Here is a 144,179-nt window from a genome sequence, read left to right on the forward strand (position 1 = left end):
TGGTCCTTTGTCTATTTCTGTAGGACCGTGCCAATTGAAAGCACCCCTGATTTTGACGACAGGTTGTAATGAAAATCTGCTTGGTTTAGATTTGTTAAAACGACTATATGCGACATTGTACTGTTCTCCGGAAGGAGTACAACTTACATTGGGTAAAAATATCACCTCTCCGATGTACTTGTCAATGGATGCACTCCCGCCGGAGCTACATTCACTCCCTGATTCTCTTTGGGCGACTGGTCCTAATGATGTAGGTCTCCTAGAAATTCCACCGTATGTGGTAACTTTGAAAGCAAATGTGAAATTTCCAAGAATTCCCCAATATAAAATATCGAGTGAAGGTGAGCGTGCACTTTTATTGATTGTGCAAGATTTGATTAAGAAAGGTGTGGTTGAAGAAACTAGAGGTAATGTCTGTAACAGTCCTGTCTTACCAATTCTAAAGCGAACTGATCCTACAAAACCTCCAGTATATAGGTTTGTCATAGACCTTAGAGAAGTTAATAAGATTGTAGTCCCGCAGTTTCCTGTAGTGCCAGACATTACTGCCTTGTTAACATTGATTCCTGCCACAGCCACATGGTTCTCAGTTATTGACCTAAAGAATGCCTTTTTCAGCATTCCGATAGCCGAAGAGAGTAGAGATATTTTCGGCTTCTGTCTAGGAGGTCGCAGTTTTAGATTTAAACGCGCTCCACAAGGCTATTGTGAAAGTCCATCCATTTACAGTCAAGCATTAAAAAGCCAGTTAGATTCTTTTGTCCTTCCTCCAGGTTCTGCCCTAGTACAGTACGTAGACGATCTTCTAGTGGCTGCAGATGACAAGGAAACTTGCAAAGCAGCTACAATTTCCCTATTGCATCATTTGTCTAATTTGAATCACAAAGTGTCTCCTTCCAAGATGCAATACTGCTGCCAAGAAGTGACCTACCTAGGTCATCTCTTGTCAAAGGAGGGAAGGAAGTTGACCCCAGAAAGAATAAAAGCAATTACGCAGATGAGTGTTCCACGCACACAGAGAGAAGTACGTGCCTTTCTAGGTATTACCTCTTACTGTAGGCAGTGGATTCCAAATTTTTCTCTTTTAGCGAAGCCATTGGTAGCTTTGACTGGGAAAAATGTTCCGAGTCCGGTGCCATGGTCTGATGAATGCCAAGAGAGTTTTACTGAATTACGAAAAGCATTGTGTTCAGCTCCTGTATTGGGTACACCTGATTACAGTAAGCCATTCACGCTCTACGTTCACGAAAGAGAAGGTTGCGCGTTGAGTGTTCTGACACAGAAGTTTGGTGATAAACAACGCCCTTGTGCGTATTTTTCATCAACATTAGATCCGGTAGCCAGAGCGTTACCTAGTTGTTTGAGAGCTACAGCGGCAGCTGCGGCTTCCATTCGACAATCTGCTGGTTTGGTGATGAATAACATGCTAGTGGTCATGGTTCCTCATGCAGTGGATACACTCATGAACCGAACGAAGACTCAACACCTTACTAGTGCGAGATTATCTGGTTACGAGCTGACATTACTAGCGAGTCATATTCAGATCAAAAGATGCAATGTATTGAATCCAGCAACATTGTTGCCGACTGATCAAGAGTCGAGTGATTCCGAACCACATGATTGCTATTTCAAAACGGAGGAAGAGACAAAAGGACGCATCGATTTGAAAGATACTCCTCTATCAGATCCGGATGGTACGCTGTATGTGGACGGGTCATGTTTTAAATTGGAAAATGGTGATGTGACTGCTGCCTACGCAGTAACGACTTTGAAGACGATTGTGGAGACTGCAAGAGTAAGTCAGAATTCTGCCCAAGCTGCAGAATTAATAGCTCTAACGAGAGCGTGTGTTTTAGCTGAGGGAAAGAGAGTGAATGTGTTTACAGACAGTCAGTACGCATTTGGCGTGGCCCATAGTTTTGGCCGGTTGTGGAGAGAAAGAGGGTTCATTACGTCCCATGGGACTAAGATCCAGCATGGTCAGCTAGTTAACGACTTGTTGGAATCTCTAACCTTGCCGACTGAAGTTGCGATTGTGAAGTGCAGTGCTCATAAAGCAATCACGGATGATGTTGGTCGTGGGAATGCTTTTGCTGACGAAATCGCTAAACAGACAGCTAGAGACACGATGAGCAGAATGTATGTTGCTACGTCTGCAAGATGGATTGCTGAGTCTGGAATGTGTGAGGATACTATGGAAAGTTTGAAAGAGATCCAGAAAGAAGCGACTGTGGAAGAGAAACGTGTATGGAGAGAAAGTACGGGCAAGTTGGACTCGAATGGATGTTGGATTGATTTGACAGAACAGCAGCGTTGGATGTTGCCCGATGCGTATGTGCTTGCAGTAGTGACGATGGCGCATGGAGTAGCGCATATAAGTTCTAAAGGGATATGTAAGATGTTAGCTCCGGTCTGGAAGAATGAGGGAATCAGTAAGTGTGCAGAGAGAGTGGTGAAAAATTGTATGGTGTGCTTGATGCATAATCCTGGCAAGGGAACTCCAACTCCAGCTGGTCATTTCGCTCCTCCTTCCTGTCCCTTTGAAGTGATTCAGTTAGACTTCATTCACATGGAACGCTGCAACAATCTAAAGTACGTCCTGGTGGTAGTCTGTGCTTTTTCCAGGTGGATAGAAGCATACCCACTAAAGGACAACACTGCCCTATCTACTGCCAAAATTCTTCTCAAGGAATTTTTCCCTAGGTATGGAATGCCACGGATTGTATGGTCAGATAACGGAAGTGAGTTTATAGGGAAAGTTATGCAGAGTGTGTGTGCCGGCCTAGGATTGAAACAGAAATTTCACAGTGCAAACCATCCCCAGTCTGCTGGTTTAGTTGAGGGTTATAATGGCACCCTCAAGCTGAAAATAGCCAAAATACAAGCATCCACAGGTTTAGCCTGGCCAGACGCACTTCCTTTGGCCTTGTTATCAACGAGAGCAACAGTACATTCTAGAATAGGGCTTAGTCCATACGAGATTGTGTTTGGCCGCCCGGCAAATATCTGGGGTGTGCCGAGGCCTAAACAATTTTGCTCCATTGAATATCCTATGTTGATAGACTACCTTTACGACTTGACTGCTAAATTGAGTCTTATTCATCAACAGGTTTTCGATGCTTTGCCAAAACCTCCGGAGAGTCCAGGGCACCAGCTGAAACCGGGTGACTTCGTTGTAATCAAGAACTTCGCGAGGACGAAGAACCTTCAGCCAAGATTTGTGGGGCCTTTTCAGATCTTACTGGCAACGAGGACAGCAGTTCGTGTAGCTGGCCGCAAACACTGGATTCACGCTTCTCATGTAAAGCGTGTTCCGTTGCCGCTCCCTTACGACGACTGGGTGAAAAAGGGAATTGGTGCCTCCGAATCTGAAATCACACCGAAGTTCATCTCTTTCAGCGATGCCGAATTGATTACTGACACTTCGAAACCTGACTCTCCTCCTGAAAAAACTTCTTTGAACATTGAACATTTGTCTCCAGCATCAGAAGAAACTTTGCTATCTGCGAACTTGAACTCTGCAACAGCTGCTAGTGGTACACTATTTTCCGATCAGACAGTTCCAGCGAAGAAGAGATACAACCTACGAAGCCGTAAAATGGACAAATAAAGCAGGCAACTGCATATTGTGATTTTGATATATATTGAACTTTTGCCTTCAGCCAGGAAGTTTGCTATTGTTTATTGTTTTTAAAATTGCCTTGCCGTCTGGGTAGCCGTAGGGTCGTGGCTGTGTGCCTAGTTTGAATTTGCAGGGGTCTGACACAAGGTCGATCTTTCTATTGGTTCTGGGAACTCCCAGGGCTGATAGAGGCATTTTCATCTACGTACACATCATCAGTGGTCACGAGCGGATTGTAGAAGATGGAGCTTCCTGCGCTGCAACGAGAAAATGTGATTTATGTTCGCAGAAACAGACTTAATAGAATTCTTCATAGCAAATGTTTTCTGATGCAATGTGCCATTACATTCTTGATTGTTTTAGCAACATTGGTGGGTGGAATCGTCTTTAGCATAAATTTGATTTTTGTGCCAGTTTCTACAGTACCTCCCCTTGATCCTGCTATTTCTACTGTTTCTTCTATACACTCTTTTCACTCGTTTCCAGAACATGAGCAAGCTCGACGCTCAGAATTCACCAACAACACTTTTGTACAGCTCTTGCACCAACACCAACTGGTAGTTAACACTACAGACTGCTGGGTGTGTGGCTTGATACCCCACACTATGGATAAAGGTATTCCATATCTGGTGTTGCCTTACAGCTATAATGGATCATTTCAGGCCTTCCAAACCATCTTTGCTTATGCCCTTGAAACCTATCCTCCACGTCCACCGCGTTCCACTAAATATAACTCTGCCAACAAAGCTTTAGTCCAGGGAATTATTGACATGGTCAAGGACGTCAATAATACTCCATCTTACCCTAGAGACGAATTACGAGTATATTTAAGTTGGAATACTTCAGAGTATCGCCTTAGTTTAGGAGAAAGCAAGCGTAAAAGCTCAACTCCAATCTGGGTCGTACCTCACCGAGGTCAGGTCTGTTTGCAAGGTAATGGGAGAAATCCGAGAGCTCAGCTAGGGAGGAGTGAGTGCGTAGAGACTTACGTGTTTCCGGCTAACTCTTCCCCTGCCTTTCTTACTGCTAGGGGTACCTACTTCATTTGTCGAGACAGAGCTTATACATGGTTGCCTGCCGACTTTTCAGGATCATGTTATATTGCTCGACTATTGCCTCCGACATACACTGCTTCACCTGATTACCACAGAACCAGAATAGCGAGAGGTGTCTTCAGCAAGGAAGATACCGCTGGTCAGGAAGCTGGAGACTTCTTCAAAGGCTTCCTTCCGTTCTGGGGACCTATGGCCAATAGTAGAAACATACGTCAGCTAACACGGGTAGTTGAATCTACTATTACCGAAACTGCTGGTGCCCTTAGCAATCTGACAGCTGAGCTTCAGGCGGATAGGCTCATGACGTTGCAGAACCGTATGGTTCTAGACGTTAGACTTGCAGATCGAGGTGGGGTATGTAGAATGATCCAATCGAGCTGCTGTGTCTTTATTCCTAATAATGCTCCAACAGTCTATGAGGCGATCTCTAAGTTGCACAAGATTTCAGACTCCATACATGTAGACAAGGGAAACTGGTCCTTCATGGAGTGGTTTTGGACTCTGACATCAGCGTGGGGATGGAAGGTTCTAATGGTCATTGGTGTCATCTTAGTATTCCTATTCTCATGTTGTCTGATTATCCAGTGTGGTCCTGCTCTGTGTAGTCTTTGTGCTGCAACTTGTCTCAGAAAACCACCTGCGTTTGGAAAAAAGACACGAGAAAGGATGATGATACAACAGCATGTCACTGACCTGATGAGCATAGAACTAGATTCTGACATAGACTGAGTAATTGCCTATGTAAGGGCAAAAGGAGGGTCTGAGGTTCCGTGACGGTTCCGTGACAATTTGAACCCGTGTTTTCAAGTTTGTCGGAAATACATAATATTGGTATCAGTGAACCGCAAATGATCCATTTAGTATATCCTGGTGTTTTCGCTACGCTACAAGCAAGAGCACTCCTTCTATTGACACATTTCTGATCTACCCATGGCATCCATCTTAGATCATGGCCGCCATTTTGTGATTCTTGCCCTCACATATGCAATAGCCTCTGATCACTCCACTTTGATTAAGGACACGTAGCCTTAGCCGGAGATTCACCTCTTACATGACACGTACACCTTAAACCAGATCACGCTGTAGCTGCATGACTCGACAAAGGCTGCCTCCTCTGCCCGAGGCCAGCCCTGCCAAACTGGTCTTCACGTCCATTGTACCTGATCATGATTAGGCGGCCGAAGCCGGTAGCCTTGCCCATTTACAACCCACAAACATCCCTTATCCCGCTTTTCTATCTTCCACACCTGGCTCTGTTTCTTTCTTTCTGAATCTTTATTAGGGGGAGGTAACGAACTTTACGATGAGGCGGTCCGGGTCCTGAATGCAATATTGACAGGGAATTGTGACAAACTAGTGGGAACCCCTCTCTTCGCAATGTTTGGCCTCAGATATTATCGACGGTTCCTGTGTAACACCAAATATTTATTGTTTTAGACACAAAGGTTTTGGGAATGTATTACATGTAAAGAATTCGCCCCCAGCTTAAAATTTCGTATATAAGGAGCAACCCACTTTGTACAAATCGAACAGGCTCCTGGTTACTGCCCGTGTGTAGTATCTATGACTTCTGTGTCCCTGCAGTAATAAACCTTTGGTCTTTGACGCCACCATCGAGAAGCCCGTGTTTCTGTTCATTTGTGCACCAAGGCAGGTGGAACTCCGGGGTCTTTGGGTGTTGTACCCTGACACCTCTGGACGGAACCAAAAAGTCCAGAACTCCACACCGGATAGCTTGAAATGGGTAATCCTTGAGAAAGCTACCTTAGGACCCCGGGGTGGCAATATCGCGAATATTTTAAATATTCGTGAGTTGAAGTGGATGTTAAAATTTGATTCCATTGAGAATGGGCTCAATGAGCAAGATAGCTCTTTCTCCCAATTGGCAACTCTATCATCCACCTGAATCAAACCTCACGTGGCTGTGTCCCTTTGTAAGACCAACTTGAACCATATGTGGCCTTTACCCTGGTGCGAGAGGTACGCCACCTGCCTTTATATGATTATTAATTCCCAGTTAGACTTTGGATGGCCTTTACCCTCATGTGAGAGGTACGCCTTTTTCCATTCCAATGCTATTCGTACTACTCCACTACTTAATCCACCGGTATTGTGGGCATTATATGTCTAATATTACAATTAAAACGAGTAGGAATACTTGTGGCCTTTACCCTCATGTGAGAGGTACGTCACGTCCTGCTGTGTCGCTGCAACTGTCTAACCTAGCCTCGTTCACTTTCGGATCTTTTCCTTATCAGTGACATATTATGTTTTATTTGCCAACTCCTTTGTATATAATAACATGTGAATGTGTTCCTTTCTGGCTTGATCAAGATAACATGCTAATTTCATGCGTTAGAAGACCGCTAGAATAATGAGATTATAGATAGGCCCTACATTAACACAATGCGAAATAGTATAGACATACTAGTTACATTATAAGCAACATCACCGTAATTGTGGGTGATCTGACTTTGTCTTTACTTGTTTTTCATCACCATGTCAGCACGTGCACATGTCCAATACGGATATGTATGACGATCTATCTCAAGTATTAACTTTGCGTCTCCGCGATTGATTTATATTTAATAATGCTCCTCAATACATGGTCGGTCTAAATTATAACTACCCATCATGCTGGTTCTATTTCATTTAATACTAAAAGATTACTGCACCATTGGCCAGTGGTAGTCTTTCTACTATGCCTACACGGGTGCTCCGCACCACGTGATCCTATCACCATGGTGATATCTAGATACCCGGAACTGAACATCGCCATTGCGATTTCCAGCTCGTTGCGGGACGTGATTCACTCCGTAATCGGTAAGCGGTAGTTGAATGCATATGAATGCTTGCTATACGAATTTCCCTTCATGGGCCATTTAAACATCGTATCCTCCCTTTACTTTTTGAATAGCATACAGCTTCCGTCTGACTTGACCAGACCTTTTTACGATCCCATGCTGATCGCGATGTTCATATTCTGAGGTGAGCGCTAATCCGACCTTTGAGTTAGACTGTTGTGATGCGGCTGGCTTTCCTTGTTTGCTAAACTCAGGTCCCCGTTATTTACATTCCCTAGTTTCGTTTTCACTGACGGTACTTCGGACCAACAATACAGACTGAATTGGGGCCGTCTAATTACCACCTCGTGGTAAGTTCCCCGCTCTATTAACCTACATTGCTTATTTTCTCAACTTACCATTTAATATCCAACCTACTCCTAAATGCTCCCTGTAATTTAATATTACTAGTCACGCCAGCACTGACGGCACCCTGTGGACTGCGCCGATAGACTGAACCAGCGTCCCTGTGAATACCACCTCGTGGTAAGTTTGCATTAATTGTTAATACCGAGGCAGCACCCGGTCTACCAACATTATCAATAGCTGACCCCGTGCCTATACTCCGAGCCTACATCATTGGTAGTGGGTATTGAGATATTCAGATGCTGCCACCGACCCCGGTTTGGCTGCGCTCTTTTCCTTCCATAATGTCAAGTGAATGAATTTGTTCATTTATCGCTGTTTCAATTGTCAATCACTGTATAAGCTCTCATGATTAACTTAGTCAATTATCTAACGCATAGTAATTATTATGCGTAGTAATAACGTGTTCCCCTACCATGCCACTATGTTACTGATGTGCTTTTTTGTTTAGGAATAAAAAGGGATAATATTCCCCGTTGTTAATCTATGAATTCATTTTAAATAGGTGTGTCCCTACCCCCGTCCTGATGAAGACCCCACAGCAAGGACAGTAACTGTACCTGCATTTTAGAGGGTCGAAACGTCGACAACCATTTGTATTACCAACTCCACTCCCTATGGCTTTCATTGTTTGAATTATGTGGAGTATGTTATTTCATGAAAAATTACTTTGAACCTTGTGGTCCTCATCTCTGCACATATTGTGTAGTATGGATAAATGTTGCATATTTATTGATTAAAGTGTCACTTGTGAATTTCCACCTCCTTCCCTTCACTTTATCCCCACAGGATCACTCCCCCCTTCCTTTTTTCTTGGGGCACTGTGAAACCACTAATGTACTTGCATTCTGATACTAAGTATATATTTGGTATATACATTCACATTGTGATTAAAACAATGTGGACGGATTTGTTTCTTGGTTGATTTATTTTCATTTGCTTTGTAATTTGTTCGTTAACTACTGGGACCCCCTCCTCTCATCACTTTGATAACCCAGGTCCCAGTGATACTAGCTGGGTACAACCCTTTATCGATACCCTGTATAGATTATACAGCAGTACTGTTGGAGAGGCAGAATCTCGATTGGCAGAGGATATTCTTGTTCATATTTTAAATCATTCAGTTTTTTCATGTGCGGGGCGAAATAGTATTTCACGTCGTCCGCAGCAAGAGAATTTTCCCACTGTATCCATTTCAGATCCAGTGACACTGTAGGCAAGTTTACTGGGCTGAATAGCGCCGCGAAGGCGGATTCCGCTGTGAGGACATTGATCCTTTTGCCATGTGCAAGTTCTCGTTCTTTAGCTATAGCAGTCTGCACTGCTTTCACAGTATTTTCTGTGAGACTGAATGTTTTTTCTGCTTGTGTGTACAAATGAGATTTGTAAGAAATTGGTACCGTTTCTCCCTCATTAGAGGTCAGGTACGTGAATCCGAATCTTCCTGGGATGACTCGGATTACAAGGTTGCGTGTGTTATCACGTGTTTCTAATTTTGTTTTTGCTAACATGTCTGTTTGCAGTGATCTCAAAATTTCTGTGTGTTTTTGAGTCCAGTTGATTGGTTTAAAATCAGGTTTAATTAGTTCATAGAGAGGTTTAACCCTCTCCGCATAATTTAGAATGTAAGTTCTTCCGAAATTCAGGAAGCCTAGAATTGATTGTAAGTTCTTCAGCGTTTTCGGTGCTTGGAGTACAGCGCACTTCTCTAAGAAGTTGTCCGCTAGGCTTTTTCCTTCACTTGATAATTCGTATCCTAAAAATAAGACTGTCAGATGGGCAATTCGAGACTTTTTAAAGTTGAATTTGTAACCCTCTGCAGCGAACCCAAGTATTATGGTGTTCACCCTTTTCAAGTGAGTATCCAAGTCATCATCTGTTAAATAGATGTCATCGACATAAGATAATGCCTCATCATCATATATTTGTAGTAACTCTGTTACTCTGGCTGAGAATAGTCCTGGGCTGTTCTTTAATCCCTGTGGGAGCCTACAGAAATTTTTCTGAGACCCCATTACTGAGAAAGCGGTCAAATATCTGCTTTCTGGTGCAATATTTTGACAAAAGAAACCATTAGATATGTCTAATGTCGTTTTATATTTTTTCCGAACTATGTTATTCATTAGTGCAGCACTATGCGAATTTTGTACTGCAAATGTTTTGCGACATGAGTTAAGGTGCCTGTAGTCCAAGACTAGACAATATGAATTGCCTGGTTTGGAGACAGGAAACAAAGGATTGGTCATTTGAGAGGTGCATGTTTCAATCACCTCCTGATATTCAAGTTGATCTAAAATCTCCCTGGCTTGTTTTTTAGCTTCTTGCATAATGGGATACTGCCTTTGTGCAGTCGGTTGATTTTTTAATTGGATTTTGTGAGGAGGAGAGTCCTCATCCCATCCTACATGATTTTTATATAATGCCGGAGCCTGGGCTACTGCCCATTTCCTTGCATGTATATATTTATTGTGAATCGGAATGTGATTCGAGAAGGCAGGCATAATCATTTCTTCGCCACGAGGGCACTCCCTGACAAACTCCGGGGGCCAATCTTTTTCAGCTAACCGGATGTCATAGCCTTTTAAGAGGTTATCCCAAAATAGACCCCTTATTTTCCTAGTCTTATCTCCCTCTATACGCAGTGTTATTTCGTATATCTTATGAGGTTCGCTAACTCTGGTGTCGGCAGTTTCTACTTGAATGTATTCATTCGTGTCCACTGTCTCCAGATGACTCATCAGGATCTTGCGAGCTATGCTGATTTCTGCTGCACTGTCTAGCATTGTCTGTGCCCACTCCCCGTTTTTCAACTGTGTCCTCAGTATTCTCAGCATGTTCGATTACTCTAATACTGGTTACCTTCTTTCTTGGAAATTGGGATTTTTTTACTTTGAGCAGGTTCCTTGTCTTTGGACTTGGTGTGCTCTCCTGGGTCTGACCGTCCTCTTCTTTCCGATTTCTGCGAAAAAGATCGAGAGGGACGTGTATCAATACTTTGATATCTATCAGGTTTTTTCAAGTTATCCATATTTCTAAGGTTGTATCTTTTCTCAGAGGGCTCCCTCTGGGGAGACTGGTGTTCTCGAGTCGGAATTCTTCCCCTCCGTCGAGGAGACCTTCCTCTGGACTGGAAAACTTTTTCCTTGGGAGTGGATTGTTTATTTCCATCCCAGCTCTTTTTAGGAGTGTTTGAATTATTTTTAATAAATAATTTTTCAGGATTTTCGAGTAGTTGGGGTTTTACTGGTTTCCCACCCAAGCTATCTCTACCTAGTTCTTCATAACATTTTTCTATGATTCTGGCAAGCTCAATTGGTTGATCTGTTATATCTGTTTCCTTCAACTTCTGGCGAATCGCCACAGATGCTGCTTCTCCTTTTATATTGGCTAGTAATATAGCCGAGACCTGCTTGAAGTCTTTCAGTAATTTCATACCAAGAGTTAAAGCAGGTTCTGGACCGTATTCATTCTGAATCTGTTTTAGCACATCTGGTATTACCGCCATTGACGGAACACCATGTGTTTTCGTGTAAATGGAAGCAAAGACTGTACCCCAAGTGTCACAGTCCTCCACGTGTGGTGCGACCCCCATTGGAAGGCAGATGGTCAGAATTCTGTGTTTCTCAATAGTGGTAGTATTCGGAAATACTGCCTCTATTTGAGTAATTTTCTGCGCTAACCAGAAAGGAATTTGTTCCCGTTTTATAGGTGTTTTACCAAGACATGATTGTATGTTCTGTGGTGTAATTTTATTTGTGTTCCCCTGAGGAGGTGTCAGCTGTGGAACATTAACAGCTGTTTGGACTGTTGCAGTCCGCATTACATATTGGACTAATTGTCTATGTATTTCAATTAAGGTTTTTAGCTGTATTAACAGCTCATCGGCCACGTTGCTCCTGGTCTACCTAGTGGACCGAGCCTGGTAATATGATCATTGTGTTTTAGGGCGCCTTTAAACCAGAGCAGGTGCTCTTGGTATTTTAATGGGATTTCAATCTCCTCGAAAGGAGCGTACTCATCCGGTGGATCCCCTACTATGTAGTAGTGGAACTCGTGTGTTGCAGCGTTTGCCGCTGGAAATTTTATCCAAGAATAGAATACCTCTGTCTGCCGATATTCGTGAGCCTCTATCACGAAGACGACTGTGCCACCTAGTGTGGTCAGTCCATTTTCTATAAGTTTTGACGTTATAGTTTTTCTTATGTTGACCGGGATGTCTATTGCACCCGGTTCAGTAGTCCCTGTACCATCGGGACCTTGCTGAGTCGCATTTACTGCAGCATCAACGGTTCCGTTTTCATTGCCATTATTTGACATTGTATAAATGCAAGTTTTGCAGAGCAGGTCTCCAAGGAGACAAAGATTAGGTGCACAATATTTTGGAACACTATATCCTTCAACGTTGAATAAACCAGAGCTTTACATAGGAATCTCTTCCTACTAAGTTTGGGCAGATTTTAACCTTTCACCCACTCCAGACGTCTATTGGAGTACTTACGGGAGAAAGGGTCTGTGTGAAAAATGCACGACTGAGTTACTCTAACGTCTTGCGTTAGTTTTATCGCCTTACCAAACGTTGGGCACCATGTAGTGTAGTACCTATATTCCCTATAGGCCCTGCGCATTGGAATAACATAAACAGCAGTATAGACATAGAAGTGCGGTCTTCCAGGTCTCTACTGACTATGCTAAACTTAATTGGGTTTGTACCAACTAGCTCAGAGGTCACTGGAAACTTTCTTGACTGAATAGGAAGTGATCAGCTTCCCTGGTACAGACAAGAAGGGATTCAGTTTTCCAACAACCGCATAAACATGACAACTTTGCTCCTTAGAATAAGCGTCAATCTCTAGAGTCGTGTGAAACAATAGACAGTTATTTTACTCAGTCAGTTGTGCAGATTACTTTTCACCAAGGTGCAGAGAATAGAGAGACGGGCGTTTTCAATAAAAGGTATTATTGATTGAACAGTCTTTCTTCTCATGCAAGAGAAATGAATTGCCACAATTGCAAGACTAGTTATTATAAAAAGTGCGTACAGTAAAAGGAAGATTGCGAAATAATACTGTAAAAGCATTGATATGGTTTCTTAGCCATACAATGCTTAAAATGAATAAAATATATACATTCATATATACATTTAGCTAACGTACTCAACTGGTGCTTCTAAATACGCCTACCCCAGTGTACCTGACCTAAGCCTAACACTTGGAAGGGGGTAAGTAGCAGATTTAAGTTAAGTTGGTTTTGCCAAGGTTTGCTTCAAGAATTCTCTCTAAGGGTTTAGTCAACACCATACCTCTGGAATAGAATGTCGGAGGTCTTGTATCTCCTTCCAGGACTCGATATCCCAGTCACTCGCAAGAGTAGGCTGGAAACGCCGGAGCTGGATTTTCTCGGCAAGAGAAAAGACAGCGTCTCTCTCAGCGCGTCAAGGAGGAGGAGGGGCAGCATCCGTGGGCTGCTTGCATCTGCTGGGCTCTGCAAGGGACAGCTGTTCTGCTCCTGTATTCACCACACCATCGTTCGCGCTTTGCTTAAGGCAACGCTGGTAATATTTATACCTGAAAGGTGCCTTGTTTGACGTACGTTTTTAGACATAAGACGTCAATAAAGATGTCACTAGGAAGTGATCGTCCTTTCAGTGCTCATTAGAGTTCTATTACTAATCAAAACATAGCAAGCGGGGTTTTCCCAGGTTGCTGGGTTTTATCTTGTTGAAGAACTCGGAGTGTAATCTAGGAATCTAAGATAGTGGCGTCTGCTGTGTCATGTACTGTAATGAGCTGCAGAGGCGAGTTTCTGAAATATGGCTGAAATATGGCTCTGATCGTTTATGCCATTATAGGGGTATGAATGGATTATAGCCGTATAGGGGCATAAGGTCACAATATTGATCGGGGTCCTAGATTAGAACACGACAGTCCTACTCCTTTCCCCTGGCTTCATGCACCGGACTTGTCCCCAAGTTGTCCCCCAAGTCATTCCCAACTTGGGAGGGAGAGGGTCTATGGACCTGTTAGAAAAGACTGTCCTCCATGACTCACCTGATCAATCCTTGCAAAATGCATTCCTCTTTTAGGCAACTACATCTCCATGGCAATCATAAACTACAACTACATCTCCATGGCAATCATAAGCTACAAAACTACAACTACATCTCCATGGCAACATGGCAATCATAAGCTACAAAACTACAACTACATCTCCATGGCAATCATAAACTACAACATCTCCATGGCAATCATAAGCTACAAAACTACAACTACATCTCCATGGCAATCATAAGCTACAAAACTACAACTACATCTCCATGGCAATCATAAACTACAACTACATCTCCATGGCAATCATAAGCTACAAAACTACAACTACATCTCCATGGCAACATGGCAATCATAAGCTACAAAACTACAACTACATCTCCATGGCAATCATAAACTACAACTACATCTCCATGGCAATCATAAGCTACAAAACTACAACTACATCTCCATGGCAACATGGCAATCATAAGCTACAAAACTACAACTACATCTCCATGGCAATCATAAACTACAACTACATCTCCATGGCAATCATAAGCTACAAAACTACAACTACATCTCCATGGCAACATGGCAATCATAAGCTACAAAACTACAACTACATCTCCATGGCAATCATAAACTACAACTACATCTCCATGGCAATCATAAGCTACAAAACTACAACTACATCTCCATGGCAACATGGCAATCATAAGCTACAAAACTACAACTACATCTCCATGGCAATCATAAACTACAACTACATCTCCATGGCAATCATAAGCTACAAAACTACAACTACATCTCCATGGCAACATGGCGATCATAAGCTACAAAACTACAACTCCATCTCCATGGCAATCATAAACTACAACTACATCTCCATGGCAATCATAAGCTACAAAACTACAACTACATCTCCATGGCAACATGGCAATCATAAGCTACAAAACTACAACTACATCTCCTATGCAATCATAAACTACAACTACATCTCCGTGGCAATCATAAGCTACAAAACTACAACTACATCTCCATGGCAACATGGCAATCATAAGCTACAAAACTACATCTCCATGGCAATCATAAACTACAACTACATCTCCATGGCAATCATAAGCTACAAAACTACAACTACATCTCCATGGCAACATGGCAATCATAAGCTACAAAACTACAACTACATCTCCATGGCAATCATAAGCTACAAAACTACAACTACATCTCCATGGCAACATGGCAATCATAAGCTACAAAACTACAACTACATCTCCATGGCAATCATAAACTACAACTACATCTCCATGGCAATCATAAGCTACAAAACTACAACTACATCTCCATGGCAACATGGCAATCATAAGCTACAAAACTACAACTACATCTCCATGGCAATCATAAGCTACAAAACTATCACATCACTCCTTATTTATTGCAGATAGATGGCCAGCGTCTCTAGCACCAATCACAGGATGCAAAGCATCAACCCTGTCTTTACAGTTGGTAAGATGTGCCATTTGGCAAATCCACCAGACCACTTTCTATGTCCAAATGTTGCTCTTGCTCATGTCATTCCTTTACTCAAAGAAACTGGGTCTTAATCCTTCCTAGTCATGATTTGAATTGAATTTGAAGTCAGACAGAGCACTTGACTTCATATTCAATTCCAGTGGGAGAGGGAATTTTAAAGTAGCAATATATGGGACATGCAGAAAAAGAGTAAACAGGGGCTTCACACACACATGGCATAAACCCAACCTAGGTATCCCAACTCATATGTAAGAAATCATGTCCACAAGCAACATACACTTAGGGGGAATTGACTGGACCAGTTATGATTTGCTACATGGATTTACAAGGGAGAGCCAGTAGGCAATCTTCCCCCAGTGAGGATCAGGTAAAAGGGGGCAGAACACTACCACTTGGTTCAACTCCCACCAAGCAAACATAGTGTCATAGCCTATGTATGGAAGATGGCCAGATGACAAGGAGTACAGTTATTGGTGGACCCGTAATCCCCCACAAAGCCTGGTACTCGCCAGTGCATGATACTACAATGAATAATCACATATAGTACTGGTTGGGAGACTCAAGACCTGGGCTCTTGGAACCAAAAAACATACCAAGTCTGCCAAAATGCTTAAAACTAGAAGCACTTCGTGACTGACACCAATGCCATGCCAGATACTTTCAACCCTATTGCGTGCCCTCTCTAAATCAAAACTTCCAGAGCTTCTTCCTGTTCAGGGGAATCTCTGTCATCTGATGGGAAAAAGTCCATCATCATACTCATGAGACAACCTTGTGTTGTGTTCCATGGTGACATCAGTCCTGGCTTAGCCCTCTTTACCATCCTGCCTAACACATTCCCTGTGACAGTCTCACTTCTCTCTGCTCTGTAACAACTGAAGAGAGTGCAAACAAAATACCACAACCAGACTGGCATGGTGTGGAGCAGCGCACCTCGTTTAAGACTTTGCTGCACCCTGACCTGGTGCGTACTAAGGCCCCTATTACAGGTACTCCACCACCCACCTGTGGCTCCATTCCTCATCCGCAGCAGTAGTACTCAGCCTCCCGAAAAGAGCCTCCGCAAAGAAAGCCCTGGCAGAATTGCACTGGCTACCAGTGGAGAAGAGAATCATGTTCAAGGCAATGTGCCACTGCCACCGTATTCTATCAAAAAAAGGCCCACTGTACCTACAACCACTGTTAACACAGTACACACCATGCCGAAACCTAAGATCTAAGGGTAGGGCATTGGTGACTGTACCAAGAATATCTAAAGCCAGAATGGGGGCACGCTCCTTCAGATACCCAACAGCAAAAGAGTGGATCACTCTACCAATGGCCCTAAGAACAGAACCATGCGAAGCTAAATTTCGCAAACAACTGAAGACATGGTTATTCCTAACAGCATACTAAATTTTCCATGCTAACCAGAGTGAGTGACCAGCTGTGATATGCAAATAATGTTGTTTCGTATGCGTTCAGAGGAGTGCCTGTTCCAGTATGTGTTTAACAACAAGGGGTGGTGATGGACAGAGCTTCTGAATTAAGCAGAATACTCTCACCCAGTCAAGAGATCAGGGCTAGATCCAACACCGTTTTTTAGCTCACTGCACCATCCCAGCTCAGAACCCGGCTATATGCAAATTAGTCTGTTCCTGTCCCAGTGCATGATGGGAACAGGGCAAACCAAACTACCAAGCCAATTCTTACACTGGGAAGGAAACAAGCTACCGGGAACCGGTTTCTGGCATTTCAGCCGTCGTCGGCCCGGCTTGCTTGAATCCTGATGGTGCAATGTGCAAGGGACTCACATCTGAGTATACCCTTCCACGCTTAGGGTGGACAAAATATTTAACAACAAGGAGTGGTGATGGACAGAGCTTCTGAATTAAGCAGAATACTCTCACCCATTCAAGAGATCAGGGCTAGATCCAACACTGTTTTTTAGCTCACTGCACCATCCCAGCTCAGAACCCGGCTATATGCATATTAGTCTGTTCCTGTCCCAGTGCATGATGAGAACAGGGCAAACCAAACTACCAAGCCAATTCTTGCACTGGGAAGGAAACAAGCTACCGGGGTCTGCCCTGTTCCCCTGATGCACTGGGCCAGGGACAGACTAATTTGCATATAGCCGGGTTCTGAGCTGGGATGGTGCAGTGAGCTAAATAACGGTGATGGATCAAGCCCTGATCTTTGGACTGGGTAAGAGTGGTCTGCTTAATTCAGACGCTCTGTTCATCACCACCCCCTTTTCTGAATCGTTTTTGGCCACTATAGGTGTGGCAGGGTATACTCAGACATGAGTCCCTTGCTCACTGCACCATCAGGATTCAAGCAAGCCGGGTCGACGACGGCTGAAATGCCAGAAACCGGTCCCCGGAAGCTTGTCTCCTTTCTGGTGAAGAATTGGCTTGGTAGTTTGGTCTGCCCTGTTCCCATGATGCACTGGGCCAGGGACAGACTAATTTGCATATAGCCGGGTTCTTCTGAGCTGGGATGGTGCAGTGAGCTAAATAACGGTGATGGATCAAGCCCTGATCTTTGGACTGGGTAAGAGTGGTCTGCTTAATTCAGACGCTCTGTTCATCACCACCCCCTTTTCTGAATTGTTCCAGTATGTGGACACACCGGTGGTAAAACCATGCGCTCTATAAATGGATCAACTAAACTAAACTAGGAGCAGCTGGTACTGAAACATCTGTTTCGTCACCGACACACCGTACCCCTCTTACTAATTATCAAGGATTTCCTGCACCACCTCGAACTTCCACCACAGAGGTGAAAGAAATTACTGGTATGTCAGGAACTCCATAGTCTGCATCAGAGTCTTATGACTGCCATTAGAGAAAAAGTATAAAGTCTCATCCAACTCGAATAGCTTAGCTGTAATTTTTGGAGAACTAAAAAAATAAACGCTGCAAAAAACAGACATGAAATTAAAAAAGGTTTAAATGAAATTGATCAAACAAAATCTATTAGAAGAAAATGGCTGTATGAATGCAAAAAGTAAAACCTACAAAACACACACCCTAATACAAATAAGCCTACAAACCATACTAAATGTCTACAAACTTAACAACATAAACTAAACACTCAAATGAGTACAAGCATAAATGTGATTAATGTGGGTGTAAATATGTAAATGCCTACCACCGAAGAACTTCTATAGTTTAAATCTAGACAGTCATCTCCTTCGACAACATAATCCACAGAGGAAACAGGAAGTGTGTGAGGCCTTTAAAGACTCCTGAATCCCCACCCTCTTATTCAAATCCTTGATCACATCCTCAAATGCTTACACTTGTTTCACCAATATTTAAGGCTTCTGATCAGGTTCTGATTGACCGCATTGCCAAAGGGTATTGGCCCATCTACAATGCACCAAATGTGCAGAAATGGACCATAGAACAGGTTGCTTCTCTCATATTTTATTGTGAGATGTGGCTGATCGGGTGAATCAGAGAAAGGATGCAGCCGGTTTTTAATCCTATTTTCATATACAAATAGCAACCGCATCTTATTGAACGTGCGGCTACACTGAAGACTGTGACATGGCTTACACTAAGATGGGTATTAATGTGCATACATTTCATGACAGGAATGGCATAGGCAAAATGCATGATACCCAAAGTTGCATGTAGTTAAGTCACTGAGCATCTGAGTGTAGTTCAGAGTAATCACCCCTGACTAAAACCCTCTATTATTAGGCATATTTTCAGATTCTGGGGGGTGCTGGGAGAGTTTGTTTAAGGGATTCCCCACCTTGCTTGTCAAGCAGTGCAGCCTGTTGGTGTAAAATAAGCTGCCCATATGCACACTTACATTTGGTTTTATTTAGTGTTTAAAACCAGTCACACACAGACAGCCCTTCCTGTAAATCTGGTATGACTGTGTTTCTTCATTTATGTCGAAGGCTGTCAAGCAAACTACATTGTGAGTGAAGGGGACGGTCTGCCATTTCAGGACGTGAGCTGTGTGTCTTTGCTTGGGGGTAGGAAAGGTGACTCCCATCATCCTGCCAGTGGTAGGGCTTGTATCCTAACAATCATTGGCAGAGCCAATAGGTCTCGCCTATGTTATGTTAATAACATTTTTAGCGCACAACTGTTACCCTAAGGTGTCCTGGTGTTGAGCACTGCCTAAATGGTTGCTTGTGATAGAAGAAGACTATTCCAAAAACATGCAAGAGCTGTTGGCTTTGCCAATATATTTTAGCCAGGTTGTACACCAGCATGGCTGCTGTTCAGCACAAATAAGTGTTAGTGGGCTAAAGGTGAGTGGCGTGGAGTGTCATAAAGTGAAGTGACATAGAGAGTTGTAGAGTAGAGTTGAGCGAAGTGGAGTATTGGAGTCATGGAATGGAGAAGTGTAGACTCGTGTAGAATGCCGAACAGTGGGAGGGCATAGAGTGGAGTAGAGTTGAGTGGAGAAGAGTTTTGTAGAGTGGAGTGAAGTAGAGTTGTGTGGAGTGGTGTAGAACAGAGTGAGTGGTGTTGAGGGTGTAGCATAAAGTGGAGTAGAGTGTTGTAGAGTATATTGTCATTGAGTGGAGTGCTGTAGGAGAGTGGGATGGTATAGAGTGGAGTACAGTGTTGTGGAGTCAAGTGGCTTAGACTAGAGTGGCATAGAGTGGAGGATTGAAGTGGAGTAGAATGTCATAGAAAAGAGTAGAGTAAAATAGCATGGTATGGTACAGAGGGAGTTGCGTAGAGCTCTGTAGAGTGGAGTAGTGTTGTAGAGTGGACTGGCCTAGAGTGAAGTGGTGTAAGGTACAGTGGTGCAGAGTAGGTTAGCATAGAGTTCAGTGGTTCAGAGTGCATTGGTTTTAAGTAAAGTGATGTAGACAGCATTGGCATAGAGTTCAGAGTGCATTGGTTTTAAGTAAAGTGATGTAGACAGCATTGGCATAGAGTGCAGTGGTTTAGAGTAGAGTGGTGTAGAGTGGTGCAGAGTGTTGTAGAGCAGCGTTGAGCGTAGTGGTGTAGAGGAGATTGTTTTAGAGTATAGTGAAGTGGCGTGGAATGGTGCAGGGTAGAGAACAGAGGTGAAGAGTAGCGTAGAGTGCTGTGATGTAGAATGGTGCAGAATAGATGTGAGTAGCGTAGAGTGAAGTGATGTAGAGTGTATGTTATGTTATGTTAGTACAGCTCTTTTATAGCGCACGGCTACTCCACGGAGTGTCCCGGCGCTTTGACAAAGACCAGAGCGAGAGAAAATCCAGGGCAGCCGAAAAATTACTGGGTAAAAAGCCATGTCTTCAGCTCCTTCCTGAAAACCAGTAGATTGCTGATTTTCCTGAGGGAGACGGGCAAGAAGTTCCAGCATCTTGGTGCCAAGTACCAGAAAGAGCGGCCTCCAATTCTAGCCCGCCTGATGGGAGGAACAGAAGCCATGGCCAAGGACGCCGATCTCAAAGTTCTAGAGGGCAGATAAAAAGCAAGGCGCCTCCTGATGTATCTGGCCCCTGCAAGATGAAGCGCCTTGAAGGCGAGAGTCAGCATCTTAAAAGTAATCCGTCTTGCGACAGGGAGCCAGTGAAGCATTTTAAGCAACTCCGATGCACTCGCTCTTCGATGAAGGCCATAGATGGCCCTTGCAGCGGAGTTCTGCACTAGCTGAAGGCGCGCAAGAAGAAATTTTGGCAATCCCAGATAGAGCACATTCGCATAATCTAGGCGAGAGCCTATCAAGGCCTGTACAGTGGTCTTTCTATGCTCCAGGGACAGTATCGGAAGGAATTTCCTTAGCATTTTTAAAATGCCAAAGCATTTCCCTGTGAGCTCGCGAATCTGAGGCCCAAATGAGAGGCCATCATCAATCTGGAAGCCAAGATTCTTTGCCTTGGAAGAGGCATCTGCCGGAGGGTACATGTCGGGAGGCCACCAGGCCTTCCATCTCGGATCAGGAGAGCAGCCAAAGAAAAGCAATTCCGATTTATCGGAATTACATTTCAGACTGTGCTGTTTAAACCAGTCAAAGACCGCTCCCAGACAGTCTCTGATCCGCATTCCATCAAAGTCAGAGCCCTTAGTGCAGGTAAAAAGGAGCTGGGTGTCATCAGTGTAGGATACGATCTGGGCACCAAACGACTCCGCCACTGCCGCCAGAGGGGCCATATAGATATTAAAGAGGGTGGGGCTCAGGTAGTGGTGTCAAGTGCATTGGCATAGAGTGGTGAAAAGCAGAGTGCAGTGGCACATAATGCAATGGTGCAGACTAGAGTGCAGTGGCATAGAATGCAGTGGTGCAGGGTAGAGTAGCATTAAGTTCAGTGGTGGAGAGTGCATTCATGCAGAGTAGTGTGGTATAACGCAGTGGTGAAGAGAGCAGTGATGTAGAGCAGTGTTGCATGCAGTGGTGCAGATTAGTTGGTGTAGAGTGCAGTGGCACAGAGTTCATTGGCTTTATGTGAAGTGATGTGGAGTGCACTGGTGTACAGCGCAGTGAGAGTAGAGTTGTGCAGCATAGAGTACAGTAGGGGAGAGTACAGTAGGGGAGAGTGCAGTGGTGCAGGGTAGAGTGGAGTGGCCTAGACTGGAGTGGTGCATAGTAAAGTGGGGCAGAGTGCACTGGCATAGAGTGGTGCAGAGCAGGAAGGCATATAGTGCAGTGTCCGAGTACAGTCGTGAATCTGCTATTAGAGTGGCATAGAGTAGATTGGCGTGGAGTGGCGTACAGAGTAATGATGTTGAGTGCTTTGGGGTAGACTGCATTAGAGTGGTGCAGAGTAGAGTGCAGTGGCACAGATTAGAGTGGGGTAGAGTTCAGTGGCAGGGAGTACAAGGTTGCAGAGTGTAGTGTTGTAGCATGAGGTAGTGTAGACGAGTGGCGTACAGTGCATTGGTGTAGAGTGCAGTGGCGTGAAGTGTTGCAGACAAGAGTGTAGGGGCATACAATGCAGTGGTGCAGAGTGCACTGGTTTTGAGTAAGTGGTGTTAAGTGCATTGACGTAGAGTACAGTGGTATGGAATAGAGTGGAGTGGCGCAGGGTAGACAGCAGGGGCATATAGTGGAATGGTGCAGAGTGGAATAAAGTGATGTAGAGTGCAGTGCCATACAGTAGAACGTTGTAGAGTGCAGTGTTGTACAGTGAAGTAGTGCAGAGTAGATTAGAGTGGAGCAATGTAGGTTGTAGTGGCATACAGTGCAGTGGCAGAGAGTGCAGTGACATAGTGTCATAGAGTGTAGAAGTGCAGAGCCGATTAGAGTGGATCCGTGCAGAGTGGAGTGATGTAGAGTGTAGTGGTGTACAGTACACTGGCACAGAGTGCAGTAGAGGGACAAAGAGTGCAGTGGTGCAGAGTAGGGTGGCAGCGAGTTCAGTGCCAGAGAGTGCAGTGTTGCAGAGTAGAGTGGAGTGGTACAGAGTGCATTGGTGTAGAGTAGAGTGGGGCATAGTAGAGTGTAGTGGGGTGGAAGTAAGTGGAAGAGAGTGCAGTGTTGCAGAGCAGACTGTTGCAGAGTGCTGTACAGTGGCAAAGAGTGCAGTGGTGCAGAGTAGGGTGGCAGCGAGTTCAGTGCCAGAGAGTGCAGTGTTGCAGAGTAGAGTGGAGTGGTACAGAGTGCATTGGTGTAGAGTAGAGTGGGGCATAGTAGAGTGTAGTGGAATGGAAGTAAGTAGTAAAGAGTGCAGTGTTGCAGAGCAGACTGTCGCAGAGTGCAGTAGAGTGGCAAAGAGTGCAGTGGTGCAGAGTAGGGTGGCAGCGAGTTCAGTGCCAGAGAGTGCAGTGTTGCAGAGTAGAGTGGAGTGATGCAGGGTGCATTAGTGTAGAGTAGAGCGGGGCATAGTAGAGTGCAGTGGCGTGGAAGTAAGTGGTAGAGAGTGCAGTGTTGCAGAGCAGACTGTCGCAGAGTGCAGTGGTGCATAGTAGAGTGGCGTAGAATGCATTTAGAGGGAATGCAGTGGTATAGAGGACAGTGGTGCAGAGTAGAGGGGGTAGAGAGCAATGGCACAGAGTGCAGAGGCATAGAGTGTTGCAGAGTAGAGTATAGTGGCATAAAATGCAGTGGTGCAGAGTAGATCGGCATAGAGTACCGTGGCACAGAGTGCAGTTGTGTAGAGTAGATTGTTTCAGAGTTGATTGGAGTGGTGCACAGTAGAGAACATAATGCATAGTACAGTAGTACTGGGTATAGAGCACAAGCATAGATTAGAGTGGTGTAGATTAGAGAGGAGTGGAGTGTTGCAATGTAGAGTGCAGTGGCGTGGAGTGGTGAAGACTAGAGTGAAATAGGGTAAGTGGCATATGCATGGCGTGGTAGCATACTGCCATTACAGACAACACATCTTCAATTGAAATTACCATTATATTTGCACAGACATACAGTTATACTGATGAAAGTATACATCACACAAACACAGATGGTTGGAAGGGTCATGACCTCATGTATCAAGTTGCTTTTATCGCATTAAAATATTTGTATCCAACACACTTCAGAATTACTAAGAAAATGTGCTTCATTTGTGCTGCCCTAATTCTGAAATATCTGCAGTTCATTTACAGACATTTACATTGTATAGTGTGCTAGAAAAACAATAACATAGTACAGCCTTCTGTCCAGCATATCCCCTGTAGCCAGTATGATTGTTACATAAATCCTCTTGCTTTGAAGTCAGAGATTTAAAAGTAAACACCAAGCTCCCTGGAAGACAGAGCCTGACATTTGAACTCTGTCTTTGACTGCACCGCAAATGTGACAAGATAAGAACAAGATTTAAAGACTCCCCAGTACCTGATTGGTCGGCTGCAGATTGTCCAGAATGCTGCAGCCAGACTGATCGGTAATATCCCGTACCGTCAATCTGTCTCTGCATATCGGAGGAAACTCCACTGGCTCCCTGTGGCTAGCCGCATCCAGTTTAAGGTCCTCACTCTTACCTATCGAGCCGTCAACAACTTCGGTCCTACTTACCTGAAAAATCGGGTCTCGATATCCCGCTCCACCAGATCCTTGAGATCCAATGACCTCCGCCTCCTGATCTCGCCCCGTTTCAGACTGTCCAGAACCGGTGGCAGAGGTTTCGGTGTCATTGCTGCCAGACTTTGGAACTCCCTTCCACTTGAGCTGAGGTTTTGTCCCTCTGAAACCATCTTCCGAGCCAAACTTAAAACCTGGCTCTTCTCCTTACTCTAGTCTCCTTTTCATCGCATTCTTTTTCACTTCCCCTTTCACTTGGTAACCCCTGGATTTTAGCGCCGGGACACCCCTTCGGGGGTAGCTGCGCGCTCTACAAACTCCATAAAATAAAAAAATAAAATAAAAAGACCTGTTCACAGCAATCCAGTACTGTTGGAAGAATACAGTAATTAAGGTTTGGGCAAGGGAAGGAACCAACTCAAGATGGACAGCCTAATAAAAATAAAGCCAGCAAAAAGAAAGCAACCAAATGTGAGATGCAAACCACAAAGCCAATGCCAAGCAATGGTCGGAATGCATTCAAATAGGCTGAATGCATTCAAAGGGAATCTTTTAGAATGTCCCCAAGATGTTGTTAGCAAATCAGACAGCTGCACTGTCGGATAGGCTTCAACCTAAAAAAGGACCAATTTTTGCCAGATCAAGAGGCATCATGGTCTCACGCAGAGGGGCGGACTGTTTTTCAGAGGAGGGTCAGTACTGATCTGCAGAAGATGGCCTCTGTTGAATGTGGCGCAATGGGCAAAAAATAATGGAATGGAATGGAATGCAGTCATGTGTGATAGTAGTGGCTGAGGCGAATTCAAGCATTCTATCCATCACCATCTTGTTCATTACATTAAAAAAAATAACATTTAATGTTGAGCCAAAAGACCTACTGTGAGCTTACCAAGAACCAACAGGGGCTTAGGGTCATATGTGTGGAACTCATTTTCCTATAGACACGGAATGGGTAAAACCCTTTGACACATCTGGCCCATAGAGCCCGCCAATGCTTACCATAGGTTGGCTTTGTCACTCGTTCCATTGCTTCTTATTCAATTTCCTTGTCCATCTTGTGTTCGTCCCTACCCTGGAGCATGGCCTCTTTACCACTCTCTTCATAAGATGACTTGTGCACCTCCTCTGCTCACTCGTGAGGGACTTTTTAAAAACCTTTTACTGAAGCAAGTTTTCCATCTCTCTCTCTCTTTTGCTTCTTTCTCTCTCTGCCTCTCACACACACTCCACGTTGCGCTCTTCCACATGCTTCTTTCCCCTGCTGCCCCCATGTGCTTCCCCATCATGGTCAGTGTTGCTGTCTCCCATGTGTTGCTCTGAATTCCCTGGAGTTAAATAATGAAGACTCCAAAGAACAGGAGAACTATGTTTATTGAACAAAGATCCTCAAGCACCAACTGATGTTTGGAGCTCACAGAACATTCTACTGTGCGCTTCACATGAAGATTCCATGGAATGGTAAGTACCAACTGGGATAGAATGGTGGTGAGAGATGGGCAAGGGAAAGAAGGGTGGAAGAGCAAAAATAGGTAGGGTAATGTAACATCATATTACAACACACTTCCCTTGCAAATGGAAGAGCAAGTAAAAAATAAAGATAAGAATACAATAAGGTTAGAAACAGAAGTATTGCTGACACATAATGCTGAAATTGAAAAAATTACATTTCATAATCAATCTGCCTACTTGGAGGACGATGATTCCTGACATCCTTGGACTCTTTGGAGCGGAGGATGAATGCGTCGGTTCTTTCGTCCTTGACAAACTCGGGAGTGCACACTTTGGAACATCTCGCAACATTGTCCATGCTCCAAGTACTGCCATCTTCCAATACCACAGAGTTGTTATTAACACATTTAATTCTCAACAGTTTAGAGAAAGCAGAAACTTTAAAATGATTGACATCAGGTCTCTTGATAACAACCCACTGACCTTTGTGTCACTCTCTGTTGCTCGCTCCCCATTTCTGGTCATACCTGGATTTGTAATCTGTTTGATGAATCTTTACTTTGTCTAAGATAGTCATTCTGTCTAACCAAACAGGACATCCACCATTGAGCCAGTTAGGGGTCAGTTTGGAACCTGGACTTCTTCCTTTGAGAGATACAAAAGGAGATACCCCTGAAACACTATTGGGAGTAGTGTGGTATGACCATAGCATCTTCCTGATGGCATCATCAAAAGGTTCTTTGGAGACAAGAGCCAATTGGATGGTATCCTTTATCATCCTGTTGGCTCTTTCCACCAACCCATTTGCTTTTGGACTATAAAAAGGGGATTTTAAGTGAGTGATGAACAAAGTCCCCAAAAACGGTTTCATTTCATCAGAGGTAATTTGAACCCCCTTTTCAGTAATAAAATCATTAGGAATTCCTTCTTTGAAAAAGCCCCAGCTTGTCCCATGGCTTGGAGGGTACAGGAATGGGAAGGAGGGGGGCCTTGTGAGTAATTTTAGTTTTATCACTGGAGCCACAGGCCAAACAATCCTTCACCACTTTTTCTATCATAGAGTACATGTTGGGAAACCAGTCATTTCTGATCTTACTTTTAGTCATACACCTACCGGGATGAACCTTGTGGGCAATCTCAATGATGCGTTCCTATATGCCTTTGGGTGGTATGATCTTGTTGCACCTGTGTATGTGGTTATCAATGCTGGACAATTCGTCCTTTACAATCCAGAAAGGTCTAAGGTCCTCAGGAACTGCCTTGAGATTCTTGGGCCATCCCTTACTAATGATGACCTGAAGGGACGATAGGGTGTTGTCATCCTGTGCACATTTCTCCCGTTCATCTTTACTGATGGCTGGAATGTCTATGGAAAGAATTGCGTAATCAGGGGGCTTAGTGTAGGAATCTTCAACATCAATAGGAAATCTAGATAAACAGTCTGAACCTGGTTCCTGTCACCCGGCACATATAGCATGTTATAGTTAAAACCTTCTAGACCCAACACCCACTTAGAGATGCGGGTGGCCTTCTCAATGCATTTAGTGGAGAATAGAGGTTTATGATCAGTTCTGATGGTAAATGGCATTCCCTATAGAAAGAATTTTAAATGATATATTGCCGAAAAACAAGCAAGAGCTTCCTTCCCTATAGTGAAGTAGTTGCGCTCAGGATCCTTACGTTTTCTGGATGCAAAAGCTATTACTTTTTCTTTCCCTTCAACAATTTGTGTGAGCGAGGCACCTAATCCTTTCATACTAGCATCTGTGGTTAAGGTGGTCTCAGCATTGGGATTAAACATACTTAAATGTGGTGCTTCCGTGATGGCTTGCTTGATATGTGAGAACTCATTTTTACATTCTGCACTCCATTCAAAAGGGGTACCCTTCTTTAACAAGGTGCTATGTGAATGTACATGGTCAGCAAAAATGTTGACATATTTAGACATGTTTTCCACCAGGCCTAGGAAGGACTAGAGCTCTTCCTTATTGGGGAGTGCTGGTGGTAATTTGACTGAATCCACAAGTCTAGTGTTGGGACTTATTCCTTCACCTGTAATAGTGTGACCAAGATACACTACTGATTCCACCCCAATATTGCATTTGTCTTTCTGTGTGGTAAACCCAGCTTTGCTCAGTTTTCTTAGGACATCTTAAAGGATTTTGTTGTGCTCCTCTACAGACTCACCATATATTAGGATGTCGTCCTGAAGCATAATACCTTGTCAGTGCCCTGCAATATGTGTTGCATGACACACTGGAACACTGCCGCAGCAGATGCCAATCCGAGCAGCATTCTACGTAATTGGTAGGCACCAAATGGGGTTATGAAAGAAGTGAGAGCTTTGGAATCGGGATGGAGAGCTATCTGGTGGTAAGCCGATGAGGGACCAATGACACTAAAGTACTTTGCTCCCTGTATGACGCTGGGCATTTCATTGATATTAGGGAGGGGGTGCCTGTCCACCCAAATATTAGCGTTTAGATCTCTCAGATCGACACACAACCTGATACTCTTACCACATTCCTTGGATGCTATAACAATGGGGACAAGCCATTCAGAGCCCTCAATCTTCTCAATTATTCCATTGGTCTCCAACTTGTTCAACTCCTTTTCCAGGGGGTCCCTTACAGACCTGGCTTTATGTACTACAGGCTTTTACTGTTCTTTAAGTTTAATCTTGTGGCGGTAACCTTTAAGTAAGCCTAATACGTCTGAGAAAACTTTAGGGAACTTCTCACATATGTCACTACCAATCACTGATTTGTCTACAAGATAGCCAGGTTCCTGGGCACTGGGATCCAGCTTGATTCCTAAATCTGTTTGGTGTTTCCACCCTAGCAGATTGGAACCATTTTTTGTGTTATACACTTTCCCAAAGGTAGATCTATTCTTGAAACAATCTGCATAACAAGCATTCCAACCAATGGTATGGGATCATTATTGTAAACTCCGAGATGGATGTCAGGAGGTAGAAGAATTTTGCTCTTGTTCTTTGAATTTTCCATAAAATAGGATTTATTAATCAGAGTATAAGGGGAGCATGAATCTGCAAAAAACTTAAAAGGAACTTCATCTAAAAGTATATTGCATGTAGGATAGTTATTGTTGGAGACTCCAACATTATCCGCAATTTGAAAGTTGATATCCTCACCCTGAACCTCCTCACAACTGACCATCTGTGTGACATTATTTTTTATGTCTCCAAACTTTGGCAAAGTGCCCCCACTTGTTGCACTTCCTGCCTACTATTCCTCTGGCAGGACATCTGATATTGTTGGCCAAATGGTTTGAGTTACCACACCTGAAACATTTGAATTTTGCAGATTCATTTTTTATCTTAGGATTTTCAGTTGTAACAGGTTTGTTTTTATCCTTTCTTCCCGATACCTTATACACCCTTTTTTCACTAACTTGCTTGGCATCTACAGTATCTTTCATTTCACTCATACAAAAAGCGGTATGTTCTGTGCTCTGAGAGGTCTACAGCTTATTTAAGATCAGGAGCATCAGCCAATAACTTTTTTTTAATCTTTTCATCACTGGTACACCTCACCAGATAATCCCTTAAGAATTCAATCAAAGTGCCAAAATCGCATGTTGCAGCTAAACCTCTCAATACTGCTATATAGTTACTCACTTTCTCATTCTTTCCTTGTGATCTAGAATAGAATTTATTGCGTTCCAAAACCACATTTAATTTCTCCCCAAACTGAATTTCCAATTTCTTAAGGGTGTTGTGCTAAACATCAAGTTGAGCATCACCCAGTGCATCCTCATTGATTCTTCGATTTTCCTCTGCAACTTCATGCAGATCATCAAAAGTTTTTCTGGCATATTTACCTAAATTATGTAAGAGAATATGTTGTTTTCGCACAGAGGAAAATCTATCACCACCTATGGCAATTAAATAGGGTTCAAAAGATTCTCCCATTTTTTCCCAAGGAATAAGTGGCTCACCCACATCACTCAAGAAGGAAGGAGGTTGTGACCTAGCAAAAAGAAGCCATGGTTAAGCAGAAAGGACAGAAGAAAATGAAGAAAAATACTCAGAAAAAAGCCTAAAGAGACTTTAGTACATTTGTACTCAGAGGACAATAAATTAGGAGGTACATAATAGAAAAAAATAGAAGAGACTTCAGTATTAGTTATACAATTTGCTGATTGAGAAAAGAAGCTGGAGATAGAAGAGTGACTGTAAGGGAAGCTCTGAAAATGATGTCAATTGCACCTGTAGACTGGGCAAGGTGATCCTTGCACTTAATAATATAGGTGGAGATGGCAGAGACAATGGCATGGCCTGGGTTTCATTAAGCTAAGACTCAGTAACAACTGACAGATCCAATCTGTGGTCACACATAAAATCATGTAAATCAATTATAAACTTAACGGAGCATGTGTTAAGTGCACATCCCAAGATGGGACCCTTGTGTGCAACATGGAGTATTGAGTACAACAGATAATGGGAAAGAATATCTGAAAGTATGTCCAGTGGGATTACCCAGCTTGTCAGTACAAACGAACATCTAAATTGTACTTCCTGCTTAAATGGGTGCGGCAGGAAATTTAAGCAGTACAAATGGCAGCATCCTGTGCCCTGCTAAGACTCAGACATGCCTTCAGCACAACAGCATGAATAGAGGCCTTAACTAGCTTCACCAGAATCAACGAGCCAGTCATTTCAGTAGTAGCAATGTGTCCAGAACTGGGGAAAAAACAAGAAAGAGGACAGGGTAAACAAAATACCACAAGTAGCTGCTAGGAAAGCATAAATGATGAAAAAGTAATGGCATAAAAGTAAACCTAATTCAAATCCATTCCAAGCATGTTCTACAAGAATGCCAGTGTGTTCTCTCTCAGGCAGTATTACTGTTTCCTTGTCTAATGAACACGGTGTCAAATGAATTACATTTCCTTTCTCCAGTGTACATTTCTGTTGTATTAGCTTTAACTTTGATACACAAGCCATGTCACATTCATCCATTTATGGGTTCTTCCTGATATGGTTTCTCTGATGAAGTATTCGATGTTGCTTTACATTGAAACCCTGCTCATATTCAGAACAATCATATCTTTCACAAGTGAGGGATCTCTGATTTAGCATTTGCCGTCCTTTTGTTTTGAAGGTCTTGTCACATTTAGAACATATGAATGGTCTTTCACCAGTAGGAGGGTTTCTGATGCCACAGTAGCTCTTCCTTGGTCCTGAAGGCTTTGTTACTTTCATTACACTTGTATGGTTTTTCACCAGTGTGGGTTCTCTGAAAAAGTATTAACTGTTGCTTTGTTTTGAAAGCATTAATACATTTATGTGGTTTTTCACTTGTGTGGGTTCTCTGATGTCGAAGTAGATCTCCCTTTGACTTGAAACCCTTTTTACATTCAGTACATTTATAAGGCCTTTCATCAGTGTGAGTTCTCTCATGTCGCGTTAGGTCCCCTTTTGCTTTGAAAGCATGGTCACATTCAGTACATTTATATGGTCTCTCCCCAGTGTGATTTCTTAGGTGTTGCAGTAGCACTCCTTTAACTTTGAAAGTCAGGTCACAGTCAGTACATTTATATGGTCTTTCATCAGTGTGAATTTTCTGATGCTGTATTAGCATTCCCTTTGATATAAAAGCCTTATGACAGTCAATACATTTATATGGTCTTTCACCAGTGTGGGTTCTCTGATGTAATATTAGGTGCTGGTTTGTTTTGTAAGCCTTGGCACATTCAGTACATTTATATGGTTTCTCACCAGTGTGGGTTCTCAGATGGAGCATTAGTTGTTGCTTTGTTTTGAAAGCTTTACTACAATCATCACATGTATATGGCTTTGCACTTGAGTGGGTTAAATGATGTTGAATTAGTTTTCCCTTTGACTTGAAAGCCTTGTCACATTCAGTACATTTATACGGCCTTTCCCCAGTGTGTGTTCTCTCATGTTGTGCTAGGTGCCATTTTGCTTTAAAAGACTTGTCACATTCAGTACATTTATATGGTCTCTCTCTTGTGTGAGTTCTCAGGTGTTGCATTAGCACTCCTTTAACTTTGAAAGCCAGGTCACAGTCAGTACATTTATATGGTCTTTCATCAGTGTGAATTCTCTGATGCCGCATTAGCACTTCCTTTGATATGAAAGCCTTATCACAGTCAATACATTTATATGGTCTTTCACCAGTATGGGTTCTCTGATGTAATATTAGGTTTTGGTTTGTTTTGTAAGCCTTGGCACATTCAGTACATTTGTATGGTTTTTCACCAGTGTGGTTTGTCTGATGCAGAATTAGTTCTCCCTTTGATTTGAAAGCCTTGTCACATTCAGTACATGCATGTGGTCTTTCACCGGTGTGGGTTCTTTCATTTTTTTTTTTTTTGTGTCCTCAGTAGCCAAAAAGTCGATCCAACTATGCTCTTATCCTCTCAACCACGAGGACCGACCCCCCTTTGGCGACCTCTGAGCCCAAAACTGGGTTCCAGGTACCCCGAGGGTCTTCCTCCACGTCGCCAACAGAGCTTGGACGGACTTACTCCCTTCGGACCAGTTCGGCCAGTTGTCCTGTAGTTATTCGATACCACCCATTAGGACAGAGAGATTTTTAGGCCTAATCATCGGACCCGGGGAAAAGGCAAAAACAAAAAAAAAAAAAAAACCCGGGTTATTAACTATCTCTCCTCCAATTGATCAAAAGGTCCCAAAATTTAAGTGACCGAGAGCTGCAAGTTCTCGATAAATCCAGCTTTGATGTTGCATAAAGTGAAGCCAGCCACTCTGCATGGGTTGGGGGATGTATATTAACCCAGTTCTTACAGATTTCTCTTCTTGCCAATAAAATGGCATAAAACAAAAAATCTCTCTCTGGTCCCCTAATATTGTGGTTTAATCCGAAGATAATTAAAGACCATGAGCACGGGATAGTGATACCTAGGATAGATTTGAGTGTTGTTTTGATTTCATCCCAAAAAGTGGCAATGTTCGGACACTCCCAAAACATATGAAGGTCCGAGGCTGCCGGTAAAGAACATTTGCTGCAGCATTTTCCTGTTTGAAATTTCGACAGCCTTTTAGGAGAATAGTACGCTCTGTGGAGTGTAAAGAAATGGTTGCGCCTCAACCATGCTGGCTTGATGATTTTGTAAAAGCGGGTGAAAGATTCCTCCCAAATGACCTCTCTGTCTGGTTCTCCCTCTGCGCCCCATACTTTTTCCGGGAGGTTAGAATCTCGCTCTCCATCCTCTATAATGTGCCAATAGGAGAGTGCAACTTCCTTTTTTCCCGCCGGTCTCTCAACTAAGATATTTTCTAAAGGACTCTCCTCTCCCAACATTCCTTTTTTCCTAATTTGAGTCCGAATCCAGCTTCCGATTTGTAGATATACTATCCAGGAGAGTGGTGATGTTACTTTTAGCTTGAAGATATCCCAGTCTATGATTGATCTTTCCGTCAACATATCTCCCCACTTTGTAATTCCTGCATCTTGCAGAACTTTTTTAACTGTATTGACCTCTTGTGATGCCAGTCCGGGTAGATCCCAAATTGGTGCATGCTCAGATAAGTATCCTATCCCGGCCTTAGATTTTATTTGAGACCACTCTTTCAAGCTACTCAGTAATGTCTTTAACCTAATTTTTTTGAAAAACTTCTGGTGGCCGAACTTGAAGAGAAAGCCATTCTCTGGGAGACCCGAACCCAGTAGCATTGCCTTGTACATCAGCCCATTTGCGTTTTCCCAGGGGCGCTTAAGTAGCATCCTAGAATGGGTCAGATGAAATGCCCAAGCATAATATTCGAGGTCTGGCAATGCAAGCCCTCCTTTTTCTCTTCTCCTTCTCAATTTTTTCCAAGCTACTCTGCTGTATTTATAACCCCAAATGAAAGAATTAATATTCTGCTGACATTTTCCAAGCTGTTTGGTGTCAAAAGCTAACGGAATGGAATTAAAGATAAAAGTAAATTTCGGGAGAATACTCATTTTAACCAAGCTAGTTCTCCCATAGATGTTAAGTGGGAGGAAGGACCAAGCTTTCATCAAAATTTGGGATTCTCGAGAAATACGAGCTAAGTTGTTTTGCGCCAAATGCTCTGGATCTTTAGTTATTGTAATTCCCAGATACCTCATGGATGATTTTATCGGAAGTTGAAGATTTTGAATATTCCAAACCATAATTTCGGTTTTTCCTGCGTTAATTTCATAACCCGAGAATTTCCCAAAGGTCTCCGCCTTCTTTATAATTACGGGGAATGCCAGTGTAGGATTAGTTGTATAGATGAGTATGTCATCAGCATAGAGGCTAATCTTCTTTTCCCAACCCGAGAAAATAAAATGTGGAATATTAGTGTCCTCTCTAATGGATTGTGCGAACGGTTCAACATATAGATTAAAGAGGAGAGGGGATAGTGGGCAGCCTTGCCTTGTTCCTCGGCTGATTTTAAAAGGGGTGGTTCGTGTGCCATTTATTAATAGGGATGCTCTAGGGTTGTTATATAATAGGCCTATGGTCCTACAGAATTTGGGTCCCAAACGGAATTTATTCATTATTAAATTTAGGTATTCCCAATTTACCCTATCGAACGCTTTAGTGGCGTCGAGGGTCATGATGGCAAGGGGTAATCCGAAAGTTGAGGCAATATCAGTGGCACCCACCAAATCGTAGGTTAGATCAGCCAATTGCCGACCTCTAATAAACCCCTTTTGATCCGAGTGGATAATCGACCCAATCTCGCTTCCCAATCCCGCAGCCAAAATTGAGGTAAAAATCTTGTAATCATTATTAAGAAGCGAGATTGGGCGATAAGATCCGCATTCGGCTGGGTCTTTGCCTACTTTTAATATTAAGGCTATATTTGCCTCCCCCCAGGAGCTTGGGGGTGCTAGCCCTCTTGTCATTATATCATTAAAAAGATTCGTAAGGACTGGGGTAAGCGTAGAATTGAGCAACCTATATAATTCTCCAGGGAGACCATCTGGTCCCGCGGCTTTGCCCTGTGATAATTGCTTAATGGTATTAGTAACTTCTAATTCCGTTATATCCTTTTCTATATATTCCGTTTGGGTGCCCTCCAATTCCGGGAGAGTTATATTATTCAGCCATTCATTCCTATCATCTACATTAACGTTCAGTTCCTCCGTATATATATTCTGGAAAAACTCACTGAAGGCTTCCCCTATGGCCGAGTCTGTTGACCTGCTATTAACTTCACCAGCAACCCTCACCTCTTTAACGAAATTTCTGGATTGCTCAGATTTAATTTTCCAGGCAAACAACTTCCCTGCAGATTCACCATATTCAAAGTGAGCAAGTTTGCTTGCCTGCCATCTTTTATTTAACCTCTCCTGTAGTAATATGTCTAGCTTGGGTCTTGTCACATTTAGAACATATGAATGGTCTTTCACCAGTAGGAGGGTTTCTGATGCCACAGTAGCTCTTCCTTGGTCCTGAAGGCTTTGTTACTTTCATTACACTTGTATGGTTTTTCACCAGTGTGGGTTCTCTGAAAAAGTATTAACTGTTGCTTTGTTTTGAAAGCATTAATACATTTATGTGGTTTTTCACTTGTGTGGGTTCTCTGATGTCGAAGTAGATCTCCCTTTGACTTGAAACCCTTTTTACATTCAGTACATTTATAAGGCCTTTCATCAGTGTGAGTTCTCTCATGTCGCGTTAGGTCCCCTTTTGCTTTGAAAGCATGGTCACATTCAGTACATTTATATGGTCTCTCCCCAGTGTGATTTCTTAGGTGTTGCAGTAGCACTCCTTTAACTTTGAAAGTCAGGTCACAGTCAGTACATTTATATGGTCTTTCATCAGTGTGAATTTTCTGATGCTGTATTAGCATTCCCTTTGATATAAAAGCCTTATGACAGTCAATACATTTATATGGTTATATCCAGTTCAAGGCTCTGTGTTTAGCCTTCAAAATCCTCAAAACCGCCTCCCCCCCATTGCTGTGTCCCCTTATGTCTGAGAACACACCTAACAGATCACTCCGCTCAGAGGGACAACATCTAGCGATCATTCCCCGCACCAGACTTGCCAGAGTTGGTGGCCGATCCTTTAGCTTCCTTGCTGCCAAACTATGGAACAGCTTGCCTGAAACCATACGGGGGATGCAAGACCTCTTAGCCTTTAGAAAGGCCATTAAAACCCATCTTTTTCAATAATCGGTTTTCTCTGTGCACCTTCACTCTGCTCTCTGGTCAGCTCGCAGCGCCGGGACGCCCCTTGGCTGGGGCAGCCATGCGCTATACAAATTCCCATAACATTAACATTAACATTAACAATAACATATGGTCTTTCACCAGTGTGGGTTCTCTGATGTAATATTAGGTGCTGGTTTGTTTTGTAAGCCTTGGCACATTCAGTACATTTATATGGTTTCTCACCAGTGTGGGTTCTCAGATGGAGCATTAGCTGTTGCTTTGTTTTGAAAGCTTTACTACAATCATCACATGTATATGGCTTTGCACTTGAGTGGGTTAAATGATGTTGAATTAGTTTTCCCTTTGACTTGAAAGCCTTGTCACATTCAGTACATTTATACGGCCTTTCCCCAGTGTGTGTTCTCTCATGTTGTGCTAGGTGCCATTTTGCTTTAAAAGACTTGTCACATTCAGTACATTTATATGGTCTCTCTCCTGTGTGAGTTCTCAGGTGTTGCATAAGCACTCCTTTAACTTTGAAAGCCAGGTCACAGTCAGTACATTTATATGGTCTTTCATCAGTGTGAATTCTCTGATGCCGCATTAGCACTTCCTTTGATATGAAAGCCTTATCACAGTCAATACATTTATATGGTCTTTCACCAGTATGGGTTCTCTGATGTAATATTAGGTTTTGGTTTGTTTTGTAAGCCTTGGCACATTCGTATGGTTTTTCACCAGTGTGGTTTGTCTGATGCAGAATTAGTTCTCCCTTTGATTTGAAAGCCTTGTCACATTCAGTACATGCATGTGGTCTTTCACCGGTGTGGGTTCTTTCATGTAATATCAGGTATTGCTTTGTCTTAAACTGATTTTCACACTCAATACATTTGTATGGTTTCTCACCAGTATGGGTGCGCTGATGATGTATTAAATTTCCCTTTGTGGCAAAAGCCTTCCTACATTCAGTACATATATATGTTTTTTCTCCGGTGTGGGTTCGCTGATGTTGTGTTAAATTTCCCATGGTGGCAAAAGCCTTCCAACATTCAGTACATATATATGGTCTTTCTCCAGTATGGGTTTTCTGATGTTGTATTAAATGTCTCTTTGAGAAAAAAGACTGGTTACATTCTGTACATTTATATGGTTTCTCACCAGTATGGGTTATCTGGTGGTATATTAAATTTACCTTTGTGATAAAAGCCTGGTCACATTGAATACATTCATAGAATCTCACCATTATTCGCACTCCCCTATGTTCAAATAGATATTTGAAGGTTATGAACGTGCTGTAGAAACTGAACACTTGGAGTGATTCTGTCGTGAATGGTTCTTCCAATGTTCCTATGGGGCATTTTTATAATGAAGTGATATCAATATTAGTAAATGTAAGTAACACCATCTAGGGTTTGCATCAATTGGATAAACTTTATGATGTACTGTCAGAATCGACTTTACGGCAACAGCCTTTTCACATTGAGCAGATTCATGTGGCCTTTCTTCAAGGTAAAATAGCAGATATTTGATTGATTCTCCAATTGGTTGTTTGTTTTCACATTGTCTCATTTCGTTTAATCTTTTATGTCACCTTCCCATTGATTCATTTCCTTAAGATGTGAAATCCTTCCTTATGCAGTAGATATAAATTGCACCTTCAGAATTAAGTATAGTTTGTACACAGGAAATGTTCTTTATATTAGCAGCTCTTTTCAAATCAATAACACAAACAATGTCCTTCCATAGGTTAACATACAAAAGTTATTTTTCAAATTTCAGGTATTAGTTTCTTTGGGTTTCAGCCTGATTCTGGGATACACTGAAAGATTTTGTTTTCCAGGAAATGTACTGCTTTCAGGAGAATGCACTTTGGACAGCACCCTCACAGCTCTTTATTCAACGTGGGTTAAAAACAGAATAAAAGTTTTCCTTTCCTGCTGTGGCCAGCCACCTGTTAATTTGGAAAGGAAACCAAACAGGTTGAATCTCATGACATTAAAAATAATATATAATTATAGCAAAAACCTATGTGAAACAAAACAGGAAAGGGTTGCATGTATGAAGTTAAACTAAAAAAAAAAACCGAATACATTTAAATGATCTGAGAGCACAGAGATAATGTGTCTATGATACACATGATTCGTTAGTCAGGGCTACAACATGCAGATATCCCTTCTTTTATACACCTACAAAACTCTTACACTTTATTGAAAAGAACTATAATACTTTGACACAGAAAAAAGGGAAGCTTATGCAGTTCTCATTGGTTCCACATTCAGAATTCCCTGCCCATCAACCAATACAGCCTTCGCTAAGTGGTATACTTGTTGTTGCTTTTTGAAATAACATTTGGTAACCATTATAGAGAAAGAATGGTGGAGAAGTGCAGGAATTACTACACTCAGCAATCTGCTCATACTTCCACATCCTCAGCCTTCTTTTATACGCAAGACCGAAAAGTGGTTCCTGAAATGATATTTTAAAAGCCGTAATTTTAAGTCCACTGAATGTCATATGTACTTAATTCCAAATCATTTTCTGCAAGAACACTATTAGATACAAAATGCAAATTTTTATTCACAGTGGACTTGGTACAAAAAACAAACCTGTAACAAATAAGATTTAAATGGCAAAAAAATGTAAAACGTGAATAATGTAAGAAACATACGTAGTGCTCAAGTGATTCAAACAACATACTAGATAAAGTGCGAAAATGGCCATAGGACTAATGGGCAATAGTCTTTAATTTTACCCAAAATATTTGTCAATTACAAAACGGATAAGGGACGAAATCGGTTGTCTACCTCATTAACATTTCTTTTTACGAACCAACCTATTTGTACATAGGTCGGTTAGCAAAAACAGAATCAGTTCTGTAAAAGTTGGTGCAAAACGTGAGACAACATTTACCAAATCTATTCTTAGTACTTTTTGCCCAAAATGTATTTCAAGATATTGGCTAATCCCTCAGTTCAATCTGTCTCACTCTAATCCATATGATCAGCAAATATGTATGCCAGAGTGATTAAGGTTTAGTCAAACTCTAAATCTTACTGTCACAATTTGGTCATACTGGACTGCAACTACTGCAAAACAGGCAGTAGTTTAATTCAAAGTATCCTGCCAATTTCCAGAGATCCGGAAGCATGAGTGCTGGTCAATGGGCAGAGAATTTCTAAATTTTTAGAGCTGTGTACTTAGGTTACTCTATCAACAGGGTTTTTTACGGTGTAGATAGAACCATTAAATTCTATATTAAGGAATTAAGCACCAATTACACAACTGAGCATTAAACAATGGGCAGGACATGATATTTCTTTCTGCCAAGGCTTTGCTTATCAGTACTTCTAATTTGGATTCATCAGCCACAACTTGTTTAACTAGAAGAACAATCTGCCAAGGTGTTTGGGTAAACATTAAATAAGAACAAAACATGTATCCTGTATTGGAACAGCAGCACATCCGATACTACTCTTCTTAAGAAAAGTGTAAGATTATTTTTTATAACAATATACATATTAAGAGAACACTGTATAATTGAGAAAACGCAGCATACAATGATGTTTCCCTAAATAGTGTTGACAACACTCCAGCTTCCCCATCCTTAGAGCTACCATATTGGGTGTTCAAATGCACCTAAACCACAAATCCGCAAACTTCTCTGGACGTCTTTGGTTGAGAGAATACATTTTTGCTTTATCTAATTTTCAAATTCATAACTCAAATATATATGTTATTTTCCTTAAAATAAATTAAATTTATTTGAGGGAACAGTATACACTCAAATAGATAAGAGACAGCTTGTTTACGAAAGAGATAACTATGGCATCAGCATAGGGCAACGCGAACAACCAAGCTTACTTACATTCCACAGAAAAATGTGTTGCTCTTTAGAATACTCAGATACCAACTAAACAATCATAAGGGATCAGGCATGATGGCAAAGGATGCTCAGTCACCTAGTAAAGCTTCTTGCACACATGGAAAACTTTGAAAAATGTAGCTACCAGTATTGTCTTTACCACCTGCAGTGATGATCAGAAGTGAGCAGCTTTGCTTCTTACTCTTGAGGCTGAACTCTCTCCAGTCAGCTTCATGTCACAGAAGTCAACGTGGCCATTCCTGAGGTTACACAAACATTTAAAATACTCAATGAGTATGAACTGTCTGAGAAGTTGAAACTGGGTTATTATTGAATGTTAAAATACCTACCACATAATTCTTCAGATGTGGCTAAGTAAAGCATGGAGCTGGAAGGATATTTCCTAAACTCCCTGGTCCAAACTCATCATCAAGCCTCTGTTACTTGCAGTCATAATAACCCTGAAATAAAAAAAATTAAAAAAAAAAGATGAACCATTGACTCCAAAGTTGTGAAACTTACTATTTGCTCAGACCTGATCCGGTTTAGACTGCACTGATGCATGGGATGCCCTCGAAATATGCATTGATAAGAAGGGCAGATTTGGGTTAGTGAGGGATCAACTAGATAGCCACAAAATAGAGTAAGTCAGTATCAATGCATCTAACATTGAACAAGTTGAATTCCTCTCAGAACTCTCATAACAATTAGCAATATGGCAAGAAGCAACCTTGCTGTGGTGGGGCCAAGGGAACTTCAATTGTGTGGAGGACATAGAGAAGGACCGATCACACCCACCACTTTCATGCAGTTACAGTTTCTAAGACATTTGGCATGTGAATGACACAATGAAAGTTAACATACATGTAGAGGCTGTTGCATGCAAACATAGATTTCTTTTATTGCCCAATGCACATACTGCATGTCAGGTTATATGGTATCTTATGCAAAAATAGCATACAACATGCAATCTTACATGCTGAATACCTAGGAAAATCCATTACCACCCATGATTAATTGATCATAGCCATCACCTGGGTAATAGTGCACACTCCTATTCAGCCCGAGAGGAACGTGCTTTCTGAGTCAGTGAGGGTAGCTATACTTAATTACATAATTATTTTGATGTGAAATTTAATAAAATGATTTTTGGTTGACTGAGGTATGAGCCCTGCTCAAACAGCAACCACAACCCTGGTCAGGGTGAAGCATAAGCCAACCTAAATTAACCTGTCCTCATTCCTCTGATAGCTTGGCACAGAGCAGTCAGGTTTAACGTACAAGCAAAGGGTAAAGTATTAGTGCAACAGATCAAACAGTAATAAAGTGAGAAACTCCACATAAAAAAGGATCCTACACCAAGTTAGAATAATAGAATGATGTTTGATGAATGAAACAAGACCAAAATCCTATCAGTAGAACCAGAGTAATGTAATTGTAAAGGATTTAGTAAAAATAGTGCCAAAAAAACAAAATACTGGAGATATCTGGTCGCGCCGGACCAGTACAAAGCCACAAGTTCAAGCCAACCACAATGGAAAGCGGGCTGGCTACAAGGACCCAGTTAAGCTTGCTGAACAAAGTAACAGACTGAGGAGATGATGTGGGTATTTTGTGAGAGGTCCGATCCATGCAGCAGCACTGATGCATCAGTTCTGCTCACCGCTGCGTTTAACAGCAGAGAAGATGCATCCTTTATGCTGGATCCACAGAGGCTGGCAGAGCACCTTGGGTCCTCTTCCAAGTGTCCAGAACTGGGGTGGAACCACTTAGCAGCACAGGCTTGCAGATTGTAGGTGCTGGGGTCAAGGTGGTTGGAACCTTCTACCCCTGACTCTCAAATCAGGAGGCCAGCCAAATAGCCCTATGAGTCACTCTGCTGGTCCTGCGTTCAACAGATGCAGGTCCGGTCCTTCTCACCCAGGCAAGAGGGCAGCAGGCAGCATGTCAGCACAGCATAGCAGATGTCCTTCAAATCAGCAGTCTAGCAGAGTGTCAGTCCTTTCAGCAACACAGTAAACCTTCTCACTGGCAGCGTATCTAAGTGTACTGAAGAGTCGGTGTTGGAGGTCCAGTATTTATGCCAAGTTGTGCCTTTGAAATGGGGAGAAGCTTTTAGCGGCAGGCATTTGAAGTGCACCAGTGCCCTGCCTCCAGACTAACTACAGAGGGTATCCAGGACTTCTTGGGGACCGGACACAGCCTATTCAAGTGTAAGTGGGGCTGGGACCAGCTCCTTCCTCCCATCCTTCCAGAGATGGCCCATCAATCAAACCTAAGGTCCCTATTGTCTGTGGCTATCTAGGAGGAATACATTAAGCGTAACTGTCAACTACACCTAGTCATGTGACCCAGAGACAGGTGTAGCATTTTCAAAATTGTAATTTAAAATTAGACTTCCCCATTAGTTAGGAGTTTTCATTACAATTCCACAGATACCAAACATGAACTGATTACCTGTTCCCATTTGGAAATTACACTTATTAAATGTAATAAAGTAACTCCAATGTTATCCTACAGAAGAAATAGGCCTTGCAGTATTGAAACACAAATTAAAGAGTGTTTCACTACCAGGACATTTAAAACTTAAAAGTACAGAGTCTACGTTTTAAATACAATGCACCCTGCCCTCTGGGCTGTCAAGGGCCTAACCGAAGGGTGACATATGTGTCAACTAGGAAGGGTTGGGCCTGGCCTGGATTCAAGCAAGCCGGGCTGAAGATGGCTGGAATGCCAGAAACCAGTCCTCGGAAGAGTGTTTCCGGTCCAGGGAAGGCATGGCTTGGCAGTTCGGGCTGGACTGTTCCCATGAGGCACAGGGTCAGACTGATTTGCATATGGCCATGTCTGAACTAGGGTGGTGTGGAGTGCAAAAAAACGATGGATTTAGGCCCAGATCTCTGTACTGGGGTGAATGTATGACATTGTTCTGCATTCTGTCCATCAACTGTGGTTTTTGCATTTGTCACCCCGAGTGGGATGGGTATGCTCAGACGTGAGTCCCATGCTCTCCACACCACTGGATTCAAGCAAGCCGGGCTGAAGACAGCTGGAATGCAAGAAACCGGTCTTTGGAAGCATGTTTCCGGTCCAGGGAAGGCATGGCTTGGCAGTTCGGGCTGGAATGTTCCCATGAGGCACAGGGTCAGACTGATTTGCATATGGCCATGTCTGAACTGGGGTGGTGTGGAGTGCAAAAAAACCAATGGATTTAGGCCCAGATCTCTGTACTGGGGTGAATGTATGACATTGTTCTGCATTCTGTCCATCAACTGTGGTTATTGCATTTAAGTTGATGGCACAATAAATGCTGTAGGCTCACTAGTAGCATTTAATTTACAAGCCCTGAGCAAAGGTAGTAGCATTTTAGTAGGGACTTACAAGCAAATTAAATATGGCAATATTGTGTAAGCCAATTCTTCCATGTTTTAAGGAGAGAGAACAAGCACTTTAGCACTGGTTAGCAGTGATAAAGTGTGAAGAATTCTAAAAGCAAACAAAAAGGTTCAGAAAAGAGGGGGGTGAAGCAGAAAAGTTTGGGGAGGACACTCCAGAAAGGGCCACGTCTCTCATGAACGATAGCACAACCCTGAATAGATTAAAAGAATGGGAGGCATGTAAAAAGTACATGGCCATTGCATTGTGTGCAGAGGGATGCAGCTCCTCCCCCTTGGCTTTGCCTCATTTCCGGGGATAACACATTAAAGACAGACATAGGCAAGCCAGTCTGCGCGCGTCCAGACCATGGCCAGTGCCAGCCATGTTGTCCCCCAAAATAAAAATTGTACTATATTTGGACACAAGACTCTCTTCTGAGTCGGAGGAAGACGGCTTGCCCTGATGGTCATGCTATCGATCTAGTGAGGGCTAAACTCCCTTATCTCCGCAAAAACAGTAACTTTGTCATAGGGGGACCACGAGGGAATACGAGAGCAACCCTGCTAAAGGAGAGGTTAACGACCCCAAGAGATAGAATAAGAGCCTGCTTTATCAACTGCAGGTCTCTACCTAAACATGCAGAACACATATGGATATCTTTATTTAATAATGATTGGGATACGATGTTCTTGGCCGAAACCTCGTTGAAAGGGGATTCCAGGCCAGCTCTGGCTCTAGCTATCCTGCCAGGTTTTAAAATATGTTGTGCTAATAGATCTGGAGATAAAAGAGGTGGTTGGTAGCCATCATTGTGAGAGACGCATGGGAGATTTCCTCTTCAGAACTATAAAATATGGGTTCAATTGAAGGACTACATTTCTGCCTAAAGGTTGGACCTACATCCTCTCTTACATGGCTTTTGATCTACAGACCCCCTGGTTGCGCTCTCAGCCTAACTTTAGATCTCTGCAATTTCATTGTGCAGAAGTCTCTACACTACGCAAACTACATGGTCCTAGGAGACTTTAATCTACATGTTTTGGACCCCGACTCTACTCATGCATCTCAGCTGTTGATGTCACTTGAGAGGACTAAGCTCACTCAGCACGTAAGCTCCCCTAACCACCATTCTGGGATTCCCTTTTGCTTCATTTTCTTTTAATTAATTAATTAATTAGTTGTTAATCCTCCTTTGTTTCCATTGCTATACACACTCTCCAATACATTTCCAGCCAAAGACTTCACCAGGGGTAAATATAAAAGCACATCAAATCTCTAATCAAAAAATGCAATTCCTTTGCTCAAGAGGAGAAAAATGAAGTAGCGCATATTTGAGCAAGCATCATTTTTAGCAGCTGCGACATTCCCTCTGTGGCCTCCAATGTATTTCATCAGGGGTTATATGTGCCCAATCACAGGACTGGAGATAAATATAACGGAGAATATAACGAATAAGATGGCAAAGGTGGCGTGTTATATTAAATTTCCTCCCAATTAGGTAAACACTGTTGGATCTTCTAGAGAGCCTCTGCCAAGTTTTAAACATGGCCTCGGATTTCACAATGTACTTGCATTAAGGTTTACTCCTGGGCTAATGGAGTGTTACAGTCTCAGAGCGTATTTGGGGGGAAAAAATCCTGTATTCATCTAATGACAACTATTGTAACTCATGTTCTTCTGGAGGTCAAACCAGCTTTCCGGTCCCTCTAAGTAATAAAGCGCATTGGGTTGGTGATTGAGACTTTACCTGGAGCGGCGAATCAAACGGGACTCAGGGATGGAAATCTTGTGGTAAAACATACACCCCTTAAGCAAAGCATAGGGTTCTGGAAATCACTGTTGCACTCTTCGACCAGATGCATAGCATTGGCCAAAATATTAATGCCCCTCAGATTGCTTTGTAATTTGAATGTGTGTCCAATTTGTGACCTGTTTGGGTCCCCAAGTCCTTTTTAGGTCTCGCGACCTATCAATGCGCGCAAGCGCATTGAGCGGAGCGAGAATTCATGTCGGCAAAATCCACGTCAAACCAAGGGCTTTCAGCAGCGGTTTTCTTGAAGTTCACGTGAATCACGTGAACAAACAAGCACGCGCATCAGGCACTCCTCCCACACCTCACGGACATCTGTTCATTTCTCCTCCCCCTCCCCAGCCAGCTTCCCCCAGGCCCCTGCTGCTTCACACCCTCATTGCCGCTCGGCCCCCTTCCCTGCCCGACGTGCCGCACGCAAGCCCAGCCTCTGCACCCTCTGCACTCCTCCCCATACTCGCATTCCCAGGCTCTCCCGCCCCCATCCGGCTTCCCTCCCACACTTCTCCCCCTTAGCATTAGCTAAGGGGGAGAAGGCAACGTGACAACGTGAGCTTTCCATCCCTGTTGTTTGCTGAACTGTGCTCTTTACGCCGATTCCCAACAAGCACGCGCATCAGGCACTCCTCCCACACCTCACGGACATCTGTTCATTTCTCCTCCCCTTCCCCAGCAAGCTACCCTCATCGCCGCTCGGCCCCCTCCCCTGCCCGACGTGTCGCATGCAAGCCCAGCCTCTGCACCCTCTGCACTCCTCCCCGCGGCCGCATTCCCAGGTTCTCCCGCCCCCATCCGGCTTCCCTCCCACACTTCTCCCCCTTAGCATTAGCAGTGTTCTGACAACGTGAGCTTTCCATCCCTGTTGTTTGCTGAACTGTGCTCTTTACGCTGATTCCCGCTTTGAACAGCTGTTTGACAGCAATGCCGTTCTTGTGCGTTCTGTCTGGCGGAGTTCTTTTTTTTTGCAGAGTTCAAAGCAATTCTTAATAGCATTTCACCCCCACATTACCCCAACCCACGCCCAAGCCTGCTTCAATCCCCGAGCACGTCCCTTTGGTTTAAAACGGAAGGAAATGCTTAACATAGCTTGGGAGGCGTTCACTGTCTCAGAAAGAGCAGGCGTGTGATAATCTCTTTAAATCAACTTACCTCACTTAGCTGCCCTTGACCACCAGTCTCAGTGCTGACCTGATATTCCCTTAATGCGCCTTTATGAGCTTCTGTCTGCAGAATACAAAATGAAATTAACAAACTTTTCAGTCTGTCGTTTTGCCAGGCCATCGGGTCCAGTGGCAACCCCCACTTGAGCTGCTAAAGCGGGGGTTCACTATGCCTCTGGACACAGGCCGCCCTACACTCACACATGTTCCGTTGGACACTCATGAGATCAGTCAGTAGGAGATGCTGCCATCAATGAACCACAGTGCGTTCACACCAACACATTGTAATTGCACATAGATAATTTTTTTTGTGCATCATCCCCCACTATGTATTCTAAAATATATGCAAGGACCATCATTTGCTACCCCATTGTAGCATGCCGGCCTTTTCAGTCATTGCACCCAGGATCTGGAACGTTGTTCCTATATCCATCAGGATCGCAACAGTGCCACTCTGATTTAGGAAAGAGCTGAACACACACACTTCTTTAAAGAACACTACACCACAAGGCCCCCGGTTCTATGGTATTTATTTTTTTGGTCTCTACATCTGTATTTATCCATGCTTATTTTGCGATAAGGTTTTCTGTATTTATCCATATTTATTTTGCTTTTGTGAAAAAAGTATGCTGAAACGAGTATATTTCCACATTTATTAACCAAATAATGCACACTCATACTTTAACACCTGACACACTTCAATGACATGAATACTCAAATTATAAATCAATACACTGGCATGAAAACACATACATTTTAGTATTAACTTTGTACACATCTACTGCTGTTTTACGCTTCATGAATAAAACGTCTTTCTGTTTTTTACTCCCTTTCTGTCAATCCATTCAGCTATGGCCTAATAATTATGAATGACAGTATTTAAAATTAGTCAAAAAATAAACAAAGTTCAATTTATATCCATGTGTAAAAATACGTGCAGGAAAAAAGATGGAATTCTGTCTGCATTTAACTGACAAAAATCAATACAAACGGAAACCTGGGAGCCGAAATCACAATGCATTAACCATACACACCTTTCCTCTCCTATCAGGCCTGTCTTTAACTCTCTACAGTCCTACACTGCCTTTTCACTAGGTTTGCACAGTAAAAATATCCTATCAATACATACATAGAAGCCTACTCAGGACCGTAAGACTTTCAACAAAAAATCACTTCACAGACAACCCGGTGCAGTAACCAGCTAGCGACAATGAATGCAACAAGCACTGGCGTTGCCAATAGGTCTCGCTGTAGGAAAGTTGGAGCTATTGGTTTTGTAAATGACATTTTATATTTATATATCGTTATTGGCATTGTCAATAACAATATATAAATATAAAATGTCATTTACAAAATCAATAGCTCCAACTTTCCTACTGCGAGACCTATTGGCAACGCCAGTGCTTGTTCAAAGACTTTTGCATTTTACAGTCCGATCTGGTTTTGTGGTGCTTCCAGATATTGGTTGGCCTCAACCAATCTGAAAAAACTTAAAGATGAGGGAGAACTGAGTGCCCCCCAATTGTGAAATGTATTATCTGGCAGTGTAGATGCATAGGATTTCAAAATGGGTGGAAGGCCATCCACCTTGCTGAGGTAGAGTTTGCAACTACATTAGCGAACCCTCATGCAAATGATGGCACAAGCTGGAGATGGGCTTGGCTAGATCTAGGATTCCAGAGATGTACCCGCCATCCCACTGAATTGACTACCAAAGAGCAGGAACTATATTACGGCAACACAGCTGTAACCCTGATGAGTACAGGATGGAAACGGCAAGAGAGTGCCACTATGGGGGCGGATTGAAGTTGAGGGATTGACAGGGGGACAGTTTCTGCACTACAACATGTTTAAAAACACACAAGGGGGAGGGAGCACACTGCCTCTGTTCCCAGCACAGTTCACGCCATTGCAATCTGGTAAATGCAGTAAGTTTACTTAAAAGTTGCTGTTTTTCACCAAAGTTGGTGCAGGTAGTGCGGTTGTCTCTAGACATGTGTTTCTGGGTTCAGCCTTTCATCAGTAGAGAGCAGACATAGTAGAGAGCAGAGAAAAGTCATCTGGGGTTGTTGACATGCTGCCCAAGTAGTCACAGGTCTCTCGACCTGGTCAGCTCTTTGGCTCCAGGAAGCCTTTTAAACAAAGGGGCGAGGGAGGACACTGACCCTCATCCCAGCACAGTTCACCCCATTGCATTCTGGTAAATGGTTTCAACTTTGGTGAAAAACTACAGCAAATATGAAGTAAAAGTGCTGCATTTACCAGAATGCAATGAGGTGAACTATGCTGGGATGAGGCAGTGTGCTCCCTCCCCTTATGTTTAAAAACAAACTTTGGAACATGCCGGGGTCATAAACATGGAACTGTCAACACACTAATTTCTGCAATTGGAATGCACCATGGGTGTGGCAGAAAGTTGGTTTTACTGCACCCTCATTCACATGACGAAATGTAACCTTATTGCCTTAAAACAGGGGTCTCCAAACCGGTCCTGGAGGGCCGGATCCATGCCAGATTTTTAAAATAACTACATGTATCTCAATGGGGATACCCCAAAAATATGGCATGGATCCGGCCCTCCAGGACCGGTTTGGAGACCCCTGCCTTAAAAGATGTGCGGGGGGCGTGGCTTGGGCAGCGATGTGGTGAGACGTGCTCCGGAGGAGCTCCCGCTGCCCCACCACATACATAGGTCATTAAAGCGGAGCCAGGGCTCTTACCTGCCATCCAGGAAGTGCCGGTGCCTTGCGTATACCTGGGCTGTGGTCGGCAGAGTGACCAGGCTTCTGTACAGCGCCTGAGATCGCCGAGCGGAGACGGAGCGGCGGTCCGGACGGCGCGGCTGCCATTTTGATCCCTATGTCCCGGGGCTTTGTCCAGTGCCGGGAAGACGAGTAGCTGGCCCGCCGGGCACTGGTGTGCGAACCGGAGGTGTGGGCCTGGAGTGGAGACCCTGCATCGGGGAGGCGAGCAGACCTAGCTCTCCCCACAGTGCAGTGGCTGCCTGGCTGGGGCTGTCCTGAGGCTTGGAGCGGAGCCCGCCATTTCTCCCGCCTTCAGATTGTACTGGCCCCTGACTGCTGAGACGATTCGAGAGGTTAGGGTGCCCGGGGTGGTTCGCAGAGGCGTGACTCCTGCTGAAGCGCCTCCGAGGTCTCTACCGACGTTTGCCATGTGAGACGGAGCGGAGCGGCACCTGGAGCCGCAGCTGCGGGTGCTCCGGCCTGCGACCCTTCCCTGGCGACCCGGAGCAGAGCGACTGCCCGTCCGGCCCACCCCCTCCCTGCAGGCCGTGGAAGTGTGGGGGCGGTGATTGTGAGGCAGCCCCGGGAGGCGCGGCAGCAAGGCGGTTAGTCCGGGCCAGAGCTGAGAGGCCGGCTGACGAGGGGGACGGCGGGGCCGTGATCCGCCATCTTGTGGGCCAGGTGCGGACCTACTAGTGGAGGCCTGAGGGGAGTGGAGCTCTCCTCTGGGCGGCGGAGTGGAGCGGAGGCTCTGGACTGCCTGCGGAACCTCCTTGCTGGCGGTGGCCTGATCCTGGCCCCGAGGTCTGGAGACTCTTGTTGTTGGGCATGAACGGGAGCAGGTGTTGCGGTCCGCCATTTCGCGACCCTGAAAGCATGTGGTACGAGCCTGAGCACTTGGGGCCCTGTGGTAAATAAGGCGCTCCCCCCTGAACTGAGGCGAAGTCCAGAGGCGACTCTGAGGCGTGGAATTGGGAGCTGGTGGCAGCGGAGCTGGCGAGGGCGCAGTCTTGATACCCTGTGATGTGGGCCTCTACTGGTGGGGCCTGGTGACTCTGGTGTGGCAGTTGCTCAGCAAGCCTATGGACACCTGTGAGACCTGCTGAGTGTGCGGCTCCTTGGGACCCTGATCGGCGGTGGAGAGGCCTAAAGCGGCGAGCGACGGCTGCGGAGACCCTGGGCACGACATGGGACGGCACTGACCAGCAAGGTGAGCAGCGTGGACCCGGGGTGTTGAGTGGAGGTGACCAGCGCAACCTGCCCTCCTTCGTTGAGACTGGGGATTGCCCCGAGAATCCGATGGCCAAGCGCGCGCATTCTGGGGCGGAGTGGCTCTTGACTGTCCCTCACCCCCTGCCCGCAGGATTCCGGCCCTATTGGTGGGTGGCTGGCCAGTGGGGAGCCTGGGGCACTAGGCATTAGAGCCTCTGAAGGCATAGCAGCAGGGACTCCGGTGCAGTCATAGGCGGGAGATAATCACTGCCAGGACGCCCTTGTAAGGGATATCGCTCGTGACTTTCCCTGCTGGGGTGGTAACTGACCGGGCCCCTCCTTTGACTCTGTTCCCACTGGAGTGCGGCACTGGTAAATGTGTGTTGTGGGCTTGTGGCCCCACTCGGTGGTAGAGAGGTCGGAGCTGGTGGGCACCTGCTGCTGCAGAGACTGGACTTCCGAGGCGCCGCCAGCCGTGGGCGTGAACAGGTACTGTGCCGGTTAATTCGGGTGGGAAGAGTGGCCCCTGGGAGCTTGGGGGTGGTGGACAAAGCAAGCCGCCCTCTTCCATTGACTCTGTGGGGCTAGCTGGGGTGACCTGGTGGTTGGAACGCGGGCCTCAGGACTGAGTGGACGCTAGCTTATAGGCTGTGCCTCACCTCACTTTTGCACAACCTTGACCCTCTTGGCGGACGGCTAGACGGTAGGGGGCTGGGGGAAGATCCAGGAGCGGTCCCCTGGGCGCAGCTGTGAGCTCATTGTGAACAGACACAGAAGGGGGCCGACTTTGACTCAACCGCACTTGTGAGGGGTGCGGCTGGTGCTCTCTCCTCTGGAGTGGTCGCTGACCGGATCTCCTCCTCTGGCCTCACGCCCTCCGGGCTCCGATAGTGCCGCTAGTGTGCCTATGATGTAAGCTGGGGCTCTACGGTTGGAGAGGGGGAATTGCTAGGCTGGTGTGTGGTGGGAGGAGTGGGGGCTGAGCTGGACCCTAGCTTTGACCTCTGCACGGCCCTTTCTACCCCAATTTGGCTTCTATGGCACGGCGAGGAGTGCCTGTGACCCTGGACTTTAGGCAGCTGTCATTAGCAATGACGCGCTCCAACAAAGGCAACAAGGCCGAATCATTGGCAGCCCCCAAGGACAACACTCGTAGCGATGTGGAGAAAGACTGGGGCGACTGCTGGTGGGGACGGGGCATCGCGGGCTCTGGAGGAGTCCCCGCCAGTCACTCAGGCGTTTATGGCCACCTTCATGTCCGACTTGAAAATGGAGATTGGGTCGCTGCGGATTGTCCACACGTGTGTGAAGGAGATGCGGAAGGAGGTCACGGAACTTGGAGACCGTGTGGACGGGTTGGAGCGGACGATGGATGCGTGCACGGAGGATCAGGAACACCTATGGCAACGCCTGGCGGCCCTTGAAGAGCAGAATATTGAGCTTCAAGTGAAGCAGGAGGACCTTGAGAACAGGAGCCGCCGCAACAACCTCCATATCCGGGGAATTCCTCTTGGGGAAGAGGGGGAAGACGCCATGGGATACGTGACGCAGCTCCTCCTTGAGATCTGGGGGGACGAAAAGGCTTCTCCACCGGCACTGGATCGGGCGCACCGGGTGTCCGCCACGGCGGGCAGATCGGGACTCCTACCAGACATACTAACGCGGGTCCATTTCTTCACGAGAAAGAGGCAATCTGGAAAGCCGCGCGGGATAAACCGGTCACAAAATTCAGATTTTTCAGGACCTGGTGCCCAACACTCTGAAGAGGAGACGCGCGTTCCGACCAGTGACTGAGAAGCTGCGCAGTATGGGCATTGCGTACCAATGGGGTCATCCGTTTGCTCTGATATTCCAGTGGGAATCCAAGCGGAGAGCCATACGGTCCTACACAGAAGCGGCGCAACTCATCCGACTGCAGACGACTCCGCCAGCGAGCCCGTCACCGTTTCGTAAGCGGGAGAGGAAGGCCGCGGCACCCTCGTGGACTACTGTGCGCCACCAGCATCGCCCACAGTCCGACGGTGAGCAGTCGCCTTCACAGGCCAAGCAAGATATCATAGCTCATATCCGATCCCTTGAAGGAGACAAAGAGAGACATGGTGAGCGCTCTCCGACACCTTGACTTGTGGCATGTTAGCGCTCAACTTTTCCTAGCACTGGGGCTCTACTCCTGGGCCTCGTGCCGTCTCACATTACACCCTGGCTTCTGAGGTGCGGGGCGGGGTGCATGTGGGAGCTCTTCGAATACATAATTTCTACGACTGTCACGACCCCCCTCCTCGACTGTCCTTCAGGAAGGAACATCCCAGAGAGCGTCCAAACCTGTGGGTGTAGGATGCTCTGTACCGGGGACAGTACAGTGAGGCCCTGTTGGCCGCAATTGTTGTTTCTTGCCGAGTGGCCTTCCTGGCTGCTCTTTGCTTTCTCTCCTCTTCTTTACTTTTCCTGTTTCCTACTATCCTATGCTCTTTCTTCTCTCTCTTTACTGGAGGGTGTGGGTGGGAATGTCGGTTGATGGGCTGAGGTGGGGTGCTGCGGATGCATGGCTCTCGTGCGCGTGAGATACGTGGGATGTGTGCTGTGCAATTGTGACCGGGTGGCACTCAGAATCAGATATGGCAGGGAATGCTCCTAGTCCTTTGAAGGTCCTGACGCTTAACGTGAAGGGCCTTAACTCCCCCAATAAGCGTAAGCAGGTTTGGCATTATCTCCTAGGGCAACACCCTGACATCATTTTCTCCAAGAAATGCATCTCATGCAGGCTGATACTGTGCGCATGGCTCACCCTAAGTATCCACTTCAGTTTTGGGCTACCGCTGACACCAAGACAGCGGGAGTGGCAATCTTGGCAGGGCTGGCATCAGGCAGGTGAGTGGGTGGCAATGGACGATTTCTTTGTGTGGAGGTTGAAATTGGGCGCCGTCACATCACGCTGTGCAATGTATATGCCCCTAATCAGGCGCAGGACTGTTACCTTCGAGACCTCCTAGGGGGGCAGATACCGCAGACCGGCTCATCACTTATTGTGGGCGGGGACTTCAATCTGGTATGGAATCCTAAGGTAGACCGGAGTGAGAACTCCTCCAGTGGCGCAGGAGCAATGTCGGCGATTCTGCGCAAGCAGCTGACGGACCTTGGGCTGTTCGACGCCTGGCGGTACTTTTCCCGGATAAGCGAGGGTACTCATACTATTCGCATGTCCATAGATCCTACTCTCACATCGACTACTTATTTGTCACTAGGGATCTCCTCTGTGACACGATGGAGGCCGACATGTCCGATATCTCCCTCTCTGATCACGGCCACATGGAACAATTGCTGCAGGACCCGGCGGCGTGCCCTGCCCGGGAGCATTCTGAGGGATGCGGAGGCTGTGGAGGACATTAGGGGAGCCATTGTCTCCTACTTTGAGAACAACGACCTCCCTGAAACACCCTTCCCGGTGGTCTGGGACGCCTTTAAGGCTACCATACGGGACCATATCACCTCCCTCGTGATTGCAAGGGCGTGTGACGCTCGCACACTGGAAGATAAACTTGTGGGAGAGTTGGGGACGGTGGAAACACAGGACCAGGGCCACTCCACTCGGCACACGAGACGGCACTTAGCTAATCTTAGAGGTCAGCTCAGGATGATGCGCACAAATAGGGCTGAGAAATCCCTCCTGGCACTGAAACAGAGGTATTTTGAGGGGGGGGACAAAGTGGGGAAGCTCCTGGCGCGGATGCAGAGGGCCCGAGCCGCGAAAGAGCATATAGCAAATGTTCAACTGCCCGATGGGTCCAGGGTGGTGGCGGCAAGGGATAAGTGTCGAGCTTTTCAGGACTACTATACGGCACTGTACACTGAAGATAAGCCACCTTCGGAGCTGGTGGAGGACGTATTGGGGCACTACGGGGGTGCAACACTGCATCCGCAGCAAGCTGAGGAACTAGAGGAACAGATCATGCCGGAGGAGATAGCTGCGGCGATCCCCGAGCTCCCCTTGGGGAAAACAACAGGGCCTGACGGGCTTCCAATATCCTTCTATCGCATGTATCAAGCACAGCTAGGCCCCTACCTTTTACGCCTGTTTAACTCCTTCACCGATGAGATGGGTCCGTCCCTTGATATGGGGCTGGCAGAAATTGCCTTGATCCCGAAACCTGGGAAAGACCCCTCACTGTGTGCGTCGTACCGGCCGATTGCTCTTCTGAACTCGGATTTTAAGATCTACACCAAACTATTAGCGAAGCGACTGGGTTCTCACATGCCGAGCTTGATCGATCCGGATCAGGTGGGCTTCATTCACGGGCGTCAGGGAGCGGACAGTGTCCACAGGGTTGCTCACCTGGTAGGGAAGGCTCACCACTGGAGGATCCCTGCCTGCCTTCTCTCGTTAGACGTCGAGAAGGCGTTTGACCGGGTGGACTGGTCCTTCCTCAGGGCGGTACTGCGCCGTGTGGGGCTCGGTCCGAAGATGATTGCCAGGATCATGGCCCCATATATTGCGCCGCGGGCTAGGATAAGGGTCAACGGGCAGCTCTCGGAGCTGATCAACATTGGAAGGGGCACCAGGCAAGGCTGTCCGCTCTCGCCCCTTTTATTCACCCTCGCAGTTGAGCCCCTGGCGGATATGTTAGGGAGGGACCCTAATACCCACGGTGTTCCCCTAGGCGGCCAAGACAATAAGGTCGCGCTCTTTGCAGACGACCCTATCCTTGCGCTCACGCAGCCCCGAGAGTCCCTACTGGCAGTGCAACTGTGCCTCTTTGATAGGGCTTCGGGCCTGAAAATCAACCACAGCAAGTCCTGGGTGCTGAGCCTCACTATCCCGAAATCGGACATCCCCTCCTTAGAGCAACTAGCCCCCTATAGATGGTCGACTCAGCACATCAGGTATCTGGGCCTGACGTTGACCCCCTCGTTGGACGGCTGGACGCAAGCCAACTGGAAAGATCTTCGACGCGCGATCCTGGAGGACCTGAGGCGGTGGAGACCACTTGTACCATTCTGGCTGAGCAGAATCAACGCCGTCAAGATGTCCATCCTGCCCAAAATCCTGTATCTATTTCAATGTCTACCTACTCCTATCCCGCTACATAGCATCAGAGGCCTTCAGCGAGATCTAATGAACTTCATCTGGAGGGGGGCAAGAAACCTCGCTTCTCTCAAGCTCTCCTGCTGGACCTAGGGACCGTGGAGGGTTGGCCTGCCCCAACCTGGTGGAATATAATTGGGCGGCTCACCTTCGGTACGGAGTGGAGTGGGGTGTAACAGAGAGCAAAAAAGGGTGGCTCCATATGGACAGGGCCGTGACTGGGCGCACCATATGAGACCTGGCATGGAAGCCTAGGACAGGGCGATCTCCGAGCGCGTACCTGGCGGTGCCCACAAAAACAGTGCTGGAGATTTGGGACAGGATAGCGGTCCGTAAGGGCCTTACAACCTTCCCCTCGCCTCATACCCCTATCGAAGGAAATCCAAGTTTTCCCCCGCCACATCGGACGAGGGCCTTCCGTAGGTGGCCTCAAGACAACTGTAGGGTGCTCACAGATCTGTTTGATGGGGGTTCCCTCAAGACTTTTGCGGACTGCAGGGAGGAATTTAGAGTGCCGCATGCGGCCGGACTGCAATATGCTCAACTGAAACACTGGGTGCTAGCAGACGATACCTATCATGCGGCCACACACGCCTTTACTCCGTTTGAGCAATTAGCTTGCTCCTTCACAGAGACAAAGGGACTGATCTCCAAAATCTATCGGATTCTACAACACCCGTACACTCCGCCTTCCCTGCCATATCAGCAACGCTGGCACTCCCTCTCGGGCGTCGATGTCACTCCGGCACAGTGGTCCAGATTATGGCGTGACATATCCTGGATTTATCGAAGTGTATCGCAACAGGAGAATGCCTACAAAATGATGACCCAGTCGTACTACACGCCGCAGCGTTCACATATAATGTTCCCAAACTCTTCCCCTGTACAGATCTGCTACTGGGGATTTCCTGCACATATGGTGGACCTGTCCCTTGCTGACCTTCTTTTGGAAGGAGGTCTTAAGCCACATCAGGAGGGTGCTGGGGTTTTCTCTGCCTGAAGCCAGTTGTACGATACTACTGGGTATTAAACCTGCAGGATTGAAGGCCCTCACTCGGAGTGACTGGGCGCTGGCGCTTCAAATGCTGGTGGCGGCTCGGCAGCTCATTGCTCTATACTGGAAGGTAGAAGCCCCACCCATTGCTGCGTGGTTTGTGCGTCTCTGGCATGTCATGACAATGGAGCTCCTCACAGTCCGGCTGCAGGCCCGAGATGTGCGCTACAAAGCAGTGTGGCAACCCCTGGTGAAATATCTGTGCACCACAGAACAGGCGCATCACATGCCCCCTAAACTGCGGGAGCTGCGATTAGTGGAGGATGCTGTAGTCCCCCCTGACCCCGGTAGATTGCTGGCATGAGCCTTGGATGTGTGAGGCTTTGCACATTAGCAACAACGTTGATTGCCCGGACGACTGACACAGTGCCCCTTCATCCATCCCTCTTCTCGGCCCCCACTCCTGGCATCCAGTGGCTCTTCTTTTCCTTCGTCTACCCCTTTCCTCTACTCCTACTGTCCTCTCTTTCTCGCTGTCCCTTTTTCTGTCATTCTACTGAAGTTTTGACCATCTTGGTCCTATAGTTCTACTCCTTGGGTTTAATGGTTCCAGATGTTCCGAAGATTGGACTATCTTGTGCAGTGATTACACAGGCTCTGATGCTTGAATAAGACGCAACCGGCCCTTGTGGGTTGTAGGTAAACAGCTGTGTATAACCTTGAGCTTGAGTACTGGCAACGGTTTTCCATTTTTCATGGTGTAACGCGGTTGGCCCTGTTGGGTTGTAGGCTTAACGCGGTGTGTGGTACTGAAAATTCTGGACCCGTGTTTCGAACATCGTCACATCATGACGATTTTGGTATCAACGGACCGGAAATGACAAGTATACTATGTATAAGCATTTTCGTCATATTTGAGTGACGAAATCACCGTTAAATCAGCGTTTCCGTCATGAACCCTCGGGTTCCATTTTGTGAACGGCATCCATCTTGTGATTGCCCTCACATAGCCAAATGACTGAGGCCGAAACCTGGTCCGAAGGACACGTACACCTTAGCTGACTCCTCTGTGACCTGGGCAAGCTGACTCCTCTGCCCGAAGCCAAACCTGTTCGGCCAGATCCTCGCCCAGCGTGCGAGCTAAAATTCGTACTGAGGCACAACATATCATAAACCTTTCATCCCACACAAACCATGCCTAATCTTGCACACAACTGTCCCTGTTTTCTGCTTTATGACTTGCTTTACGAGGAGGAGGTGCCCGAATTTATTGGGGGTCCGTCGATATCGGATGGAAATACTGGACCTCGCCGGGTAATTAATTATGAACTGGACGAACAGAAATGTGGGCTTGTCATCATGACTTTGCTTTTCCTTTGTAGTGAAAATATTTGGATGGTCAACTGTAAAATAAGGAATGTTTGCCTAAAGCACATTATTTTGTATAAAAGAAGAAGGCTGGCTTCGTAAAAGAGAGCAGTCTCCTGAGAACATACATGCGCTTCATGCTGTTGTACTTCTAGGATACCTGTTACTGGCTGCAGCCAATAAATACGATCTTTGATTTCACCTAGAAGACTCTGTGTTTCAGTAGTCTGAAACAGGAAGGACTCAGGAGTTTTCAGGTGTGTTCTCTGGCACCGCCGGGTCCATAAAAACCTGGTACTCCAGTTGGCGCCCAACGTGGGGCGGTATCAGCGGTACCGGTCCAAGCCAGAGGTTCATGAGGAGCTTCGTGTGAAAATTCCGGAGGACGGCCAACCACTTCAGCGACCCCTGTATGTCGATGTGGTCCAAAGGTCTTTGCTGCGAGGTTCCCTGCGTCTCGACGGCTACGAAGGACTGCTGCCCTGACTGCCGCCCTGTTTTGCACCCTTGATGATTGGTAGAGCGAAACGATAAATGAGTCTTCTGGTGACTTCATTGATACCTCAGTTAAGTATAAGTGGAGCGTCTCCTAGTCCTTAGTTTGGTTCTTAGTTTTTGGGTATCCTTCGGGACGGTTTTGTTTGGAACTTGCAAGTGCCAAAACCAAAGGACTCGTGTATTCACGAGACTATCGTATTCGATAATCCTTCGAAGTTTGAAGCTAGACTAGAGAGCGAAGATGCCTGGTCTTAGCAGACTTGGAAATTTGTTTTGTCTTGGTTGTAATAGGGATTCCTGGTTGGAGGACTCGTGTCCGATTCCTCCGATTGGAACTCCAACATATGAGCTCTATGTGAAACACGGCGTAGGCCCCATCACATATAATGAAGTATGGATCTGATACACCAGAAACGATGGTGTTTTAAAATGGCCCCAATATGGTAGTTTTGACACGGAGATTTTAGATCATCTAGAGGTAAAACTTTTTAAAAAGAAAGCCCGGCCGGCAATGTTTGACTCTTTCCGCTTATGGCGCAAAGAAGCAAAACAGAAAGAAATGAAATTAGCAAAAAAAAATAAACGAGGTATGTCAATGGTACAAGCTGCCGTTGCGTTCCGGAATAATGAGGAAGAGCGAGAGAGTGAACAAATTCTTAGAAGTAGGAAGTTAGCGGTAGGTAAGTGCTAACCAATTTTGCCACGTAAAGGACAAGAATCAAAGGAAGTACTTGATAAAGATTCTTTAATGTCTCTTTTACGGAGTTCACCACCTCCTTATGTGCAGAACGCCACAGCGCCTCTGCAACCTTTGGTTGTGCAACCCCCCATTGTTGGACCACAGGTTCTACCGCAATCACCAGCTCCTCTTCAGCTGGTTCCTACTCCTCCGGCGCAGCCCCCTCAAGGGCCGCCGCCTTTGCTACCTACTCCATCTATGTTCCCTACGACTTCGCCTACTGTTCCGACTGTTCATCCTAATACTACCTCTGCTACTGCCTCCACCTCTGCTTTACCTCGGCCTACCTTTCCTGGTGTTTCTGTCCTTCTGTCAGTTTCTCCTTCTGTTCGACAGGGAATGGGCAACACTGTTGCTGGTCTTTTCTCACCTTTCTTTGGGTCGCCTAATACGACCCCTAGCGTAGAACGAAGACAGTTGCGAAGTCAACTGCCTGACTATCAAGAGAGAGAATTACTGAATCGGTTAGCACGTAAATGGGTTGTGGATACTGTGAGATACGATGTACAGTCTATCGTGGAAGTCTTCCGTCAATGGGAAGCATCGAAGCAAAGATATGTTTTTGAGCAAATGTGTGTATTTCTCTGTGAAGATTTGGAGGGAAATGATCCGGAACACGACATGCCTGAATTGTGCCGTGTGCGGTTCGAGTTCTCTGAGGGCATGATCGTAGGCACCGATGTTGAGAGAGCGGTTGCGACATTGTTGTCGTATCGGAGTAAAGGGGGCACTTCTCAATCGCTATTTGAGTGTGACACACCCGGTAGGAAAAAGGCGCGACAGTATCTCATGAGAGAGGTTCCCCCGGTTTGGAAGGAGGGGGACGCAAATGCTAATCCAGCCATCCCGCCGCATTTCCAGCGTGTATGGGTGCATGTTCCTTGGAAGAGATCTGAAGTTTTGGCTCTCAAACAGACATTACCTGACCCCCGTAAAAATCCTGCAGGGTACTTTAAGGAGTTATCACAGACTGTAAGCTCATGCATCATGAACTTAGCCGATATAGACATCATGTTTGGGAACGTGGTTCCACAACCTTTATGGGGAAAGATTCGCCACACCGATCACGATCAGGAGTTAGGTGATACATGGGTTAACATTGCTGCTGTAGATAGCAGACAAATTGGTGGTGCTAAACCCGAACCTTTAATTGCGGAACTCCCTGGTAGAATAATAACTTATATGAAGACTCTAATGCGTGAATTACGTGTCAACTGGGACAAGTTTTCTGCGTGTAAGCAGAAGACGGACGAGACTGTGTCTGACTTTTTCACGCGGTTTGAAGAGACTTTTGTAGATCATAGCGGTCAGGTGGCCAGAGATTGTTCGTCGACAAATTTGTGCATAACTTACTTCCTGAATTTTGTGCTAAGTTGAAGGATTCCGAGAGTGCTTGGGCTGTCTCCACGTCAGCACAGATTTTAGCTACAGCCCAGTACTACGAAAATAGGCGCAAAGATGAGTTAGAGAAAGCGGATAAAAAGACTAAAGAACTAAAAAACAAAGTTCTGATGCAACAGGCGTATCCACCCGCACTAATAATGAGCGTGATTATCAGCAGCCTCAGCAATATTCGAGAAACTCGCAAAGAAACGAGGCTTCTCAACAGCGTTTACCGTATGGCCCCAATCAGTATGCGTATTGTAAAGAGGAAGGCTATTTTAAGAATAGTTGCCCGGTTTTGTTACGACGCACGAAGGGTGCTTCCAGCGTGAGAGGCCGCGGTGTTCAACAAACGCCTAGAGGTAGGGGACGCGGTGCGTTCCCACAAAACGCACGTTCGTTTCCACCACAGAATTAAATGAACAGTTTTGACCAACAGAATAACACGTCTGGTAGGACGACTCAGTACTATGCTGATGACTACTATGCAGAGGATGAAAATATGGTGGGTAATGATTGCTAGGACAGCCATGGACTAAGAGAGGGAGTCGTTTCAGTTCCAGTAGATCAGAGTGGACCTTATGTTGAGGTGATTACATCAGGTGTGTCAGAGCCTTTTCTGTTGGATACTGGTGCTACAAAGAGTTCTATTATGCACTCAAAACTCCCTGGCGTACCTTTGTCTGGCGAAATGAATGTTTCTGTAGGTTTTTCTGGCGCCCCAGTTAGGAACCCGATTTCTAGTCCTATGTCACTTTCTATTGGACCTCGTGAATTGGAAGCACCCCTCATTCGGACGACAGGTTGTGGTGAAAATTTGTTGGGATTGGATCTATTGAAAAGATTGTATGCGACTTTGCACTGTTCTCCTTCGGGAGTACAACTTACACTGGGCAAGAGAATTGTTTCTCCGATGTATTTATCAAAGGATAAACTTCCGACAGAACGGTCTTCTCTTCCGGATATTCTTTGTGCTACTGGTCCTAATGATGTGGGTCTTTTGGAAATATCGCCATATGTTGTGACATTGAAAGCCAATGTTAGAATGCCACGCATTCCCCAGTACAAAATTTCTAGCGAAGGTGAAAAGGCATTGTTAGCAATAATATATGACCTGATTGATAAAGATGTAATTGAAGAGACGAAAGGCAACGTTTGTAATAGTCCTGTTCTGCCAGTTCTGAAGCGCACTGACCCTTCCCAGCCACCTGTTTACAGGTTCGTGATTGATCTTAGAGAGGTGAATAAGATCGTTGTGCAACAGTTTCCGGTTGTCTCGGATATAACTGCCCTATTGACTATGATTCCCGCTTAAGCGGCTTGGTTCTCAGTGATCGACTTGAAGAACGCTTTCTTCAGCATCCCAATTGCCAAGGAAAGCAGGGATATTTTTGGCTTCAGTTTAGGAGGCCGAAGCTTCCGCTTCAAGCGCGCTCCTCAAGACTACTGCGAAAGTCCATCAATATACAGCTAGGCTTTGAAAACACAGATTGATACGATTGTTTTACCTGACGGCGCTACCCTTATTCAGTACGTCGAGGATTTGTTAGTTGCCGCAGATACTGAGGAGAGTTGTAAAGAAGCCACCTTGTCGTTGTTGCGTCATTTGTCTGATTTGCATCACAAGGTGTCCCTCTCGAAACTGCAATATTATCGACAAGAAGTGACCTACCTAGGTCACCTCTTATCGAAGGAGGGAAGGAAACTGACCCCAGAAAGAATTCAGGCAATTGCAAAGTTAAATGTGCCAAGAACACAGAGAGAAGTGTGTGCTTTTTTAGGTATTACATCCTATTGTAGGCAATGGATACCACATTTTTCCTTATTGGCCAAACCTTTGGTGGCATTAACTTGTAAAGATACACCAAATCCCATCCCATGGTCTGAAGATTGTCAGGAAAGTTTTTCAGAATTACGCGATGCATTGTGTTCGACTCCTGTATTGGGTACCCCCGACTACAGTAAACCTTTTACATTATACGTCCATGAGAAAGAAGGTTGTGCATTATCAGTGTTGACACAGTCTTTTGGGGACAAGCAACGTCCATGCGCGTACTTTTCGTCGACTCTAGATCCGGTAGCTAAGGCATTGCCGAGTTGCTTGAGAGCCACAGCCGCAGCAGCTGTTTCTATTCGACAGTCTGCTGGGTTAGTAATGAACAACATGTTAATCGTTATGGTTCCGCATGCAGTGGACACTTTGTTAAACAGAACCAAGACACAGCACTTAATTAGTGCTCGATTGTCAGGTTATGAATTGACACTCCTAGCGAGTCATGTGCACATCAAGAGGTGTAATACATAAAACCCAGCTACGTTGTTGCCGATCCCAGTCGAGACAGAGAATGTTGAAGAATCACATGATTGTCTCCTTAGAACTGAGGAAGAAACGAAAGGGAGAATAGACCTTAGGGACACTCCTCTCGCAGAATGTGATGGCACTTTATGGGTTGAGGGTTCGTGTTTCAAGTTGCCGAATGGCGATACGACTGCGGCATATTCTGTTACGACCTTGAATACGATTGTTGAAACTGCACGTATCCCACATAACTCAGCACAAGCAGCAGAGTTGATTGCATTAACAAGAGCGTGTGTGTTGGCAAAAGGAAAACGAGTGAATGTGTACACTGAAAGTCAGTATGCCTTTGGTGTTGCCCATAGTTTTGGACGTTTGTGGCGTGAACGAGGTTTCTTGACTTCGCATGGTGCTAAGATCCAGAATGGTCAGTTGTTGAATGAGCTTCTTGAGTCACTGACTTTGCCGTTGCAAGTGGCGATTGTGAAATGCAGTGCACACAAAAAAGATAACAGATGATGTTGGTCGTGGAAATGCGTTTGCGGATGAGGTTGCGAAAGAAACCGCAAGGAATAGAATGAGTCGAATGTATGTTGCAGGCCCTGCAAGATGGGTGGGTGACGTTGGTATGTGTGAAGACACGATTGAGAGTGTGAAGTCCATCCAAGCTGAAGCTACAGAGAGAGAGCTGAGGGTATGGAGAGAAAGCACGGGTAAATTGGACGCGAATGGTTGTTGGGTTGAATTGTCGGAGCATCAGCGTTGGTTGCTACCCGATGCGTATGTTCCTGCAGTGGTTACAATGGCGCATGGAATGGCGCACATCAGTGTGAAAGGAATTTGCAAGTTACTGGCTCCAGTATGGCAGAACACCAGAATTCCTAAGTATGCAGAGAATATAGTCAAGAACTGTATGGTGTGTCTGAAATACAATCCTGGTAGGGGAACCCCAACTCCAGCTGGTCATTTTGCTCCTCCTACGTACCCGTTCGAGGTTTTGCAGCTAGATTTCATCCACATGGAGAGGTGCAACAATCTGAAATACGTACTCGTTGTTGTTTGTGCCTTTTCAAGATGGATAGAAGGATACCCCCTGAAAGACAATAGTGCCTTATCAACAGCTAAAGCCCTTATAAAGGAGTTCTTCCCCAGATTTGGAATGCCAAGAATGGTTTGGAGTGATAATGGGAGTGAATTTGTGGGTCGAGTGATGAAGAAAGTGTGTGAAGGGCTAGGCATTCATCAAAAATTCCACGCTGCAAATCATCCCCAATCAGCTGGATTAGTAGAGTGCTATAACGGAACGCTAAAACTAAAATTGGCCAAAATTCAAGCGAGTTCTGGTCTTACTTGGCCTGACGCTCTGCCCTTGGCACTCCTATCAACAAGAATGACTGTGCACTCGAGGGTGGGACTTAGTCCCTACGAAATAGTGTTCGGCCGTCCGGCCAACATATGGGGAGTGCCAAGGCCAGTCAGGTTCAGCGACTTAGAACACCCTGTACTGCTTGATTATTTGTATGAATTGACGGCTAAATTGCGTGTTTTACACCAACAGGTACATGATACTCTACCTCAAGCTACTGAAGCTCCAGGACACCTATCGACCCTGGAACCTATGTGCTCGTAAAGAATTTTCAGCGGACAAAGAATGATGAGCCTTGCTGGACCGGTCCCCACCTAGTACTTCTCACCACAAGATCCGCCGTTCGAGTGGAAGGAAAGAAACACTGGATCCACGGGGCCCATTGCAAGAGGGTCCCTCTACATCTGCCTCACGACCGGTGGGTCCAGGAGGGGATTGCTGATTCTGAGACTGAAACTTTGCCTCGCTTCCTCCTCTTCAGTGATGCACAGGTAAAAGGAACAAACTCTGTACGCGAGAGCGACGACATTCTGCAAGGATCTGTGCCACCGTCAATGCGATTGAACATTACAGAACCTGAACTGTTGTTTGAAAACCAGACAATACCTGGAAGAACACGTTACAATTTGAGGCCGAGAACAATGACTATGGACAAATAAAAAAATTACTTTTTGACTATTTTTGACTGTGCAGCTCTCTCATCTGAGAAACTTGCTCATTTTTGTTTTTCGAACCACCATCCGGTTCTGCTGCTAGGGTCGCGGTTGCCCAAGTCTCTGGAGTGCAGCTGAAGACGTTAGGTCAACGGTTCTGTTGGTTCAAGGGAGTTACCCCGGACTGACAGAAGCACTCTTTAGCAGAAACACCCTACCACCGCGGGCAGCAAATTAGGAAGGATGGAGTTTTCTGAGATGGAGAGACCTGCCAGACCAATGAACTTTAAAGCCAGAATGTGTACATTAATGACAGGAACACGATTTCTGATATTATGTATTTGTATGTTGCTTAGTGTGATGACATTTTTTTTATCGGATATGTTCTATTCACTTTTCAAGTGAAATTTGCACCCACTACACAGCCCATACCTCATCCTACTGTTTCCTCACATTCTTTTCACCCTCTGCCTGAACACGAGACCGCTAGAAGATCAGAATTTGCAAATAATTCATTTGTTCAGCTGTTACACCAACACCAATTAGTAATGAACACAACTAATTGTTGGGTGTGTGATCTTATGCCACATACAACAGATAAAGGCATCCCATATTTTGTCCTGGCATTCAGCTACTATCAGGGCTCGAAAAATCAAAAAAAATGGTACTAGTCCTGCAGGACTAGTACCTTAAAAAATGTCCTCGACCTAACTGCAACCTACTTGACCTCCGTCTGTGAAAGCGGAGCAAATGTGACAAGATAACAAGATTTATAGGCATCTTTAGTGCTCATTAACTTTGTGAGCAAAAGAAATGCCTTTAAATCTTGTCATCTTGTCACATTTGCTCTGTTTTCACAGACAGAGGACAAAAGTTATTTTGTTTTCCTACTAGCCAGAAAGGGCGAGTAGGACCTTAAAACAGTTCGACCTTGTTAAATTTAGCTCGACTATGCGAGAGGTCGAGTGGAATATTCGAGCTATGTACTATGGTTCTTTGTGGCCGTTTCAGACGATGTTCCTATTTGCCATCGAACCATATCCCCCACGTTCCACGAGAAGTAACTCGAGCAACAAGGCATTAGTGGTAGGAATCACGAATATGAGTAGAAACATTGACTCGTATAGAACCATTCCTGGAGATGAGTTGCAAGCATACTCTAGATGGAACATAACCGGATATAGAGTTGCTCTGAATGAGAAAGAGCAAGGAAAGAGATCCTCCCCGATTTGGATTGTACCCCATAAGGGTCACCTATGTCTGCAAGGTAATGGCAGGAATCCCGGAGCTCAGTTAGGGAAGAGTGTCTGTATTGAAACGTATGTCTTTTCGTCTCAGACCTCCCCTTCATTCCTAGCAGCTAAGGGCACCTACTTCATCTGCCATGATAGAGCGTATACATGGCTACCCCCCCGACTTCTCGGGCACATGTTTCATTTCGTTCCTGTTGCCTCCCACCTACACGGCCGCGGCAGATTACCATAGGACAAGGACAGTTAGAGGTGTCGTGAGTAAAGAGGACACCACGGGACAAGAATTTGGAGACTGGGGGGGAGGAGCCAAGTTGGCGATCGGAACAGTCGCATAGGCTCCCGGCTCCGCAAGCCTTCGATTCCCGCACCTACATCCTGACCTCCATCCTGTGATTGTGCTGCGACGGGACGACGGTGAAAGCGCGCTGCCACTGCTCGCGTCCCTCCGATGTCTCTGCCTGCCTGATGGCCGGAGATATTGTCGGATTTGTCTGGCGGCCATCAAAGCCTTGGCTCCGGGACCCGTGCTGTCCTACACCGCTGGATGCTGCTGGAGCGGCATCGGTCAGTCGAGCCGGAGCGGAGCTGACACTCTGAGGTGCCCTGCCTGCCGCTAGGGGTAACAGACTAGATCCTTTCGCTGCAACGCGGTTTCCGTCACGAGCGGACTGCACACATTGGCGAGATGGGTGCTTACTGAGACTACCTCCCCTTTGTGTAACGCTGGAGTGGGGCTGTGCCGACCCCATTTTGAGGCTTGCATGGTGTTTGTGGATCACATTCGAATCTGCCCTCCGCCTTGAGCCGAAGTAGGAATGGCTTTCGCAGAGGGTCGCTCATCAGTAGTGTGTCATGCCTATATCAGCAGCTCGGGCTGCAGCCTTCCAGTGCCGTTTTTGGCCACATCTTCTTGTGATTCCCCCAATGAGGTGGAAATGGCCGCTGGCTCCCTGACTGGGGAGGTGGGTACTATCTTGCCTCACGACTGCGACACCCTGCCTAGTTTCATGCTGTCTTCTGATCTGCACGTATCTTCTCGTGGTGAGGAGCTGTTGGGTTGGCAGCCTGCGCCAACCCGTGGAGCCGTTCTGGCCGCTCTTGCTGATTTACGGACTGCATGGCGTGCAGGTTCCCGGGAGCTGGGTAAGAAGCTTGACGATGTCGCGCTCTCACTGGGGCGGGCGTGACTGGCCAGCTCCCACTGTTGTGTTTATCTACCTTTGCCGGCTCTTGAGGGGGCTACTATGTTACCACGCAAGTGTAGAGAGGAGCGGATCATTCCTGGCTGTGTAAGTGTATGCGGACGGTCGTCTGCCAGCTTTAGCTGCGCTACATTGTTTCACTCTCCGCTGAGGATTGAGACTTTATCCATGATGTCGCCACCACTGTCTCAAACGCTGGTTCTGCAGCTCCTGGCCCCCTTTGTTGCCTCCGCCTCGCAATCTTCTTTCTCCCTACGGTGGAAGGAGTATCATCGTGCGAACATGGGGGATATTCACCTTTTGGGACTATGGATCTATCTGTGACTGGCGACGTCCATTTTGTTTTCCTACTCCTCTTCTTTGCCTAGGCCGGCCATTTTGTCCCTTTGTTCTGTTTGGGGCGGGCTCTCCTCGGGGGTCACGATTCGGGGGATTTCTACGAACTGGCCAGGGCTGAGGGGTTTCCTTTCATGTACTGTGACTGATTGGCAGGCGAAGACTCGGGCTGGGACGCTTCTACGACATATTTAGATGTGCGATACGTGATGTCTCTCCCCACTTCATGCTGTAACTGATGTTTGCCGTTCTTGATTCTTGCTTGTGGGGTGGAGGTCGAATGCATGGCTGGGGAGACCGGGAGCGCGTGGATTTGGCCCTCCCTCAGTTTTATAGGATTCCTTTTTCTTTTCTTTCTTTTTTTCCGTTTCTATATTTCGGGTACTCTTTTTTGGGCGACAGGCACACTGCTAGGGGGGGGTAGGCCGTAGCCTCTGCATGCGTGTAGGGTGGGGGGTAGGGGGGGGGGGGTTTATTTTGTCCGTTTTAGTTTCTATGGGCCTTATTTTTTCTCCTTTCCAACTTCTTTTCTCTTCTTATTTCTGTCTTTGGGTCCGTAGGTTGGTTCGATACGAGGTGGGTACTGACCGGCATGTGACATAATGTGTGCTTAAATATCCTGATGTGTATCTTGTTATGCCGCTACTCCGATTATAATTTTACCTTTGTCTATTGGGTTTCACCTGATGAACGTTGCACACTCATGTCGTAGGTGGATTGACTGGACTATGATCCTTCTTCGTTTCTATATTTTAAAAAATGCCCTAAATTTTTTTTTAAATTAACCTTCATTCCTCCTGTTTCTCGGTAGTACGATTAGATCCAGTGTAACTCTGATTGATTGTCAATTGATATTGATGTGCTACTGAGTCACCGTATAGCTTGCAACAGTGCTTAAAATTGTCTCGAGGCCGGCCGGATGGTTGTGGGCCCGTATTTGTTTGCTGAATTTGCACAATAAAGGTTTCAAAATTTTTTTTTTAAAAAAGAAGAATTTGGAGACTTCGTAAAAGGTTTTCTGCCGTTCTGGGGGCCTATGGTGAACAGCAGGAACATTCGCCAATTGACGAGGGTAGTTGAATCTACCATAGTCGAAACTGCCAGTGCCCTTAGTAACTTGACTGCGGAGCTCCAATCGGACCGCCTTATGACTCTTCAGAATAGGGTCGCCTTAGACGTCATACTTGCAGACCGAGGTGGGGTATGTAAGGTGATCCAATCAAGTTGCTGCATTTTTATCCCAGATAACGCTCCGACAGTATACCAGGCCATCTCCAAACTGCATAAAATCTCCGGATCTATTCACGTGGATAAAGGAGACTGGTCACTGATGGGGTGGTTCTGGGAACTGATATCTGCCTGGGGTTGGAAGATATTGATAGTCATTGGGGTGGTCTTAGCCATTCTTTTTCTGCTCTGTCTGTGTGTGCAGTGCGCTCCTGCAATATGTGGCCTCTGTGCTACATCGTGTATAAGGAAACCTGTGTCAAGAAACGAGCTAAGCAATAGGATGATGCTACAGCAACATCTCAATGACTTTATGAATATAGACCTGGACTCAGATTAGCGTGAGTATAGGTTAAATTGCCTATGTAAGGGCAAAAGGAGGGTCTGTGGTACCGAAAATTCTGGACCCGTGTTTCGAACATCGTCACATCATGACGATTTTGGTATCAACGGACCGGAAATTACAAGTATACTATGTATAAGCATTTTCGTCATATTTGAGTGACGAATTCACCGTTAAATCAGCGTTTCAGTCATGAACCCTCGGGTTCCATTTTGTGAACGGTATCCATCTTGTGATTGCCCTCACATAGCCAAATGACTGAGGCCGAAACCAGGTCCGAAGGACACGTACACCTTAGCTGACTCCTCTGTGACCTGGGCAAGCTGGCTCCTCTGCCCGAAGCCAAACCTGTTCGGCCAGGTCCTCTCCCAGTGGCCGAGCTAAGATTCGTATCGAGGCACAACATATCATAAACCTTTCATCGCACACAAACCATGCCTAATCTTGCACACACCTGTCCCTGTTTTCTGCTTTATGACTTGCTTTACGAGGAGGAGGTGCCCGATTTTATTGGGGGTCCGTCGATATCTGATGGAAATACTGGACCTCGCCAGGTAATTAATTATGAACTGGACTGACAGAAATGTGGGCTTGTCATCATGACTTTGCTTTTCCTTTGTAGTGAAAATATTTGGATGGTCAACTGTTTGCCTAAAGCACATTATTTTGTATAAAAGAAGAAGGCTGGCTTCGTAAAAGAGAGCAGTCTCCTGAGAACATACATGCGCTTCATGCTGTTATACTTCTAGGATACCTGTTACTGGCTACAGCCAATAAATACGATCTTTGATTTCACCTAGAAGACTCTGTGTTTCAGTAGTCTGAAACAGGAAGGACTCAGGAGTTTTCAGGTGTGTTCCCTGGCACCGCCGGGTCCATAAAAACCTGGTACTCCAGTTGGCGCCCAATGTGGGGCGGTATCAGCGGTACCGGTCCAAGCCAGAGGTTCATGAGGAGCTTTATGTGAAAATTCCGGAGGACCGCCAACCACTTCAGCGACCCCTGTATGTCGATGTGGTCCGAAGGTCTTTGCTGCGAGGTTCCCCGCGTCTCGACGGCTACGAAGGACTTCTGCCCTGACTGCAGCCCTGTTTTGGACCCTTGATGATTGGTAGAGCGAAACGATAAACGAGTCTTCTGGTGACGTCATCGATACCTCAGTGAAGTATAAGTGGAGCGTCTCCTAGTCCTTAGATTGGTTCTTAGTTTTTGGGTATCCTTCGGGACGGTTTTGTTTGGAACTTGCAAGTGCCAAAACCGAAGGACTCGTGTATTCACGAGACTATCGTATTCGATAATCCTTCGAAGTTTGAAGCTAGACTAGAGAGCGAAGATGCACGGTCTTAGCAGACTTGGAAATTTGTTTTGTCTTGGTTGTAATAGGGATTCCCGGTTGGAGGACTCGTGTCCGATTCCTCCGATTGGAACTCCAACATATGAGCTCTATGTGAAACACGGCGTAGGCCCCATCACATATAATGAAGTATGGATCCGATACACCAGAAACGATGGTGTTTTAAAATGTCCCCAATATGGTAGTTTTGACACTGAGATTTTAGATAATCTAGAGGTAAAACTTTTCAAAAAGAAAGCCCGGCCGGCAATGTTTGAATCTTTCAACTTATGGCGCAAAGAAGCAAAACAGAAAGAAATGAAATTAGCAAAGAAAAATAAACGAGGTATGTCAATGGTACAAGCTGCCGTTGCGTTCCGGGATAATGAGGAAGAGCGAGAGAGTGAACACATTCTTTGAAGTAGGAAGTTAGCGGTAGATAAGTGCTACCCAATTTTGCCACGTAAAGGACAAGAATCAAAGGAAGTACTTGATAAAGATTCTTTAATGTCTCATTTACTGAGTTCACCACCTCCTTATGCGCAGAACGCTACAGCGCCTCAGCAACCTTTGGTTGTGCAACCCCCCCATTGTTGGACCACAGGTTCTACCGCAATCACCAGCTCCTCTTCAGCTTGTTCCTACTCCTCCGGCGCAGCCCCCTCAAGGGCCGCCGCCTTTGCTACCTACTCCATCTATGTTCCCTACGACTTCGCCTACTGTTCCGACTGTTCATCCTAATACTACCTCTGCTACTGCCTCCACCTCTGCTTTACCTCGGCCTACCTTTCCTGGTGTTTCTGTCCTTCCGTCAGTTTCTCCTTCTGTTCGACAGAGAATGGCCAACACTGTTGCTGGTCTTTTCTCACCTTTCTTTGGGTCGCCTAATACGACCCCTAGCGTAGAACGAAGACAGTTGTGGAGTCAACTGCCTGACTATCAAGAGAGAGAATTACTGAATCAGTTAGCACGTAAATGGGTTGTGGATACTGTGAGATACGATGTACAGTCTATCGTGGAAGTCTTCCGTCAATGGGAAGCATCGAAGCAAAGATATATTTTTGAGCAAATGTGTGTATTTCTCTGTGAAGATATGGAGGGAAATGATCCGGAACACAACATGCCTGAATTGTGCCGTGTGAGGTTCGAGTTCTCGGAGGGCATGATCGTAGGCACCGATGTTGAGAGAGCGGTTGCGACATTGTTGTCATATCGGAGTAAAGGGGGCACTTCTCGATCGCTATTTGAGTGTGACACACCCGGTAGGAAAAGGCGCGACAGTATCCCATGAGAGAGGTTCCCCCGGCATGCGCTTCATGCTGTTGTATTTCTAGGATACCTGTGACTGGCTGCAGCCAATAAATACGATCTTTGATTTCACCTAGAAGACTCTGTGTTTCTGTAGTCTGAAACAGGAAGGACTCAGGAGTTTTCAGGTGTGTTCCCTGTGAAGTAGTGAGGCTCACTGGTTAGAGGCGGCAGACCCGAGAGCAGAGGACGGCCCGGGACCAGGGTTCGATTCCCGGCGCGGCAGGTTTCTGGACCAGGGTCAGCGGACTCGATAATTCTCTCGCCTCGGTGCCCACTCTGATCAGCGATCACACTCGGCAACTCTGGGCATTAGCTTGCCTCATCTTCACTAACGGCCCCACCAGACTGCCGGGGATGCCTGGTCTCACCCTGGAGATACCCATTAAGGGACCATCTCTCAGGGAAGCCAGGAAGGGTTTCGCAGCGGTCGAAGCGCCTTGGGACCCTACGGGTAAGTAGTGCGCTATATAAATGCCTATACATTCCCTGGCACCGCTGGGTCCATAAAAACCCGGTACTCCATGTGTACAAATCACTCCACTGCAACCCCCTGTTATGGGGATGAAATAAAAAGATTTGACAACAAAAAAAAGATGTGCGGGAAACGGATTTAAAATGAAGCAATAATGACAAACGGTGCAATCACATCCTGTGATTTACACATGTGGTTTCATGTGGTGCGGGTTTCAAGCATACACAACTCAAGGATTTGTAGAGATCGTATTTAACACCTAAAAGGCTCAATGATACGTCAGTAGATACCCTCCGCGAGCACAAGATGTGCTCATAAAGAAGCAAGACTCTTCCACATGGTGTGGGAGTGCCCAACAACAGCATGATGTTGGGAGGAAATTACTGACTATCAAATAGTTCTGCTTACTTTGTTTTACAAATGTCACAATCCAGAGGTGCAAATACACAAATCACAGGTAACTAGTTCAGACTTCATCTGCTTGCAAACCTACTAGGGGTTTGTGCATTAGCTTCATTCCTGGGTGGGGATAACATGTAAGAGAGATAAGTTGTCCTGCTCGTTTTACTTCCTTTCCCCTGTCCTGAAAGCACCAAAAATGCAGAAAGCTCAAGACAAGGAAACACTATTAGCTTCATATTGAGGTGCACGGAACAGAATGAATTAGTAAGGTATAACAACAGTTTTGTTTACAAAATGCTGAGTTCTGCTTACGAAAGTTGTAGTGCCTTCTCTAGAAGCAGAAGCAGCACTTGGAGGCAGCACTTTCCATCTCAACTATATCCGCTTCTCTTCCTCGCCTCAGGCTCCACATATTCACCTTGCCCTCCTTTCTCCCTTCTCATGAAGTGCCTTCACCAGCATCCCCTCCCATCTGTCGGTGCAGTTGTTTCTTTTCAAGATTTAACACAGCACATGGAATGTTACTTAACGTGAGCTGGACTTGCACTGGGCATGTGAATTGTGCTGTGAGCTGGACTTGCACAGGGCACCTGTGGTGTGTGCTGGACTTGTGAGTTACGTTGTGAGCTGGACTTGCACAGCGCACGTGAGGTGTGCCGTGAGCTGGACTTGCACAGGGCACGTGAGGTGTGCCGTGAGCTGGACTTGCACAGGGCACCTGAGGTGTGCCGTGAGCTGGACTTGCACAGGTCATGTGAGGTCCACCGTGAGCTGGACTTGCCCAGGACACGCCACGTACGCGTGAGCTGTACTTGCCCAGGGCATTAGAAAAGAATTTGTAAACCCCGTCTTAGTTATGGTAGGTTAGATATGCTTTAGTCGCCTAGAACAGAAAGCCATAGGAAATTTCAAATCTGGTCATCTAATAATGTTCAGTTGCTTTCCACTTATCACCTCTTCTTGGATAAGTTAAATAGCCAATTGGACGTAGAAAATTTAAAAACAACAAATAATGTAAGGATACTCTACCCTTGTGACCTATTGCTATATCAGTTAAACTAGTTAACTGGACACATGGCCTCTGTATACATAGTCATGATTGTAAAAAACTCCATTGACTGACTCACACCAATCATTTATTGTATCTAGCATGAATTCTCTGTCCAGGATTTAGAATCTGTCCATGAATATCTTGTTCGTACCTGCGGTGTTTATCGGACGAATATATCCTCTTTTTATACTTTTTGATTCTAGAGTCACATATTGTCTCTTCAAATTTCAAGAAGAGTATTCTGAATCGGCAATTATCAAGGGTCGAGAGTATTACTATGAACCTGAAATAACAACAGGTCAGTAGAAGTTTCTGGGGATAAGTTTATAAAAAGATAAGACTTTCTAAATTGCAACTAGAGTACTAAGATAACTGTTGGTTTATCTAGGTCCATACCCTCCTAGAATTTACGTCCTTCATCTCCGGTGGCCCCTCCGTGCACACTGAATATCCGTGCATTTACATTGAAGGTAATCTATTGGAGTATAATTCCCATTAAGGCTGTTTTTAAAATAGAATAACAGACCACTGAGTAGTCTTTGTGTTTATTTCCTGCATACAGCTCCAGTGAGTTTAGAACCGCTAATAAATCATTATAAATCAGAGGAAAAGAATTGATATATTCGTCCGATAAACACCACAGGTACGAACAAGATATTCATGGACAGATTCTAAATCCTGGACAGAGAATTAATGCTAGATGCAATAAATGATTGGTGTGAGTCAGTCAATGGAGTTTTTTACAATCATGACTATGTATACAGAGGCCATGTGTCCAGTTAACTAGTTTAACTGATATAGCAATAGGTCACAAGGGTAGAGTATCCTTACATTATTTGTTGATTTTAAATTTTCTACGTCCAATTGGCTATTTAACTTATACAAGAAGAGGTGATAAGTGGAAAGCAACTGAACATTATTAGATGACCAGATTTGAAATTTCCTATGGCTTTCTGTTCTAGGCGACTAATATGTGTCGAATAACAGGGTACGATATCATCTTCTAGATAGTAAAAACACTTATAGTGTAGCAGGAGCAAGAGTTATTCTTAAGTGTAGACAAGTAGTTTAATTACTCTCATTTTGATTTCTTAGATACCAAGTCAATTGTTGTGAATGTCCTGAAGAAGGTGTGAAGATTAAACAAAGCACCGAAACGCCGCGTCGACTGTGTTCACTCTTGACTATATATGACTGTTTTACCTTTGACCGCATAATGATGTATGAATTGACCACTGTTGGTGGCTTGTATTAATTGTTTAACATTTTTTAGATTGTTACCCGTTCGGGAGGTAATAAATTTTATGTTTGACTTTTGACAAATTTTGCTCACTTAGTGTTATTAATCCTAAGCAACTGTATTGTCCCTTTTGTCTACTTTGCCCTGCCTTGCTTTTGGTACTATTTTTCTATTTACCTTGTCATCAGGTTAGAAAGATTCCATACCACTTTCTTATAGAGATATGCTTTAGGATATTTAACCTACCATAACTAAGACAGGGTTTACAAATTCTTTTCTAGCGTCAAGATCCCCCTCCCTGTCAGATTTAACAGGGGACCCTCCATTTTTTGGATAGTACTTGCCCAGGGCATGCCAGGATCGCCGTGGGCTGGACTTTGTCAGGGCACGTGAGGTACAAGTGAGCTGGACTTGCACAGGGCACGCCAGGTATACCTTGAGCTGGACTTGCCCAGGGCATACCAGGTACGTGTGAACTGGGCTTGCCCAGGGCACACCAGGTATGCAGTGCACTGGACTTGCACAGGACACAAGATGTATGCTGTGAGCTGGACTTGGTACGTATAGAGATGGTCCCAGAACACTGGAGACATACAAGTAGCACGAATTTAAGAGAAAAGTATAAAGAGAGAAATGAAAACAATTCAAAGCAACATTGTTGTTTAATCACAATGTGCTCCGGTTAAAAGATATGGTTATTAACATAGTTTAACATCATATAATACCGTGCCCCATAGGGAGGAGGGGAGGGAGGGAAGTGCATGAGGGAGAGTTGGTGCTGGATTGAGTGATACAGTGAAGGTCAATCGACCTCAATTACAGTGATGTCTCAAGAATGGCTAACAATCAGTGCCAAACAAAAGTACAATTTATGTTACATAATCATCAAAATGACATGCTTCCACAAGAAGACAAAATCATGATTCGGGCCGGAGCTGGCAATGGGTAAAGCTGTCAACGTTTCGAACCCACGATCTAGATAGGTATTATGAAACCTTAAAATGGGGTCTTGCTCAGGGCTAGGGTAGGGGTAGAGGGGCCAAGACTTCCTAGAGTCAAAAGAATAAGAATAACAAATTAAACCGCAGTGAAATGTCACACATGTGTATGTGATACAAGTTAAAAACAAACAGATGGTGGAAAGTGGGTCATGTCTAATGTAATACTAACGTTGGTCCTAAGATCACGCACAAGTCTTGTTGGAGCGGGGAAGAGCCAATCTACACATCGCTGTGGGAGGTAATCTGCAGTGAAAGATAAATAGAAAAGGGCCGCCAGCTAGTAACTATGCTTGTGTTGGTATAACATCGTTAGTTAAACAGGCAAGGGGCATAACAATAATAATGCACTCACAGAGGATGGTTGAGGCAATTAAAACTGTCCTCGATATCGCTACAAAGCAACAGGGGTTGCAGAGCCAAAGCAGGCCCAGTCAATGAATGCCGTGTGTCCTACGAGAAAATATATAAATAAATAAAAGTAGACCCATCATTTTTTTTTTGGGGGGGGGGGTTTAGCGCCGGGAAACCTACGGGTAGCTGAGCGCTTTACAAACGTAATTATAATAATAATAATCAATGAGAGCGCCCGATATGACTAAATAAATAAATAGAGCTGTTCCAAAGTCTTGGAGCGGGTAGCATACCTGCAGGTTAGTCGTTTCGAAATCAAGGAGCAGCAATCATCAGTCCGAATAGATGAAGCAACCAGGCCCAGTGGGACGCGAGGTTAATAAGCGTGCACGTTTGCTGACTCACAAGTAATGCGTGGTAGCGGAGAGTGAGGACAGACTACGCGTCCCCGTGAATGAGGTCGGAAAAAATATTATAGCCGGTTGCCGATATAAGCAATAGGAACAGGTCATTTAAATCAGATGTAATGGCAAACATTGGTATGGCCCAAATTTAAATTACAAAACTGTATCACGCTGCATGTATGGCAAAACTGTACGACACGGTGCATAAAGGGTATGGAGGATCTAATCAACATAGAAGTCAAATCGTCCAGACAAATGTATAGATTGTAATGACAATAGAAAGGGCGATGATGTTGGACCCTGTATCACTACACAGAACAGATTTCCCTCAATGGCCACGCAATTTTAATGTAAATACATCCCTATTTCAAAGTGAAACATTGATGACAAATACACAACAATGTGTATTGTTTCCTTAAAGAAGTATAAGGTTTATTTAATTTACTTTAAATTATCATTTCTTTTTTTAGAAGTCTCTTCTCTTATTTTATCACAAGTAGAAAATTAATTTATTTTAAAAAGAGTTTTTTTTAAAATATACACATTTTATGATTCAAGCAAAAAACAAACAAGAAAAAAAAACATGGAATATACAATACATGATTCTATATACAAATCTATTTTTTTATACAGTACAAACAATTTATAACGCCCCTGGTAAAAGACAATCTCTCTCAACATACTTACACATTCACACCCGAACCACATACATCACCACACCATCTGAAACAAGGAGACTGAATCATATATGGCAGAGATGCCTTGCCAATATACAGGTCTCAGGACTTGATATGAGACCCCGCACTTGGTCGACGCGCGTTTCGGCGGCTCAAGGCCACCTTCCTCAGGACCTCTTCCAGATAAACAAGTCAAAAATCCAGGGGATATTAAAAAGTGTATATTTTGATGTTGAGTTCCTGTAGAAATATGTAAGACGGATTTTCCTAAAGAACCCATAGAGTTCGGTTTTTATCGTAAATTTGTTGGGGGTGCGGTAGGAACGAAGGACAGACCTTTGCTCAAAATCCTTGTCTCCTCATTCTTCAAGTTGTATGATGAAATGTTGACCACTGGATTGAGTATAGGTGTTACCATCTGTATACCTTCCTGCGGGTGGACCTTTTCCCATGTTCTTCCGGAGGGAAGTGGACTTGTTTCGGTGTTGGGCCTCTGCCTCCATCCCAGTTCATGGTGTTCGGTTGTTGACCCCTTGGAGGCCCCCTGGGCCAATTGTTGCCTCGTCCTCTCGGAGGTAGCCATTGGCCTTGGCCAAAAAAAGGAATCTGCGGAGGGTAGCTGTATTCTTAATAGCCGTAAATCGCGTTGGGACCTGGTTGTTCGGTTTCCCCTTCAGAACTGTATAAAGAGTCTGAGAAAGTCGTAAAATTACGCCTGCCTCTGAACCCCCCACGGTCTCGATTCGTGAAACATCCCCGATTGTCCTGGCGATAATAGTCGTACTGAAGGTGGGATACGTTTTCTTTTTGTCATAAAAGCGGATGTCACATGCCAACTTTTCACGTTTTTTGTTCTGGGTCGTAACCTCGAAATCCTTTAGCGTAGCGTCAAGGCGTGCCAATGCTTCTTTGGCGTTGGTAAGTGTAGAGACACCTGCAATCTCTGCCCTCAGTAAAGCAATTTCCTTGATAAGGAGTTGAACCTGTTCGGCAGCTGTTTCTACTCCCAGCACCATCCAGTGCCGGGAGCAGTTGTTGGCAACATAGATGAACCCTTCCCTAAATTTGAGGACGTCCACAAAGATGGCAGGTTCTATCTTGATCTGGAGCCCCATGGGAATGATGTTTGCATGAAGATATTGAGAAAGTAAATGGCAGTGTAATTTGGTTCTGGTTAGTTTCTTTTCCAACCGTTCAAGACAGGCTAGCTTGTCTTGGACGGGTTAGCTTGGACTTGCCCAGTGTATGTTGTGAGATAGACTTGGCAAGGCACGCCAGGTACACCGTGTGCTGGACTTGCCCAGGGCACGGGAGGTACACTGTTGAGCTGAACTTGCCCAGGGCACGGCAGGTACGCTGTGAGCTGGACTTGCCCGGGGCTCATGAGGTACACCGTGAGCTGGACTTGCCCAGGGCATCCAAGGTACACCATGAGCTGGAATTTCACAGGGAGCGCGAGGTACGCCGTGGGCTGAACTTGCACAGGGTGTGCGAGGTGCGCCGTGGGATGGACTTGCCCGGGGCACACGAGGTGTGCCATGGGCTGGACTTTTACGGGGCACGCGAGGTGCGCTGGACTTGCACAGGGCAAGCGAGGTGCACCATGAACTGGACTTACACAAGGCACGCAGTGAGCTGGATATGACCAGGGCGAGTGAGGTGCGTGGTGAACTGGACTTGCCCGGGGCGCGCCGTGGGTTGGACTAGCCCAGGGTGCGCGAGGTGCACCGTGAGCTGGACTTGCAAAGGCATGCCGTGGGCTGGACTTGTCCATGACATGCAAGGTACACCATGAGCTGGACTTTCACAGGGCGTGCGAGGTGCGCCGTGGGCTGGACTTGCCCGGGGCCCGCAAAGTACACCATGAGCTGAACTTTCACAGGGCGCGCAGCGTGCGCCATGGGCTGGACTTGCACAGGCCACGTGAGGTGCACCATGAGCTGGACTTACACAAGGAGCGTGAGGTGCGCGGTAAGCTAGATCTGACCAGGCCAAGCGAGGTGTGCAGTGAGCTGGACTTGCCTGGGGCACGCGAGGTGTGCCATGAGCTGGACATACATGAGGTGTGCAAGGTGCACAGTGGGCTGGACTTGCCCGGGGAGCGCGAGGTGCGCCGTGGGCTGGACTTGCCCAGGGCGCGCGATGTGCGCCATGGACTGGACTTTCCCCGGAGCGCGCGAGGTGCGCCGTGGACTGGTCTTTCCCAGGGGAGCGCGAGGTGCGCAGTGGGCTGGACTTACCCTGGGGCGCGCCGTGAGCTGGACTTACACAGGGCGCACGAGGTGGGGTGTGGTCTTGACTCACACAGGGCGCACAAGGTGTGCCATGGGCTGGACTGACACAGGGCGTGCGAGGTGCGAGGTGCGAGGTGCGCCCTGGGCTGGACTTGCCCAGGGCGCATGAGGTGCGCCATGAGCTGGATTTGCACAGTCCTCAGTTCTCTGCCCTGGAGTATTGGGTACCAGCCATACCTCGGGTTACGCTGCTTTGGTTCACAACCATATGATCTTCCAAAGGATGGCAAATGTCTTGGAATCATTTGAGAACAGCAGTCGTCCAAGAGGCTTGTAAGCATACTACAATCTGGAAATTCTGACAGTCACACCCGCAAATGTATTTCACTCAGCTGTAGCATTATATATTACTACTCATAACTTTGTACTGTTTAATACTATACTTCTTTAAGCGTTCTTGAAACAAAGTCACGCAGCATCAAACCTTCTCTGTAGCATAGCATGAGAACCCTTGGTAGGGTGTGGTGGAGGTCTTGTCGAGAGTATCAAACATCCCACTACAACGGTTACTGTCAGACCCACTGCCAATCACAGAACACAAAAGTCATAACCTGGCTTCCACTGCTCATCCCAGGACAGAAAAGCCATAACATGACTCCTGCTGCCCATCCCATGACAGACACGCCCTATCATGACTCCTGCTGCCCATCCCAGGACAGACACGCCCTAACCTGACTCCTGCTGCCCATCCCAGGACAGACACACCCTAACCTGACTCCTGCTGCCCATCCCATGACAGACACGCCATAACCTAGCTCCCACTGCTCTTCCCAGGGCAGACAAGCTTAACCTATCTCTCACTGCCCATCCCAGACCACATAAGCCATAACCTGGCTCCCACAGCCCATCCCATGACAGACACGCCAGAACCTGACTCCTGCTGCCCATCCAGGACAGACACACCCTAACCTGACTCCTGCAGCCCATCCCATGACAGACACACCATACCCTGGCTCCTGCTGCTCATCCCAGGACACAAAGCATAACCTGGCTCCAACTGCTCACCCCAGGAAGACACGCACGAACCAGACTCCTGCTGCCCATCCCATGACAGACACACCATTACCTGGCTCCTGCTGCTCATTCCAGGACACATAAACCATAACCTGGCTCCCACTGCCCATCCCATGACAGACACACCATAACCTGGCTCCTGCTGCTCATCCCAGGACACAAACCATAACCTGGCTCCAACTACTCACCCCATGATAGACACGCCATAACCTGACTTCTGCTGCCCATCCAGGACAGACACGCCCTAACCTGACTCCTGCTGCCCATCCCAGGACAGACACACCCTAACCTGACTCCTGCTGCCCATCCCATGACAGACACACCCTAACCTGACTCCTGCTGCCCATCCCATGACAGACACGCCATAACCTAGCTCCCACTGCTCTTCCCAGGGCAGACAAGCTCAACCTATCTCTCACTGCCCATCCCAGACCACATAAGCCATAACCTGGCTCCCACAGCCCATCCCATGACAGACACGCCAGAACCTGACTCCTGCTGCCCATCCAGGACAGACACACCCTAACCTGACTCCTGCAGCCCATCCCATGACAGACACCATAACCTGGCTCCTGCTGCTCATTCCAGGACACATAAACCATAACCTAGCTCCCACTGCTCTTCCCAGGACAGACAACCCTAACTTGGCTCCTGCTGCCCATCCCAGGACACATAAACCATAACCTGGCTCCAACTGCTCACCCCTGGACAGACACGCCTTAACCTAGCTCCCACTGCTCTTCACAGGACAGACAACCTTAACCTGTCTCTCACTGCCCATCCCAGACCACATAAGCCATAACCTGGCTCCCACTGCCCATCCCATGACAGACACGCCATAACCTGACTCCTGCTGCCCATCCCATGACAGGCACGCCATAACCTGGCTCCTGCTGCTCATCCCAGGACACAAACCATAACCTGGCTCCAACTACTCACCCCATGACAGACACGCCATAACCTGACTCCTGCTGCCCATCCAGGACAGACACGCTCTAACCTGACTCCTGCTGCCCATCCCATGACAGACACACCATAACCTGGCTCCTGCTGCTCATCCCAGGACACATAAACCATAACCTACCTCCCACTGCTCTTCCCAGGAAAGACAAACTTAACCTGTCTCTCACTGCCCATCCCAGACCACATAAGCCATAACCTGGCTCCCAAGGCCCATCATAGGACAGACACCCCATAACCTGACTCCTGCTGCCCATCCCAGGACAGACACACCCTGACTCCTGCTGCCCATCCCATGACAGACACACCATAACCTGACTCCTGCTGCCCATCTAGGACATAAACGCCCTAACCGGACTCCTGCTGCCCATCCCAGGACAGACACGCCCTAACCTGACTCCTGTTGCCCATCCCAGGACAGACAAACCCTAACCTGACTCCTGCTGCCCATCCCATGACAGACACGCCATAACCTAGCTCCCATTGCTCTTCCCAGGGCAGACAAGCTTAACCTATCTCTCACTGCCCATCCCAGACCACATAAGCTATAACCTAGCTCCCACAGCCCATCCCATGACAGACACGCCAGAACCTGACTCCTGCTGCCCATCCAGGACAGACACGCCCTAACCTGACTCCTGCAGCCCATCCCATGACAGACACACCATAACCTGGCTCATAAAGCATAACCTGGCTTCAACTGCTCACCCCAGGACAGACACGCACTAACCTGACTCCTGCTGCCCATCCCATGACAGACACACCATAACCTGGCTCCTGCTGCTCATTCCAGGACACATAAACCATAACCTAGATCCCACTGCTCTTCCCAGGACAGACAAGCTTAACCTGTCTCTCACTGCCCGTCCCAGACCACATAAGCCATAACTTGGCTCCCACTGCCATCCCATGACAGACATGCCATAATCTGACTCCTGCTGCCCATCCCAGGACAGACACACCATAACCTGACTCCTGCAGCCCATCCCATGACAGACACACCATACCCTGGCTCCTGCTGCTCATCCCAGGACACATAAAGCATAACCTGGCTCCAACTGCTCACCCCAGGAAGACACGCACGAACCAGACTCCTGCTGCCCATCCCAGGACAGACACACCATAACCTGGCTCCTGCTGCCCATCCCAGGACAGACACACCATAACCTGGCTCCTGCTGCCCATCCCAGGACACATAAACCATAACCTGGCTCCAACTGCTTGTAGTGTTTTTATCTAGGAACCTGAATCAATATTACCATTTTATGCCCTTACACGGCTATAATCAATAAATACCCCTATAATGGCATAAGAAACAGATCCATATTTCAGTAAATCGCCCTTGCAGCCCAAGGCATGGCAAAAGCTACTTCCTTAGATTCCTAGAAAGCACAACGAGTTCTTTCAACACACCAAACCTTCAGCAACCTGGGAAATCCCCGCTTGCTTTGTTTTGATTTGTAATAGAACTCCTGCGAGTACTGTAAGAACGGCCAGTTCTTAGTGACATCTTTATTGACGTCTTATGTCCAAACCTTACGTCAAACTCAGCACCTTTCAGGTATAAATATACCAACGTTGCCTTAAGCAAACACACAGTGGTGGTTCTGGAGCAGAGCAGCTAATCTACTTGCCGAGAGCCCAGCAGACGCAGAGAGCCCACGGACGCTGCCCCTCCTCTTTGACGCGCTGAGAAAGACGCTGTCTTTTCTCCTGCCGAGAAAATCCATCTCCGGCGTTTCCAGCCTACCCTTGCGGGTGACTGGGATATCGAGTCCTGAGAGAGAGATACCAGACCTCCTACATTCTATTCCCAAGGTACAGTGCTGACTAAACCCTTAAAGAGAATTCTTGAGTCAGATTCTTGGCAAAAACCTACTTAACTCAAACTGCTACTTACTTACTCCTTCCCACATATTAGGCTTAGGTCAGGTACACCGGGGTAGGCGTATTTTAAAAGCACCAGTTGAGCATGTTAGCCTATGTATATATATTTTATCCATTTTAAAGTGTCTTATGGCTAATTGCTTGACCTCTGAGGCGGAAGCCGGAGGTGTCCTCACGCTCGCATTTTTAAAAATTGAAATTGTGAATTACTTTGTATTTTTTTAACTTGTGCACCTACCCCCAGCCACTGCAACTACTTCCCCTGCCAAGCAGGCACCCACATTCAGCGGAACATAGCGCTGTTGGGAAAGAGAATCGGCACACGGACGCCATCGCTGGGAAACGCGAGGCCACGCCCACACGATAGGCCACGCCCACCTCCCACCCTATGTAAGCGCTGATCAAGAGCGCCGGCCATAGAATTGCTTGACCTCTGAGGCGGAAGCCGGAGGTGTCCTCACGCTCGTATTTTTTTAAAATTGAAATTGTGAATTACTTTGTATTTTTTTAACTTGTGCACCTACCCCCAGCCACTGCAACTACTTCCCCTGCCAAGCAGGCACCCACATTCAGCGGAACATAGCGCTGTTGGGAAAGGGAATCGGCACACGGAAGCCATCGCTGGGAAACGCAAGGCCACGCCCACACGATAGGCCACGCCCACCTCCCACCCTATGTAAGCGCTGATCAAGAGCGCCGGCCATAGAATTGCTTGACCTCTGAGGCGGAAGCCGGAGGTGTCCTCACGCTCGTATTTTTTTAAAATTGAAATTGTGAATTACTTTGTATTTTTTTTAACTTGTGCACCTACCCCCAGCCACTGCAACTACTTCCCCTGCCAAGCAGGCACCCACATTCAGCGGAACATAGCGCTGTTGGGAAAGGGAATCGGCACACGGACGCCATCGCTGGGAAACGCGAGGCCACGCCCACACGATAGGCCACGCCTACCCTCTCTCTCCATAAATGTGTGTCCCACGCAAGCGCAGCGGACGAGCGCAGCGGGAGCGCCTAAGGCAAGCCCGTCTGCGCCCGTCCGTGACCAGACGGGACCAGGGGCCACCCCCCCTGCCTCTTCCGCTCCTCTGGCCAGGACTTACAGCCCCGCTGCTCTACGCCGTATAGGAAGCAGAGCCACTGTCTTATGTACCTGCACTTTTGCAGCCACATCTCTCCCTCCTCGTTGCTCTGAATGCAAACACTCCTTCCGAAACACCCTGGCAGGCCCCTCGGTACAGAAATATTGCATGTTGGCATTAAATTGTCGATCACTGCCAAAGCACAGCATCCAAATGTCCATGCTGCTAGAGGACCGCAAGCCAGATGTTATTTTTTAACAGAGACCTGGCTTTCCACTCATTCTGACCCAGACATAGTCGCAGCTCTACCCAGTGGATACCACATCGTTAGATCGGACAGACCAGTAGGAAGAGGCGGCGGTCTGGCTATTATCTACAAAAACCAGTACCGTTGTCGCACCACAGCAGAAAGTATCCCCGAGTGCGAAAGCATGGAATTCTGCATAGAGTTCAACGCCAACACCTCCTTCTCGGGCACGTTGATCTACCGTCCCCCTGATCCAACAAAACTATTCCATAGGTCACTCCCGGAGATCATAGCGAAAAGAACTTTATCCGCGGCTAATTACACGGTCCTAGGAGACCTGAATCTTCATTTTAACTCCCCCGCTGATAATATTGCCAAGGAGCTAATAGACGACCTTGGAGCTCTTCGGTTGTTCCAGTTGGTCACAGCTCCAACCCATGAGAAGGGCAATCTGCTCGATCCTATTTTCAGCAGCTGCAGCGACCTGAATGTTGACTCTCCTATCCCCCTCCCATGGTCAGACCATTTTTTGATTCCGTTTTCTTGGGCCATCCACAAGGTCCCTCAGTTACCCCCCCGGACAACAATCAGGAGGAACTGGTCAAAACTCCAGCTAGATTCCTGGATGCACAGCCTGGACTCTACCCGCCCGTCTCCCTGCTCAAACCCCAGTGTAGCAAACGAAAATTATGTCAGCTGGATCACTAACTCATTAGATACGATCCTTCCCCTCCGGAGATCCTCATCTAAGAGAATGTATAAATCCGCGCCCTGGTTCTCCGACTCCTTAAGAGAACTAAAACGCTGCTGCAGGCAACGAGAGAGAGCCTGGCGCTTAGACTTTTTCCCGGAAAAAAAGGTAGCCTACAAAGAGGCGATAAAAGCTTATAGAGATGGGATTAGGACGGCGAAAGCGACCTTCTACTCTGATAAAATCCTAGAGGCTAAATCTAAGCCCAGGGAAATTTTTCAGATAATAAAACACTGCTCAAGTGTCACTACCGCCCCCCCTCCGAGCAAAACTCAAGACCAATGCAACGAGCTTGCGGACTTTTTCCACAACAAAGTCCTGAAAATATATTCCACCTTCCAAACGGGAGCCACAGCTCCGGAGATAGCTGACCCACCCTCTCCCAGAACTCTCCCTCCCCCAGAACCGTCAACCCTCGAGCACTTCCCTCCCCTAGACCTCGATACCCTTGGCAAAATGGCACGCCAAGTTAAATCGGGCTCCCCGCGTGATCCAGCCCCACCAGAAGTTCTGATACAAGCACACGAAGCAACCCTGCCTGTTATCTTGGAACTTCTAAATACATCTATAGCCTCATGCGCTGTTCCTACAGCATGGAAACAAGCCATGGTACGGGCGTTGCTGAAAAAGCCTAACCTGGACCCCGATGATCACTCCAACTATCGTCCCATTTCACTCCTCCCTTGGGCTGGCAAGGTGTTGGAAAAATACATAAATGCCCAGCTGGTCCAGTTCATTGAAAATCACTCCCTACTGGAGGTATCCCAGACAGGTTTCAGGCCGAAACATGGCACCGAAACTGCCTTACTAGCGGTCGCCGAGGAATCCCGAAGGGTCCTGGATCAGGGAGGATCAGTGGCAGTGATCCTCCTTGATCTAAGCGCCGCCTTCGATACGGTCAGCTATGCCACCTTGCTGAACCGTCTCCGGGACATCGGAGTCTCAGGCGACGCTCTAAGGTGGTTCGACTCCTTCCTGTCCGATAGATCCTTTCAGATCTTCGATGGCAATATAACATCAACCAGCAAACCTCTCAGTTGTGGAGTACCACAGGGCTCCTCTTTGAGCCCTGTGCTATTCAATGTCTACATGAAACCACTGGCCGGGATCGTCGAACCGTACGGCATCAAAATTGTGTCGTACGCCGACGACACTCAGTTAGTGGTCTCATTGGCTCAAGATAACATCAGTCAACCCCATGGAGGCCTGCTGAGCTGCCTAGAAGATGTTAAGGAGTGGATGACCAGCTCCTCCCTCAAACTAAATGGAGACAAAACAGAGCTCTTGCTTCTAGGCCCAGCCTCGCCAATACCTTTTACTTCCCTGTGGCCCCAAGCTCTGGGCACTCCTCCCACCCCCAAGGAAAGCGTCAAGAGCCTAGGAGTGTGGCTGGACAGGAAACTTTCCTTTGCCACCCAGGCTACTAAGCTGTCCGCCACTTGCTTTGGCATCCTTAAAACTCTAAGGAAAGTCCTTCCACTTCTACCTCTAGAAGCCAAGAAAGTGGCAGTACAAGGCCTCATTCAGTCCCGCCTGGACTCAAATAACGCCCTATATGTAGGGGCTCCCGAGATGACTCTCCGGAAACTCCAGGTGGTGCAAAACTGCGCAGCACGCACCCTGCTACAGATTCCACGAGCCCAGTCAGCCAGACCTGCATTAAAACGTCTTCACTGGCTACCAGTCAAGCACAGGGTGACATTCAAGGCATTGTGCATTGCGCACCGGGCCTTTTGGAAAACAGGACCCGCAATCAACAGCAACCTTGTCATCCCCTATCACCCAAATAGGAACCTCCGCTCCACCAAGGCTTTCCTGGCAGTGGTTCCTAGAGTGAAGAGAGCTAGATCCGGGGGCAGGTTGTTCTCACTGAACACAGCTAAACTCTGGAACACCCTCCCCCTCTCACTCCGTTCCAACCCGGACCTGCTCGCATTCCGTAAAAAGCTGAAGACTTTATTATTCGCCAAAGCCTCCGAGCTCTAATCTATCACTCAGCGTGTCTCTCTAATTCTTACTTCAGCGCTTGGACGCCCTTGGGCAGCAACCGCGCTCAATAAATCTATTTCTAATTATAATTCTAAGAAACCATATCAATGCTTTTACAGTATTATTTCATAATACTCCTTTTACTGTACGTACTTTACTTTGCATTAAGTATTGCAATTGTGGCAATTCATTTCTCTTGCATGAGAAGGAAGACTGCTCGATAAATAATACCTTTTATTGAAAACACCCGTCTCTCTATTCTCTGCACTCTGGTGAAACTAAGAATGCACATCTGACTCAGTGAAATAACTGTCAATTGTTTCACACGACTAGAGATTGACTCTTATTCTGAGGGAGCAAAGTTGTCATGTTTATGCGGTTGTCGGAAGCTGAATCCCTTCTTGTCAGAGCCAGGGAAGCGGATCCCTTCCTATTCAGTCAAGAAAGTTTCCAGTGACCTCTGAGCTAGCTGGCACAAACCTAAATTAAGTCTAACATAGTCAGTAGAGACCTAGATGACCTCAGTCCTACGTCTACACTGCTATTTATGTTATTCCAATGCGCAGGGCCTATAGGGAAATAGGAACTACACTACATGGCGCCCAACGTTTGGTAAGGCGATAAAACTAACGCAAGACATTAGAGTAACTCAGTCGTGCTTTTTCACGCAGACCCTTTCTCCCGTAAATACTCCAATAGACGTCTGGAGTGGGTGAAAGGTTAAAATTAAGGGTGGGCGTAGTTCGTGAAGTAGCGCTACGCGAAGCTACGCAAAGCGCACTTCGCACTACGCAAACTTCACGTAGCACTACCCGAGCTGCGTAGTAGCATGTTCGCACTGTGCAAGATGTGTTTTCAATGATTGCACAGTGCGGACAAGCATCCGGCACTGTGCAATCATTGAAAATGGCATCTTGCACAGTGCGAGCTGTAGTTTTCTGCTGCTCGAGTAGATTATTACTCGAGCTGCAGCTTTCTCAACGCGAACTGGTAGGTTCTCATTGAGAGCGGTCGTGAGCATGCGCAACCACTCACAATGAGAAACCTTACCTCCCCGCGTTGAGAATCTCGCCGGGATGTCATTTTGCTTGCTCGCGGTCGCGAACATGAAGTTCAGGACCGCGAACAAGCAAAAAATGAGCACTGCACTACGCGTGTTCGCACTGTGCTACGTGCAGCTCGCGTAGTGCGAAGTTGCGCAAACTTCACAAACTCCGCGAGCGTAGCGTAGTGCTTTGCCCAGGGTTAGTTAAAATCCGCCGGAACTTAGTAGGAAGAGATTCCTATGTAGAGTTTCTGGTTTAGTCAATGTTGAAGGATACAGTGTTCCAAAATATTGTGCACCTAATCTTTTGTCTCCTTGAAACTTGATCTGCAACAAAAACCTTTCTGACAGTAAAAATGCCAGTGACTGAAGACGAAAGGGAAGCAGCAAGATTAGCAGCCCGACTAATAGAGGGTGACACGAGTCTCCTACAGAATGACAAGAATGCTATCCTCATTCCGGTCAACATAAGAAAAACTATAACTTTAAAACTTATAGAAAACGGACTGTCATCATAAGGTGGTACAGTCATTTTCATGATAGAGGCACACGAATATCGGCAGACAGAGGTATTCTATTCATGGATAAACTTTCCAGCGGCAAACGCTACAACACACGAATTCCACTATTACAAAATAGAGGAACCTCCGGAAGAATATACTCCTTTCGAGGATATTGAAATCCCACTAAATTACAAAGAGCACCTGCTCTGGTTTAAAGGCACCCTAAAACATAATGATCACATCACCAGGCTCGGTCCACTAGGTAGACCAGGAGCAACGTGACCGGTTCTAGCCAGCTACACACCACATCCTGACATTGATAAAATGTCAGACAAGGAACTTTTAGCCCAGCTAAAATTACTAATTAAAATTCACAGACAGTTAGTCCAATATGTAATGCGGACTGCAACAGTCCAACCAGCTGTTAATGTTCCACAGCTGACCCCTCATCCGGGGAACACAAATAAAATTACACCACAGAACATACAATCATGTCTGGGAAAAACACCTGCAAAACGGGAACAAATTCCATTCTGGCTAGCACAGAAAATAACTCAAATAGAGGCAGTATTCCCGAATACTACCCCTATTGAGAAACACAGAATTCTGACCATCTGCCTTCCAATGGGGATCGCACCACATGTGGAGGACTGTGACACTTGGGGCACAGTCTTTGCTTCTATTTACACAAAAACACATGGTGTTCCGTCTCTGGCGGTAATACCAGATGTGCTAAAACAAATTCAGAATGAATACGGTCCAGAACCCGCTTTAACTCTTGGTATGAAATTACTGAAAAACTTCAAGCAGGCCTCGGCTATATTATTAGCCAACATAAAAGGAGAAGCAGCATCTGTGGTGATCCGCCAAAAATTGAAAGAAACAGATATAACAGATCAACCAATTGAGCTGGCCAGAATCATAGAAAAATCCTATGAAGAACTAGGTAGAGATAGTTTGGGTGGGAAACCGGTAAAACCCCAACTACTTGAAAATCCTGAAAAGATATTTATTAAAAATAAACTAAACACTCCAAAAAAGAGCTGGGATGGAAATAAACAATCCACTCCCAAAGAAAAAGGTTTCCAGTCCAGAGGAAGGTCTCCTCAGCGGAGAGAAAGAGCTCCGAGCCGAGAACACCAGTCTTCCCAAAGGGAGCCCTCTGAAAAAAGATACAACCTTAGAAATAGGGATAATTTGAAAAAGCCTGATAGATATCAAGATATTGATACATGTCCCTCTCGATCTTTTTCGAAGAAATCGGAAAGAAGAGGACGGTCAGAACACAGGGAAGAGCACGTCAAGTCCAAAGACAAGGAACCTGCTCAAAGTACAAAAGTACAATTTCCAAAAAAGAAGGTAGCCAGTATTAAAATAATCGAACATGCCGAGGATCCTGAAGACACAGCTGAAAAACGGAGAGCGGGCACAGACAATGCTAGACAGCGCAGCAGAAATCACCATAGCTCGCAAGATCCTGATGAATCATCTGGAGACAGTGGACACGAATGAATACATTCAGGTGGAAACTGCAGATACCAGAGTTAGCGAACCTGATAAAATATACGAAATAACATTGCGTATAGAGGGAGATAAGACTAGGAAGGTAAGGGGCTGTTTTGGGATAACCTCTCAAAAAGGCTATGACATCCTGTTAGCCGAGAAAGATTGGCCCCCCAGAGTTTGTCAGGGAGTGCCCTCATGGCGAAGAAATGATTATGCCTGCTTCTCAAATCATATTCCAATACATAGAAAATATATATATGCCAGAAAATGGGCAGTAGCTCAAGCACCTGCATTATATAAGAATCATGTAGGATGGCTTGAGGACTCTCCTCCTCACAAAATCCAATTAAAAAGTCAACCAAATGCACAAAGGCAGTACCCAATTAAGCAAGAAGCAAAAAAACAGGTCAGGGAGATCTAAGATCAACTTGAATACCAAGGGGTGATTGAAACATGCACCTCTCAAATGAACAATCCTTTGTTTCCTGTCTCCAAACCAGACGATTCACATAGTCGAGTCTTGGACTACAGACACCTTAACTCATGTTGCAAAACATTTGCGGTACAAAATTCGCACAGTGCAGCACTAATGAATAACATAGTTCGCAAAAAATACAAAACAACATTAGACATCTCTAATGGATTCTTTTGTCAAAATATCGCACCAGAAAGCAGGTATTTAACCGCTTTCTCAATAATGGGGTCACAGAAAAATTACTGTCGACTCCCACAGAGATTCAAGAATAGCCCAGGATTATTCTCAGCAAGAGTAACAGAGTTACTACAAATGTATGATGATGAGGCATTATCTTATGTCGATGACATCTATCTCACAGACGACGATTTGGATACTCACTTGAAAAGAGTGAACACCATAATACTTGGGTTCGCAGCAGAGGGTTACAAATTCAACTTTAAAAAGTCACGAATTGCCCATCTAACTGTCCTATTTTTAGGATACGAATTATCAAGTGAAGGCAAAAGCCTAGCAGACAACTTCTTAGAGAAGTGCGCTGTACTCCAAGCACCAAAAACGCTGAAGAACTTACAATCGATACTAGGCTTCCTGAATTTCGGAAGAACTTACATTCTAAATTATGCAGAGAGGGTTAAACCGCTCTACGAATTAATAAAACCTGATTTCAAACCAATAAATTGGTCTTAAAAACACACAGAAATTGAGATCACTGCAAACAGACATGTTAGCTAAAACAAAATTAGAAACACGCGACAATACACGCAATCTTGTAATCCGAGTCATCCCAGGAAGATGCGGATTCACGTACCTGACCTCTAATGAGGGCGAAACGGTATCCATAGCTTACAAATCACACTTGTACACAAAAGCTGAAATAAAATTCAGTTCAACTGCAAAAATTCTAACTGCGGTTCAGATTGCTGTAGCAAAAGAAAGGGCCCTAACACAAGGTAAACAAAAAATAATCGTTACACCGATACCAGCCCTAAAAGTGGTAACAAAAGCAAGCATTCCAAATGCTAAAGCTCTGCATCCGAGATGGATCCAGTGGGTTAATTCTCTTGCTGCAACAGACGTAGTATATGAATTTGATCCTAATCTCAAAACACAAGAATTTCTACAATATGAATATGAATGTCTTCTGCCAACCGAAATCCTGCCTCTAGAACACTACGGATGTATAATATATACAGACAATAATATAGCTAATATTGCATCCGGCAATACCTCGTCTCCTGATCACCCGGCACAACGAGCCGCTCGTGATCCTTACTAAAGGCATTACCCGCCTTTTGGATTAATACAAGCCTATCATTACTCATCCGTCTACCTCTGGTGCGGACATACTAACCTCCCACCAAAACCCGACCAGGACCGGGTTGGAAGTATCACCGGTCCCTCGATACTACGATTGTTTACTCCCCGACAGCCCTGAAGAGTCATTGGGTTAACTGCCCTTACTGATGAAACACGTGTCGGCTGGTTTCTCTATTTTCGTTGGTCTCTCCTGGACAGGAGGCCCAACCATTCACTAATTAAAAAACTAAGACGGAAAGAACATCATGTGTGATCTTATCCTTGAACGCTTTACTATAATCAACTATACCCTTACAATTGTTGTGTGCACTTGACTGGCTGTTTATCTTTCCCAATTTTGTCCATTCGGTCTTTGGCGGCCTACCACTACTTTTGGGACTCGTGGCAGGAATCCTATTTTTGACCCTTCTGCTCCGATATGGCAAGCCAAAACGTAGACATGACTCCAGCAAAAATGGAAGAAACGATCCTAGCAATACGCTACCGGGACCGCATAACTAAAGTCCTTGGATTAGCCCGGCTAAGAGATCTGAATATGACCTGGTTTCTTTCGTTCAGACCTATAAGGCAGAACTGCATCTTACCTGTGCTTCGATGTATGCTATGCGGAGAATAATGCGCGTTGGACACCTGTCTTACACTACAATCAGCAGTACCAATGGATATCAATACTTTGCTAAGTCCTGTAACGGCTCATGCATCGTGTTGTCCCCAGCGGTTACCAATCCTAATGACTTATAATTACAAACAATGGTCCTTAGACAAAGGGGAGAATGTTTAGGGAAATGAATATAGACTAAATAGAACTATATTTTTTTAAGGAAATGTCCAGCCGGACAGTTTAATATCTTGATAAGAAAAATCTCAAGGAGATAAAAACACAGAGTGTGATGGAAGTGGGACACCAGCCGATGTCCGACTAACCCACTAACAACGGCATTCGTTGAGACTTCTCCACTACGATTAGGTGGTGGCAGTGAAGCAAGAAATGAGAGCAACATCACCCAGGTACGACCTTCTGTGAGCATTGCTGATCCCAACACCGATGATAGCAATCATTCTCACGACTGCCCAGTTACAGCATTATCATCCTTGGTCGAACTTTCACCTGAAGCTGTAGACTGTTTTTTTGCACATCTATCTGAAATAATGTTCTCCCCTGAACTAAAAGAATAACTTTTAAGCAAACCGGCACACAGTGTTCCCATGAACTCTGAATTCGGCCTTTGCTTTGAAAAATAAAAAGCTACTGAAAACATTTGGAACTATTTTTTCCCCTGAAAACGAAATTATTTTTTCTAAATTCCAAAATATTTACCCTTTTGTTTGGCACATGTACTCTGCTTACAGTAGAACTATTCATAAAGAACAGAGCTTCTATTTTTAGCAAATCTAGAGACAATATGTTACCACAGCCTCCAGCACACTCACAAGCAATTTCATTTATATGTGATGAAATAGTCTTGACCTTCTTTTCTGTAATTAAGAGACATTTCATGTGTAATTTTCGCAAATCGTTCAGCTAAAGATATATGCAATTTTTTTGAATGATTACACTGCTTAAAAACGTACAGTACCTATAACGTTCCGTGTATTTCGCATACACCATTTCGAATGCAAAATGTATTTTGGGGTGGGTTGGAATACACATGCATCTTTATTGCTTAGTTTTTAGTAATCAATGGACATAAAATCATGGAGTGGGTGTAGTGTTTTTATCTAGGAACCTGAATCAATATTACCATTTTATGCCCTTACACGGCTATAATCAATAAATACCCCTATAATGGCATAAGAAACAGATCCATATTTCAGTAAATCGCCCTTAAAGCCCAAGGCATGGCAAAAGCTACTTCCTTAGATTCCTAGAAAGCACTACGAGTTCTTTCAACACACCAAACCTCCAGCAATCTGGGAAATCCCCGCTTGCTTTGTTTTGATTTGTAATATAACTCCTGCGAGCACTGTAAGAACGGCCAGTTCTTAGTGACATCTTTATTGACGTCTTATGTCCAAACCTTACGTCAAACTCTGCACCTTTCAGGTATAAATATACCAACGTTGCCTTAAGCAAACACACGGTGGTGGTTCTGGAGCAGAGCAGCTAATCTACTTGCCGAGAGCCCAGCAGATGCAGAGAGCCCACGGACACTGCCCCTCCTCTTTGATGCGCGGAGAAAGACGCTGTCTTTTCTCCTGCCGAGAAAATCCAGCTCCGGCGTTTCCAGCCTACCCTTGCGGGTGACTGGGATATCGAGTCCTGAGAGAGAGATACCAGACCTCCTACATTCTATTCCCAAGGTACAGTGCTGACTAAACCCTTAGAGAGAATTCTTGAGTCAGATTCTTGTCAAAAACCTACTTAACTCAAACTGCTACTTACTTACTCCTTCCCACATATTAGGCTTAGTTCATGTACACCGGGGTAGACGTATTTTAGAAGCACCAGTTGAGCACGTTAGCCTATGTATATATGTATATATATTTTATCCATTTTAAAGTGTCTTATGGCTAAGAAACCATATCAATGCTTTTACAGTATTATTTACTGTACGTACTTTACTTTGCATTAAGTATTGCAATTGTGGCAATTCATTTCTCTTGCATGAGAAGGAAGACTGCTCAATAAATAATACCTTTTATTGAAAACGCCTGTCTCTTTATTCTCTGCACTCTGGTGAAACTAAGAATGCACATCTGACTGAGTGAAATAACTGTCTATTGTTTCACACGACTCTAGAGATTGACTCTTATTCTGAGGGAGCAAAGTTGTCATGTTTATGCGGTTGTCGGAAGCTGAATCCCTTCTTGTCAGAGCCAGGGAAGCGGATCCCTTCCTATTCAGTCAAGAAAGTTTCCAGTGACCTCTGAGCTAGCTGGCGCAAACCTAAATTAAGTCTAACATAGTCAGTAGAGACCTAGATGACCTCAGTCCTACGTCTACACTGCTGTTTATGTTATTCCAATGCACAGGGCCTATAGGGAAAATAGGAACTACACTACATGCTCACCCCAGGACAGACACGCCCTAACCTGACTCCTGCTGCCCATCCCAGGACAGACACGCCCTAACCTGACTCCTGCTGCCCATACCATGACAGACACGACATAACCTAGTTCCCACTGCTCTTCCCAGGGCAGACAAGCTTAACCTATCTCTCACTGCCCATCCCAGACCACATAAGCCATAACCTGGCTCCTGCTGCTCATCCCAGGACACATAACGTCCTTGCTGCCCATTATTTTAAACATTATTGCTCTTTTGCACATAGTCTCACCATTCATTGGAGACTCTCCCCCCGTGGGTTCCGCCATCTTGGGTGAGGAGGCGGCCGAGCAGACTAGTGCTCCGCTCCTCCCGCCCCTTCCGACATAAAAACCCGAGTGTTGACGCATCCCGCTGATTGCGAGCGTGTGAGATGTGTTGATCGTCCTGAGGCAGAAGCCGGGACCTTGCCAGTGACTTTTTCGAGTGTTGACAAATTGTTGCTGTGATTTTAAAATGAACGTACTTGCTGCCCATTATTTCAAACTTTATTGCTCTTTTGCACATAGTCTCATCATTCATTGGAGACTCTCCCCCCGTGGGTCCCGCCATCTTGGGTGAGGGGGCGGCCGAGCAGACTAGTGCTCCGCTCCTCCTGCCCCTTCCAACATAAAATGGCACCCCCACCTAGGAAGCGCAGCGGGCACACCGACGGCGAGCCAAAGGCGAGCCCGTCTGCGCCCGTCCGCGGCCGGCCGGTGACAGGGGACACGACCCCTGGCCAAAATGGGCCGATGATATGCTGGAGCGCACAACTACTCCGCACCCTCTGTCCTGTTTTTGCCAAAGCCTGCCTCCATAGTCTTAATGCGGAAGACACCAATAATTGTAAAGAGTGTCAGTATAACTGGCACAACAGACCTTCGACTAGGGCTGAGAACATTAGGCTTACATGCGGTCTACTTAATACCAGATCCATGCGGAAACATAGTCTTGATATATTCAACCTGCTCATAGATATGAAACTTGATCTTCTGTTTCTTACTGAGACTTGGCTTGATTCCAACTCCGAGCCGGATATAGTAGCTTCTCTTCCTGCTGGTTATAACGTGGTACGCCTGGATAGATCTGAAGGCAGAAGTGAGGGGATAGCGATAATATCTAAACAGCCACTGTGTTGTCAACTTGAACCTCTCGCTATCGCTGATAGGGAGACAGGAGCCTTTTCCATTAAGGTTAACGCTGTTGATTTATCGCGCTCCTGGTCCCTCTACCCATTTCACCACCAGCCTTACCGAAGGCATAACGGAAGCCGCTCTGCGTAGGGACAAGTTTATGCTCTTAGATGACTTGAACATCCATCTGGACGATCTATCAGACAAAGGAGCTACTGACTTTTATCAGCAACTACAGTCCCTCCAAATATATATTAGATCTAAGGCCCCGACCCATCAAAAAGGCCACTTGTTGGATCCCATCTTTGCCAACTGGGAAGATATAGAAGTTAAGTCCCCTGTCCCTGTCCCCTGGTCAGACCACTTCTTAGTACCTTTTATAATAACTATCCCTGCTAGTAAAACCCAAAAGCGCTCCAATACTAAATACTTGAGTCGCAAATGGACTGCGTTTTCCAAAGCTAAGTTCGATACTGCTCTGACCAAAGGCGGCAAACCAGGAGGGGAGGATGCTGTTACTGCATCAGATAGATTAGATGGTCGCATTACTAATGCTTTGGATGACACAGCCCCTCTTTGTCACAAAAAACCCTGGAGTAGACCCCATAAATTCGCCCCCTGGTTTAGCGAAGAACTTCGCCTAGCTAAAGCAGAATGTAAACAACTAGAAAGACAGTGGAGGGTGGCCTACCTTGATCAAGCAAAACTGAGATATATAGGCAAACGCAGAGAATATCATAGCTTGATCAGGCGTGCCACAACTAATTACTTTTCAGGTAGGATAGGAAAAGCTCAAAACTCTACCAAGGAGCTATTTAAAATTTATAAGGAAATCTCTCTCCGCGGCTCATCTGTTGACCCATCCGCGGTCTCGGTGGAATCCTGCAACCGCATTGCCGCTTTCTTCTCTGATAAAGTGGCCACTATCTACTCCGCTTTTTCAGGGGGAAAGGAAAAGGTAACAGAGTTCAGTGAGAATATATTGGTGGATGTAGGTGTTAATAGGCTGGGCAACTTTGTCACCCCATCCCCTAATGAGCTTCAGCAGATATGCCGCTCCATTAAGTCAGGATCCCCCCGTGATCCGGCATCACCGAAACTTCTTGGAGAGAGTATTGAAATCCTTGAACCCTATATTAGGGATGTTCTGGAGCTTTCTTTTGGGTCCGGCACCGTACCCAAAAGCTGGAAGCAAACGATAGTGCTCCAGCTTAAAAAAAAACGAATCTCAGTTGGGACAGGCTGGACAATCTGGCCAAAGTGGCAGAAAAGGTGGCAAATCTTCAACTTATGGCATTTGTGGAGAAAGCCAACCTTCTCCATCCTACTCAGTTTGGCTTTCGCTCACGCCACTCCACGGAGTCCGCGCTGCTCATGGCCACTGAGACCATCAGGCAAGGGGTAGATGAGGGGCATACTATGGCTCTACTCTTACTTGACCTGAGTGCCGCCTTTGACACTGTAGCACACTTCACCTTGCTACAGTGTCTTAACAAAGGCGGAGTAAATGGGGCAGCGCTGAGATGGATCCAATCTTTCCTCACTGATAGGGGCTTTCAATCAATCAATCAAGCAATCAGTGACACTTATATAGCGCGCTACCTACCCGTAGGGTCTCAAGGCGCTGGGGGGGGGGGGGGGTTTGTGCCGCTACTGCTCGAACAGCCAGGTCTTCAGCTTCTTCCTGAAGGAGAGGTGGTCTTGGGTCAGGCGCAGGTCGGAAGGGAGGGAGGGAGTTCCAGGTCTTGGCGGCCAGGTAGGAGAAGGACCTTCCTCCCGTAGTCGCTCTTCGGATGCGGGGGACGGCGGCGAGGGCGTGGTTGGCTGATCGGAGGTGGCGTTTGGGAGCGTAGAAGTTGATTTGGCTGTTGAGGTAGCTCGGGCCCTGGTCGTGTAGGGCTTTGTGTGCGTGGGTGAGGAGGCGGAAGGTGATTCTTTTGTTGACGGGGAGCCAGTGAAGGTCTCTCAGATGTCCGGGGATGTGGCTGGTTCGTGGGATGTTGAGGATGAGTCTGGCTGAGGCGTTCTGGATCCGCTGGAGTCTCTTCTGGAGCTTGGCGGTGGTACCGGCGTAGAGGGCGTTGCCGTAGTCCAGTCGGCTGGTGACGAGGGCCTGGGTGACGGTCTTCCTGGTCTCGGTGGGGATCCACCAGAAGATCTTCCGTAGCATGCGTAGGATGTTGAAGCACGCCGAGGAGACGTTGTTGACTTGCCTGGTCATGGAGAGGGAGGAGTCCAGGATGAAGCCCAGGTTGCGTGCATGGTCTGTCGGTTTGGGTGCGGTGCCCAGGGCGGGGGGCCACCAGGAGTCGTCCCAGGCGGAGGGTGAAGAGCCCAGGATGAGGACCTCCGTCTTGTCAGAGTTCAGTTTCAGGCGGCTGGTCGTCATCCACTCAGCTACCTCTTTCATCCCTTCGTGCAGGTTGGCTCTGGCGGAGGCGGGGTCTTTGGTCAGGGAGAGGATCAGCTGGGTGTCGTCGGCGTAGGAGATTATGCTGAGGTTGTGTTTGCGTACGATGGCCGCGAGGGGGCTCATGTAGACGTTGAAGAGGGTGGGGCTCAGAGATGACCCTTGAGGGACGCCGCAGATGACTTCGGAGGCCTCTGACTTGTACGGTGGTAGGCGGACTCTCTGTGTTCTTCCGTCGAGGAAGGAGATGATCCATTCCAGCGCCTTGTCCTGGATTCCGACGTTGCTGAGGCGCTGTACTAGGGTGCGGTGGCAGACAGTGTCGAATGCCGCGGAGAGGTCTAGGAGGATGAGGGCCGCTGTTTCTCCATTGTCCATCAGGGCTCGGATGTCATCGGTGGCGGCGATGAGGGCGGTCTCGGTGCTGTGATTGGCTCGGAAGCCGGACTGTGAGGGGTCGAGGGATCCGTTCGTCTCGAGGAAGGCGGCCATCTGCTTGTTGACGGTCTTCTCGATGACTTTGGCTGGAAACGGGAGGAGCGAGATGGGGCGGTAGTTCTTGAGTTCGGTGGGGTCCGCTGTTGGTTTCTTGAGGAGAGCGCTGAGTTCGGCGTGTTTCCAGCTCTCAGGGAAGGTGGCGGTGTCGAAGGAGGTGTTGATGATGTCCCGCAGGTGGGGTGCGATGACAGCGTCGGCCTTGTTGAAGACGTGGTGAGGGCAGGGGTCGGTCTGTGATCCGGAGTGGATGGAGTTCATTGTGCGGATGGTGTCTTCGGTGCTGATCGGGGTCCAGGCGTGGAGGGTGGTGGTGGGGGGTGGTTGTTCGGTCATGGTGTGCGTTGGTTGGTTGTTGAAGCTGTTGTGTATGTCCGCGATCTTGTTGTGGAAGTATGAAGCGAGGGAGTTGCAGAGGTCTTGCGATGGGGTGATGTCGTTGTTTCCTGCGCTGGGGTTGGAGAGCTCTTTCACGATGTTGAAGAGCTCTTTGCAGTTGTGTGCGTTGTTGTCCAACCGGTCCTTGAATGCTGTTTTCTTGGCGGCGCGGATCAGCTGGTGGTGCTTCCGGGTGGCAAGCTTGAGGGAGGTCCTGTTGTCCGGTGTAGGTTCCCTTCTCCAGACTTTCTCGAGGGCTCGGCAGTTCTTCTTGGAGCTCTTGAGTTCGTCGGTGAACCACGGGGCTTTCTTGCTGCCGGGTCTGCTGGGCGGGGTCCTCAGCGGGGCGAGCTCGTCCACGCAGTTGCTGATCCACTTCGTGAGGTTGTCAGCAGCCTGGCTGGGGTTCGCTGAGCTGGCAGGAGGGTGCTGGCTCAGGGAGGTGGCGAGCTGGTCTGCTGTGATCTTGTTCCAGCTTCTGCGGGCAGCCTGTTGCTGGTGGTGGTGGGTCGTTGTTCTCTTGAAGGTGAAGTGGACGCAGCTGTGGTCCGTCCATTGAAGCTCTGTGGCGTGGCTGAAGTCGATGTCTGGGCTGGAGGAGAAGACTGCGTCCAGTGTGTGTCCGGCGAGGTGGGTGGGGGTGGACACCAGTTGCTTGAGTCCAAGATTGGCGAGGTTGTCGAGCAGGGTGCTGGTGTTGCGGTCGTTGTTGTTCTCCAGATGGAAGTTGAGGTCCCCCAGGAGGATGTAGTCAGCGGAGGGGAGGGCATGCGGGCTGACTAAGTCGGCGATGTCCTCGCTGAATTGTGTGCGTGGTCCAGGGGGTCGGTAGATCAGGGTGCCTCTGAGGGTGGTGTTCGGGCTGGTGTGGATCTGGAAATGCAGGTGTTCGGCGGTGGTCAGGGTGTTGTCGGTGCTGGTCGTGAGGCGGATGGTGTTCCTGTGGATGATGGCGATGCCTCCTCCCATCTGGTTGGCGTTGCGGTCCCTCCGGACGATCTTGTAGCCCTCTGGGATAGCGATGGCGGGAGCTGAAGAGGCGTTCATCCAGGTCTCCGTGAGGAAGGCAACGTCAGGGGCTGTGGCGTCTAGAAGGTTCCAGAGTTCGATGGCGTGTCTGTGGACGGAGCGGGTGTTGAGCAGGATGCATTTGAGGTGGGTGCTGCTGGCGTTCGACTTGGCGGGTGCTGGTGCGAGGCAGGTCCGACAGGGAGAACACTACTCCCGCGTGTTCAACCTCGATCAAGGGGTCCCTCAGGGCTCTGCCCTGAGCCCTACCTTGTTCAACCTATAAGCTTCCCCTGTAGCCACCATTGTGGAAAGGTTAGGTATCCAAATAGTGTCATATGCCGATGACACACAGCTGGTCATCTCACTATCACGGGCACCTGAAGTTGCGGCATCCAGCTTCAGTGCTTGCATGCAGGAGCTTGCTTCCTGGATGTCTAACAACTGCCTGAAGCTGAATGGGTCCAAAACTGAAGTGCTCGTGGTGGGAGGTGGTCCGACTGTGTGGCCCTCGGCATGGTGGCCAGACTGCCTGGGCTCTACTCCAGTGCCTTGTCAACAGGCTAAAAATCTCAGGGTATTATTTGACTCCGATTTGTCATTTGCTCCCCGGGTTAAATCGGGTGGTCGGAATGTGCTTCGCTATACTCAAGAGCTTACATAAGGTCCTGGACCTACTTCCTGTTGGTGCCAGGCAGACCCTTGTGCATGCCTTGGTCACATCCAGGCTCGATTACGCTAACCTTCTATATCTGGGTATAACAGCTAGAAGCCTCAACCGTCTCCAGGTACTTCAAAATGCCACAGCCCGGCTGGTGCTGAGGCTTCCTAGGAGAACACCCTCTAAAGCTGCTCTGAAGTCCCTTCACTGGCTTCCAATCAGAGAAAGGATTACCTTCAAAGCACTATGCATGTGTCATTGCATCTTTGCAGGCACGGCGCCCGCCCCCCTAAATAGCCTCATTACCCCCTACAGACCAGAGCGGATGCTTAGATCCTCTGGCACCGGTCTGGCAGTTGTCCCCAAAATTCGTAAAGCTTGCATGGGGGGGGCAGATCTTTCAGGCTCCTGGCAGCCAAGAACTGGAACCTGCTTCCAACAGAACTTCGCCTCGAACCTTCTGAGGCCAAGTTCCGAAGAGCCCTAAAAACCTACCTCTTCCGCCTAACACTGCTGTAACCTCTTGACCTGAATACTCCATACTTCGCTCTCAGCGCGGGAACACGCCGGGGCGCGTAACCATGCGCTTTATAAAACTCTATAATAATAATAATAAACCATACCCTAGCTCCCACTGCTCTTCCCAGGACAGACAAGCTTAACCTGTCTCTCACTGCCCATCCCAGACCACATAAGCCATAACCTGGCTCCCAAGGCCCATCATAGGACAGACACCCCATAACCTGACTCCTGCTGCCCATCTAGGACATACACGCCCTAACCTGCCTCCTGCTGCCCATCCCAGGACAGACACGCCATAACCTAGCTCCCACTGCTCTTCCCAGGACAGACAAGCTTAACCTGTCTCTCACTGCCCATCCCAGACCACATAAGCCATAACCTGGCTCACACTGCCCATCCCATGACAGACACGTCATAACCTGACTACTGCTGCCCATCCAGGACAGACACGCCATAACCTGGCTCCTGCTGCCCATCCCATGACAGACACACCATAACCTGACTCCTGCTGCCCATCTAGGACAGACACGCCCTAACCGGACTCCTGCTGCCCATCCCATGACAGACAAGCCATAACCTGACTCCTGCTGCCCATCCAGGACAGACACGCCCTAACCTGACTCCTGCTGCCCATCCCATGACAGACACACCATAACCTGGCTCCAACTGCTCACCCCAGGACAGACACGCACTAACCTGACTCCTGCTGCCCATCACTGGACAGATACACCATAACCTGGCTCCTGCTGCTCATCCCAGGACACAAACCATAACCTGGCTCCAACTGCTCACCCCAGGACAGACACGCACTAACCTGACTCCTGCTGCCCATCCCTGGACAGACACGCCATAACCTAGCTCCCACTGCTCTTCCCAGGACAGACAAGCTTAACCTGTCTCTCACTGCCCATCCCAGACCACATAAGCCATAACTTGGCTCCCACAGCCCACCCCATGACAGACACGCCATAATCTGACTCCTGCTGCCCATCCAGGACAGACACACCCTAACCTGACTCCTGCTGCCCATCCCAGGACAGACACACTATAACCTGGCTCTTGCTGCCCATCCTAGGACACATAAACCATAACCTGGCTCTACCTGCTCACCCCAGGACAGACACGCACTAACCTGACTCCTGCTGCTCATTCCAGGACACACGCCATAACCTAGCTCCCACTGCTCTTCCCAGGACAGACAAGCTTAACCTGTCTCTCACTGCCCATCCCAGACCACATAAGCCATAACCTGGCTCCCACTGCCCATCCCATGACAGACACGTCATAACCTGACTACTGCTGCCCATCCAGGACAGACACGCCATAACCTGGCTCCTGCTGCCCATCCCATGACAGACACGCCATAACCTAGCTCCCACTGCTCTTCCCAGGACAGACAAGCTTAACCTGTCTCTCACTGCCCATCCCAGACCACATAAGCCATAACCTGGCTCCCACTGCCCATCCCATGACAGACACGTCATAACCTGACTACTGCTGCCCATCCAGGACAGACACGCCATAACCTGGCTCCTGCTGCCCATCCCATGACAGACACGCCATAACCTAGCTCCCACTGCTCTTCCCAGGACAGACAAGCTTAACCTGTCTCTCACTGCCCATCCCAGACCACATAAGCCATAACCTGGCTCCCACTGCCCATCCCATGACAGACACGCCATAACCTGACTCCTGCTGCCCATCCAGGACAGACACGCCCTAACCTGACTCCTGCTGCCCATCCCATCACAGACACACCATAACCTGGCTCCAACTGCTCACTCCAGGACACGCACTAACCTGACTCCTGCTGCCCATCCCATGACAGACACACCATAATCTGGCTCCTGCTGCTCATTCCAGGACACATAAACCATAACCTGGCTCCCACTGCCCATCCCATGACAGACACGCCATAACCTGACTCCTGCTGCCCATCCAGGACAGACACGCCCTAACCTGACTCCTGCTGCCCATCCCATCACAGACACACCATAACCTGGCTCCAACTGCTCACTCCAGGACACGCACTAACCTGACTCCTGCTGCCCATCCCATGACAGACACACCATAATCTGGCTCCTGCTGCTCATTCCAGGACACAAACCATAACCTGGCTCCTGCTGCCCATCCCATGACAGACACGCCATAACCTAGCTCCCACTGCTCTTCCCAGGACAGACAAGCTTAACCTGTCTCTCACTGCCCATCCCGGACCACATAAGCCATAACTTGACTCCCACTGCCCATCCCATGACAGACACGCCAGAACCTGACTCCTGCTGCCCATCCAGGACAGACACGCCCTAACCTGACTTCTGCTGCCCATCCCAGGACAGACACACCATAACCAGGCTCCCACTGCCCATCCCAGGACAGACACGCCATAACTTGATTTCACTGCCCATCCCAGGGCAGACACGCCCTAACCTGGCTCCTGCTGCCCAACCCAGGACAGACACACCATAACCTGGCTCCCTCTGCCCATCCCAGGGCAGGCACACCATAACCTGGTTCCCACTGCCCATCCCAGGACAGACACACCATAACCTGGCTCCCACTACCCATCCCAGGACAGACACACCATAACCTGGCTCCTGCTGCCCATCCCAGGACAGACACACCATAACCTGGCTCCTGCTGCCCATCCCAGGACAGACACGCCATAACCTGGCTACTGCTGCCCATCCCGGGATAGACACACCATAACTTAGCTCCCACTGCCCATCCCAGGCCAGACACACCATAACCTGGCTACTGGTGCCCATCCCAGGAAAGACACGCCAGACAGACGCTTCAGCAGGAACCGTCCACCCTCCGCAGCAAGATGGAGCGAAGGGGGTGTGGAAGGTGAGAGAAAGGGGGAGACCTTCAACTAATGAGCAAGCAGAAGTTAAGGGGGTGACGATGGGCCAGGGTTCGGGGTATTTGGGGGCAATACCGTTTAGGTATGCAGAATTTGTAAGTGGGTAGGCGACAGGAGGAGGCTATGGTAAGAGAAGCCGCAGCGTCTGTCCAGGCTGGAGTCGGGTGGGGGCTTCAGGGATAGCTCTGTGTCCTTTATGTGTGGCGAGAGGGGGCAGCTAGGGACGAGGAGCTGTTTACCGCCAGCCCAAGGTGAATTTTCAGGATTTAAATCCCGGGTGTGTTTGCAGTGTCCAGGCAGACGAGGTAACGCGCTCTGTGGAGTTGCTGTGTCTCCTCTGTGTGAAGGCATCTCCCCCAGTGAGGCGCAATGCCCCTTCATACATATAGCGTGCTGTTCTTGCAGAACAGCTGTGAAAACAAGGGGTGAGGTCAGAGCCCCGAGAACAGGGGGTCCCTGTGGCCTCACTGAATGCACCCCCGTGCGGTCACCTCTGTCACTACAAGCGCTGCTGTAGGCGCTTTATAGACAGCGCTGTGCACCACTTGCGGGGAATAATCGAAACTAGGGCATGTGCACCGCTCCCACCCCTCTCCCAACTCAGTGATAACAGGGAGAAGAAGGAGAAACGAAACTTGGTCACTTGAGGAAGAAAACGAAACTTGGGAAAAATGAAATGAAGCTCAAGAGAAGGGATCACCAAAAGGGTAAGGACCCCACCACTGCCCCAGCCCCCCCCCCCTTCCAGTGGGTTTTTCCATCCCTCTCAGACTCTCAGATTGTTGTTCAAGGTCACCTCAAACTGTGTTTTTTGTCTCCCAAATGTCACTCCCTCCAGCCCAGCCTCCTGCTTCAAAAGCAAATTGTCGAAAGTGGTAAAATGCAAATTTATTCACCCCTCAAATGCACCGAGCGGCAAGCAAAGTATCACACCGGACTTTCTCCAGCGTTTTGGCGTCTTTCTTTGCAACGCTTGTGGAATTTGGGTTAATTGGTACAACTTACAGTGCCATTTTAATTTCATTTCCTAATAAACCATTGGAGGAGGCGCTCATAAAATACTTAAGCTACAGCTGCGCAGCAAGTAGTGCCAGCTGCACGGTTTAGGCCTTTTTACCGCTGCGCAGCAAGTAGTGCCAGCTGCACCGTTTAGGCCTTTTCACAGCTGCACAGCAAGTAGTGCCAGCTGCATCGTTTAGGCCTTTTTACCGCTGCGCAGCAAGTAGTGCCAGCTGCACCGTTTAGGCCTTTTTACCGCTGCGCAGCAAGTAGTGCCAGCTGCACCGTTTAGGCCTTTTCACAGCTGCACAGCAAGTAGTGCCAGCTGCATCGTTTAGGCCTTTTTACAGATGCGCGGCAAGTAGTGCCATTTAGGCAACTTTATCCGCGTGGACAGTTCTGATTGAGTTAGGACTCCCGCTGCATTGGCAGCAACATTGACACTATGGATTCAGGGCCAGTTGGCCAGGGAGACTGCGAGGTTTGTAGGGCACCAGGCCCTTGTACGTATATGTGGTACTAGGAATTGTTTTTCATGTAATATGTTTTCCGCACCTTGTTCTGAGTACCTCTAAAGGTGGTCTTAAGATGACGAGGTTGTTGTGCATATTTAGATTTTGCTCCACCCTATGCTCTTTGCCCCTAATGTTAGTGATTCTCAGGAGCTTAGGATCCTATAGTTGTCTGTTGAGATCATGGGCGTACAATGCGGTTGGTGCCGAATGTGGTTCTGTTAACAGGCTGGTGTTAAGTACAGTGTTCACCAGTGGTCACTGGGTGTTCGTTTATATTCTGTTCTACTTTGACTATATTTGCTCTGTGTTGGTTCCGACAGTGGTCCAGTTGGCCCTGTAATATGTAAACAATTCTCTTGTAAATAATATCTAGTGCCAGGTGACATCTTGTATTCCTAGATGAAGGGCCCAACAAATACCCACCTCACTTCCCGGACGGCACATTAGTTCTGATATCTTCACCCAACGTCTGGAATATGTGCCCCCTTTTTGCCCTTTTACTTCTCCTCACCACTGCTTTCCTAGTAACACCCTTCTCATATCCCCCCCACCCTCCTCCGCCTCACTTTCCCAACACGGCCACCACTCGAGTTAAGGCTGAAATGAATTGCTACAAAATCAATTATCCTCCCAACCAGACTAAAGCTGCAATAAAACGAATGAAGCATAACACAATTGAACATTTCCCGGATTCCCTCTTTGTTGATCAATTTTACAATGGTCGCTTTGGGAGGCTCAAAAACGATTTAATTTTCTTCACTCAAGACACCCCCTCTTGGTCCACCAGCTTATACAATTCCCTTAATTTCACTTCCTCCTCCTCTATACCTCATTGGAAACAACTAATAATTTCCCCCTCTGTGTGTTTCAAGGGCTACCTCACTATCTCACTCTATAACAACAGTACTGTCATGATCCAAGGCAAACACACACACAAACACACACCTCTTCCCCTCCCTACTCCCCTCCTCTGCGACCGGGTTTTCCCCTGACTCTCCAACTAGCTCCACCCATTACTCCCTTTCTCCTCCCCTGACCCCCCTACACTCCAATTTGCTGCACTCTCAAGAAGCACCGGTCCGCCCTCTTCTCTCCCCTTCCCCTATGACCTCCTCTCCTATTACTCCCCCCCACAGTATGCCCCCTGCATCACTTCATCCTTACCTCTAGCTAATACACTCCTCGTCCATTCTGCACCATCCCGGTATTCCAATCCCTTCTCCTCTCCAATATTCCTTCCTGTCACTCCCCTTTTTAGTCCACCTCTCCTCCAACCTTCTCCCCCAGTTAACTTTCCCTACGCTCCCCTTATTCCTCCCTCCCCCCTCTTTTCTACCCCCTCCTCCCCTCGTTATTTACCCTGACTTCTCCACAAACCCACTGCATCTCTCTCTTCCCTCCCACTCCTCCAGCAATGCTGTACCACGCCTTTTCCCCCCTTGGTAACCCTCTCCATTTCCCTCCCTCGGGCCCAGCAGACCCACTTCTTTTCCTCAACGTCCCTTTCTCTCAACCCCCCTCACTCTACCAGATGCCCGTTCCCTCACATCCACCTCTCCTAGCTGACAGGACCTCTACAACCACCTCGCCTCTTTTCCTCCCAAACCTCCTACATTCCCATGACTCCACACAGTCCTCCTCTCTCCTTCCACCTTACCGCCTTATTCCGCACCCATCTCCCCTAAATATGTCCTAAATTCCTCTCCCTACTGCAACGCCAACAAAGACAACTCTCCCTTCACCTCCTATTCACCAACTCCCACTCTCAAACTCCACCTCTCCCCACTCTTGAACCCCATACCCCAACTCACCTCCTGTCCCCCCCAACTCTCCCTGCTTTTCACCACCAATTTCACCCCCTTCTGTGTCCATCGAGCCACCCAACCTTCCGTACGCTGCCTTACTCTCTCTGGAAAATAAGCTAGGCTCTCTTATCGCCTCCATCTCCCAGCTTGTAGCTGCCATTTCACTTTTAAGCTCCAAGATTTCCACCTTTACATGCACCTCTACTCCTTCCCAACGTCCCACGAGATGCACCCCGCCCACTCACCCCAATACAGCCAAGCTCAACCTGGCGTCCGCAAACTTCGTTAACTCACACAAGCCCTTGAACGCCACCCTTCTTCAACCTGCATCCCCTAGTAACTCTACTATCTACACTATTCCGACAATCTCCTCTATCAGAACTAGGCATCCACCTAAACCCTCCCGAGCACCCCTGCATAAGTACAATATCCCAGATCACCCTTCAGAGCCCAAGTGCCCCGTCACCAAAACAGTCTTGACAGAGCTGCGCTGTCTGCTCCACAACTGCAGATCTGCAATAAAACACAAACTTGAAATCTCCGATACCACCACCTTTCACAATATTGACTTGTTATTCCTCACAGAGACCTAATTCAAAGATACCTCTCACTCTATGTTTGATCTCCTATTACCCACAGGCTATTCTATACTTAGGAATGACAGAACTGACAACATTGGGGGAGGTGTTGCAGTCATCTTTAAAAACTCCCTTCAACTTAAGGCTTCTCCTATCCGCTCCTTCCACACCTTTGAATGCCTTTCTCTTGAGCTTCAATTGCACCACCGCTCACCCCTGAGATTCCATGTCATTTACCGCCCGCCTGGTAGTGGCCCTTCATTTATGGAGGAACTCACTAACTTCATCAGCAACCAATATTCGCGAAGTGACAATCAGACCTTCATGGGTGACTTCAATCTCCACTGGGGCGTACTGCATGACTCTTCGGCGAACTCGCTGGCCACCTTCCTCTCTGCAAACGATCTTATCCAACACTGCACAGAATGAACACACTCTAAGGGCTCAATCCTGGACCTTGTTATTTCTAAAGCAGGCATGCTCTCTATCACTACCCCCATTCATGTAGACTGGTCAGACCACCTCCTCATCCCATTCTCTCTTCACCTATCACACTCTATAACCCTTGGTCAACCTAAGAGGGCTACCTCCTGGTTCCGTGATGTGAAAAATATTGATGTTGGACCCTTCTGTGAATCAGCTGTTATCATTTCCAAGGCTAGACCCGAACCTAGATGTTGACAAACTCACCTCCCAATGCCTCACAGTCCTTGCAGCCGAAATCAATAACGTTGCGCCACTCAAAAGCAAAACGATAAGGCGGACTCCCTCAGCTCCTTGGTTCAACAAATCCCTCCATGAAGAAAGGAAGCAGCTAAGACTCCTGGAGAAACATTGGAGGCAAGTGCCCTCCACAGATAATTTGGCCATGCTTCTCTCAGCAAGATCCAAGTACCACAAACACATCTTCCTTGGGAAAGCTGCGCACTTCAAAACCCTCCTTGACTCAGCCAAAAATAGACCCAAAAAACTATTCGATCTCATCAAGATTCCTAACTGCTCTCCCCCAACCTCCAAGTTGGAGGATTCTACAAAGCAAGCAGCGGATTTCGCTATATTCTTCGATGAAAAAGTGAAATCACTTGTGGATCAGGTCGCTCATCCTACCCCTCCAGAGGAGCGCAAATCCTCAGCCATGTGGCAGAACTTTGACCCCATCTCTGAAGATGACCTCCTCAAGTGCATCCGCGAAACAAAGCCCTCCAACCATTCTCTGGACCCCATCCCCAGTGCCATTGCCATTGACTTCTACACCGATTCCCTTTCCTAATGGACCACTCTGGTCAACCTCTCCCTCTGTCAAGGTTCCATTCCTGTCTCCTTCAAAACTGGGCAGGTCACCCCTCTGCTTAAAAAACCCACTGCAGATGCGAAAGACCTCAACAACTTCAGCCCCGTCACTAATCTACCCTTTCTTGCGAAGATCACAGAAAGATGTATAGCGAAATAACTCTCTTGTCATATCAAGGACAATGATCTTCTTGACAATTGTCAGTCCAGCTTCATCCAAAACTGCAGCACTGAAACAGCCCTACTGCAAGTGGTTGATGACGCGCTGAGGATACTTGATTCGGGGGAGTGGGGGCCTGTCTTCTATTTCTCCTCGATCTTTCTGCAGCCTTTGACAATGTCAATCACAACACCCTCCTCAACACTCTTCAACTGAGAATGGGCTTGGAGGGCACTGTGCTCAAATGGTTTGCCTCCTTTCTCTCAGATAGATCCCAAATGATCAAAATAAAGAACAGTCTTTCATCTCCTGTGGCGGTAGGTCAAGGTGTTCCTCAAGGCTCTATACTTGCACCCACTTTGTTCAATCTCTATTTAGAACCACTGGGAAATCTCCTAAGTAAATTCGGGATCCACTATCATCTCTATGCAGATGACACTCAAATCTACCTCAAGGTCGCCTCCACTCACGATCTCTCCTTCCTAAGCTCCACTCTCGACTCCATGCAAAACTGGATGTCAACTCATCAACTGATTCTGAATCCCTCCAAAACTGAATTCCTCCTCACTCTCTCCTTCCCCGGTTCAATCATGGATGGATCAGATGAATCTACTTGACAATAAATCCATCATTGTCGACAGCGCAAAATCCCTTGGTGTCATACTCGACAAAAAACTAAATCTAATCTCCCACATCAATTCCATTGCTAAGTCTGCTCGATACCAATTGCGCCTTCTTTGGGGAATTTGTCGCTTTTTCCCGGAGCAGGACCTTAAAACCCTGGTGCAATCGCTGGTCATCTCCAGGCTGGACTACTGCAATTCTCTTCTTACTGGCCTCCCCAAATCCCATTTGTACCCCTTAGATCTGTTCTCCATTCAGCAGCTCGTTTTATTTATGGGGCCAAAAGAAGTGACCACATCACACCGATGTTATCCACCCTCCACTGGCTTCCCATCGAGGATAGAGCTATCTACAAGACTGCCTGTATCACCCACAAAGCCTTACACTCTTCCTCTCCACGCTACCTGGCGAACAAGCTGAAACTCTCTGGAGGCTCTAGACCTTCAGGTAATGCAGAAAATCTACTGCTTGAACCTCCCACTTTCAAGAAGGAAAGATCGATGGCCCAATCCTTTTCAGGCAACGCGGTGAGAATATGGAACTCACTTCCGCCGCAGCTCCGGACCACCACCTCCTCCCAGGCCTTCAAAACGGACCTTAAAGTTCTCCTCCTCCAAAGACCTCCTAAAGTAATTCAGGCCCTCTCTATTATCTGAAGGAAGACCTCCCATCACTGAAATCTCTATTCTCCATGACTATGGAAGTGCCTTCCCAGTGTGTTTGTGTGGTCTGAGTGTTTGCCATTTATTGCAGTATTATCCTTGAACCTGTGTTTGGTTCTCTTTTGTAACTTGCACACGCCACTTTTCTCTTGTAACTCACTGTTTGCTACCTCTCACATTTTGTTTGCTTTTGATACTTGCACAAGTGCCACCATTGCCTACGTAACGTTTGTTCTTGTGCCTCTGTGTCTAGCATATTTTGCAGTATATTACCTCTAAATGTACTTTGTTTTCTGTTTGCTACCTCATGTATTTTGTTTGCTCACAATTGTCACTTTTACCTCATGTCAGGGCCGGTCCTAGCCATGGGCGGTATGGGCAGCTGCCCAGGGCCTCCGGCCCCGCAGTTGCGGGAATAATAAATGATGATGCCCTGGGGAAAAGCACTGCGCAGAGGTGAGCACAGCACAGTGCATTCTTCCGTCTGTCTAATAATATCAAGAGTGTGTGTGTTTCTCAGGGGGGCCCCGCCGCCGGCCCCAGCATGGTGTTTTATTCATGTGTGAATTTCAAGGTTTTTTGAGGGATGGGGGGATAAGGGTGTGTGCGCGCGCTTACGCTTATGTAAATAAACAAAATCACATCCCTGGCTTCCTGTCCTGAATTTTCTATGAAAGTACATACACGTGCAACAAACCGCGTCATGTTGGTTGTAAGCTTTCAGTGAAAGGCTCGTTTACACCTAACAGTGCACTAAATGTACATTGGTGTTTGTTTCAAGCTGACGTATCCAACTTAAAATAAATGACAACGTAGACCGGCCAACTTGATCCATGTAAAAAAATACACCTTTACACAAATCTTTCGTTTGTCGCTGTTGCTACCTCATTAATCCTAAAGGATGTCAGGCAGAGATTCTAATAGCCTTGAGTGTTAGTACCGTGATCAGTTCCAAATTGTATTGATTAATTGATCACCTTCCTGCTCCAGTTGTGAATTATATTAGTGCTGGCTTAGAGTGGCTGGCCAGAAGAAGGCAGGCCCCAATCTTTTCTGGGAGACAACAAACAGCTCGGTCTAGTAGGTGATAGCAGCAAGGCCAGCAATTATGCCGCCTCTCCGGGACAAGGGCGGGACAGCACCTCTGTTAAAAACCTTGTCTGCCCTTTGTGTATTCCGTTTTCCAGCAACAGAAGGCTCTTTTGTGTCTAGGACTAGCTGGACATTAACAGGTAAGGAGAGGTGGCTGAGGGTAGGAGGGAGCATCCAGATCAGACTGGCATGGCACAGTAGTACAGTGTTAAGAAAAGTGTCTCGCTGCTGCTTTGAGGCACAGGGGAGGTGTTTTTCCATCCCATGGGCCTCGAAGCACTCGATCAGGTTACAAGGCCATCTGTGGGGCCCATTTCACTGGGACGTGGCCCATTATCCAGTGCTGCGAAGCCCAGAGCAGGTGGGCCTTGCAGCATTCCATTAGGGCCTAGGCTGCAAGGTCCTGGTGTGGGGCCCCCTTTGCAGGGCGTTATATCCATTAGGTAGTGCTGGGAGGTCCAGGGCAGGGTTGCAAAGATTTATTTTCTATAGTCAAGTTTCTTTTATTTTGCCAAGTCTTCTTTTCTTAATTTGCACTCATACTTCCTTTTGTTTTTGCTTGTGGACACTGTTCTCAAAAGATGAGGATTATGTTATTGCAAAGCAACATTGTTTCTTTCTCATGTGCATTTTCAGAAATTAGGCTTTGACACATAACTGTGCAGTACACCCCAATCCGCCCCACTCCAATCCACCCCACCCCAGCTCACCCCACACCAATCCACTCCACTTATTACAATCCACACCAAACCAATTCACCTCACTCCACCACATTCCAATCCTCCCATCCCAATCTGCCCCACTGCAATCCATAACAATATGCCCCACTCCAATTTACTCCAATCCAATCCAAAACAAGCTTCCACACTCTAATCCATAACAATCTGCCCCTCTCCAATTTACCCCACTCCAATCCACAACAATCTGCCCCACTCTAATCCACAATAATCTGCTCCACTGAAATCCACAACAATCTGCTCAACTCCAATTCAAAACAATCTGCCCCACTCCATTCTGCCCCACTCCAATCCACAACAATCTGCCCCACTCCAATCCAATCTGCCCCACTCCAATCCAATCTCGGTCACTCCAATCTGCCCCACTACAATCCACTACTATCCGCCCCACTATAATCCACCCCACCTCACAACATTCCACCCCACTCCATTCCAGTCTAGTCCACCCCACTCCTGTGGACCACACTCCTGTTCACCCCACTCCACTCCACCCCACTCCACCCACCCCATTCAGTCCACCCCAATCTGCTCCAATCCATCACCCCGCCCCAATTAAATCCAACCCACTAAATCCAATCCCTCCATCCCACCACATTCTAATTCACCCCAATCCAGTCCAATCCACCCCACTACACCAGTCCAATCCACCTCCTCCAGTCCAATCCAATCCACTCTCTCCAGTCCAGTCTAATTCACCCCACTCCAAAACACCCTACTCTAGTCCAATCTACCCAATCCAATCCACCCTACCTCAAACCAATCCAACACACCCCATTTCAATCCATCCCTCTACAATCCAATCCAGTCTATCCACTCCAATCAACCTCACTCCACTAAATCAAATTCACTCTACTGTCCAATGTATGTATGTATGTATGTATGTAAATGTATAGGCATTTATATAGCGCACTACTAACCCGTAGGGTCCCAAGGCGCTTCGACCGCTGCGAAACCCTTCCTGGCTTCCCTGAGAGATGGTCCCTTAATGGGTATCTCCAGGGTGAGACCAGGCATCCCCGGTGGTCTGGTGGGGCCGTTAGTGAAGATGAGGCAAGCTAATGCCCAGAGTTGCCGAGTGTGATCGCTGATCAGAGTGGGCACCGAAGCGGGAGAATTATCGAGTCCGCTGACCCTGGTCCAGAAAACCTGCCGCGCCGGGAATCGAACCCTGGTCCTCTATCGTACTACACTATATGACACTGCACCGCCACTGAACCACTGAACTCTACTCCCCTCTACTCAAATGTATGACACTGTACTCCCTCCTACTCCACTCTGCAACACTCCACTCCATCAAATCCAGTCTGACACTCTACTCCCACCACTTCACTCAAGGTCACTCTGTGCCACTAACTTTTAACCATGTGGAACAGCAGCCACGCTAATGTAAAACATGCCAAATACACATTGCCACATTGCCAAAGTCAATTGCTCTTATAGGCGAGACATATTGGCTTTGCCAATGCTTGTTAAAGGTTATGTTATTCTGAGCCCTTGCCAAGAATACCATGAAAAGATGCACACAACACATTGGGTACTAACACAGTAGTGAAACACACAATACCTATGTAATGGTGTGATAAAGGTATTTTTAGCTGTCATTTGAATTACCACTACCATATAAAAGTGTTTAATTCCACTTTTTCTAAGGAGTTGCTATTATACTATATAATGATGCTCACATATTGGATCCTGGAAGGATGATTGTCCAACATATAGATTCAAACTACTGATCAGCAGTTATACAGTTATACAGAAGGGTGCAACTCACAAAAATATTCTGCTATCATCTGTGAAGATACAGAGGCCTTTGCTTGCCCCTCTCCAAGCTTTGTTGGTCAACAGATTTACTATCCAATCCAGTTACTCAATTAACAACCACACACAAGGATCTAGGCCTTGCACTTATTTAGCCTCGTTTGTTGCATGTACTGAGTACAAACACACTTTACAGAGCGGGGAGAGGGAATGAAATAAAAAAAACACACACTTACCTGTCTGCCGCTTGCCATCACTGCTGCCTCCTCTCGGTCCTCTCCCCCACTTCCAGGGCAGGAAGCAGGATGCATCCCACTCCTAGCCTCCGGATAGTGGTTTGAGCACCATGGATCGGCACTCAGCTAGAGAATGGGAGGCTGGGCATGTTCTCCATGCAGGCTGTAATGCAGCCTGCAAGGAGACCGTGCAAAGTGCGCACTAATGTTTGGCCAGCCCCAATGGCCGGCCAAACGTTCATGCGCACTTTAGGGAGTGCAAACTACTCCTTCACTCCCCTGCTCTGTCAGCAGAGCAGCCATGCCCCGTCCCTCCTGCAAAGCTGCCGCAACAAGCAAAAAATAAAATAATAACTTAGATATTATAATTTCATTTTTTCTTAAGTGACACTGCTTAAAAGCACTGGGGCGAACCTCCTCCGCCACTGGATGTCGGTTTTCTATGATGTCACTTCATGTGATGTCACATGAAAATTAGAGGGGCCTCGCATCTTCCATTTCGCCCAGGGCCCCACAATTCCTAAGACCGGCCCTGCCTCATGTAACTTATCGTCTGCTTTTGTAATTTGTTCATTTGTAATTTTTCTGTTCCTATTGTGAAGCGCTCTGACGCCTTCGGTTAAAGTCCGCGCTACATAAAAACGCATTAAATAAATAAAATAACCTGGCTCCCGCCGCCCATCCCCTCCCTCGGTAAACTCGAAGCCAGGGAAGCGCTGCCCCCTCCCCCCGTCTGTCCACAGAGCCCTGCAGACACCCTGTGGTGTGCTATTAAGTGCTGCATCTGTACCTGGGCGCCTCACATCCGGGGCTCTGGGCAGCCTGCTTCCGGGCCCCCTGCTGTGCTGGGCCGCGGCTTGAGAGCTCGGATCTCTGTCTCTGCCTCTGAGCATGCGCAGAGCTGCACTTCCGGGGCCCCCGCGCCAGCCGTAAGCATGCAGGCGTCATTTCCAAACTAGAAGGGGCGGGGTTTGGGAAGGAGACTTGCTTGCTTCACCCCAGTGACTTAAATCGACTTAAATCGAATTATAGGCAATATTTAAACGGGAGGCAGCTAAAATAAAGATATTGTTTCATTTAAAACAAATCAGAAGTCTGTTCCCTAAATCAGATCGGATGGCATGTATTTATTTATCCATATTTATGTAGCACGGCATTATCCTAAGGTTTAGAGCGTTTTAAAAGAGACATATTACAATTATAAGTGACAGCAAAGCTTGAGAATACAGCATTACATGAAAGCGAAGCGGTATATAAAGCTATATAAAGGATTGAGAAAGCATAGCTACCAGGGTTTCTGATTGGTTAAGTGTGTACTTATTAGTGACATTTAAGGACTATGAGTGACACTTTCTCGTGAGCAAAATCAAGCAATTGAAGTCCATGGAAACAGTTAAATATCAGAAAAGACACCCATTTGAGCATCCAGAAATTCTAAAATCTTAGAACTGCAAAGAATCTGAAATGGAAGGGCACTAGCCTAGTGCCCTTGTAAGCTCATTGCACTGTAAAACAGGCGTGTGACCATAATATTAAATAATGAACATATCTTTCGGAGGCAGTATTCTATTAAAACTCTTTGCAATTGCAGATATGCAAAGACACACAAAAATAATTACAAATAAATAATTACTGCATAGCTGCCAAGGTTTCAGATTGTTATGTGTGAAATTTTCATAATTTCAGTGTAATAAGAGTGACATTTCAATGACTATTAGTGACACTTTCTCGCAAGCAAAATCAAGAAATGATGACAAGGGAACCATAGTCATCAGAAATGACACCCATTTGAGCAATGAGAAACTAAGATGATCTTAAAACAGCTGCAAAACACCAGATATGCCAAGGCACTAAGCTAGTGCCCGTGTAACCTGACTGGACAGCGGCCACAGACAATCAACATTGGGTAAGCCTCAGAGTGAGGCTGAGGTACACACACACAGGTTACAGCCAGCCAGGGCCCAACCTATTCATTATGACAGGAGGAGGACCGGACATTGACCTTTCACATGTAGTTTATTGTGCCATACTTTATTTTACTTGGAAACTCAGCACCTCCTGTATAAAATACGTTTTTACTGCTCGCTATACTTGAAGAATTTAGTGTACTGACGAACCAGCTTGATTATATATTTAGACGACAGTAGCCTTTATGGCCATGGGTCACCGTATAGGGGCTCACTAGTGGGACGATGCAAAAAAAAATACAAAATCTGGTAAGTGGCCTCGCCACCTGTAGTGGACCTGTAGAGCAGCAATGGCTGCCTGCGGAGACAGTATTGAAGCCTCTAAACATTTGATCAGCATGTGGCTAATTGTTTGTTAATTAGCAACCTTATTGTAAGTGGAGTTTGCTGCTGAACATGAGGGCTAAGATGCATGAGGCGCAATTAATGCAAGGCCAGTGTGCTCTTATCCAACCACAAGTCACGTCTATCGTTTGGCTCCACTATGTCACTGTTAGACGGGACCTGGAGGGTCGGCCGAGGACAAGGGGAGAGGTCTCCGGGGAGAGCCGTCTCCAGCGATCGTACAGACAAGTAACTTCCCCCCCACAGATGGACACCACACAAAGATAAGATTTAACGTTCTTTATAAGCAATCTTGAGGTACGGTAGAATGGTACAAGGAGGTCTGGACTCAGGGGTCCCCTCGATTCTAGTCTCTTGGATGGGAAAGGGGGTAGCGGGACAGTCTTATTACCAATATGGTAGTTGCGATGAGATGATGGATAGCTCACAATCCTCGAGCTCGGCGTTCTAGGAGGACGGGCCGCGGCAGCGCCAGCAGGTCCCGGGGAGATCGAAGGTGGTAACGGTCCGCGGCAGCGCCAGCAGGTCCCGACGAAGATGGTAGTTACAACGGGCCGCGGCAGCGCCAGCAGGTCCCGACGAGGATGAAGGTTGCAGAGGGCCGCGGCAGCGCTAGCGGCAGGACGAAAGTTCACAGGCAGGGCTGCGGCAGCGCTAGCAGTCCGTCAAGGATGAGTTCTTCTCGGTGTCTCTCGACTCCAGGATACAACTGCCTTCCTGCTCTGGAGCTGCCCCAGTTATAGGTCTGGCGGCCTTTGATGTCCGGACCCTCGCAATTGGAGGTCGGGAGGTCCGGGATGAGGGAGTCCAGACACCCAGCAGGGGGGTGGAGCCAGCGCCCGGGGAGGCTGGGGGCGATCGGCACCTGGCGGGGGAGAGCCATCGACACTTCTTCCTCCCATTGACCTGCCAAGTGGTCCGTTCACCTCCTGGGTGGATGGTGGTGCCGGGATGTCGGGGCCTGGCCAGGCCCAGGGTTGGGGTCGAGCTGAGGCCATGCGGCCTCGTGGTGCTGTGTCCAAGATGGCGGCCGGGCCGGGCAATGGTGCTGACGGTGGCCCGGGCCCGTGATACAGAGATGTCCGGGGGCAGGAGTCCCGTAGGGGACGGAGTGCGGGTTGCTTCTGTGGGTAGCACCTGGAGAGCCGGTGTCCGGGCCAGGTCATGCGGGGAGGGAGCGAGCCCTTCATGTGGCCTGTCCAACATGCGTCCCCCCCAGCTGAAGGCGGGGAGAGTCACCCATCCTCTTGGGGACTTTCCTCGTCGAGGTGGAAAAAGCGTGACAGGCCATCCGCGTTGGCGTAATCCTGGCCAGGGCAGTGCTCCACCGTGAAGTCCATCCCCTGCAGGGAGATGGACCATCGCAAGAGCTTGGGATTTTCCCCCCGCATCTGCATTAGCCATTGCAGGGGGCGATGATCTGTTTGCACCCGAAAGTGGGTACCGAAGAGGTAGGGCCGGAGCTTCTTGAGGACCCATACTACTGCGAAGGCCTCCCTCTCGATGGTGCTCCAGCGCTGTTCTCGGGCCAACAGACGTCTGCTGATGAAGGCCACTGGTTGGTCGACTCCCTCGGGGTTCAGTTGGGAGAGGACGGCCCCAATGCCATGGTCGGAGTCATCAGTCTGGACGATGAACTCCCGGCTGTAGTCGGGAGCCTGGAGTACCGGGGCGGTGCACATGGCGATCTTCAACTTCTCGAAGGCCGCTTGACAGTCGGGAGTCCAGTCGACTCTTTTTGGCTGGTTCTTGGATGTAAGTGCAGTGAGGGGCCCCACAATGCTGCCATAGTCCTTCACAAACCACCGGTAGTATCCGGTGAGCCCCAAGAACGCCCGGACCTCGGTTTGCGTTACGGGTAGCTGCCAGGACTGGATGGCAGCGATCTTGAGCTGGAGGGGGGCCACCAGACCGCTCCCCACTTGGTGTCCGAGGTAGGTCACGGACCCCTGGCCAATCTGGCATTGGCTGGCCTTGATTGTGAGGCCGGCCTGTTGGAGGGCCTGCAGGACCTCTCGGAGGTGGCGGAGGTGGTCTGACCAGTGGCGGCTGTAAACCGCGATATCGTCCAGGTAGGCGGCGCTGAACTCTTCGAGGCCCGCCAATACCTGGTTCACCAGGCGTTGAAAGGTTGCTGGAGCGTTTTTCATTCCGAATGGCATCACTTTGAAATGGTAGTGACCATCCGGGGTGGAGAAAGCGGACCGTTCTTGCGCCCTGGGGGTGAGGCCGATCTGTCAGTAGCCCGCTGTCAGGTCGAAGATGCTGAGGTAGCGGGCAGCCCCCATGCGGTCGATCAGTTCATCGGCTCGGGGAATGGGGTGAGCGTCGGTCCGGGTGACAGCGTTCAGACCCCGATAGTCAACGCAGAATCGGAGCTCAGGGGTGGTGCCGGGGGCAGCAGCCTTGGGGACCAGCACGACTGGGCTGGCCCAGGGGCTGTCCGAGGGTTCGATGACTCCGAGTGTGAGCATTTTCGACACTTCTTCTTGGATGCAGGCACGTACCCGATCTGGTACGCGGTACGCCCGATGTCTGATAGGGGGACTGTCCCCAGTGTCCACGTCGTGCAAGCACCAGGGGTGACCCCTGGGGTGAGGGAAAATAGGGCTGCGAATTGCAGCAGGAGAGCCCGACAGTCTTGGCGCTGCTCCGAGCTTAGGGCATCTGAGAGTCGGACCCCGTCTACTGAACCATCTTTCTCACGGGTCCTCAGTAGGTCAGGGAGGGGCTCGGAGTCTTCTTCTGCTCCACTGTCTGTAGCCATCAGTAGGCTGAGCTCCGAGCGCACAAAGTGGGGTTTGAGTCTGTTGGCGTGGAGGACCCGGAGGGGGTTCCGGGGGGATTCCATGTCGATAAGATAGGTGACGGGGCTCTTGCGCTCGATCACCTTGAAGGGCCCCGTCCACTTATCCTGCAAGGCACAAGGTTCGGTGGGGGACATCACCCATACTTGCTGGCCAGGTTCGAACTCTATGTAGGAGGCGTTCTGATCGTACCATTTCTTCATGTCCTCCTGACTGGCCTCAAGATTGGCTTTGGCGATCTCTCGGAATCGCCTGGTCTGATTGCGGAGGGTCAGGAGGTACTGTAGACGTCTGGAGGGGTTTTCAGGGGGGCCATCTCCCAACCTTCCTTGACTAGGCTGAGGGGCCCTCGAACAGGGTGTCCGTACAAGAGTTCGAAGGGGCTGAAGCAGAGGGACTTCTGAGGGACTTCTCGGTAGGCGAAGAGGAGGCACGGGAGTAGCACATCCCACTGGCGGCGGAGGGGCTCTTCCAACCCCATAATCATTCCCTTGAGTGTGCGTTTGAACCGCTCAACCAGTCCGTTTCCTTGCGGGTGATAGGGGGTTGTGAATCGGTAGGTGACCCCGCACTGCTGCCAGAGGGATTTCATATATTTTGAAATAAAGTTCGTGCCTCTGTCGCTGACGACTTCCCAGGGGAAGCCCACCCGGGAGAAGATCCCCATTAAGGCTCGGCCGACCACCGGTGCTGTTACAGTTCGAAGGGGGATGGCCTCGGGATAGCGGGTGGCGTGGTCCACCAGTACCAGGATGAATCGATGCCCTTGTGCTGTTCGGGGGTCCAGAGGCCCCACAATGTCTATTCCAACCTTTTCGAACGGGGTGGTAACCACCGGGAAGGGTTGCAGGGGTGCCTTGAGTTTGCGGCCGCTCTTCCCGCTGGCCTGACAAGTGGGACAGGACCGGCAGTGGTTGAGTACGTCATTTCTCATTTTGGGCCAGTAAAAGTGGGTCACCAGGCGGTTGTAGGTTTTGTCCTGACCCAAGTGTCCGGCCAGGGGGACGTCGTGGGCCAAGTTCAACAGGAAGTCTCTAAAACGGAGGGGCACCACCAACACTCGACTGGCCCCCAACTCTGCGATTCTTTGTTCGCTGTACAATAGATCATTGTCCCAATAGATCCAGTGGGCCCCGGCGGTATCTCCCGCGCTCTGGGCGAGTGCTTGCTGTCGTAGTCCCTCGAGGGAGGGACATGTCTTTTGCTCTTGACGGAATTGTTCCTGGGTGGGTCCCCCTTCTTGACGCCACTGGGCCAGGTCTGGGAGGTCCTGGGGCTGAGCGAGTTCTTCTTGAGTTTGTTCCGGGGGGTCGGCGTGGTCGGCGTCCCCCACTGGAGCGATCGGGGGAGGAGGTGCTGGCCATTCAGGTTCTTCGGGTCGGGGGATGGCGCGGGCCGCCATGGACCGGGTGGTTACGCACGCCCAGTCCGGGAGGCCCAACATCCCCAGGTGCTCTCTTCTTTCCACGGCGGCCCACAGGGAACTCTCGAGATCGTTCCCCAGGAGACAGTCCACGGGGGCATCATCGCGGACCGTCACCTTCAGCATGCCGGATACTCCTCCCCATTCGAAGGGGACGCAGGCCATCCGACACAGGCTCTCCGAATTGTCGGCTGAACGGACGGGGCAGAGAACGTTCGGTAGGATTTGTTCTGGGGTCACCAGGTGACAGCGGACGGCCGTCACGCTGGCCCCCGTGTCACGTAGGGCTTCAGCCTTGCGCCCATTTATGTTCACCCACTGACTGTATTTTCTGGTGTTGGCGGGTAGGGGAGCCCGCGGGATCATGTCTCTTCCCCCTAGGCACGCCAGGACCATGGCGGCCGGTTCCCACTCTTGTTGCTCTTGTTCGTATTCTTCATGCTCTTCGGAGACTTGCTCTTCTCCTAGGGCGGCGGCAGCTACCTGGTGGGGCCCCGGAGTCTGGTTCTTTGGGCAGTTCGGGTCATTGGCGTAGTGACCGACTCGCTGGCACCGGTGACAAGTGACATTGGCTCTGAATCCCGGGCGCATCAGGGGGTTGCCCCGGCCGGCCGGGGGCGGGGTGCTGGTAGCGGGAGCGGCCGGGACGGCGTCTTTCCCCCGGCCCTGGCCTCCTCCTCCTCCTCCTCCTCGGGGACGGTGATGGCCTTGGTTGTTCCTGTTCTGCTCGTTCGGCCCACCCCGGCCCACTCGGGTGCTTTCCCATCGGTCAGCCTCGGCGGCGAGCTGCCGTGGATCAGTCAATTTACTGTCGAGCAGGTGCTGCCTGAGCTCGACGAAGCAGTTGTTGGAGAGGTGCTCCCATACGACGAGGTTAAAAAGCTGCTCGTAGGTCGTTACGTGGCTCCTCTTGATCCATCCCTCAAGGGCTCGGCTGAAATAGTTTACATATTCCAACCAAGTTGTACCTGGGATTCGGGTGCAGTCGCGGAACCTCTGGCGGTACTTTTCGGGTGTCAGCCCATATCGAGTGAGGAGGGCGGCCTTCATGTGATCATAGGACGTCATTTGATGGTCCGGGAGCTGTAACAGGGCATCACGGCCTTCATTGACGAACCTCCCCCATAGACCGGCTCCCCAGTCACTTCGATCGATCCGGTGGGAGGTCATGGCGATCTCGTAGGCCTTGAACCACTGTTGTATGTAGTTGTTTCGGTAATACTCTCGGACGACATCTTTGGGAATGTGGACCTTTGGTTCTGTAGCTCCTGGGGTGCGCGGTGGCTCGGGCATCCCCAGGTCTTTGTTTTGCTTTCGTAGTTCTATCTCTGCCAGTTTGCGCTCGTGTTCGTATGCCAGTCTTTTTTCTTCGAGCTCTCTTTGTCTTTGCTTTTCTTCCCGCTCTTCTCGGAGCCGTAAGTGTTCTAGGTTCAATTTTTGTTCCGCTAGTTTTAGTTCTCCATCCAATTTGAGCCGTGCCAACTCTAATTCGTGCAGTCTGCTTTTTTCTCGCTCTTGGATCTCTTCCTGGGAGAGACCCGTTCTCCTTTCTTCGGAAGGAGCGGTGCTAGTCTCTGGTGCTTCGATGTGTTGGTCCCGGGGACCCGCGGTATTTGCTTCTGCCCACGATTCTAGGGCGTGTTTAAAGTCATCTTTTGTGCTCAGACCGGTGGTAGCAATGCCCAGTTCCATACAAAATTGTTTTAATTCTCGATGGCTGTACTCCTCCAGTTTCTCCATTTGGAATTTCTCCGTAGACCCGCTCTCTTGGGTCGACATTGTGGTTTAGTCGTGGGGTGAGTTGCTTTCTGTACGATTACGCGTTGGTTCGGATCGCGCCGCTGGCCACCAATGTTAGACGGGACCTGGAGGGTCGGCGGAGGACAAGGGGAGAGGTCTCCGGGGAGAGCCGTCTCCAGCGATCGTACAGACAAGTAACTCCCCCCTCACAGATGGACACCACACAAAGATAAGATTTAAGGTTCTTTATAAGCAATCTTGAGGTACGGTAGAATGGTACAAGGAGGTCTGGACTCAGGGGTCCCCTCGATTCTAGTCTCTTGGATGGGAAAGGGGGTAGCGGGACAGTCTTATTACCAATATGGTAGTTGCGATGAGATGATGGGTAGCTCACAATCCTCGAGCTCGGCGTTCTAGGAGGACGGGCCGCGGCAGCGCCAGCAGGTCCCGGGGAGATCGAAGGTGGTAACGGTCCGCGGCAGCGCCAGCAGGTCCCGACGAAGATGGTAGTTACAACGGGCCGCGGCAGCGCCAGCAGGTCCCGACGAGGATGAAGGTTGCAGAGGGCCGCGGCAGCGCTAGCGGCAGGACGACAGTTCACAAGGCAGGGCTGCGGCAGCGCCAGCAGTCCGTCAAGGATGAGTTCTTCTCGGTGTCTCTCGACTCCAGGATACAACTGCCTTCCTGCTCTGGAGCTGCCCCAGTTATAGGTCTGGCGGCCTTTGATGTCCGGACCCTCGCACTTGGAGGTCGGGAGGTCCGGGATGAGGGAGTCCAGACACCCAGCAGGGGGGTGGAGCCAGCGCCCGGGGAGGCTGGGGGCGATCGGCACCTGGCGGGGGAGAGCCATCGACACTTCTTCCTCCCATTGACCTGCCAAGTGGTCCGTTCACCACCTGGGTGGATGGTGGTGCCGGGATGTCGGGGCCTGGCCAGGCCCAGGGTTGGGGTCGAGCTGAGGCCACGCGGCCTCGTGGTGCAGTGTCCAAGATGGCGGCCGGGCCGGGCAATGGTGCTGATGGTGGCCCGGGCCCGTGATACCGAGATGTCCGGGGGCAGGAGTCCCGTAGGGGACGGAGTGCGGGTTGCTTCTGTGGGTAGCACCTGGAGAGCCGGTGTCCGGGCCCTGTCATGCGGGGAGGGAGCGAGCCCTTCATGGGGCCTGTCCAACAGTCACCTTTCAATCTAACACCAGCAGACACTGACTGCAAGCTGCAGTTGCCTGATCACGCACTGCCATTGGTATGATCTGTCTTATAAACACACACTGGTACTTACTTGAGCCGCGGCCCAGGAGCAGATGAGAGTCAGTCTGGGGGACTGTGGTGGGTGGTGCTCCATTACAGACAGCGACTTTGGTCTGTAAGGCTGGCTGAGTTCAGGTGAGGCAGAGTCAAGCCTCCGCAGGCCGCAGCAATTCGGGTTTGGCACCTGCCCGCGGCCTCCCCAGTGATAGTAAGGCTGTCCTGGCTCCTGTGAGTCCTGGGCAGGGCTGTCCAGTGACAGACCCGAGTTATTTACTCCTCTAATACGTCTCCCTCGAGTTGGTAGCAGCAATAATTTAGGGGCCGGTGGGGGGGGGGGGGGGGGGAAGGGGGGTGGGGGGTGGAATAACAGCAGAGCTTCAGCACGGTAGCGGCCCAGGCCGTTGCGAGCTGCCTGCAGCTCTGCTGCAAGGGGCACCGTCATAAAATATGCAGAGTCGCCTTTCTTAAACTCCCCGCTCCAGCAGCAGGATGTGACGTCCCCCGCTGCGCTGGCGGCGTGTAGTAGTAAGTCATTGGGCACTACTTCGATGATGACGTCAGGCTGTCAGTCAGAGCCGTGCAGCGGGAAATGATTACAATTATGTAATTATACATCATAGCAGTTGAGCGTGCGTGTGAGCTTTTTTTTAAAAAAAAATATTTAACATTTTTTTATCCTCATCTTGCGAATGTATAGATAAGGAGGCTTCGGGAGTCTGATGGTTCTTCGTTCTAAGCCTTCACTGCCCCGTTGTCGCCGGTTGTCCTTGGGGAGTATACCCTTATCTATTATGACCAATCAGTTTACTCCTATCACCCTTTATCGTAATCAATAATTCCGGAGTTTGGGGGAGGAGCTAGCCTGGTAGGCTATTCGGCAGTAATCATTCCTGCCTGGAATTATTGTCTCCGCTTTAATCATTGGATTTTGTTTTCCGGTGACATCATAGCAGTTGAGCGTGCGTGTGAGCTTGCCAGCACTGCCTTAGCTAACAGTCACTGCGAGCCCCAAGCCTACGTGAACAGAGTAGGCACATCGGCGGCGCACTACCTCATTTTTAGGCTGCTTTCAGTGACAGCTGAGACACAACATGCATATGCGTGACAATGCATTTCAGTGCGGTAATGCGGAGTACCACACTGAAATGCGTTAGTCTAACGCCTGGAGCGTGGTACTTGGCAGGACTGGGTAAGGATTGAGGAAGATTAATAAGAGTGAGTGAAATGTTGTCAGCATAAAAGTAGACTCAGGATTCACCCTTAGGAAGATCTATATCCATAATTTTATCTGATTGGTGAATAGTGGCCGCGAGGGGTTCCATAGCTAAAAGACAAAGAAGTGGGGAAAAAGGGCATCCCTGACGAATACCTCTTCGGATTCAAAATGGGTCAGAAAAGAAGCCTCCACAATTTACTAGGGCAGATGTATTGTCATATAATAGTCGTACTTTATTTATAAACTGATCACCTAATCCAAAACGTTCCAAAACTTAAAAAAGGTATTTCCACTCAATGCAATCAAACGCTTTTTCAGCGTCTAATGCTAGAGCTAACGTATCTGGTGAAAGGTTTTTTGCAGACGGCAGTGTGTGCGCCAAGGTACATAAATGATTCCTAGATGTACATCCTGGAACAAATCCCACTTGGTTTGGATGTATTAGGGAGGGTAATACTTTCTTGAGACAAGAAGCTAGAATACTGGCAAGGATTTTGATATCACAATTCAAAAGTGAAATTGGTCTGTAACTGGAACAAAGCAAGGGATCTGTCCCAGCTTTAGGGAGTACCACAATTATTGCTTTGTTAGAAAGGGGGCCCAAAGAATTGTCACAGTCTGCCTCTTGGAATGCAGCATGTAGAGAATCGATAATATTACGCCCAGTCCAACGATAAAATTCAGCTGGGAACCATCTTCCCCTGGGGCCTTATGATATGGTAGATTATCGCATGTGAAATGTCCTCTTTGTTAATCTCTCCTTCAAGAAGAGCTCTACCCTCATCAGAAAGATGGGGGGATCTACCTTCGAGAGAAAGTCACTCAATCTTTCCGAATCTCTTTAAGTTCCTGGTCTATAAAGAGACTTATTAAAAGAGGCAAACTGATTTACTATATCTTGTGGCCTGGTAAGTATACTACCTTGAGATGATTTCATTGTTGGTATAGCCATAGCTGCTTCCCTTTGTTGTAATTGTGCTGCCAACAATCTGCCTCCCTTCTCTCCTTGTTCATAGTGTCTTCAATTCATTCTTTGGAGTGTGAATTTTGCCTTGGATGTAAAGAGGCTATTTAATGCCGTTCGGGCTTGTTCTAACAATTTACAGTTTTGTGGGGTTGGCGTTGCGGTATATAAGCGAGTATAAGATTGAATGTCATCCTCTAGCTCAGAGGTCTTCAAACTTTTGTAGGTTGAGCCCCCCCCCCCCCCCCCCCCCCCCCCAGCGGAATCTTTTTAGATTTTGGGGCCCCCCACCACCTTACAGAAATTTCTGGAATCGACCGCCATGCACACATTCCGGGTATATCCAGCAAATAATGTTCAATACAATAAGAGTGTTTAGTAAACTGCAGGTTTGTGATTGGGTGTGGTGAAATGTCAGAGGATTATTACACAGCTCAAAACACAATCTTCCATGATAAAATGTTCACAAATTGTTTTTACTAGGCTGCTTTGTTTTACACATGACATGGAATGATAATAACACACCAACATAAATGTGACGGGTGTGCCTGTTTTTCAGAGACGGTCAATCTGTGGATGGATTTTTGCTACTGTATCCTCAGGTTGTGCTCCACATCCAGTCTTGAACGGTACTTAGTCTTTAATACCGAAAGTGATTTACTTTCAGCTCTGCCATACCCTATTTAGCCAGGCTACTAACGGTGCACAGGCACTGTAGTCGAAATTCTAAAAGTGTTCACATCTAATATTCAGAGATAGTGATGTGTTTTCACTGTTGTAACAAAGCAGCCGCCCACTAATTTTACAGTGAATAATATCTGTGATATCTTCCAATTTCTCATATGTGAGGACCCGCTTGGATCTAACTTTTTTATGGTTAACTTTTTTTATGGTTGTTGCATGAAACAAACACATTTCTCTGCAAATAGTAATAGACTCCCTCACATCAATTACATTAAAAAGAAATTAAACAAAACTGTATTTGCAAGAATCTGTTTAGGAATTATTCCAGTCCATCAGTGCAAAAACAGAACTGTCTCTATCAAGGGGCCCCTGGAAGGCTGGATTTTAGTGCATTTAAATGTCTGCTTTTGTAATTTAGGACGAAAACCTTAATGGGGCACAACATGCCCATACTTGTGTACAGGGGTGAGAGAGTTGACCATATGAATTTGGGTGCGCATGTTAGTGCAGAGTGGGACGAATTAATGTATGGTTAGTGGTGGGATTATTGGAGTGAGATTGCAGATTGAGCAGTGAGGGGGACAGGTGAGTGAAGTGTCACAAGTGCAGGTTGAGTAGTGTGCTTGTGTGACTGCGGGTGAGGTATAGAGTGAACAGCGCTAGTGCATTGTGAATGCAGAGTGATCACTGTGAGTGGAGGGTGAGTGGGTGAATGGTGTGAGTGCATGGTGATTAGTGTGATTGCAGGGTGAGCAGGTAAATGGTGTGTGTGCATTGTGATCAGTGTGAGCGCATTGTGATCGCTGTGAGTGCAGAGTGATCACTGTGAGTGGAGGGTGAGTGGGTGAATGGTGTGAGTGCATGGTGATTAGTGTGATTGCAGGGTGAGCAGGTGAATGGTGTGCGTGCATTGTGATCAGTGTGAGTGCATTGTGATCGCTGTGAGTGCAGAATGATCACTGTGAGTGGAGGGTAAGTAGGTGAATGGTGTGAGTGCATTGTGATCGCTGTGAGTACAGAGTGATCACTGTGAGTAGAGGGTAAGTGGGTGAATGGTGTGAGTGCATGGTGATCAGTGTGAGTGCATTGTGATCGCTGTGAGTGCAGAGTGATCACTGTGAGTGGAGTATAAGGGGGTGAATGGTGTGAGTGCATGGTGATCAGTGTGATTACAGGGTGAGTAGGTGAATGGTGTGCGTGCATTGTGATCAGTGTGAGCACATTGTGATCGCAGTGAGTGCAGAGTGATCACTGTGAGTGGAGGGTAAGTGGGTGAATGGTGTGAGTGCATGGTGATCAGTGTGAATTCAGGATGAGTAGGTGAATGGTGTGTGTGCATTGTGATCAGTGTGAGCACATTGTGATCGCTGTGGGTGCAGAGTGATCACTGTGAGTGGAGGGTAAGTAGGTGCATGGTGTGAGTGCATTGTGATTGCTGTGAGTGGAGTGATCGCTGTGAGTGCAGAGTGATCGCTATGAGTGCAGAGTGATCACTGTGAGTGGAGGGTAAGTGGGTGAATGGTGTGAGTGCATGGTGATCAGTGTGAATGCATTGCGATCGCTGTGAGTGCAGAGTGATCACTGTGAGTAGAGGGTAAGTGGGTGAATAGTGTGAGTGCAGGGTGATCATTTTCGTTTGCTTAAGTTGTTTTCCCCTGTTTTTAAACGGGACTGTTTCTCTCCCCCTCACTTGCACTTTAATCGGTGACTCACCGCTGTTTAGCGGGTCCGGTTCTTGGGTTGGGGAAGTTTGGGCGCCATCTTAGGGTGGTTGCGATTCTCTGCGGGCGCCATTTGTGAGCGGTCTAGCGCTCCGGAGGCTCTGAGGGACACCTATTTAAAGCTCCCCTCTACGCGCAGCGGTATCGCGCAGCGGCCGCGCCTTCCCTGCGCCTGAGTTGTGCCCGTCTGCGCCCGTCAGCGCTAAGGAAGCGCGGGTCGCGGCAGGACTCTATGCTTCTGTCTTTTCACCATGACACCGCCTACTATCAGGTATCAAAGGGAGGATCTGCTGGCCATTCGGGGTCAGATTACTGCTTGTGATCTCCCCCCAGTGGTCCCGGTATGTGGTCCTTATCGCTGTACCTGTGGCGGTTGGGCATTGGATACTCCCTCCTGCATCCGATCCTTGGACTCGCCATCTCTGCGTAAACGTACGCCAGGAATGCTTGACCTGAACATTTGGAATCTGAATGTCAGATCACTGGTAAAGCACCATCAGGAGATATTTGATCTTCTCAAAGATGAGTCCCCTGATGTGCTTTTTCTGACCGAAACCTGGCTGCAGGATTCGGATTCTTCCATACTTAACTTGGCTTTCCCCCCTGATTACTCTATCTTCACCCTTAATCGGGGTACTAGAGGAGGTGGAATCGCGATGGCCGTTAAGCTGTGCTATCCATGTGAACGGAAGGCCCTAAAACTTCCAGGGTGCGAATGTGCTCTTTTTAAAATTTTGTTTAGCTACCATTTCTCTTTCTTTGGCCTTTTAATATATCGCCCTCCGGGCTGCGACGCTGCTTTTAGGGCTGCTCTCCCGGATTTAATCAGTACGGAGGCATTAGGAAGTGCTAATTTCAATGTCCTCGGTGACCTTAATCTTCATCTTGACTGCCCGTCTTTGCTCCCTATTAGGAGCTTTTTGGCAGATTTAGAGGCCTTGCAGTTTTCCCAGCTGGTCACTTCCCCCACACATCGAGAAGGTCACATACTTGACCCGTTTTTTTACCAATTTAGAGGGAATCAGAGCACTCTGTCCTACCCAGATGGTCTGGACCGACCATATGCTGGTGAAAATGATATACCTCATATCTGAACCTCCTTTTATATCCCAGGACAGATTAGTTTTTAAACGTCATTGGAACAAACTGAAATTGGAGGACTTCTATCATTTGCTGGAGGAGGCACCTCTGGGTCCCTTCTCCGATGTTTACCGCGGATATGATTCCTTTTATGAGTGGATCTCTCGCGCCCTTGATTCTCTGATCCCTCTGGTATGGTCCAAGCAGCGTTCTAAAGAGCCTAGTCCATAGTACAACAGTGCCTTAGCGTCTCTTAAAAGAGCCTGCAGACAGGCTGAAAGGCTATGGAGAAAATCGTTTGATCCTGTGCTTAAGGCTTGCTACCTTGTTAAAACTAAAATCTACCACAGGGCGGTATGTAGAACCCGAGCAGCCTTTTATGCTCAAGAGTTTCAGAACAGCTCCAACCCTTCGAAACTCATATTCAAGGTGTTAAAGGATCTTATGGCAAAAGGGGACAACGGGGGCAGAAATATGCTTGGACTCCCACTGTGAGGGTCTGGCCTCTTTTTTTCTCGAGAAGGTCCAAGCCATCTACCGAACCTTCTCGATGGGCTCTTTAAATTCAGAGCGGGCCAGATGTACCTTGGGAGATAGTGAGTGTCTTGTTATCCTGCCTTCCTTGACTAGGGAGGCCTTTGATGCCTTGAGTCTAAAAATTAAGTCGGGGTCTCCTGCAGACCCGCTTAAACCGGCTCAGCTTAGGAACATGCCACCCCTATGCCGTACTCCGGTGCTGTCCCTGATCAATATGTCACTCTCTTCAGGGGTAGTGCCCATTAGGTGGAAGCAGGCTGTAGTCACACCTATTCTGAAGAAGGCTACCCTTGACCCTCTCAAACCCGAGAACTACCGCCCTATTTCCTTGCTTCCTTGGGCCACAAAAGTTGCTGAGGCCCATGTGAACGGCATTCTCTCACACGATCGCCATTGCTCGGAACCATGGTATCTTTTCCCCTCTCTCATCTAGCGTCCCCCCGGCTCCTTCCTCTACTACCCTGCCCTCCGACTCTGCCACTCTCATATCTTCCAGGCCTAGCTCCTCTGGTATGCGCTCCATCTCTGTAGTATACCTGAACACACGCTCTCTCCCCAAACACCAGCTTGAGGTCTTTCAACTGCTTGAGCCCGGTACTATTGACATCTTGCTCCTCGCTGAAACCTGGCTACATGCGGACTCCTATCCTGACATCTTGGCCGCTATACCCTCGGGCTACTATATCCTCCATTCCAACAGGACCTCTGGTAGACCGGGTGGGGGAGTTGCTGCCATCATTCACTCCAATCTACAACTCACTTCTTTAACTACCACCCCTCTTTTGAACTCCGATATTCTTATGTTGAAATTCTCCTCTCCCAAACACTCATTCATTTGTGTCTTAGTGTACCGTCCCCCTGTTAATATGCCCTCCTTCCCATCCTTGTTCAGTGATTTCATTTCGCAACTGACCATTAATTCTGCTAGGATCTTGATTATCGGCGACTTTAATTACTGGCCATCCGACCCTTTTGAATCCTCCCTGTCACTTGAATTTTCCGGTCTTCTATCTGCCCTCAATCTCTCGCAACATATCTCTGTTCCGACTCACTTTAAGGGCCATATCCTGGATCAGGTCTGGACCGCCAATTTGGACATTTCCTCCCCTTTGGTGTATCCCTGTACCTGGTCCGACCATTTTTTCATTTCCTTTGCCCTACAAATCTCTGTGCCTACCCGCCCCCCTCCAGTCTCCAATTTTTTGGCACGTAATTGGAAGCACGCCGATACTTCTCTGTTCCACTCGACCCTTGCTTCCACTCTACCCCCCTGCCACTCTGACTTGAACTCTCAAGCAGCTGCAGTGGACCAATGGCTGTCTCTAGCCAGTGACGTAGTCGCTCCAGCCAAATCCATCAAATCGAAGCGACCCCACGACGCTCAGCGCTGGTTTACTGACCAACTTAAGGCCAGCAAACTCCTTCTTCGTCAGGCTGAGCGCCGATGGAGGCGTAACTATGACCCTTCACTGAAAACTACCTACACTGACTTACTCAAATCCTACAAACAATCCATCACTTTGGCTAAATCTGCTTACTTCTCTCAAAAAGTAATCAATTCTGCATCTAAAACCAAAGAAATTTTCTCAATTGTAGCTGAACTCTCCTTACCCGACCGCGTAACACCTCAGCCTCAGCCATCACAAGCTTTGTGTGATTCTCTCAATTCTTTTTTTATTGATAAAATTGCCACAATTAAAAACAATATTCCTCCCACCACTATGTCTCACCTGAGCGCTCTTCCTCCCTCGAATCCCCACTCCCTAAATGTTTTTCCCCCGATCTCTTTAGACACCTTCCGCTCACTACTCTCGGCCGTGGGCTCAGGCTCCCCCAAGGACTGCTGTCCTCCCCAAATTCTTAGAGACGCCTTCATGGCATGCCCTGACCCTCCTCTGGACCTCCTAAACCGCTCACTCTCCTTAGGCTCTGTCCCCAATGCTTTTAAAAGCGCTGTGCTGGTACCTATCTTGAAAAAACCCGGTGCCGACCCCGCGGTTCTGGGCAACTACCGACCCATCTCCCTTCTCCCATATCTGGGGAAAGTCTTGGAAACCTACGTCACCCGCTGTCTGAGCACTTTCATCGAGGAAACTCATTTCCTCGATGACCAACAGGCCGGATTCAGACCCTCCCATTCCACGGAGGCAGTGGTGATAGCGGTTATGGACACGCTGAGACAGGGGGCCGATAAGAACTTGGCCCAGGCCCTGGTGTTACTTGATCTCTCGGCCGCTTTCGACACGGTCGACCACGACATCTTGGTCGACCGTGTCAGAAATGCTGGGATCTCGGGCCTGGCCCTGTCCTGGATTGTGTCCTTTCTCCAACTCCGGACCCAATCTGTACACTTATCTTCCTTTTCTGCTCCTTGCACTTCACTTTCCTGCGGTGTCCCCCAAGGTTCTGCTTTATCTCCCCTTCTGTTTAATCTTTATATGCAGCCTCTGCTGGTCTCCCTCCGCCACTCTTCTGTTACTACTTTCAATTATGCAGATGATCTGCAACTCATCTTCCCTATTGACTCCTCTCCTCTCTCCTGCTCTAAATTCCAAACCACCATGCTCTCCATCTACGAGTGGATGAACTTCAGCCAGCTGAAGCTCAATCCTAGCAAGACTGAGCTGGTCCTGATCGGTGGGCCCTCTCATCCTTGGACTTCCAACTTCTGGCCCCCTGCCCTCGGCCCCCCCCCCCTGCCCAGTTGACTCCGTGAAGAGCCTAGGTGTCGTCATCTCCAGCGACCTTTCGATGCGGCCGCATATCAATGCTGTTACCTCGGCCTGCTTTTTCCACCTTCGCAGGATCGGGAAGATCCGAAGGTACCTCTCTCCAGAGGCTCTTATTCTTGTCATCTTGGCCCTGGTTACCTCACGCTTAGACTATGCCAACTGTCTATACGTGGGGATCCCAGCCTACCACCTTCAACGGCTTCAACTGGTGCAAAACCAGACAGCCAGATTAATCTTCCAGCAACCCAAACATCAACATGTCTCCCCGCTGTTAAAAACCTTGCACTGGCTCCCGGTTGCGCAACGTTGCATTTTCAAACTCGCTTGCACTGTTTTTAAATCTCTTTTTGTTTCTGCTCCAGCTTTTATTTCTTTCTGCCTACACCCTTATGTTCCCCCTCGACACCTCAGATCCTCTGCCCACAACCTGTTGGTCACTCCCAGGTTTAGACGCAAGAAGCACGGTGGTGCTGGCTTTTCCTTCCTTGCCCCATCCACTTGGAACTCCCTTCCCCTACCTATTCGACTCATCTCTGACTACCCCACTTTCCGTAAATCTTTAAAAACTCACTTGTTTCGTCTTGCTCACGGCTAGCTGCCTACACCCCCCCACGCCCTAGCCCACTGTCTTTGAGCGCCAAGAAACCAATTGGTGTATGTGCGCGGTATTACATTTTTTTTAACATAACATAACATTCTTGCAGACCATCTCACCAGGGCCAACATCCTTGACCCTACCCAGAATGGGTTCCGTGCGGGCCACAGCACGGAGACAGCTCTACTTTCTATGGTCGAACATCTGCGTTCTGTGCTTGATGCGGGTCAGACAGCAGCACTATTGCTATTAGACCTAAGTGCCGCGTTCGACACGGTCTCGCACAGGATTTTACTTCAGCGACTGGAGGAAGTAGGTGTCAAGGGCTCTGCCCTATGCTGGTTTCGATCTTTTCTTGCGGAAAGGTCTTTCCAGGTTGTGATTCCACCCGGCAAGTCCAAATTCTATCCGTTGGCCCTGGGGGTCCCACAGGGTTCATCGTTGAGTCCCACTCTATTTAATCTCTACGTGAGACCGCTGGCTGCGATCGTCAAGCAATGGGGCCTGACGATGGTCTCATATGCAGATGACACGCAGCTGGCGGTCACGTTGAGTGGGGACTCTGATTTGGAGGCTCCCAGGTTCCGAGACGGTCTGCGGGCAGTGGCCAACTGGATGAATTCCAACTTTCTCCAGTTGAATACCAAGAAGACTGAGGTTATGGTGGTCGGCAAGCAAGCGGGGCTGTGGGGTGACAAGTGGTGGCCTTCTGAACTGGGTGTGACCCATTCTCCAGTATCGGAGATAAAAATCTTGGGGTCTGGCTTGACCCGACACTCAGTTTTATTTGTCATACCAAGAAGGTGGCGGCTTCCTGCTATGGCACTATTAGAGGACTTCGGCCTATCCTTAAATTTGTTGATGCCCCCACCAGACAACTGGTGGTTCAGGCATCAGTGCTGTCCCGGCTGGATTATGCCAACTCGCTCTTGGCTGGGTGTAAAGGGGGGTCAGGAATGGACTGGACACGGGGTCTTGGTAACGAGGGTTTTATTTTTACATAAAGTTTCTTTTTGCGTAAGGTTAGTCTTTCTCTTGCAAAACCGGCAGGATCCGTGGTGCTGACTGTGGAGGGGTGTTCTTTCCTCTAGAGCGTCGTGGGTCAGGATAGCGCTTCTTCCAGAGGGACCGCTCTCAACGGTTATACCGGAAATAAAACACAGAAAAGGACCAATTACTGCCACGTCCTATACTTTTACTTTCCGGGGTACCAGGGAGTGAGGGACACCTTCAAGTGTTGTCGACATTTATCGTAGCTAAGTGACAGGCGTGAGGGAGGGTAGTTTATAACGGAGAAGGGAAGTGCAGGATACTAATGGTTTGAGAGGCTTTTTACCGCGGGTGAATGTCCCCGCCTACCCACCCAGTTCGAGATTCTGTCCCGTACCTGTCGTAGCCACACTCCTCCCTCGGGAGTGTGGCACGGCGCTGCGCGGTCTCGTTGGCCTCCTGGCACGTCTTCTTCGGACAGGGCCTCTCCGCTTCCAGCCTCGTCTGCTTCTCGTCCTAGCATGGCGTTCTCCTCGTCTCTCCGGCGTTCTTCCTCCTCGGGTTCCTCTCCGCGGCCTCCTCCCGTGTCGGTGACGTCACACGCCGATCTCCAAGGTCCCGGGGCTTTATCCAAAGCGAGGAAGGATACGTCACGATGGGCAGTCCCGGCGTCCTGTTCCGTCGGCCAGTTAAAGGGGCCGTGCTGTATTTCTGGCGAGGTGTTTCCCCAAGCAAAAGAATCGTCCTGTGAAAAAGGAGCAACCATATCCTCATCAGGTACAGACCACCAGGAAACTTCACTGCCGCCGCCCTTATTGTCACACAATGTTCCGGTCAACTTGTTACACAGGGATTAACCAGTCAGAACTTACCCGGCTGCAGCGAGTGCAAAATGCTGCAGCCAGAGTGGTGATAGGTCTGCCTAGGCGGTGTTCGGTATCAAAACCGCTGCACTCTCTCCACTGGCTCCCCGTAAATCAGAGGATCAAATTCAAGGTTCTTTGCCTTGGGTTTAAAATCCACAAGGATACGTCTCCCCAAATTTTGGAGAATCTTCTGACACCGTATGTACCTACCCGAACCCTCAGATCCCTGGGTCAGAATCTGGTGGTGGTTCCGCATTTCAGGTTGAGTAGGACTGGTGGCCGCTCTTTTCGAGTGCTAGCGGCGAATTGGTGGAATTCTCTTCCTCCTGATATCCGGGCCATCGATGACCTTCTTCAGTTTAGACGCGCCATCAAGACCTTCTTATTTGTTTAGTTCTTGGGCTGTTTCCTGTGCCCTCTTCTGTTTTTCAGTGTTGTGTTGTGTTTGCCTTGTCAAAGCGCCAGGACACCCCTTCGCTGGGGCAGCTGTGCGCGGTATAAGTAAAAATAACATAACATAACATAACATCAGTGTGAGTGCATTGCGATCGCTGTGAGTGCAGATTGATCACTGTGAGTGGAGGGTAAGTGGGTGAATGGTGTGAATGCAGGGTGATCAGTGTGAGCACATTGTGAACGCAGTGAGTGCAGAGTGATCCTTGTGAGTGGAGGATAAGTGGGTGAATGGTGTGGGTGCAGGGTGATCAGTGTGAGCACATTGTGAACGCTGTGAGTGCAGAGTGATCACTGTGAGTGGAGGGTAAGTGGGTGAATGGTGTGAGTGCATCTGGATCAGTATGAGTGCTGGGTGAGGGTGAAAGTGAAGGGCGGGAATGAGGAGTGAGTGGTCTGAATGCAGGGTGCATTACCAGACACTTGAAGTAACTCAGCATGTTATTGAGGGAGGTAGTGCTCGCAACGGCCGACAGGAGCACGAAGAGGGTTAAACAACACATGGCTGGTTGGCATTTTGCGCGCCTGCCAGTTTAATTTTAAAAGAAACTTTCAGGGACGTTTTAGGGATTTTGGGGGCTCTGGCTCAAATGTATTTTAGGGCCCCCTGTTGGGACCAGCATTGCTTTTATGATCCAGGCTCAGCTCTTTCATGCCTTCTTTGGTCAAATACTAAATGTGTGTACATCTAATATTCCAGGATAATGATGTGTGTTTTCAGTATGTAACACAACAGCAGTTCACTAATATTACTGCAAATAATCTCTGTCACACCCTCCCATTTCTCATATGTGAGGTCCTGTATTGAGCTAAAATAAACTTTATTAATGGATGTTGCATGAATAAACACATTTTGTCTGCAAAATGTCTGTAATATACTCTTACACATTAAAAATGAATGATAGTAAAATGCTATTTACAACATTGTGTTTAAAAATCATTACAGGTAATGAGGACAAGACTCTGTAGAACAGAGCTGGCTCTTTCAAACCCCTCCCCCCAACTCCCCCCTGAAAGGCTGGGGCCCTGGCCCAGAGCCCGCTTTTCCCATGCCTTAAAACTTCAATGGAAACCTCGTCTCGGTTCTGGGAAGAGCTAACTCTCCCAGAAGGGGGTTAATTCATAGAGCTGAAATGCTTCAGCTGCAGTGGGAGGCAAGGGGTCTCCTCTGCTAAAACTGAAAGTGTGTCTATTTGTTTGTTTTCTTTCGGTTTTAGCAGAGGAGACTCCTTGCCTCCCACTGCAGCTCAAGCATGTCAGCTACAAATTAACCCCCTCCTGGGAGAATTATCAAGAAAAAAGAACGGGTCGATTTCCCTTCCCTCCCCCCTCCAACCATACCGGAGTAAACTCTAAGAAGACTTGGGACAGACGCAGGGAACAAAGATAAGATTGGAGTGGAGTGCCCGCCCCTCGTGGGATGGTGTTGCGCCCTTCAGGGGGCGCGCCCCACAGATTGAAGAACTCTGCTCTAGCTCTTTTTGTCACGCAGCATTTTGTCTGTTGGCTAGCGCTGCCTCACACATTAATTGACCTCTAATAGTAGCTTTAGCCAAAGCCCACATTATTCTACCTGAGGTCACAGAACCTTGATTTGTGGAAAGATATTCTTGAGAGTGGGTTTGTAATTGGGATTTGCTCTCAGGAGATTTATGTCAGCCCATGTATATGGCTGAGCGGTGTCCTTCCCACCCCTGACATCATGCTCCGTTTTCACAGTTGCATGGCCCACCAGGCTGCTTTAGCAAGGTGCCTCATCCCTGTTCTAGCGTGCACAGTCTCTCTTCCCAGGGCTGTGAACACGCTAATCACGCATCCCATCTGCACGTCTCACACTACGTTTGACGTGCTCCATTACCCACATGCACCAATCGGATTTAGCACTACAGTAATTTTACTATGCCCACACTTACAGTGGCTGCCGTAGCATGGAGCCTCTCTCCTTATTTATTTATTTTATTTATTTAAGCTTATATCGCGCACAGCTACCCACAATGGGTTTCCCGGCGCCAGGGATAGACTATAGAAGAAAGAAGGGTGCATCACCTGACTAGAGGCCACAACCGACTATTGGCCACGCTTAGTAAAAAGCAGAGTCTTCAGAGCCTTACGGAAGCGGAGTAGGTTGGTCTCTGATTTTAGTGCCAGTGGGAGGGAGTTCCAATATTTAGGGCCCAAAGTAGAAAAGGAGCGGCCTCCCATTTTTGTCAGCTTCCATCTTGGCACTGTGAAGTTGCCAGAGTCCTATGACCTTAGTGAGCGCAGGGGTCTGTAGGGTTTTACTAGCCCTTGAATATAGGCTGGGGCGCTACCCTGCTTGGCCTTGAACATGTAACAGAGTGCCTTAAATTTAACACGTTCAGGGATGCTCAGCCAGTGAAGGTCACGCAAGGCGGCAGTGGCTGAAGTGCGTCTAGGGACGTTCTTTAGCAGGCACGCAGCCGCATTTTGCACAACCTGAAGCACATGTATGGTGGCTTTATCTGCGCCCAAGTAGAGAATGTTGCCATAGTCCAGGCGTGATGTTACAAGTGCCTGGACTACGGTTCTGCGGGATGAGAGGGGGAGCATCCACAGAATCTTATAAAGCCACACCGATACAGCCATTCACCTCTAGGCCAGGTTGTAACTAACACTGTACCAGTTCCAGAAATCTTTATTCCCACATTCCACCCGCCCGCTTGACAGGGCCCTTGATCGACATATGGCTAGGCCCTCCCACCCCCCTCTCTTTGCATACACTTGCTACCCGCTCCGTCCGGGCCGCGGGGCTGTAACTAGGCACATCGCCTCATCATTGGCGGCATTCTAACTACAAATCCCAGCATTCCTACACTTCCGGCGGATCTCCGCCCACCAGGACGTGTTTTCCGCACCTGATCCACATCAGATGAACACTACTTAAACACGCCGTTCCAGGGGCCAGCGTCTCCTGCCCTGCGGACGTGTGCCGATCTTCTACCGTGCTACAACTGAGTGATAAGCATTACTTTCCACCCACCCCAACCTCGAGGCCAGCGCACCCCCTGCCGGCTTCCTCTCACCAGCGCTGCACCCGTTTTTGATCCTACTCATCCAACAGGCTCCACGCCTTTCTTTGGTACGGCCAGCACTTATTCCATCACGTCCACACGTCTTTACCGGGTGTGTAGCCATTTATAGTGACTCTAAAGAGGTAATTTTCCTCAATGACCTTTCTGTTTTGCTCAGTAGTGTACGTGTTGGCATGTTGTATTTGTTGGCACTTACCTTTGTTAATGGCACTTTCCTGAATCTATGATTATCAATAAGGACTAGCTATGTTTTTGGTTAGAGACTCAAGAATGCGTACGCGTGCAGGCAAACCATTAGGTTTGATCATGAAGCCCTCACCCACCAACCTAGTTGGTGGCATGCTTCATCATCGGGCCCACCACAGTGACACCGAATGTGTCCCGGGTGTGCTTCAATGCCAGATTACTGCGGAGCTGGTATTTTTGCTGAGTGTGCAGTGTAGTGAGTGAGAATGTGATAATTAAAAGCTATATAGTGGTGCCTGGTACCCTAGGGTAAATCGATAAACTTTAATCACCGGGCCCCAGTTAGCAGCTAAAAGGCAGACGGACGCGCTGGAGTACGGATTATGACCTCCTGCGTACTGTGTGGTCTACATGTTTCAGCCAGGCCTTTGATTTTAAACTGGCTTTCCTCAGGACCAATGAGTATGTGAAAGATGCAAAATAAATACTTAATTTTAAGTGATTGTGTTTGTTAAATGTGTCGCACTCGCTAAGGTGCGTTATATGTCAGAGGGGGATTCCCTCTTGCTTTAACTGGCTACTTGCTGTTAAAGCCTCCTTGGGTCACTTGGCAGAGAAAAAGACCGAATCATTCGGGGCACCGCAGAAGGACGACAGGTCCAAGGAGGATCCAGACCGGCAATTCCGGTCTTTTTCTCTGCCGTCTGCCTTTTAGCTGACGACACCCAAATATTGATTACAATCAATCAGAACCCAAATGAAACCAAACTGAGGTTCAAAAATTGCATGGTTGACATTCATAATTGGATGACAGAGAACTTCCTGATGCTGAATGCCAGCAAGACGGAGATCGTGCTTTTTGGAAAGGCCGACAAGATGTGGTCAGATGAATGGTTGCCAGTCTCCTTCGGTCGCTGCCCTTCTCCCAAATCCTCAGTTAGGAATCTGGGGGTAATAATTGACAATAAGGTATCCATGGCTGAACACATAAATAAAGTAGTCCACACCAGCTTCGGCCTTATGTGTAGTTTGAGGAAAATTTTCAAGTGGATTCCCCTCTCATCCCGTATGCCCATAGTGCAGGGGCTCATTGTCAACCGGATAGATTATGGGAACGCACTCCTGTCCTCAATAAATGCTACTCTTTTGGCTCGTTTACAGGTCCTTCAGAATACTGCTGCGAGGCTGGTGCTCGACCTTCCACCTCGTACCCCGTCACTGCCCTGCCTAAAAACCCTGCACTGGCTCCCTATACACAAGCGCATAAAATTCAAACTATGCTGCCTGGCCCATAAAACTATCAATGGACATGGCCCAACCTATCTAGAACACAAGCTTAAAGCCCATAACCCGGCAAGATCACTCAGATCATCAAGTAAGTCTCTGCTAACTGTTCCTAGGATCCGTATGGTTAGAAATGGTGATAGGGCTTTTAGTAAAACTGCCCCCGAAGCCTGGAACTCTCTGCCCCTCCCGATCAGGATAGAACCCGATCACCTGAGTTTCCGTAGACATCTTAAAACCTGGCTTTTTTAGCTACAGCCTACAGTTCCTGTTTTGTGTTTCTGTCGGGAGGATCTACTAGCGCTCTGAGACCTTCGGGTGATGTACCGCTCTATAAATGTATTTTTACTTACTTACTTTACTTACTTTACATTTCTATTCTGTTGAGTTCAGGTGTTGATTTTATTTAATTAAAACATTAAGCGTTGAGTGATAAGATTCAGGAAAGTCATTGTTGTTGCTGACAGAATCTGAAATTAATTATTTATTCCAGTCAGTTCATTGTATTTATTATTTCCTCGAGTTAATTGTAGGTGTCACAGAAGTCAACTTACTCATAAAACTTGATAGGAATACAAAGTGTTAGATTAAATAATAAATACGAACTGTAATTATATTTCCCTTTGGTTGCGTGTTTAAATTATAAAAAAAGGGATAAAAGTAATTGAAGTCACCTCATTTTATGTGGCATCTATCACTCTGGGGCTGCCACATTATCATTAGAACTGTGACGGTCATATTTGTAAAGAGAGACCTCAGATCTCCGTTCGTCCTGAATACCAGCAGTGGAGGCGTATGCCAAGGGGTGGAGACAGTGACAGAACCAATGCCTCTGCGCATGCGAGGTGCGGGGATTCCAAGGCCAGCTGATGTCACGTTCTCCTCAGGGAACATATCCTTCTGAATGGGTCATGGCAGGTCCATTGCGGCATCAGTTTTTAGGTGAAACGTCTCCACAGGGGTTGTTGATGCAGAAAATAACAGAATTACAGCCCTCAAAAAGCAAGTTGCTTCTGTCGAAGGCTTCTCTCCCGGTGGAGTTCCCGAATTAGGCGGCCATTTTCTTTCATGGCCAAACTACGCCCCTCGAGCCCCAGGAGCTTGTAGTTTCTGAAGGAGGCGTAGGTGGCAAATGTTTATGGTGCTTGGAGGTGACATTTCCACAATTTATATGAACGTAGGAGTGACATTCTACAGGAAAATGTGTGACACTTTGATCAACACTATCTTTTACTGCCTTTAATACACTTAATGAGCTGCACAGTTGTTGCAGGGATTCTGCACATATACAGAACTATGCACAGGAAAACAGAATCTCAGTAAATAGGTGGTGTACTAACCTACCACATCCATACCCAAAATCCCAAACGGACTAGCTTTAGTGTCTCATTCGTTCACCGTCTACAGCGAAGCCACCAATGATTAGACAACCCAGAACACTTCACTCTATCTTGGGAATCGCTGGAGCCAGACCATCTTTCGCTTACTCACTCATACCTGTCCACAATGCGAGTAATCAGAGACGCAGTATAGTTCAAAATGTTTATTTCAACTAACGCGCTCTATGGTGCAGTACAGGAGCCAATACAAGCAGCAAAATGCATAAACACAATATAGTCAGCAATGTTACAATACCATAGAATACAAACGGGGATGTCATGTTATAAAAAAACAGTGGAAAAGGTCTAAACAACCTAACCACCCTCCCCGTGACAAGAGATAGTTTATTATAAGAAAGAAGACCTCTGGGTTTTGTCAGCAGACCCCAATACCTCAAGGCCTAGATGCAATGCTCACATCGCAGCACAAGCACAGCTCTTCTCGGTGTAAAGGTGTCTCTTCAAGTGTGTAAAAACAGGTTGCGGTTGCAATATTAAAGTACAGCTGTGTGGAGCATGTTATGTCTAGGTGCGAGGGACTGATCAGAACAGAATAACAACGGGCATTGTTGTTTAACCTTGAACATTGTGCGCAGACCAAACCTCAGAGCACAGCAAAGAACTTGCAAGGTAGACGGTTCTCATGTGAAAGGAGCAAAAACAAAGTCTTGTGAAATATATGCATGCAGTGTCGTGCGCAAAAGCAGCCTCATGGCAGCGAAGCTCATGCTAAGTTAGCAAATATTGACAATGGACCTATAAGCCTTACTACACCCTCCCCCTGATATGTCCATTGTATGTAGTCTGAAAAGAAAACAAAGTTCAAAAGGCGTGAGCAGATATCAATCGGCGTGTTCATAATATTGGAAAAAGCAAAGACGATAGTCTGTGCAAAAAAAACAAGTCCTGGAATAAATCAAAAGACGAGAAAGAGAGGAGGAAGTAATAGTAAAAAATCGTTGAAGACAAGGCATCCGGAAACCCGGCTGATGTCTACTGGCAATGTACCTGATTAATCCATCAAGGTGTAAGTGCAAAAGAATGCAATACCCTCCAGAAGGACATCATTTTTAGTAAGGTGAAGGAACAAGAATGTTCTTCATGGTCGGGTGCCTCCATTAACATTGCTGGATAACTTGCGTGATATTCAATGTAGCTCTGTAGTAGGAGATACTGTGAAGCCTCACAGATATCCCATTGTGCCAAAATTCCAAGTGCAGCAGCACGCACCATCAAGCCACTCCCAGTAAACGCCTGCTCATGAGCAACTAATTCCAATGCCCACGTAAAATCACAGCGGAGGCAAGAAAACACAGGTTGCATGCAAGTGAAATACGCAAAACAGAAGGATAATCCATAAGACGCATTGAGTGTCGCAAGAGGCAGTTTAGCGAAGCATTCATGCATCCGGTCACGAAACAGATGCAGCCGGCCTGACCTGCGCAGTACCACAAGAGGAGCAGCCATTGCGTAGCAGGCACAACAGAAGCAGGATTCCAGCTGCCAATGCCAATAGTAACGGAAAACCTCCAAGGACACTGGAAAAGATAGAATGAATCAATGCAGGTATCACGCCAAATATAGTCTGAAAAGAAGACACAAGGCCAGAACATACATGTTGAAAAAAATGAGCCAGGACTTCAGTATTCGACGCATTGAATATGCGATGATTCAACTCCCCAAAATGTAGTGGGAGGTTAGTATTTAAAAGTGTTTGAATTTCAGTGGCTGCACTAGCCACCTGAAGGCTGAAGGTTTCCCGTACGGAAGTAGCCTTTAATCTGCTCACCTTGTTGAAATCTGCTTTCAAAG

At 47.6% G+C, this 144,179-nt stretch overlaps 1 protein-coding gene across 1 annotated transcript; it reads right to left on the reverse strand.

Annotated features, from left to right (window-relative positions):
• Positions 1-25,708: 25,708 nt before the first annotated feature.
• Positions 25,709-115,964, reverse strand: LOC147706739 (uncharacterized). The gene is given in 6 exon segments (XM_086925575.1): positions 25,709-32,140; positions 35,179-35,668; positions 36,085-37,876; positions 39,933-40,047; positions 40,138-40,248; positions 115,889-115,964. Coding segments are annotated over 3 exon segments (2,757 nt in total). The 5' UTR covers positions 37,169-37,876; positions 39,933-40,047; positions 40,138-40,248; positions 115,889-115,964; the 3' UTR covers positions 25,709-30,957.
• Positions 115,965-144,179: the final 28,215 nt, after the last annotated feature.

This window comes from Lissotriton vulgaris, chromosome 6, assembly GCF_964263255.1.
Source record: "Lissotriton vulgaris chromosome 6, aLisVul1.2, whole genome shotgun sequence".
Taxonomy (NCBI): Eukaryota; Metazoa; Chordata; class Amphibia; order Caudata; family Salamandridae; genus Lissotriton; species Lissotriton vulgaris.